This window comes from Elaeis guineensis, chromosome 9, assembly GCF_000442705.2.
Source record: "Elaeis guineensis isolate ETL-2024a chromosome 9, EG11, whole genome shotgun sequence".
Lineage (NCBI taxonomy): Eukaryota > Viridiplantae > Streptophyta > Magnoliopsida > Arecales > Arecaceae > Elaeis > Elaeis guineensis.
Genome location: NC_026001.2, coordinates 54,488,893 through 54,633,071, shown reverse-complemented (window position 1 = coordinate 54,633,071; position 144,179 = coordinate 54,488,893). Strand labels below are relative to the sequence as shown.

General features: G+C 37.9%; 1 protein-coding gene and 1 non-coding gene across 3 annotated transcripts; both read right to left on the bottom strand.

The window, feature by feature from the left end:
• Positions 1-37,891: 37,891 nt before the first annotated feature.
• LOC105034678 (ATPase GET3A) lies at positions 37,892-101,860 on the bottom strand. Of its 2 annotated transcripts, none has more exons than XM_073243444.1 (7): positions 101,443-101,860; positions 97,922-98,046; positions 60,864-61,089; positions 53,244-53,354; positions 38,721-38,859; positions 38,493-38,608; positions 37,892-38,397 (listed from the first exon to the last, which is right to left on the bottom strand). In XM_073243444.1, the coding sequence occupies exons 1-7, from the start codon at positions 101,689-101,691 to the stop codon at positions 38,221-38,223; spliced, it is 1,143 nt and encodes a 380-aa protein (XP_073099545.1). In that variant the 5' UTR covers positions 101,692-101,860; the 3' UTR covers positions 37,892-38,220. The 2 variants fall into 2 exon arrangements, with proteins under 2 accessions (XP_073099545.1, XP_010908217.1); XM_010909915.4 differs by having other exon boundaries at positions 60,864-61,014.
• LOC114913109 (small nucleolar RNA R71) lies at positions 66,716-66,824 on the bottom strand. Its single transcript, XR_003799152.1, has one exon. It is a non-coding gene; the product is annotated as a small nucleolar RNA R71 (small nucleolar RNA).
• Positions 101,861-144,179: the final 42,319 nt, after the last annotated feature.

The following is a 144,179-nucleotide window of genomic DNA, read 5'->3' as shown; positions in this document are numbered from 1 at the left end:
GATCGACCAGTCTCGATCGCGTTCGACCTGAGTTGCAAGCCAGAACGAGCTCCCTTCCAACTGGTCGATCTTTTCTCGTGCAGCTACCAGCTCAACTTCAAGAGAGCTGATCTTGGAAGCCTGAGTCCAAGATCGGTCACTGGCGTATTTTTAGAGTTCCTCAAGCTCCGCCACGAAGTCAGCCTTCCTCCGGGTGTATTCCATGAAACCCTTCTTATGGAGGTCCCGAAAGCGAGTAGCCTCCGCAGTGACCTCTGAATAGCTCTTTCTCAGTCAGTGAAGTTCATCTTCCAGCCTCTTGAATTTCTTCATCAACTGATGAACTTTTCTTCTGAGATCACGAATCATCGACTTCAGAGGAATCTCCTATGGCAGGGGAAGAGCTTCGGTAGGGCACTATCGTTGGGAGACAAGAGCGCCACGACTCAAATTAGTGCAAGAAGATAAAAGAGAAGGAAAAGAATGCAGAAGAAAAAAAAGGAGGCTCTCTGTAAAGAAGAATCCGATTTCATTGATTAAATAATTTTTAAGGATAAGAGAACGAAGAAAAGTCACCACAAAAAAAAATACAAAATTAAAGATTTCGGACCTCTGGGGTAGAAGTGAAGGGGCTCGGCGTCTCCAGAAGGTCGGTAGCGACGGCCGCAGCGGTCGAAGAGGTCCCGACTGGAGGAGGACCGATAGCGGTCTTTATCATCGGATGCCTCATCCAGGAAGCTGAGGTCCAGTTTGAAAAACTTTTCGGCCACCTTCTCTTGGCAGAGTTCGAAACCTTTGATGAAGGCATCCTGACCGAACTGGACCTGTAGATCCTCCATCTCGAGGAGGCCTTGAACTCCTCCACTGCTCGAGCCCCTGCCTTCGAGACCAGGGACGGGATCCGCACTTTCAGCTCAAAAATCTACGCCTTCAGCTCAAAAACCTACGCCTTCAGTTCGGAGACCTCGGCCTCTGCCTTCTTTCTCTCCTCTCCAAGGCGGTCCTCAGATCGAATGAGGTTTATCCCTCCTTTTGCAGCACCTCCTGGAGACTTATGACCTCGACGATCTTTTCCTCGAGGCGGGAGGCCTCAGCCAGACGACCTTCCTCCGCCCGAGCTGCCTCCCTCTTGGCAATCTTCACCACCTCGATGTTGGTGACAAGCTGGTGTCCAATCTGCAAGAGAGGTCGGGGAGTCAATACAAAGGCTAAGGAGTAAATTGAGTAAAGAAGCAAGAAGGAAAAAGAAGTGAATTAACCTACTTCGAGAAAAGATCCCAGAGAGTCCCAGACCCGCAGCTCAGGATCAGCAAGGACGATCCTCTGGATGACCTCGGGCAGAATACACCCTTCGACCAGCCTCTTTATTAAATTCATATTGTTGAAGGGATTTTCCCCCAGGTCTTCCTCAGAGCCGCCGACCCCCTCGATGGCAGCCTTACGGCTGTGGCTCTTGCGGGCCAGGGTCTTCTTTCTCCTCCCCCTTTCAGCCTCAGGTGCCCCCTCGAGACGAGCCTCTGGAGCGAGATCCTCGACCGGGGGGTTCCTTGAAAAGGCTCGGGAGACTTCGAGTTCGATGTCGGAAGGGGCATCGACAGCAACAGCCACCTGCGCAAGCGCGGCTGAGCTTGTCTCTTCTGTCCTGGCTCTCTTCGCCGACCCCAAAGTCGAGGCACCTTTTCTCTTGTGGGTCTTGAGACCCTGGGCTAACCTCCGAGCCACGCCTGCATCCATGTCTGCAATAAAAGAAGATCAACATGGCCCAGAGATACAATAAGAGAAAGGAGAAGCAGCAAAAATAATAATAATAATAATAATGATACCAGTAGGGTTAAGAGGACTCAGGCCGATGTTGAACAAGAGTTATTCCTTCAGAAGTTCGGAGAGGAGGGGGGCTTGATAGGCCTCGAGCTTTTTGGAGGCTTCGAGGTCGTCCCTTTCCAGGCTAGAAGCCCGGTGGATGGAATCCCTCAAAGAGCCCCAAGAGGGTAATTCCAGCTCCAAGATCGGACATCAGACATAGAAGAACCTCTCCTTCCAGTTATGGATAGAAGAGGAGGCATCTTTCAGCAACTCCTTTCTATCGAACTGGGGGGAGAAGTACCACCAGTCCTTTACCGAAGGGTGATGCTTGAAGGTATAGAAATTTCTTAACAGAGAAAGGGTTGGCTGGACTTCGGCTAGGCGACAGAGGGAAAGAAACTCTATCAGAAATCTAAAGGAGTTCGACGCTACAGAAACTAAAGAAATGTTTAGAAAGCGGAACAGAGCGATGACAAAAGGCGGAAGCGGAAGTCGAAGTCCGATGCGGAAAGCCTCTTGGTACAAACAAAAGCAGCCAGGGGGAGGAGCGCTGGCCCAGCCAGTTGGCCGAGAAGCTCCAACTCGTTCTCTGGAGGAACCCCGTACTGAATCCTAATCAGTGAGAGTTCCTCCAGAGTCAGAGAGCAGGGGATGGTGTCTGGTACAAAGATCGGATGAGGTTCATCTATAGAACTAAGGTTTTCAGGAGCTGGGACGGATGAACTCCTAGAACTACTAGAGGAAGAAGTGCTGGAGGACATTATGAATCGAGCAAAAACCCTAAAAATTTCGAAAAAATCGAGAAAAATAAGAGATGGGGCGCTTGCAAAAAACTGAATAGACAGAATGTAACAGGAGAAAAATGGAAGAAGAACAGCAAAAGAAAAAGCGAAGAGGGGAGTTCTGGAACTAAACTAGACTGGTCCGAGAAGTGCAGAGGTGCAGAGAAGGGGATCGACTCGAAGAACGCCTAAGACCGAAAGGGATGGAGCTCTCGGGGAAGAAGAAGAAGGGCACCAACAGGAGGCAAAGTGAAATTCCTGAAAGGGGGGAGCGGGTTTAAATAGGCAATAGGGCCTGGTGCAGTAATGATTGCGGATCTCCTCTGGCCGACCTATACTCGTCGCGTGACCCACTCACCATGACAGGCTACTGAAAATGACTGACAGCTGACAAAATCATTATTGCACCGTACCTAGAGCCACGCTCCGATGGAAATTTTAAAAAAATCTTTTCAGATCGCCTTGATTTGAAAAGACTCCAGCACCAGCACATCAAGCACCAAAATATCTGAAAACCATCGAGTGCGAAAATCAAGGGAGGCAACTTCGACTGTAAGAATTTCTTTGTACTTGATTCGAAATCTGAACTCGAAAGTAGGGGGACTGGTGTTGGGTATAAAATATTTCCAACCGAAGTTTGCAAAAGGCTGACCCTTTTAGGGTTTACCAGCTTCCGACCTTGTGTGACGTCTTTCTGAACTCCCTCGACCATCCAAACTTCTCTGACAATGAGCTTCTCCATTCATCTACCAGGCCGCTCCAAAAGCTCTCTGGGCTTCACTATCAGCCGATCTTCTACAGTGATCAACTATTCTCTGAATCCCTTCAAGACTTTTTCTGGCCACGAACGACCCTACTCCGAACTTCTTTCGGACTTCGTCAATATCCGAGCTTCTCCGACAACGAGATTTCTATAGTAACCAGACTCCATCCAAATTTCTACGACAGTCGACCACCTTCCGAATTCCACCCGAGCTCCTGCGAGAGCCGAACTTCTACAGCAAGCAGTCTACTCCGAACTCCTACTATAAGTGGTCTACTTCGAATATCTACTCCGGATCCCAAACGAGCTTCTACAACGGGACAGGCTCCACCGGCCAGGTCACTACTCCAAGCTTCCACGACAACTGATCTTCGATCGAGCTTCTACAATAAGCGGCCTCCTTTCAGCCTTCTGCAAGAATCGGACTTCGTTCGAACATCCATAGCGGATGGATTCCGGACGAGCTTCTACAACAGATGGGCTCCAATAGCTGGATTTCTACAACGATCGATCGCCTCTGGTGTTTGCCAAACCTCCCCAGCCATCAACCTTCAATAGCGTCAACCGGACTTCAACAACACCATCCAGACTTCCACAGGATCCCCAGACTCCTCCAATAGACGAGCCTCCCCAACGCCATCCGAAGTCCACCGCCAGCCGACCCTCTACAAGATTCTTCATGAAACCGGACTTCTCCAGCAGAAAGACTCCATCCGAGCTTCTCCTAGATCGATGAGATAGAGAGCCATTCTGCTCCATCAGACATCCCAGTCGAGCTTCAACCGACAGGTCTGAACTCTCTGGCAAGTCACGACAATGGCCACTACCCTACTCTACTCTCTGCAATGGATTCCACGTGGCTCCACCACTCTCTGGCAAGTCACGACAATGGCCACTACCCTACTCCATTCTCTGCAATGGATTCTGCGTGGCTCCACCACTCTCTGGCAAGTCGCGACAACGGACACCACTCCACTCTCCGTAACAAACTCCACGTCGCCCTAAACGGCCCCTGATGTCACTACTCTCCGTAACAAACTTTTCGTGGTTCTGAATGGCCCACTACCAGACGGTTACAGACGTCGCTGTCAATCAGTTACTCTCTTCGTCTATAAAAAGGGACCCCCAGATACGTTCTTCTCTAAGCTCTAAACTCTATCTCAAAACTCTGCTAAAATTCTCACTCGAGCACTCTATTTCTATTGAAGCAGAGTACTGATTTGAGCGTCGGAGGGTCTTGCCAGAGTACCCCCAACTTCGGTTTAGACTTCTCTTGCAGGTCCCGATGGCGGCCACGGTCATCTCAACCCCAGCTTCTCCGGCTTCGACAGAATTCTGCACCAACAATATCCAAAATGTGACTGAATACATAGGTGTCCCAATACATATGAGTCAACTCAAAATACAAAAGTCATGGATAATAACTATCCAAGAGTCAATCAGCCAACAAATACAAAGGCCATAAGATAGATCCTAGACATAAAACACTAACTATGCTAGATCTAATAGATATCATGGCTAGAGGGATCAGAATCTGAGGAATCTGAGATATGATGAGGAGATGTAGGATCAAATCCATGGGCACAACCTCGACCATGTCTGCCTCGGCCATAGGTAGAAGTATCGGCACGAGCAGAAGGGCGAGAAGATCTTGGAGCCTGAAAAGCTATGGACAGTGCAAGGAGAGAAAGTTTGATGGTGTCCAATTATTCCAAAGCTCTCATCATGGACTGCATCAAGGCACCAATCTGAGTAGAGACAGTCTCACTGAAGCCTCTGATCTCTCTCCTCAAGAAGTCAAATCCACCCTCCAAAACTCCTCGAAGTCTTGCCACCTCTGCAGACAGGTTGGAGACCTCTGTGATGTCCTCATGCAGCTGGGGATGGGCTAAGCTAATACCTATCTCTGAAAATCTAGAACTCTGTCCTCAATCTCAGAACACATCCCTCAAGCTCTTCAAGTCGTACGGACTGAGCTGTGAGCATCTAAAAAATAGTAGAGATATGAGGGATCAAAGTCTGGTCTAAGTCATCCTGAGATGTCGACCTCTGAGCAAAGACTGAGGTGGCAAACTACTGAGATAAAATGGAGGCAACACGCTGTGACATCAGCTCAATCTGACCATCTACAAGTCTAAACTCTGAAGGATGTATCCTGCTCCTTGACTGTGGAACTGAAGCATGCCTCCTTACTGACTCTGAGGGACCAGCCTCATGATCAAACATAAATTGAATATCAGGAGATGCTCTGTGATCACGAGGAGGCGAAGACAGTCTCTCCTCCTCTGCTCTCTCCTCAACACCCTTTGACCAACCGCCATCAGTCGTTGAAAAATCCATACGGTGCAGTGTGTAGCGGTTGATGGTGTCAGAGTGTGACAATTTGGTAACTGCCTCTCCCTCAAAATAAACTCCGAACTTCCTAAAGACCAGGATGAGTGCCATACCATAAGGCAAGTGAGCCTTAAACCTATTCAGGATCTCCCTCATGGCCTCAAACATCAAAGCAGAAAGGTTCAAGGGGGTCTGGGTGATCACATAGTACATGATGCAAATATCCCTACCAGATAAGAGGTCATGCCTACCACTCCCAGGGACAGAGCTTGATCACCATGTGATGCAAAAGCCTCATTTTCACTGAAATATCTTGGCTTCTAATTTATTTAAACTTCCAATAAAAGTTCTCCCTAAGATAACATTAATTCCTTTTTCTTTGATTAGGAGCTCTATATTAGTATAGCCTTCACAAGGCAAGTGCAGGATTTGTCCCAAATACAATGGATCAAGAATAATATCAACACCTTTCACTGTAGACTTTACTGTTCCATTGCAATAACTCAAATTTAAGTAAAATTCTCTGACCAAATCAACATAAGTATTTTTCTTTAATAAACAGTAAAACTCCCATCCTTGATTTTTAATCTTTGATCCAATAAAGAACCCTTCTTTTTCAAAAAATTTAAAATCTATATTCTTCTCAGGTTTCACTTGTCGATCAGAGAGAGGTACCTTGCTTGGGCTGATTGAGGACTGTGTAAAAGCTGAAGCAGGACCTAGAGCTGGGATTGGAGTAGGAGAGGGCTCGGCTGCCATTCTTTTTCTGTGCACACTCTCTTCCAACCCGCGAATAGATTTTCTTCTTTGCGGTAGCTTCATTTTGGGAGCCATTTGGATAAAAGAAACTTGCAAGGAGCTTAGGAGACTAAATGAGAGGTAGAGAGAAAAGAATTTTAGAAGAAAAAGCAAAAATTTTAGGAAGGTAAATCATTGGTTTGGAGAAGAGGGGTTGAATCTAGGGCAAGCTTGAACTGCCCAAACGAGGAAGAAAGAGGAGAGAAAGTTGGTTCCTTAATGGGCGATTTGAAGGGTGAAGATTGGTGGGAAGAGAGATTTTGAGAGAAACCTTCGATTTGAGAGAGAAGAGAGGGAGAGCTTTCGTTTGGTGGGAGAAAGAAGAAGAAGGGTAAGAGTCGGCTCAACAAAAAATTTCTCAATAAAAAAAGAGCGCTCGAAGGGTTTTGTCAAAAATTATAAGTTTACCCTAAGGTCGACCCTGGGGGTCGACTCATGGCATAGAAAAATTCAAAAGAATGATAGAAAAATTTTGAAAAAGCTTGAAACTTGAAGGGTGTCTATTTGAGAGATTGATTATATGAAGGATAATTTTGAGCTTTTAAGAAAGGAGAGATGTGAAATTAGCTCAAAAATAAATTAGTTCAATAAATTTTTGATAAATTAAATTTGAAATCAGAGAGATACTCAAGCTGAAGGATCAAGGATTCCTAATTCTCTCCTAATTTCATAAAATCTATCTTCACTTAAGGTCTTGGTAAAGATATCAGCCAATTATTTTTTCGTACAAACATAATCAAAAATTATATCTTTATTTTGAACATGTTCTCTTATGAAATTATGTCTAATTTCAATATGTTTTGATCTAAAATGCTGAATTAATTTTTAGTTAGATTAATAACACTAGTGTTATCACTTCTTATGGGATTTTCATTGAGTTTGATGCCAAAATCCTCAAGTTGTTGCTTAATCCACAAGATTTGAGTACAGCAACTTTTGGCTGCAATGTATTCGGCCCCAGTCGTAGACAGTGCTACCGAATTTTGCTTCTTACTAAATCAAGAGATTAAGTTAACTCTAAAAAATTGGCAAGTTTCACTAGTACTTTTTCTATCTAACTTACATCCAGCAAAATCGGCATCTGAATATCCTATTAAGTCAATTGATGAGTCCTTAGAATACCATAATCCTAGAGTTTATGTACCTTTAAATACTTAAGAATTTTTTTAACTGTATTTAAGTGTGATTCTTTTGGATTTGATTGAAAGCGAGCACATAAACAAATACTAAACATAATATCTGGTTTACTAGCAGTTAAATACAATAAAGAATCAATCATCCCTCTATAAAGTTTTGAGTCTACATTTTTACCTCCTCCATCTTTATCAAGCTTACATGACGGGCTCATGGGTGTACCAATTGCTTTGGAGCTCTCCATTCCAAATCTTTTGAGTAGTTCTCTTGTGTACTTGCTTTGGGTGATGGAGATCCTTCCTTTGTTTGTTTGATTTAGAGTCTGAGGAAGAATGTAAGTTTTTCCATCATGCTCATCTCGAACTCTCCCTGCATGAGCTTAGCAAAATTTTGACAAAGAGTTTCATTAATAGACCCAAAAATAATGTCATCAACATATATTTGTATAACTAAGATATCATCATGATTTCTTTTAATGAAATGGGTTGTATCTATATTTTCTCTTAAGAAATCATTCTTAAGCAAGAATTTACTTAACCTTTCATACCAAGCTCTAGGTGCTTGCTTTAGACCATATAGAGCTTTATTTAATTTAGAAACATGATTAGGAAAAGCATGATTTTCAAAACTGAGAGGTTATTCTACAAAAACTTCTTCAGCAATATAACCATTTAGAAAAATACTTTTGACATTCATTTGGAATAATTTAAAATTCATAAAGCATACATATACAGATAAAAGCCTAATTACTTCTAATCTAGTAATAGGTGTAAAGGTCTCATCAAAATCAATTTCCTCTTCTTGGTTATAACCCTTTGCAACTAATCTTGCTTTATTCCTAATTACATTTCCATGTTCATCCAGTTTATTTCTATATACTTATTTTGTGTCAATTACTGAATAATTTTTAGGTCTTGATACTAAAGTCCATACATTATTTTTTTCAAATTGATTAAGTTCTTCTTGCATTGTATTTATCCAATTATAATCTTTTTCAGCTTCATCTATGGTTTTAGGTTCAAGATGAGAAACAAATACAAAATGATTGTATGCATCTCTAAGTGAAGAATGAGTTCTTACTCCATGTGTAGGATCATCAATGATTAGTTTCTTGGGTTGATTATGATCATACCTCCATTCTTTGGGTAGATCGTTTATATCTTGAGGTTGTTCTTGTTGTTCTTCACCTTCATCATCCTGTTTGTTTTCATGTTCTTCATCATTTTGAATTGTTGAATTTTTAGGGTGAACTCCTTCATCCCTTCTATAAGAGGATCTGCATCATCAATACATTCATTCTTCCTTGAAGAAAGATCATTAGTCTCATCAAAAATAATATGTATTGACTCCTCTACTACTAAAGTTCTTTTGTTAAAAATTCTGAAAGCTTTGCTAGAAGAGGAATAACCAAGAAAAATAGCTTCATCGGATTTTGTATCAAATTTTTTTAATCTTTCTTTACCATTATTCAAAACAAAATATCGACAACCAAAAATATGTAAGTATGCAATATTTGGTTTTCTTCCTTTCCAAAGCTCATAAGGTATTTTCTTTAGTAATGATCTAATTAAAGCATGATTTAATATGTAACATGCCGTGTTAATTGCTTCTACCCAAAAATACCTTGGGAGGTTGCTTTCACATAATATGGTACGGGCCATTTCTTCAAGGATCCTATTTTTTTTTCTACTACCCCATTTTGTTGGGATGTCCTAGGTGCTAAAAAGTTATAGTCAATACCTTTTTCATCCCAAAATTTTTCAAAATCTTGATTTTCAAATTCGGTTCTATGATCACTTCGAATATGTTGAATTGAAAAAAAATTTTCATTAGTAACTTTTCGATAAAATTTTAAGAACACATGAAAAATTTCATCCTTATGTGCCAAAAAAAAATCCATGTAAAAAAAAAAAATCATCAATAATTACAAAGCCATATCATTTTCCACCCAGACTAGTAGTTCTAGTGGGTCCAAATAAATCTATGTACAATAATTTTAATGGCCTAGAAGTTGAAATAATATTTTTAGATTTGAATGATACTTTTGTTTGTTTACCTAGTTGACATGCATCACAAATTCTATCCTTTTCAAAATTTAATTTAGGTAAACTGGTAACCAATTCTTTTTTAATAAGTTTTGAAAGTGAATGCATGCTAATACGTGCAAGCCTATGGTGCCACAGCCAACTAGTCTCATTAATTTTGGCATTCAAGACTACTAGGCATTGTATATTTATCTTGAAAAGATCATTCAAATCTACCATATAAATATTACCATGTCTATGCCCAACAAATTTAATGCCTTCTTCATTGGGACTAGTTACTATGCATAATGAAGATTTAAAAATAACTTTGTACTCTTTGTCACAGAATTGACTAATGCTCAATAGATTATGTTTCAAATCATCTACTAACAAAATATTTTTAATATACTTGGAGGGAGTGATACCAATGTTACCTATACTGATGATCTTTCCTTTGCTATTGTCTCTAAAGGTGACCATCCCTCTATCTTTCGCATCAAGTGTGATGAATTGGAATTCATCATCGGTCATGTGTCTTGAGCACCCACTATCAATATACCATTTTCTATTTGTTCCTTGGGATGCAAGATACACCTGCATGCAAAAATCAAATTTTTACTTTAGGTACCAAAGTTTTCTTGGATCCTCTTTGGTTAGTCACAATGGTTCCTTTTGGAATCCATATTTTCTTCACATTAGAATTTTTAGATTTGTTAAAGAAATAAGTATAAGATTTGTGTCCTATTATACTACATTTAAAATAAGTAGTATTTGAAAACTTGTTGCTTGATGAATTCGCATAGATATTTTTTAAGAATTTTTGTTTCTTTAAAGGGTTGTAGCCAAGACCGACTTTATCATAAACGATCTTTTGATTATCAAGTATCATTTGAAGTTTAGTTGAACTAAGAGTGAACTTTTCTACTATAGGTTTTAACTTAGCAATTTTATTTTTTAAATTTAGATTTTTTTGTATCAAGACTAATTTTTTATTTAAAATTATTTTATTTTTTTTAATAAAGATTAATTCTTTGATTTTAATTCTTTGTTCTTTACCTCTAACTTCTTTAGATCATCAACTAGATCATAAAATACTTCTTAAAGTTCTTCAAAAGTAAAGTCATCAGGAGTTTCAGTGTTTACCTCATTTTCATGTGCCATAAGGCACAAGTTGGTTTGCTCATATGAATCTTCTTCTTCGAAGCTTGACTCATCACTATCACTCCAAGTAGCCATCATAGCTTTTTTCTTGTACTTCTTGAGACCCTTCTTAAGTTGTGGACATTCAGATCTGAAGTGCCCTGGCTTCTTACATTCGTAACAAATAAGGGGCTGCTCTTTATCCTTCTCTTTGCTATGTTTCTCTTTTGTAGGTAGCCTCTTCCTCATCCCTTGTCTTCTTTTCTTCAAGAATCTTTTAAACTTTATAATAATGAGGGCCATTTCTTCATCTTGCTCTTCATTTTCAGTTTCTTCGGATTCCTCATCGAGTTGAATAGTAGACTTGAGGGCGATTGTCCTCTTCTTCTTGACATCTTCTTCTTGATGTTGTTTCATGCTTAGCTCGTGTTCATTAGCGATCCTAGAAGCTCCTCCAAGGGTAAAATATTCAAATCCTTGGCTTCTTGGATTATGATCACTTTGGCCTCCCACGTCCTTGATAAAGACCTAAGAATCTTTCTCACAAGATCGCTGTTAGAGTAAGACTTATCAAGATTTTTTAGATCATTAATAATATCCGTAAAGTAAATAAATATTTCAATTATTGATTCATCATACTCTATTTTAAAGAGTTTATATTTGTGCACAAGCATGTTAATTTTTGATTCCTTAACTTGATTAGTGCCTTCATGTGTTACTTCTAATCTATCCCATATTTTCTTAGCTGACATGCATATTGAAATACGATTAAACTCATTAGCATCTAAAGCACAATATAAAACATTCATGGCTTTAGCATTAAATTGAGCTATTTTTTTGTCAACCTCATCCCATTCTCTTTCGAATTTGGTTGATTCTACACCATCAATTATCTTAGTGGGTGTGTGTGGTCCATTAACTATGATACTCTACATGTCATAGTCAAGTGCCTGAATAAAAATTTTCATCCGAGCTTTTCAATAGGTGTAGTTTGATCCATTGAAAAGCGGAGGTCAGTTTGTGGACTGTCCCTCGGCTAGTGAAGCATCAACTTGAGTTGCCATAAATCTTTAGCTCTTTGATGGTTAAATCAAAGTAAGACTAGAGCACCGAGCTCTGATATCACTTGTTGCCCGCTATGCAACCCAAGAGGAGGGTTGAATTGAATTTTTAAAATTTTAACATTAATTTAGAACTATGAGGATTAAATAATAATGAGTAGGATATATGTAGAGAGTGATTTAAGCAAGGTCTAAAAATTAGATGCAAGAATGCAAGAAAATAAAGAAATTTAGAAAGAGAGCAAGTAAGCACAACACAAACAAATAAGATTTATAGTGGTTCGGTGCCAACCTTGCACCTACATCCACTCTCCAAACTCCTATTTGGAAATTCAAATCCACTAAACCATATTCAATAAGAATACAACGTCGGTACCTCTGACTCTAGCTATCTCAAGCTAGAACACTTATTTTTCGAGTATAAGCCAACCCAATACAATTCGATTCAAGGTTCGGACCAATTTTTTTAAGTTTTGGAATCCTTTCAAAACTAAAGATCAGACAAAATAGAGTATGTGAGTTAATCACACAAAAATACAAATTTAGCTTCTTAATAAGCAAATAAAACTTTAAATGTACTTTACACAATAAGAAGGAAGCTTTTCTAATTTTTCTCAAGGTGGTTGAAGACTTGAATGAGCTCTTGAGGAGTTGGTAAACTTGAAATGAAAGCTTCTTTAACTTCAAGAGGGCTCTTTGCTTAGGGCTGAAATGAATGCTTGAATCTCTTTTTTTCTTACTTCTTTTCCCCTCCTTTAAGTGCCTTTATAGCTTCAATAGATGGTAGAGAAAAATCTTGACTAAAAATAGAGCCGTTGGAGATCATTAAATGAGCATTAAATGTAGTCAAAACGAGCTGAAAACTAGTCGTTGCAGAGTTTTTCCATCACAGGGATCGACTCATAGGGTCGACTCATCCTCATGAGTTGACTCATGGGGTCGACTTCTATGGTACAGAACAGAAAATAACTGTTCTGTAATTTTGATGTACACAACAACAGAGGTCGACTCATAGGGTCGACTCATGCACAGGAGTCGACATGGTCGACTCAATTGGGTGTGCCAGCCAAAAAATCAGCATGCCGTTCAGCCCCTTTTGACATCAGTCGACTCATGGGGTCAACTCAATTTTATAAACATGATTTTCTTTCAAAATATAAATCCAAAAATATTGAAATTGCCTCCAATAGATCATAAATCTTCTATTCTTGCTCTTGAGGCTTTCGAGTTAGGACTTGGTGGAATTATGATTTTGCCCCTGATAAATAATAATTTTTTTTTCAAGCCAAAATCATTAGTAACCCCCTCAAATACTTTATAATCATCAAAATCAATTCAAAGAGCAACAACCAATATGTTCAATAATTTAGGCAAAGTGCTATCATTTTATTCATATGGTAGTTCCTAATGAACTGTCCAAACGAATTAAGAAGAGATTGGAGGATCAAATCTACCTATAATTTTTTATCCATGTTCATCCTGAGTTTTTGAAGTTCTTCGATGTCCTTGATCATTGTCAAGAAATGATCATTGACAGACTGCCCATCATGCATTTTCACTCTGAATAGTCTCTGAAAGATCTCAAAACGAGCTATGCGACTCTGCTCACCATACAACTCTTGTAGGTGAGTCAACATATCCTTGGCAGTCCTCATGTCTTTATGCTGACGCTGAAGATCATTAGACATGGATGCTAAAATATAGCACTTAGCCTTATTATCCTTGTCCATCCACTTCTCAAGTGTGGTTCATTGATTAGGGGATGGACAAGTTGGTAATACAAGCACATCTTGGTCTAGGATATGAGTTAGCTTTTCAAAATTGAGAACAATTCTTAAATTTCGGAGCCAGTCTTTGTAGTTTATCCCAGTCAACCTATTTGTGTCAAAGATATGGGCTAAAGGGTTTGAACTCAATATGATTATCTGTAAAGAGAATAGTTTCTAGTTAGATGTTTGTACTTATTAAATATTTATACTAGGAACTTTAAAAATAAATAAGGCTCTCACTATTTTCTTGAATCTCCCACTCCTTAGGTGGAGAAACAAAAATTTATATGCGATCGATTTCTAGTGTTACTGCGGTCCCATTGATCTATATACACCTCCCTAATAGTTATTGGTGAGCACAGACTAATGAGTGGACAATACTTTGTCCATTGCTTCATTAAGCAAGATGCAGTGGGTTCGGTCTTTAAGTCCTGTGACCTCACCTAATAGTTATTGACATATTTTTTAGTTAAGTTAGACCCATCGTTCACCAACGGATACAAAGCCGTCATTAGATCCCTCACCTAATAGTTGTTGGATCCAACCCCATCTCTGCCCCAGGATATCTAGTACCAATAGTGGTTATACCTTTTCGATGTAACTGAACTATTGTAACCAGTCGAGAATGATCAATGCCAGGAAGGCACCTGCATCTCTATAACGGTGGAAGATCGCTAGACTTAATATTTAGTGAGGAGATTTAAGTTTAGATCTCTTCTAAGTCAGCAGATCTGATATCTAACTGATCAAGTTCAGATCAGCACAATCATACGTCTGACCAACTTAGTCGGCAAGGATGAACTCTAATCAGCAAGCAACCTAATTCAAAACATAATCTTCCAAAATGATTAGATAAGTTAAGATAAATGGAGGTCCCTCCGTTGCTTTTCTTAGACACCAACGAATTAACCAGATCAGATAATGGAACTAATTAAATAACCACCATCTAGGTACTTGCCTTAGATACCAAATTGATCGATTAGAATCGATCAGATTAACCTATTGATCTTGATCGAAATCATTGAGCTAAATTAGGTCTTGAATCAATCAATTGACATCAAAATATGAATCGATGTGACCAACTACAACTAAACTCAATTTTGAGCCTCTTTGACCAATCCTAATCAACCATTGGTTAGGTTCAATCAACTGCTCAAAATTGATAATAGGTTCTAGCCTGATCTAATTAATTGACCCTAATTGTAGTTTGATCACTAGATCTAATTTGTTCAATCCATATCCACATGCAAAAACATAATTTTTCGATTCTAAAAATATTTTTTTAGATTATGTTTCATTGTATGCATTAGTGGCTTATGATCTTAAAACAAATTCAGATCTAAACCTAATGTTATATATCACATATATTAAGTTTTAGATCAAAACTATAAATATATATCACATATATATTAAATTTTAAATCTAAAATTAAATTACACATATCAAATACATGTATAATTAGATCTAAAATAATAATTAAAATATTTTAAAAATATTTTTTAAGAATTAGTTTGCAACAAACTAGGACAATCTTTTTAATATAGGGGATAAACCCTATATCAGGACAATCTTAAATCAATCCGATGTGAACTTTTAATCATTCTAATTTTAGATCTAATAAGAATAAAGATATATCATATACATATATTCTAAGATCTAAAAAATTGATTTAAATATTTCAAAAATAGTTTTCAAAAAGATCAATCTTGTGTTCGGATAATTTTTTCAATATAAGAGATTAACCTTATATCAGGACAACCTTATTCTAGCACAAGATCAATAGTAAACCATTTAAACTTTTAGATCTAACATGAAAATCAAATTAAACATATTATGAAGAACTAATGGCTCTAATACCACTTTTAGAAAATGGATACATTAGCATGCATAGATTTCAAAATAATTTTGAAATAGCAGAGGAAATGGATCTAAGTTAAACCCTTTAGCCCCATATGCAATAGATCTAATCTATATCAATCCAAATTCTAAATCTAAGTTATGCATATAATTTGAAAATAAAATAAAAAAATTAAGATCATATCTCAATACCTTGTGTGGGTTGAAATACATCGCAACCGATGATCGTAGATCTGAAGGTTCTTGAGCCGCACATTCGTCCGACCTCTACAAGTATCTATCTAGATCAAGCTTGAACCTTTCTTCTCATTTTAGATCTATCTTCTCTAAGATGAATCTCAACCTTTTAGATCTTTGATCAACCGTTGATATTTATCCACGATCTCAATACTTGAATAGCAGCCTTTCTTCCTATTCCTTGATGTAGAAGAGATCACCCAACACCTTGGGTGCATGGGAAGATGGGATGCCTAACACCTTTGGCATTGAAGAGAGAGGAGAAAGAGAGGATGGCATGAAGATGGGGAGGGGGTTTAGATCTGAATTCTTAATTCAATCATTTTTTTACAAACTCTAGGAGACCATCTCTTAAATAGATCTTTTCTTGATTCCAAATCAATCTTCAATCAGGCTAAAAGGGTTAATCCTCATCTCATAAGGTCCCTTCCCTTTTAATTTGATTTTCTTCCTAAGAAAATCAGATCCAATTAGAAAGGCCCACACCTTATATAGTAAGTAGAGGGGGCACCCACATCTTATAAGGCAAGATGAGGGGGCACCCCTCATCCCATAAGGCAGGTACAGGGGTGCCAACCTTTGGTTAGGATTTTTGTGTGCATAAGAAGAGAGGGGGTGTAGCCCCTCTCTCTTTCTCTCCATGCCAACTCCAAAGGGGCATGCACCTCTTGGACATTCCAAAAGAAAAAGGAGGCATGTGCCTCCTCTCCTCTTCTCTTTCCAAAAACAATCCATGCCAAAAAAAAATTTCAAAAGAGAAAATAAGAAGATTTATTTGCCAACTAATTGGCTTGATCCAATCTTTGTGAGCCCTCAAATAGGTGCCCCTCTAAACTAAATCAAAATAGATTTAGATTAGGTTCAAGGCTATGGATTTGATCCAGTCTTTATCTAATAGGAAATTCAAATTCAGAGAAGAATTGGATTTAACCATATGCTAGCATGGTTCTCCTAAACCTAATAGAATTTACTAAATCCTAATCCAATCAGAACTTCATAAATCCAATTTGTTAATTTCAGATTAAATCTCTTAATGTGTGACCCATATGTTCCATTATATCTGGTAGTGAGATATATTGTGATCTCCATCACAATATCATTGAAACTCTTTTCGATGGATTGAAACAATTTTAACTCTACTCTTTGAGGATCATCGATCATTAAGACAATGCCCGATGAGTCCCACAATCTACCAATGACACCTAGCAGTATGTAGTGGTAATCCAGTAGAATGAAAATATGAACCCCTACATATAGTTATCATGTGACTCAGTCTTTATATCATGAGTTTTGATTTGATGGAGGTCATGAAGAACTCATCATACCCCATCATCAGTCATATGTCAGATTGGCACGGCTCGAGTTCACTTGTGAATTTCGTGAAGATTCTTTCTCAGTATTCACACTTGCTTTGGCTAAAGTCTTTCTGAACTCAATTTTGCAAATCATATAGAACTTCTTCTTTTCTTTCAAGATTGATAGATTCTATCTAGGTACATCCTACTCCTAATAGCGAATCTGAACCTATTGTAGCCAACATACACAACAAGGACTCGAATAGCTAGAGATCAAAAAAATATACGGTCAAACTCAGTAGCCTCGCTACGAATAGCCACTGACACCATAGGTTAAAAGACCACTCATACCTCTGCAACATCGAGACAACCACCAACAAGTGAGTAGACATCCAAGTGGTTTCTCATGTTAGTCAAGCTCAGTGCAAGTTGTTCTCTAACAATCACCTGCAATTTCACTCCAGTATCCCCACACTGTAGATCCGAGACTCATCTATCCAGAAAGAAGGTGATCTATGCATCGATCTTAAATAGATTGATCACCATCCTTCGTGATGATATTTTGATCGAAAGTATTTAAAAATCAACTACTAATAATATATGTCTCAAATTCTCAACACCTTGAGAATATACAAAATCATCTTTGCTAATTTGTAGAACAAATCATGGACACATAAATATGATTGAAATAAAAATATTCTTTATTAATAACAAAATTTTACAAATATAAAGTTAAGCCTTGAAATTACAAAATATGTCAGCCAATAATTGGCTTCTAAGGCACTCATCTAACACCCTTCAGATTCTATTCTGTTTGGTAGTAAGATATATCGTGATATCCATCACAGTATCATCGAAACTCCTTTCAATGGACTGAAATAATTCTAACTCACCTCGATAAAAATCGTTGATCCGAAAATGATCCTAATGAGTTCTCACGATCCACCAGTTATGCCTAGCAGTATATAGTGACAATCCAGTAGAATAGAAGAATGCACACCTAGGTGTAGTTATCATGTGATAAGTCTTCCTATCATTAGCTCCGACTAGACAGAGGTCATAGAGAACTCATCAAATCCCATCATCAGTCATATGCTAGATTGGATCGACTCAAGTTCATTTATGAATTTCATAGAAACTCTTTTCTAGTATTCACACTTGCTCTAGCCAAAGACTTCTTGAACTCAGTCTCGCGAATCACATAGGACTACTCTTTGTCTATCAAGATCGATAAATTTTATCTAGGTGCATCCTACTCAAATAGCGAACCTTAACCTATAATAATCAAGATACATAGTAAAGACCTGAATTGTTAGGAATTAAGAGAATGTGCAGTCAAACTAAATAGCCTCGCTACAAATAGCCATCGCATCGTAAGTCAAAAGATCAGTCACACCACTACAGCATTGAAAAAATTACTGACGAGTGAGTAGACATCCAAATAGTTTCTCATGTTGGTCACGCTCAGTGCAAGTTGTTCTCTAACAACCACCTGCACTCTCACCCCATATCCCCACACTATAGATTTGATATTCATCTATTCTAAAGAGAGGTGATCCATCCACCAATAATGGATTGATCATTATCCTCTGTGATGATCCTATAATCAGAAGCATTTAGAAATTAATCACTAATGATATATGCCTCAAATTCTCAACACCTTGAGAATATACAAAATTATCTTTATTAATTTTTAGAACAAATTATGGATACATACAACATAATTGGTAATAAAAACTATCCATCAAGTATAAAAATATATCCTAGAAAAAGGTATGCATCAGTCAAGATTGACTTCTAGGGCATACATCTAACAAGCCGGTCGGTCAGATATGATCGACCAAAGAGGATACATCGGTAATAGCACACCACCAAGCAATGGTCAGCCATGATGTGTCTGCTCAGAATGTGAGGCATCGATTAGACGGTTATAGAGGACAAACTTAACAGGAGTCGTGGATGACCATGAGTCGGTGATGGGCTCCAATAGTCAGATCTATTGAGCACAATCATCTTGGGCTCTGGACCTTATCATGTAATCGACTCGTGCAAAATTTCTCCTAACAAATAGAATAAGTTTAGAAATTTTCAGTTGAAGGCTGTTCGAGTTGACTCAAGTTGAATCTATGCAGAGTTGAGCTAAAAAATAGAAGAAAAAAGAGTTCTGGCATGCAAATATTTCAACTGGCATACTCTCAAGTCGACTATAGTGCTATTTGAGTCAACTCCAATGAAGAATGACAGAAAAATAATTTTTCAGAATCAAAAAATTTGAATGGACCCACTAGATTTGAGTGGACTCACAGACTACTCAAGTCGACTCAATTATTCAAGTAGAAGTCCTCAAAAATGATAGAAAACAGTATTTTTTGGACTTGTAGCTTGAGTAGACTCAAAATTGGCCAAGTAGACTTGAAGGGTATTCGAGTCAACTCAAATCTTATCTAAATCGATTCGAAGCCTAACGACTAGTTCTGCAAAATTTCAAAATAATTTAAAAATATTTTCAGTGGCTCTATTTGATATTCCAATAGTCAAAAATGATTTTTTGGCCTTCCAAATAGTATAAAACATCTACCAAACTCACTGAAGATCATCAATATACATAAGAGAATCAAAGAAAAAGTGAGAGACAACAAGAAAAAGCCAAGGGTATTGAGCTGTGTGCATTAATTCCTCAACCACCACAAACATCAAATCAAAAGAGCCTTTTCAGTGAGAAAGCAAGCTCCACCTCTAAAAAGCTTCATCAAAGAGAGATTCTCCGAGCTTCATCGATATTCTTTTGCTCATTAAAGGAGTTTTTGTAATTTATCATCATTGTTTCTATTTTTCTACTATAATTAGCTTTAATTAAGGATTGAAGCTAAAAGATAGGCTCATCCAAGCTTTGAAATTGGATTGTAAGCCAAAGATTGGCTTAAGTAGGTTTTGGTTAGTGATCCTATGCAAAACCAACTAGATTTTTTATAGTAAATCCAAAAAACTATCCGACTATAATCTTGAATAGATTATAGTAAAAATTCTCAAGGGATTCTTAGGGAGTGGACGTAGGTGCTGGGATACACCGAACAACTATAAAATTTATGATGTTTATGTGATGTTTGCATCTTCTATTGCTTTCTATTTTTCTCATATCTTAGCTTATTTAATTGCATCATTCTCTGCTCTCACTCCCTTCACTGTTTTGCAAAAATAGTACATAATTGCTTTAAATTTTTGAAAATCAAATTCATCCTCCTTTTGGGTTATCTAGCTGGGCAATAATGTCCGTATAATTGGTTTTCAATGCATGGTAAATCATTATTGATTTTCTATCTCTTCTATCTTTGCATAACATACAACCCATGATCAAGTTGTTTTGTGCCTACCACATACTAAAGAAACATCCTTTCTAGCAGGGTTGATGGTATATCTCAACTCGAAAGGGGTTATAGTTGATCCAAGGTAGTCCTTTCTCAATTCATGATCGGAAGGGCCACTTGTTTTTTGTTTTATCTAAGCAACTTGTACCGAGCTGCCTGATACTTGAGTCTGCAGACTTTTTTCTAATCGATGGGAAGGCTCCCATCCTTAAGATAATTAACAATTGCATCCATCCAACTTGGCTCGATTGCTACTTGGAGTATTTGGTTTTGGGTTTCATCATGCACGACCTATCAAATACTTCAAAGTAGGTCCTTTGGCTAGGTCAAAGCATTTTAAGTTGGCTAGTTTTGAAAGGACATTTGTCATCATATTTCTTGCTTGAGGTATTTATAGGATCTAAAATCTAATGAAAGTAGAGAAAATCTTCTTTACCTTCTGCAAATATTTTATTATAATTGGGTCACAAGCTTCATAGTCTCCTCAAGCTTGATTGACCATGAATTGTGAATAGCTAAAAACTTAGAGTCGAGTCACCCCAAAGGCCTAGGCCAATCTTAGTCTAGTGATGAGGACTTCATATTTTGCCTCGTTATTGGAAGTATTGAAGTTAAACCTCAAAGTGTATTGGGCCACAATATCTTCTAGGTCAGAAAGAATCAACTCGGCTCCGCATCCTCTTGTATTGCAGGATCCGCCAACATGAAGTGTCCAGTGAGATTGTTTTTTCTATTCATGCAGCTTGGTTTTAGCTTCTATATGCCCCTCGAATGTAGCTTCTTCCATCATGGTACTATTGGAAAATGTGTCCTAAAGCCAATCATCTAGATTGTAGATGATTATGCTCCATGCATGAATATGAATTATAAAATGATAAATGTTATCTGATAAATTCATCATAAAGAATACATCTTCCTAAATAGAACTCATATATTATGATAAAGTCCTTAGAGCTACTTCCAAAATGATAAAAGAAGATTTATCGTGAGGTTCTTAAATACTACTCGCAACCAAATGATACAATTATTATAAGGACGATAGTTGTATCGAGTGTAGATTGTTGTGTGCCATATTAGTTGATTGTCCTCTTAACCAAGGCATGTGGTAACACGAGTATGGCATATGGGTGACATATAAGAGTACATATCACTAAGTGTGATCACTTTCGAAGCACTTTATGTCAAGGGTTTCTCTGATGGAATATGGGTATATGTGTCCCTTTGATCTGAGGTTGCCTCGGTGGCTTGCAAGCAACTCACTATGCTTTAGCATCGGACTATCTGAATTTCTAATTCGATGATGGAAGATTTCTGGATACGGTCAAGTGCTCATGAAGTTTGAGTGTGAGTCAAGATGGGATTGATCGCTCCAAGTAAAATTGAAGATGATCCATCACTATGTTTCAATTCAGTAAAATTGAAGATGATGCATCAAGTGCGAGTCAAGATGGTAGTCTTAGTGAGGAGTCACAAGATTTTTAGGTTGAGACACAATATGGACCACTCTTCCTAGATTAACAGTTTAACCCTAAGTCATCCTTGAGCACCGAGAGTCAAAGGGATGAATTATATGGTAACTATATCCACATGGGTTCTAGAGTGCTACTGAGCATACATTGGGCCTATCTGGACATCAAAAATCATTGTTAGATGGTAACATCGATTGGTACAAGAATTATTCTTGTACTACCAGCTTAGGTATAAACCTATGAGGTCATACACATAGAAGCACCTATCTGATCAAATGGCTGATCTACGATTATGAATTATTGAAGGATTTAATTATCAATGTGATTGATAATTAATTTGATGCAAGGATTGCAATAAATTATTTACTAATGGTTGATAAATTAGAAGAATAATTAATTAACAATATGATTGTTATTGGCTCAATTTGATTGAGCAATGAAGATTGGATCAGATCTAATTGAATTGGATTCAGTTAGGTTTGCTTTAGATTAATTGGAGGTAACCCTATTGGATAACAGGACTTGTTTCAATTAATCATAGGAATGCAAATTAAATTTTGAGTTGAATAAGATTCAATTTAGTTTGATATAGACTTTGATTGGATCAAACTCTATTGAACAATAGGTTTGATTGGATCAAGCCCAATTGAATAAAGAATACTTCCGACAGACAGGATCTTAATCAACTAATTTTCTAATTAGATTGGGACCTAATTAGTTTCATAATTAAGCTAGGACCTAATTAGTTAATAATTTATTATAACTAATTCTTAAATTAGTTAAGATTAGATCCAAGAATTAGTGAGAATTGAAATAAGATTCTTAAGCCCTATTTCAAATAGGACTGAACCAACCCACCTATTTAAGAAATCCCCATGCCTCCACTCCCTCTTAACGTGAAAAAACCCATGCCCCAGATGTGTGCCCCTTCTCCTCTCTTCCGTGTGTGAGATAAGAGGCATCCCTCTTTCTTCATGTCGCAAAAGGAAAAGAGGGGAAGTCCAAGAGTTGGATGCCCTAAAAGTCCCACACGCCAAGCCTTGTTCTCCTTTCCATCTTGAAATGATTTTGTGAGCTTTTGCTTGCTGGTTCTTGGATGTTAAAGAGAGCTTTTCTTGCTGATTTTACAATAGAAAATTGAAGAAAAAAGTTCTTCCCAACAAGAGAAGGAGAAAGAAGAAGAAAGGTCTTCTTTCTTGTGCATAGCTTTAGAGAAGAAGTTCTTCTTCCAAAGTTTTTCTCTAATTTTTTTTCTAAAATAAAAATTAGATTGGATCTAATTTTTAACATAAAAATTTAAAAAAAAAATATCAAAAAAAATTAGTTGGATATTTGGGGCTTCCTAGGACTCTAGATCATAGAGAAAAAAAGGAGAAGAAGAGAGAAGAACAGTTCTTCTCTTGAATCTTTCTTTTTGATTTTTTTAGAGCATAAAAATTTATGTTATTTTCAGTATGAAAAATCAGATTATATCTAATTTTCATAATAAAAAATCAAAAAAGAAAAGTTCTTAAAGATGTGAGAAAAAGAAAGAAAGGTTCTCTCTTGTGCATGGAAGAATTAAAAAGAAAAGATTCTTTTCTTGATCTCTATTGTAGAAATTTGATACGTGGATTTAGTAAAACAAGAAGAGGATCTCCTTGTTCTTCATCTTCTTCATGTTTCTCTTAGATCAGCCAAAATATAGTATCTTCGCGAGCTAGCACTCCCAAGGAGATCGATCAGTACAAAGGCTTCGTATGAATACATGTAGAGGTCAGATATATGTGCGGCTGCTTAGCATCACGAAGAACCAACTACTACAAATTTTAGATGCAGTGATCTGTTACCCACGCTCAGGTATAGAGTTTTGAACTCAATTCATATTTAGATATGATCTAAATATATTTAGATATGATCTAATTACATATAGATATGATCTATACTTGCTGAATTTTAGATTTTAAATTTATATACATGCATATTAGTTTATGTTATAGATCCTATATAATAGTTTTAGATTTGATATATGTATGTATTATAGATTAAATTATTTAATCTATATATGTTCTACTGTAAAATTTTAAAAATGCATACATAAAACCGCCACACTTCCTTTCAACTGGTATCAGAGTGAAGGTTCGCTATGATATGAACATATATGCATATAGAGTTGAAATCTAGATTTAGTAATACATGTGACGTATTATGATCTGATTTTATATATGATCTAATATAAAAATTAGATCTGATATAATTTAAATTAGATCTAAATTTTTGTATATGTGATATGTGAATAGATTAGATGATCCGATTAGCAAGTACTTGGATTGGATTGATCACCAGGCCGTCCGATCATTGGAGCGAAAAAAATTTAAAAGCCCTTTCTTTCTATTCGATTGGGTGCTCTTATAACATGTAGGAGTGCCATATAATTTAATTCCATAAAGAAGAACGTGCAAAGAAGAACTTACTTTTCTATAAAATCCAAGATGTTGAAATCTTACGATTTGTTGTATGTGATAAGAAGCTTGAGTTGTATGAAAAGTAGAATATCTAATCTGTATGATTAAAATTATTTTAATCATGAGAAATAAAATTTGAAATCATAAAATGTTTAGATATAATCTAAAATTTGTAATGATTAATTTTATTTCAGTTTATGTGAGAATTTTTAGAACTGAAACTATATGATACCTGTTGGCACGGCAAATGAGTTGACTCAATTTTGAATTGTGTCGACCCAGTCTCCTAGATTTAATTGATTCAGTACTGACTGATCTGATCCAGTTGTCTCAGACAGAACAGTAATGGTTATTGTTCATGATCAGTTAGTCGATCAAGTATCAGATTTAGTCGATCCATTGAAGTGAGCCAACTCAGTTTAGGGGTGAGCCAATCTAGTTTTTAGAATAGAAAATTTTACATAAAAATTGATGTAAAATTATATTACAAAATTAAAATAATTTCAGTTAATAACCTTAACCAATGTTAATACTATACTTAACTAAGAATTAAGAAATATATTTAGATCTAATGGTATTGCATAAAACATGGGGCATGGGTTAGCTCAAATCAGATCCTTTTAATTAAGTTAGACCTAAGGTTAGAACCAAAGACTTAATGGACTAAAAAGAGTCGTTGATCAAATCTAACCAATAGTTGATTTAGATTAGGTCAAGGATACTCTAGATCAAATATAATAGTTATAGTTAATCGAGTCTATATCTTTGATTAAACTAAATAGACCTTGATTGAGGCTCAATAATTGAGCTCGAGTCATTGGACTGATTAAATCACTTAGTGATTCGAGTTAACCAATCTTGTTAAGGTTAATCAGTATGACTAATTTAGGTGCTCTGGACCGACTTGTCAGTTGGACCGACTTGTTTCTAGCCCTTCTCATGACTTGATGAAGTCAGTGGGAGGATTTACGACTTACTGGTTGGACCAGCTAGTTTCTAATCTTTTACATAACTTGATGAAATCAGTGAAAGAATTTATGACTTGCGGATTGACTGATGTATTATAAAATATATTAATCAAATTTTTTAAATTATTAAGTCCTTAAAATGAGCTAGTTATGGGATAACTAGATCATAACCTCCCATTAAAGTGCATGATAATACATTTGATATTCTAAATAGGTATTGGAGGCACCACACATCTGGTGTCTATTGGGTATTGGAATTATCATTCATTATATGACCATCTTGTTGTGTCCTTTAGATCAATGGTCAGGTTGATCGAGCCACACTTGGGCCTTGGTATTCGTTTGCTAGATGCATTTGATGTAATCATGTTAATGGTTGGACTTAACCAAATTTTTTAGTAGAGGTGCCACACGCCTGCTGAAGAGATACTTAAAGCAAAATTTGATTGCTAGAAATTATTTGGAGAAACAATTGGTTATGAACCTACCCATGGATGTACTAAGATTGGCCGATCTATACTCGGGCCCGAATGCAGTCTGTGTGGATTCTAGTATCCGCTAAAGAATTAAAGTAATTTTTCAGATTGGAGATAGAGGCTACTAATTCATATAAAATAATGGGAGAACTTTAGACTAAAGTCCAAGTCTGTAGGCTTAAAATAGTTCATATACCAATAGGTCAATTGTTCTCTTTTCAAAAATAGCTAGAATATTATTGCTCTGTTCACTGTTAGACAGTGACAACGTTATCGAATCTAACTTCGATAGCCAGTATTAGAAGTTAAATATAATTTTTGAGCTAATTAATCAAGAAATCTTAGACTAACTCAAATAGGCTTAAAAGAAAATCCAACAAATGATTGCTAATCAAAATAGTTATATAATAACTCTTTGAAGTTTCTCTATTGGTAATACTACTATCTGGATATAAGATACCGACAGTACTAGTTATATTTGTAAATAGTTGTAAAAGACTTCAGGATAGTAGAAGGTTTAAAAAATGGCAAGAGACTCTTGAATGTAAAAGATGAAAATCCGTTCCAGTCTTAACATTAGAAATTGTCGAGCTTGTTTTTAATCCTGAAGATGTCATTTTAAATGATTGTCACTATTGTCCAATTTTAATGATGGTATCAATAAGAATGATTATTGCAATATCATTGTGAATAATACTGTAATAATTAGTGGATAATTAAAAATGATATAAACTCTGTACCATAGCCTGTTAGTGTAAAGTACACATCTAACTAGCATCTTAGATTAGATAATGTCACTGAAACCTATCTTTAGCATAAATGACTTAGTCACCTTTTATTGGAAAGGATGATGAGCCAGTAATATTCTGAGTTTAATACATATTGATGTATTTGCACTCATAAACATAAATACTAAAAGAGGGCTTACTAGTTTATTAAAATCTCTAATGACCTATCTTGGCATGGGTGCGTCTTACTTATGAAGCACAAGTCTAAATCAATTGAAATATTCAAATGACTCTATAATAAGGTAGAAAAATAAACTGCAAAGAGTATTAGAACTCATCAGTCAAACCGATGAAGTGAATATGTTTACAGTAAGTTTTTGACATGTCTTGAAAAGAATTGGATTCTCTCTCAATGGATCTCTCTTGGGACACCACTGTTCAAAAGACTGTCTGAAAGGAGGAATCAAACTTTATTAGACATGGTTCGATCCACTGTGGGATTTGTTGGTCTGCCTGAGGTTATGTTTTAGAGACTACTTGATATGTGCTTAAGAACGTTCGGAACAAATCGATCATCAAATCTCCATATAATATATAGATTTGGGTAATTTGATGCTTTCTTATCTTATAGTTTGGAGAGTCGAACTTATGTGAAATATTCACAAACCGACTAACTTAGATCTTGATCTGATAGATATTATTTTAGAGATATTTCTTCTACCTCCCTGATGGATATGAGATGTTTATGAATCTTAAGACATTCTTTTTAGAAAAGAAGTTTTTTAATGAAGTAACTAATGCTGTTAAGATCAAGCTTGGTGAAGCTTGATAGATAAAAGAACCGACTCTGACACAAACCAATAAAATTAGAGTTGATTAGATCAAATTCAGAGTCTGATGTAAAGGCATTTTTGAGTAGATACGGTAGAGTACCATGTCAGTCGAACAGATACTTTAGTTTCTAAATTCGAGATGAGAATTTGATCTTCAGTATGGATGCCGTACAGAGATCTAACTTTGAGAAGTGGCTTGGAGTCATTAAATCTAAAATAAAATTCATAAAGATCGACGATATATGGATATTCATTGATTCACCTAAAGGGATAAGATCCATAGGGTATGAGTAGATTTTAGATGGATAAGAGGCACAGACAGAAAGATGGAGACCTATTAATTCTGTCCGATTGTCAAAAAATTTCATCAAAGTTATAGTGTTCACTATGACGAGATGTTCTTCCTTGTGGCAATCCTTAAGTTCATTCGGATTGAATTAAACTTTTCGAAGTTGGAATATATGTTTTAAATGTATGGCTTTGTTGAGAACGAAGTAGAATCTTATATATACAAATGGGCTAACAGTTCTGTAATAGTATTTTTTGTATTGTTTGGATAAAATTCTCTTAATCGAAAATGATATCCCTATATTACAGAGAATAAAAACTTGGTTGTCATCTCTGTTCTCCATAAAAGTTTGGAAGGTTATGAGAACTATCCTTAAGCATTTATAAAATACTAAGGGCCAATGGCTCATTTATAAAGAATCTGACATAAAATCTGTAAAATATTAATTCTAGTTTTTAGTCAGATCGAAATAATAAAGTTGTATCAGGTTATATTTTTATCCTAAAAAAAGAGAGACATGCTAGAAAGGTTGCATATAGTATTCAGTAACTAGTTTTATTTACGATATGGAGTTCTTCACGATATTTGATGCTGGTAAAGAAGTTATTTGATTATGAAAGTTCTTTTACAAGCTTGGAGTGGCACCCTCCATTGATTGTTCAGTCTTTCTGTATTAACAGTAGCACTGGAGCCATAGCTCAAGCTGAAGAACCAATGTTCCATCTGAGGACCAAACACTTTCTGCATCACTATCATCTTGTTCGATAAGATCGAAATAAAGTCAACCTTAGGAAGATCGATCGAAAGGAGAATTTGACCGACCCATTGACTAGAGCAATCAGATCCAATGAGTTCAATGATCTCAAATGGAAGATGGGGTATTTGATATCGATCTGATTGACTTTAGTCTAAGTAGGAGTTATTGAAAAATATGTCCTAAAGTCAATCATCAAGGTTGTAGATGATTACACTCCATACATGTATATGAATTATAAAATGATAAATATTATCTGACAGATTTATCATAAGAAATACATCTTCCTAAATAGAACTTATATGTTATGATGAAGTCCTTAGAACTACTTTCAAAATGATAGAGATTTTATCGTGTGGTTCTTAAATCCTGCTCATGATCAAATGATACACTTGTTATGAGGACAATAGTTGTATTGAGTGTAGATCGTTGTATGCCATATTAGTTGGTTGTTCTCTTAACCAAGGTGTGTGGTGACACGAGTATGGCATATGGGTGATATGTAGGAGTACATTTCACTGAACGTGACTACTTTCAGAGTATTTTGCTGTCGAGGGTTGCTCTGATGGGATATGAGTATATGTGTCCCTCTGATCTGAGGCTACCTCGATGACTTACAAGCAACTCACTATGCTTTGATGTCGGACTATCCGAATTTTTAATTCGATGACGGAAGATTTTTTAGTACAGTCAAGTACTTGTGAAGTCTGAGTGCGAGTGAAGATGGGATTGATCGCTCCAAGTAAAATTGGAGATGATGCATCGTTGTATTTCAATTCAACAAAACTCTAGCCAGAGTAGTCCTAGTAAGGAGTCACAGAATTTTTGATGTTGAGACATAATATGGACCACTCTTTCTAGATTGACAATTTAACCCTAAGTCGTCCTTGAGCATTAAGAGTCAAAGGGATAAATTATACAGTAACTATATCCACATGGGTTCTAGAGTGTTGCTGGACATACCTTCAATCTATCCAGACGTCGGAAACCATTGCTAGATGGTAACATCGATTGGTACAGAAATTATTCTTATAGGCTTAGATTCAAACCTATGGGGTCATACACATAAAAGTACCTATCTGATCAAATGACTAATCGACGATTATGAATCATTAAAGGATTTAATTATCAATGTGATTGATAATTAATCCTATGCAAAGATTATAATAAATTATTTACTAATGGTTGATAAATTAAAAAAATAATTAATTAATAATATGATTGTTATTGGCTCAATTTGATTGAACAATAGGAATTGGATCAGATCTAATTGAATTGGATTCAGTTAGGTTTGCTTTGGATTGATTGGATGCAGCCCTATTGGATAACAGGACTTGTTCTATTTGATCTCAAAGATGCAAATCAAATTTTGAGTTGAATAAGATTCAATTTAGTTTGATAGACTTTGATTGGATCAAACTTTATTGAACAATAGGCTTGATTGAATCAAGCCCTATTGAATAAAAAATACTTTCCATAGATAGGGTCTTAATCTAACTAATTTCCTAATTGGATTAGGACCTAATTGGTTTCATAATTGAGCTAGGACCAAATTAATTAATTTGTTATAACTAATTCTTAAATTAGTTAGGATTAGATCCAAGAATTAGTTAGAATTAGAATAAGATTCTTGAGCCTTATTTGGAATAGGACTGAACCAACCCATCTATTTAAAAAATCCCCATGCCTCCACTCCCTCTTAACATGAAATAACCCACACCCCAGATGTGCACCCCTTCTCCTCTTTTTCATGTGTGAGATAAGAGGCATCCCTCTTTCTTCATGTCGAAAAAGGAAAAGGGGGGGCGTCCAAGAGTTGGACACCCCAAAAGTCCCACACGCCAAGCCTTGTTCTCGTCCCCATCTTGAAGTGATTTTATGAGTTTTTGCTTGCTGATTTTTGGGCATCTAAGAGGGCATCTTTTGCTAGTTTTACAGCAAAAAATTAGAGAAAAAAAATTTCTTCCAAACAAGAGAAGGAAAAAGAAGAAGAAAGGTCTTCTTTCTTATGCGCAGTCTTGAAAAAGGAGTTCTTCTTCTAGATTTTTTTTCTAATTTTTTTTTCTATGATGAAAATCAGATTGGATCTAATTTTTAACATAAAAATTTATAGAAAAATATCAAAAAAATCTGATTAGATGTTTGGGGCTTTCTAGGGCTCTAGATCAAGGAGAAAAAACAGAGAAGAAGAGAGAAGAATGATTTTTCTCTTGAATCTTTCTTTTGAATTTTTTTAGAACATGAGAATCCATGTTATTTTTAGTATAAAAAATTAAATTAAATCTAATTTTTATCATAAAAAATCAGAGAAGAAAAATTCTTCTTAAAAGTGTGAGAAAAAGAGAGAAAGGTTCTCTCTGATGCATGAAAAAATTGAGAAGAAAGAGTTTTTCTTTTGATCTCTATCGTAGAGATTTGATGCATGGATCTGAAAGAAAAAGAGAGGATCTTCTTGATTTCATCTTCTTCATGTTTCTCTTAGATCAGCCAAAATATGGTGTCTTCGCGAGCTAGTACTCTTGGAGAGATCAATCGGCACAAGAGCTTCGTATGGATATCTATAGAGGTCGGACACGTGTACAGCTGCTTTGCATCATGAAGAACCAACTACTATGGATTTCGAATACGATGATCTGCTATCCACGCTCAGGTATGAAGTTTTAAACTCAATTCATATTTAGATATGATCTAATATAATTTAGATATGATCTAATTACATATAGATATGATCTATACTTATTGAATTTTAGATTTTAGATTTATATATATGCATATTAGTTCATATCATGAATCTTGTATAGTAGTCTTAGATTTGATCTATGCATGCATTATAGATTAAATTATTTAATCTATGTATATTTTATTATAAAATTTTAAAAATACATACACAAAACTGCCACTCTTCTCTTCGAATGCATTCAAATATGAAGTCCGTAAGGGCTTTGCCTTCATAGCAATTCAAGGCCAATAGCTTATGTCGAATTCTCTGAGCTCAACTATAATGACCCAAAACCTTAATCAAAAAAGCTAGCCGAAAAGTATTATTAGGTTTCTTGGCCCTATATAAATATCCAAGATCTTTTCAATGAATAATCAATGTGGAACTAAATACACACCTGCACAAGTCCTCATATACTTTCCTTGTTTAAGCTATGATATCTTTGCAAGACTAAGAATCCAAATCCATGCATCCTTCCATAAACATCATAATTGGTCCATGGTCAGTCCCAATGAACCCGTGCTATAGTATTTCCTAGTCCACATATGTTATAGACTGGATCAGCTCTGATACTATTTATAATAATACAAGATCTCATCCAAAAAAATTAGTCGGAAGGTATTATTTAGATTTCTTAGTCCTATATAAGTATCCAAGATCTTTTCAGTAAATAATCGATGTGGGACTAAATACATACCCACATGATTCCTCATATCCATAGCCTACTTGGTCAGGCAGGTAAAAACATCCGTCTCTGCAATACTTGTTTCAGCAATCGATCCATCAGGATGATATAGTATGAGCTTGGAAATAAGGTCATAGCTCCATGCTGACATAATCAAAGCGTAAACCATCTTTTTCATTATTGGATACCTTGTCTAGGCATCCTGGAGTAATTTTCTCACATAATAAAATAGGCTTCTAATTTCCAAATTCTTTTTTGACAAGAACTAAACTAAGCGCTGTAGATGAGATGGCTATATAGAGATATAAATCCTCCCCAACCTTGGGTCTAATGAGAAAGGGTGGGGACTCAAGGTATTGCTTCAGTTCATCAAATGCTAGCCGACATTCTCGATCTATTCAAAATTTTTGGCATTCCACAAGACCTTGAAAAAAAGTAAACATCTCTCCACTGAATGGACATGAATCGACTAAGGGAAGCAATCATCTGGCTAGCCATTGGATATCTTTCATTGTCCTTCGGATGGTCATCACTAATACTACTCAAATGTTCTCTAGTTAGCTTCAATCCCCTAGTGAGTTACCATAAAATTTAGAAACTTTTTTGAGATGACTCTGAATGTACATTTGCTTAGATTAAGGTTCATATTATATCTTCTAAGGGCCCGAAAAGCCACATATAAGTCGCCAATATGTTGTTCAGCCTTCTGGCTTTTCATAAGCATGTCATGTACATACACTTCTATATTCCAATCAATCCGATCTTTAAAGACTCAGTTGACTGGATTTTAGTATGTAGCTCTAGCATTCTTCAATCCAAATAACATCATCTTATAACAATACATTTTCTTGTGATAGTGAAAGCCATCTCACTTCATCATCATGGTACATCCTGATCTAACTGTACACTGAAAAAGCATCCATAAAATTGAGAAGCTGATGACCTAAGATGGCATCAACAAGTTGGTCAATCCTTAGAAGGAGAAAACATCTTTCAGAAAAGTCTTATTGAGATCAGTGCATTCAATGCGAACTCTCTAACTTCCATTAGCTTTCTTAACTAGCACCATATTGGCTATCCATTTTAGGTAGTCAATTCATGTTTGATCCCCGCTTGCAAGAGCTTGCTAACTTCATCTATTATTTGTTGTCATTTTGGGGAAGCTTCTCTTGTTCTACTTAAGTAGTTGGCACTTCAGATCTACATTTAACCTATGCATTATTACAAAAGATCCATATCTAGCATGTTGGAGGTTGACCAAGCAAGCACATCGATGTTGGAGCAAAGGAATTGAATAAGTTGGCTCTTCACTTCCTCGACAAGCATGGAACTGATCTAGATAGCTCCACTGTCCTCTTTGGTGAAGAGTGGGATAGAGAGGAGTTCCTTCACTGGCTCTCCATGTTGCTCCTATTCAAGTCCTTCAATGGACAATGGTTCTAGGTGTGTAGCACTTCTTTGGAGGGTAGCTACATAGCATTCTCAGGCCATGGCCCAATCCTCCCCAACTTCACCAACTCCATTATTGGTGGGAAACCTCATCATCAAGTGGTAGGTGGATACCATGGCTCGCATGGTATTTAATCTAGGACGACCAAGAATTGCATCATATGCTAAGGGAACCTTGATGACCAAAAAGTCCAGCATAACAATGGCTTATTAAAGTTCCTTACTGGCTGTGACACAATGGATGATTACCCCTTATACTGATAAACGATCTTTAGAGAAATCAAGCAATAGGAAATCAAGTTTTTGAAACCAATCTACTAATAGATTCATCCTTTGAAAAGCTTCGTAAAATAAAATATTAGTCTTCCATTGTCCCCAAAACCCTTCGTATATCATAGTTAGTGATTGTAAGAGAAATAACAACCACATCATCATGGGGTCTATACCCCTTTTAAGTTGAAGTTTGAGAAGGATATAACTTCCATGGATCTCACCCTCTTTAGGGCCAAATCTCCTGTTCGAGCTGCTTGAGAAGAATTCTTTGGAGCTAACGAGCTCGATCCTCCTACTATGGGTCCTCCAAAGATTTTGTTGATAACTCCTACAATAGGTTGGTAATGCTCGAGCTTCTCAAGTGAGCATCCATCTAATCACACCCTTTTCTTCTTGATTATGATCATGCATGTATCGGTTGAAATATCCTCGATGAATAGATGAACTCCTCGATATCGTGGCCATAATCTTTATGGAAGCAGCAATACTTCTACAATTCCTAATATTTGCAGGTCTTCATCTTTTCAACCATTGAAGATATTTCCAACATCTGTCTCTATCAGGATCTAAGTCCTTGGATTGTTAAGAAGATTGTAGTGGCTGAACTTCGACAATGGGTTTCTTGGCTGTCAGCTATTGTCCTCTTCTCATCTAGACCTCTTTGTTAGTTATTCTCGATTTTTTCTATCTCTCCCTCAACCTCTTCTGCCTCTGGTCTCCTCCAACCCAGTTTCCATGGCCTCTTCAGCTTTAATGTATTTCTCGACTTGAGACTGGATCTTGGCCATATCTTTAAGATTTCTCTTTCTAAGAAGAAGTAAAAGCTACAAGACTTTAGCCTACTCATGACCACTGATTTGGCAATCTTCTCATCCAAATTATGAATCTCCAACATCTCCATATTGAAGCAGTTGTTGAAACTCCTAAGGGGTTCATCTTCCCTTTGCTTCACTACAAATAAGCTAATAGAGTTCTTACACCTCCGACTGCTCAAAAAGTGATCCATGAATTGTTGACTGATTTGATTAGAAGAGTGAATGAATCTAGGCTAGAGACTAGAGAACCAAAGATGTCCTACTTTTCTTAGGGTGCCTAGGAAAGCTTGGCACAAAACAGCAACTATCGCCCCTTGTAGGATCATGAGAGTCTTAAAACCCTCTAGATGATCCATACGATCTGAGGTGCCATCATACACTTGAAGCTGGAGCACTTAAAATCTTCTCGATGACAACTCATCCATGATTACTTTGGAGAAAGGTGGGTTGGTCATGATCTCCAAATCCTCTCCTTGGTCAAGTTGCCTTCGCAAGGCTTTGATTTTCATATTCATCTCCATAATCTTTTGATCAAAGTCTGCCTCCCTCTTAAAGAGCATTTTTGGCTCGGGAGATTCCAACTCTTTTCAGGCTAGAGCCCATTAGAATGAGCACCAGGTACATCTTCTCAATGCCACCAAGAGTCCTCATCATGGCAATAAGTATTTGGTGCAGGATAATCACATCGATTCAATTGCACAATGATCATGTATGGTTCCAGGGATCGTATCTCCTAAACAATCTTCATTAAATTCTATGCTTATTAGACAAGTAGATTAAACAGCTCAATTATCACTATCTTAAGAGATGGTCGTGGAGTCAGAGATCATCAAGGGTTGGGCTGCAAGTTGCGAGACTACTACTGAGCCTAGTTGGAGTGGTAGTTGTTGCATTGGGACTTCATCTCTCTCTCAAATCTCTATGGAAAACTTAAAAAATAAGGACCTTTCCAATAGCATCAATCTATTACCATCTAAAACCTGACCTAACAAGGTAGATCAGTGAGCTGTTCTACATGACGAGGGTGAGGAAGCTTGGCTCGATGCTGGAATATAGAAAATAGTCAAAGGTTTGCTAGATGTATCTAGTAGCGACCCTCTTATGTTTAAATCAAATAGAGTTTTGAGAGGAAAAAGGAGATATGAGAGAGAGAGAGAGAGAGAGAGAGAGAGAGAGATGTAATTTGTGTAGGATTTTCTTCTATCATACATGTCTCTTGGGCCTAGTATTTATAGAAGTGAGTATGACAGTCTTCATAATTTTGGATCATGAGATTATCAGATGAATAGTTGAGCTCTTTCCTTGTCTATAGATTGGAACGGTGAAGATATACCTTATCAAATATACAAATCAGATGTAGATTGGAATGGTGAAGATATGCCTTGTCAAATATACAAATTTATAGAAGTGAGTATAACAATCTTCATGATTTTAGATCATAAGATTATCAGATGAGTAGTTGGGCTCTTTCTTTATCTATAGATTAGAACAGTGAAGATATGCCTTATCAAATATACAATGATTTGAGCAGTTGCTTCATCTGCTAACCAATGATGAAACACCATTTTGGGCTGATTAAGATCACACGAAGCTATAACTATGTGCTAATAATTTAAAAATTTGATTAATCACTGATTTTGTAGGACACGTGTTGCCAGTTGATTGGGCAAGCTAAGTTTTTAGGCAAAACTTTTGGGATAGCAAATCCAAGCTATATCAGTAGCCATTAAGAGTGGACAGTTGCAAAGCAATTATTTTTGTAATAGTATAAATATAAAAGTTTTACTCTATATGTAGATCTTTGACAATCAATCAATCTACTTTATTTAACGTATCATTACTTTTATCTTTGGTCCTAAAAATAGATGTAACTTGGTCTTTTTTTACCGTAGCTCCATGCTACACTTTTACTATAGCTTCATGCTACACTCCTTACCATAATCATATGCTAAAACCTTTACATCATGACCCCACACTACATTTTTATCCAGATCCGTGTCATTCAAATAGTGGTGTAATAGTAGCAAAAATTCTTAAAAGTCAAGACATCTAGAATCCTACTACTTTCTATTCTCCTTTTAAATCATCATCCTTCTAGCTAATTTAATGTCGATAGTATGCCAGCACGTGCATCATCCATTGCTGCTAGAACTTGTCACATTCTACCAACCAACCGAGTTATCTAGTGCACCCAGAACATGACTGAAAGGAGGGCCAATACCCATATCAATGACATCTATTTTATTCTATTAGTGACAAGAATATGATATAAAAAAACAGACATTGTAATTCACCTCAATGTTTATTTTATATCAATTACAAATGATACTTATAATTTTCTTGGTATTTTCAAATTCTTTGCCCTCTGTATTTATTCTAGTTTTATTTTCTTATAATAAACCAGTTAAAACACATTTGCATATGCATGTAAAACCATAAAAATTAATCAACATTTTATAATCTAAGACTGTTAACTAAGGAATTTTAAACAAATTAATCAATTAGTCATACTAATAAATAGTACAACTTACGTACAAATAAGATATGTTATATCATGTAATGTGGAAAGGACTAATACGATAACATAATATGTTATGAAACAACACTTACATGATATGGCAATAATAGTCCAGGATGGATGCACAAAAAATGTAGTTGATGACATCTTGATTTATTATAATTTGACAGCAAATTGTTTTGATTGTGATGATCATCTAGTTTACATCACATATAGCTAATGTTGTATAAATGATTGGCCAAGACTTGTGCAATCCATGTTTGAATTCCGGATCATGTTCACCACTAGACTTTATCACAGCCTGATTGTGCAGTTACTGAAAGAATGTATACGACAAATTAAAAATATATTTTACAATTTTATTAGTTGGCACACGAAACGAACTTCAAGACTTTGTAATTGTAAATACTCCATAAATGTAGATTATTTTTCAAACTTGGAAATTGAAAAGTCTCTGGACTCAAAAAGTGTTTAGAACAATTATCAGGAATAAATAGAAGTATATAAAGTCATTTGGCAATAAATAAGAAAATCATATAGACATATTCTGGATGTCAATAAACGGCATGCACAATTTCTACTTTCTGAGAGGTATCAATGTAATACGTTATAAATAAACTGAAACTAAATATGTATACTTATGATATAAATAGACCAAAAATTATATGCACATTCTTAACATAAAGTAGAAATTTTCGTAATAGAGTCTTTCATTCGATTCCTTTGTTTCTTGAGTGGAGAATATCCCACTCTTGGAGAGAGGCCAACCGTGCGGCCAATTTCCTCGCTAGCTACTTCCCCACGGAGAATTCGTTTTGAAAAACCCCCCCAATTCATGGGGTAAAATATGTCAAGCTAAATGCCACATCTTTTTGTTGCAAAATCCTAGTTACCAGAAGTTTACATTTAGCCTGTTTGTCCTACTACATATTGCTGGTGGATTTCAGAAACATCCTATACCCAGCAAATGAACTGTGAACCTCGTGTGCAATATAATTTCATGCATGACTAGAAACAATGACGCTTGTTAAAATATTAATATTACTAGCTCTCGTATTTTTAGAAGATTACTGAGGTGTAGCAATGAGAACTAGGAATATTTTCAAGAAGAAACTGCCATAAGATGCAACTTGTAGACAGTATAAGAAATTAATAACACATAAAACTCCCTATTTGTCTGTTTTACAAGAAGTCCTTTCACATATCATGCACATAACTAACTGTATTAAGACTGGAGTAACTAACTACACCTAAGGTTATTACCCAGCATCTAAAATCGGCTAACCAACAATTAAATTGATATCCAGGCCAGCAATCAGGAAAATCCGGTACGGAAGGAAATAGTAAAAGTCTCGCAATTGACTCATGCAATGCCTTCTATCAAGAAAAGGATGAAGGCAAGCCTCTTGATGGGGGGAAGAATATGATCACAACAGTGAAATGCAACAATGGAGAACAATTAGGCCTTTCCCTTGCCTTTCTGCAGTCTATCAAGCTCTAACTCAGCTTCTGCTAACTGGACCTTCAATGTGCATATCCTCTGCCTAAGCTCCTCTACAGTGCCCTTGATGAAAGGGGGTTTGTATGGCGATAGAAAGTGCCGAGAGAACTTTCTCAAAGCTTGAACTCCACAAACCTACATCAACATTCTATTAGAGGACTAAATAGGCATTCATCAAATTTCAGATAATAACACGTCAAGAGCTTCTTTCAAATATTAAGGACTGCTACCTCTTCTGGAAGCAATGGCAATTTGGTGATATGAAAGTCATCATACAGCATGTAGAACTGATCAATATATTTCTGTTGCATCCGTATTCGTGCTTTCAATAACTTGGATTCAACAACTACAAAATAAACGTAAATGGGATTAAGATATATTTAAAAAAGAAAGACATGACAAGGAGCATATTTAATTGGATTAATAAACAGCATTTTTGATTTAGACTCATTACACACCTTCCTCGTCATAAAGTACTTGATTAATGATGATATTGTGAGCATCAATCTCAAACTTTGTCAATTCTTGTACCAATCTCTCTGTTTCATAGAGAGAAAGGAACTCTGGAATGCAAACACAGACAAAGGTTGTCAAGTCCTGTCAAGAAAATTCAGTACCATGTCAAGAGATGACAACAATTATTTGTAGCATTTAAGTGCATACAGATTTAGTAGGCAAAGAGCATTAGAACCAACTTCATGCTAGATTAGACAACATCCTTATGAACACCATGATACATGATGATTGTGGGTATGCCTGACCGCACTTTTAGGAGCACCACATAGCCTAAACATGGACTATACATTCACAAACATAATTTAATAATATAGGATAATACCAGAAACTTGGATCCATGATCAAAGATTTTGTTATAACCAAGAAAGGCGGTACCATCCCAAACTACCTGGTTTGGGGCAATACCAAACTGTACTGGGGGTGGACCAGCATTGTAGAAGCCTGTCAGTTCGAGAAATCCAGTGAGCACGGGGAAAGGGAGGAGAGAGAGGAAGAGAGAGAAGGGAGAGGGAGAGGGAGAGGGAGAAAGGGAGGGACAGAGGGGGAGAGAGAGGATGAGAGAGATCAAGGGAGGGCCAGAAGCCCTCATCAGGAAGTAATCCCTATTTCGAAATGAAACAGGGCTTCCATCTTTTTATTTTGCCTATTCGAGCTGAAGTCAGCACCCTTTGCCAACTTTAGTGTATGGGTCCCAATACTGGTATAGCCAACCTTCTGATAAGTAAGTGCATATCACTTACAGAAAAAATAACAAATTGGAAATCTGCATTATGATGAATTAGCTAAACAACAGCCTAAAGTTTGCTTGCTTGGTTTGCATAAGGTTTATAATTTGTCAATCACTTTCCACGTCAACTAGGTTTGCTTGGGTGAGGCTGAAATAAATCCTTAATACTGAAATTTGTTCTGCACATTGTTCATCTTCAATAGGTAAGAGGGAAAGTATACAAAAGTCCAAAAGGAACAAGTGATGGAAATAGTTGCAAAAACAATGAGAAATCATTCCTAAAAGTCCATTTCATGGAGAGCTTAATAAAGGTATTTTAGGTAGCATTGTTATATATGTTATTGATTAAGGTCTGCAGTCTCGTACCAATAAGGTACCGATACACTATCAGTTTAATACAATATGGTAAGTAAGTAACTTGTAAGAGATATCTTCTGACTCCTCACTTTTTATAATGGTATTACTTGAAATTGGGCAATAGAGGTTGGTATGATACAAACAATTTGCATCCTAGTTTTGAGCGGTACCGAGTGGTATAAGATGATTCTACTTAGTTCAGATTGGTACGTACAAGTTCGATTCATATATTGAACCAAACCCCGGTAGCGTACTTATCAATATAGTGCAATACAATTGGTATGAGTTGGTATGGCAAACCTTATTGTTGACACTGCATTTGCTATTTTACTTTCCTTCAGGCTTGCATGGATCTTCACTCAGTGGTGAATGCCGCCTCTATGGTCGGAAAATTATACATCTTGAAAGCAAATATCAGAGTACATTATTATCAATTGCCAATGTCGAGATTGAAAAGGATGATGCATGAAGGCAATTTCTTAAGTCTTCAACAAAGACAACTGATGACATGGATGATCAAACACTAATGTCAGATTAGATGAAGGACCTAAATGACTGCAAAGGTCATCATACCAAATGTCAAAGAAAGATTCTGTATAAGACAACTCTACAAAATCTTTAACCAAATTTCTCATCTTGTAGTTAAGATCATGTTACAAGCTTCTAGAGCTTTTAAAGAGAAATTGGTTCATGATTGAGCCACAAAAGAATACACCAGCTAGAGCATAGGTAAAAAAGTGACCTTCACTAGTTCATTATATATGCACAACTTTTACGCATTTGTAATACCACCTTCACAATCTTTTGGACAACGTAGACTAGTACACAGAGCACTAAAGACATTATTTTATTTTATACTTATGCAGTCTATATGTGACATACTATGTTAAACAACAATGGCTGCAAAGTATATTCATGAAATTTTTTGGTTGTAACACATATTCTTAAGTATTAATCAATACAAGGCAGATGCATATAGCAATGCTAGTAGCATAGCACATGGTGCTAATACATCATGAAAAATATTTTATTTTATTTTAATTTTTAATATAAAGACTGTTGGCAATGTCTACACAACCGGGGGTAGCCTTTTACCAAATACCACTAACCCTATAAACCCCAGTGAAGATGGGATTTGATCCCCGGTTATTGGGTAAAACTACCAAAGACTTTATCATGGTATTTCAAATTTCTTTAATAATATTTTTGATGTGAAAGATTTCTTTACTAAAATTAAAGAGAAGAAACACGTCATATGCTAATATGTTTGACTATGCCAAAGATGATGATGATAGGACGAATACTATGTAATGATGAGGGAGGCCTAAACTGAAGATTTAAAATATATTGAACGTGTTAGTAAGGCCAATCAATATGTTAAGAATTGTTTGCTGCCGCAGAGTCTATCTCACACTGCCTAAGAGAATGGGTGTGCTAGACACCTTGTTGGCACAAGTTGTGTGGTTGGAGTATGATGTGGCAAGTGTACCCTCGATGTTGGATCATTTTCGAAAAATGGTGATAGAAAGGAGGATAGAAAGTAAAATGGATCCAGGTTCTTAATCTTTAGGGACTTTCACCACCATCACCCCACTGTTTGAAGGAGATAGATCTAAATAGGGATAGGAATGTACCACCGGGCCATGGTAGTACAGATTCTAAGTTACAGCTATTCCTAAGGTAGAAACTACTAGTAGATTAAGAACTAAGATACAATTGAATGTATTGATTTGGATTGTCGAAGTGTCCCTACAAAGTATAATTTTTACTTAGTCATATTAACAAACAATAACTGTCCATCTAACTAGTACCACTACATCTGGCCTCCACACCTAGTGGTTCTGATAACTATCCTCCACTACTTCCATTTATTGGCATAGTTGCTCTGCAACAACTATCAGGATGATAATCATATCTATTCAGCCTTGGCCTATTCAAACATTTTGCATTGGTTATCTTTCTTGACTCCATCATAAATACGATCTGCTGCACTTTAGGAATATCTTTGAGGCCGATTCAATTACATCAACCTACTACTAGCATCCGACTTCATACACCTTATATTACTTGGTCTATTGGACTGCTCATCAGCATCATAGTTGGATTCTACCTCCTTGGTCTATACCTCATCACTTGATGAAATTTATTGTGGTCGAACTCTTCCCTAGTTCAACAAAAGTCACGTGATCCTCATCTACTCTAATTCCATCAAACTTGATCCACGTTGCATTTGCTCTCAATCGCCAATAGGTTGTAAATAATATGCCCCATACATCTCATTGGCTGATAATCAAAAGACTAATGGGATGTCTGTCATCATCCTCTCGGAATTTGCAGAATACTGCTCTTTAACTGAAGCATCACTTCCACTTTCAATAACTTTCTTGCATCTTTGTTCTGCTGAACTCTTTGATTTTGCCACGTCTTGCTTCACAGAATACTTTTGCATACTAGAACAACCTACACATTACTCAAAGGATCTCCCATATATCTAAAAGGATCTGGCATTATCTTTCGCATCAATGGGGATTTTGTTTCATCTTCTAATTAGGCACACCTTTAATCTATAAAAAGACCCTGCATCTTTCTCCTCGATGCTCATCTTTCTTCCTCCTCCATACTACTCATGCCTCCGCTCCATCTCCTTGCACTTATTATGGTGGGTAGGATTGACTATTGAACTTAGGAACCCATTTGTTTTGATTTTCTGATTTCTCACTGATTTGCCAAACTAGAGTATTGTCACATATCATGGTATCATCACGAGCAGATGGTATTGCTGAATTGAATACTGTCACCAGAGGCTTGCTATTTAGTTCAGGGTTTTCAATCCGGTAAGTCAACATCTTTTCAACCGGCCTTTGACTAATCCTGTATCATCAACTTTTTCGAGTTGGTTTAAGTGGACCCTCTTTCATTTTTGCTTCGATCAACTGAGTCCACACCTAAGCCTTGAGCTCACTACACTCAGACTACCTCCACTATAATTGATAACGATGTGCCGTGAGTAAACCACTAGATCATCCTAAAGCTTTAGCAAGACAATGGTGAAGAACTTGCCAACTTAGGTTAGAAGTGAAGTGAGCATCTTAAGAGTATTAGCTCAATTGGTTTTGTATCCATACTTATGTAACTATATTAGCCAAAAGCAATAAAATAGCAGGACCTTTTAACTTTGAGTTTTTTTCCATGTCTCTCTGAATGAAACTTCTCATTAATGGCTCAAGTATCAGCATTCTTCAACATTTGGCCTACCTTCTGATGGATCAGGCCAATGATCTTTAACACTAGCTGGCCAAAATTTCTAAAAGTGGCCAATATAGAAGAGCCAGATCAAATCCTTCAAAGCAAAGCGGACCAACATCTCCTAAGATGTATGACTTCCTGGAAAGAACAAGAGTAGCCTGTGAACCAACATCCAAAGTTCTCCAAGAAGAGTGGAAGAGGTTAAAAAGTTGTGAAAGGCTTGTAAAATAGAATCCATCATAGTACGGCATCATTATTTGTATCAGCCTCTTGGCCAAAACTTTTGTGGAATTTCTCCTTACTAGATAAGATAATGTTATTTATTTATTTCATTTTCAGACTGAATTTATCACTTCTCCAATTCTCCAATGGTTTTCTTTTATATAGTGCTAAGATTCAAGCTATCCATAATCCACATGAGGACTTTTAATTACACATACCATGGGATATCAGGCCGAATCAACTCTTGCATCATCATGTTGCTCCCAGCATATGCAATTGGAATACACATCACATAGAAAAACTCTGGAAGTAACGTCTGAACAGGTTACATCTAAGCCCTAGTGACACAGCCGATGCTATAAAGCCGTTATAATTTTGCCCTTTACTCCTCGGCCAAATAATTATGAAGTACTATTGGCATAGATTTGCCGACTTCAACAGTGACCCCCCGCTACTCACGATCGATAATTTCCAATATTGGTCAGGTATCAACCAAGGATAGTTCAATTTAACACAACCTTGCTAGCATTAGTTCTATGTTCCCTCAATCAATGGATTACGAGGACTCCATTGAATAGCCTTCGGTGGTTTTTCTCTTGATGAACCAAAGTCTGCAATTTGGATTCTCATAAACTAGAATACTTCCATGTAAAATCAATCCATCCTCCACGAGGCCAAGATCAATTTCCTTTTTTCCATAGGATATGTTAGAATGTACCATGACTGATATATTGGCTTTCAACCACAGAAACAAGTTTTTCAACCCATTCCACTATTGAAACCGAAGATGCTGCATATCATTTCATGAGTGGCCTTAGCATAACAGCCAATTTCTTTGCAGCTGCTTCCTTGTATTCCTTCTACAATGGCATATATCAACTATGCAGAATCCAAGCAGACGTGCCATAAAACTTGTTTTCCACCGCAAAGTCTCTCTCGTTTTGCCTAAGCAAATGGGTATACCAAAAATCTTGTAAGCATAAGTTGGATAGCAAGGGTATGATATGCGCACAGGCATGCCACTGACATCAGATCAGTTGAAAAGGTGGTGATCGAAGGATAAAGAGTAGCATGGGTCATGTAACAAAAAAAAAAGCATAAATCTAGTTGTCCTAACCTTCAAGAACTTTCACTACTATCATCACTGTTCAAAGATAAGGTTGAAAAATGGGCTTGGCCACACCCCTACACAAGCTCAACCCAAATTTTTTGGGCTTCAGGCCTGGCTTTGGCCCAAAAGTTTTTGGAAAACTCCAGCCTAAGCCCAAGCCTGAGCCCAGACTGAACCCGATTGGGCTAGCCCAAATTACCCATTAGGCCAAAACTAGGCTGGCCCGAACTCGATTAAAGATATGTGGGGCAAATGATTACATAAATGAATGATTCCAATAGACAAGACATGCTGATATGTTTAAAAAGGAAAGGGTATCTCATGAATGGTGTTAGCCCATAACGTACACATCAAATCCAAACGGGATGCATAAAAAGAAAGAATATAAAGCAGGAAGATTATGGAAAAAAGACACAAACAAGAGTTTTTGGGGTTGGGTTCGGGCCTGAATTTCGACTTTATGTCAGGCCTTGTTTAGGCTCGAGCTCAGGCTAGGCCAAAGCCAAGCCAATGATATACCTGATTATGGCCCAAAAAACAAACAGGCTTTATATTTAAGCCCAAACTCAGTTTGAAATCTTTAAGGCCTAGCCCATAACCTGAGCCGAAGTCGGCCTGGCCCGAGACTATTTCCAACCTTATTTGAAGAAGATGGATCTGCATAGAGATAAGGATAAAGGTGCAGCACTAAGCTATAATAGTAGAGATTCTAAAATACAGCTATTCCTAAAGTAAAAACTATTGGTAGACTAAGAACTAAGAAAAAATTACAATACATCGACTTGCATTGTCGAAGGTCCCTACAAAGTGTAATTTCGACTTATTTATATTAGCAAATAATAACTTCCAAACTTTGACAATTGCTACCTAGCCTCCACTCCTAGTGGTTTTGATAACTAATACCAATTATCTTCCACTACGCCCGTCTATCAACATAGTTGCTCTGCATTGTCAATCCGATAATCATATCTTTTTGATCTTGGCCTATTCAAATATCTTACATTAGCCATCTTTCTTTACCCCATCCTATAATATGGTCTTCTATACTTTGGAAATATCTTTAAGTCTGATTCAGTCACCTTAGCCTACTACCAACCATTCAACTTCATATGCCTGGTATTATAATTGGCCTGCCAGCCATGATCAAATTCTACAGCTTCAATCTATCCTCACTCGTTGAAATTTATCATGGTCAAACTCTTTTCCAGTCCGACAAAGGTCACATGACCCTCATTGATTCTGGTTCCACCAAGCCCGATCCAAAGGTCTCAATCGCCAGCTGGATTGGTGAGATGGAGCATAAACAAAAATTCTACAAAGAAAAATAAGGCAGCAATGGCAGGGAAATTCCATTATTAGAGGTTATTTCTAGTATCTGATTTTCAAGATCACACAAGCCAAAATTTCCATCATTAGCAAAATACTTTACTCTCTCACGCTAACCTCTTCCCACTATATACCATTAATGGTATATTCACTAGACAGCCTAGTCATTATGCAGGGTCTTAAGATATTCACTAGGCTGTCTTCTATACTTTGGAAATATCATATATAGGCTCTTAAGCTCGAGTCTTCCACTTTTAGGAGGTCCTCCATAATCCTGCCCTCGATCTCCCCCAATCCGCCTCCCTCTATCTCAAAAGGGATCTTTCTTACTCTCTAGCACTTCAAGGCCCCACCTGGAGCCAAATGTAGATCATCCAGGCCAAGATCGTCACCAATGACTTCCACAAGCTCATCTTCGAACTCTCCATCTACTAGACATTCTCCTTCTAGCTAAGTTGGATGTGGGGGATGTGAGTGATTTGGTGGATCTAGTCCACCGCCAATGCCAGCAATCGACAATCACAAGGGATCCGACAAAAGCAACACTTTCGAGTGAGATTCTTGACCGTAACTGCAAGATCAAGAAAGAGATCATCCTCAACCAATCCAAGTTGGAGGCGATGTTCGAAAGATTGGGGCTAGATAACTTCCAGATCTACCGCACCAAGATCTAGCCACTAGAGTTATAAAATGTTGACCACATTACCAAGAAATGGATGGTGGTGATGATCGCCCTCGTTAGCCTTGTCCACTATGCCAAGTGCATCATCTATAACACTTCCACACCAAGATCAAAAGTCAATCAAAAAATTTAGCTTCTCAATGATGAATCTCACCATCCCCGCCAATCGGAACTCACTTGAGCTGATGCAAGATCTCATCTTGGTGGCAAGCAGGCAAATGGGCAATCAAGAGTCATCAGTCGATGGATCGCTCGAGAAGCGGACCAAGGCTCAACCTAAAATATTGAAGCCCAACAAGTAGTAGGCACAGGTCTAGCAAGTAGGCCCAGAGGCTAGGCCAAGCCCAAGCCTAACTAAATGAAGCGGTACCTCGGGCTGAGCCTCTGCTCATTAAGCAGGTCTAGCTAGCAAATTGTGAAAACATACTACAATTGCTATCCATTCCATGTGAAAGATATCATGCTACGTGGATAGTTAATTAGTTGAACTTGCCAGATAATTTATAATGAGTAGATCACATTTATTATATAACAAAATCATGAATCAACCTTGGATATTAATCCCTGAGAACACCATGACATACATGTTGCCCCAAACAAAAGAGAGAAGATTAGAGATTCTATATGAATGACCAAACAAAGGATGATATAAATTATTAGTAGGCTTTTTTCATGTAAATAGGGGCAAAACAAATTGCAATATGCTACACAAAATACTAACAAGTTAGAGCACACTATGCTAAATAAACGATTTTACGTGATCTATCATACTTATGTTGTGCAATTTATAGGAGAAATGTGTATTTCATATTTCTGTGTAATATGTTGTCCAAAAAAACTGCTTAAGTCATATTTAACATTTATACCATATGAGTTATTCTTATTAAGATTGTTCCCTTGCAAGTGCTTTATGTAGGATCAAGATCCTCCTTAAACCATCTTCTCTTTGAATAGATCCCTCGCATGCTCTAGATGGCTAGCCATGATTTCCTCAAATAGAATTCTATAGTCATACAAATACTTTAGATGGATTCACCATGCTTACCCCCAACTTTGTTTTTTATTCCCAAGAATGCCTTATCAATTGCAAAGGTGATTGCCGCATCTAGAATAATTTTAATCTTTAAGTGACTATTAGGGATAGCTTTTTAATCTTGAATCTGTTGGTGCAATATGTGCCTCTTAAACCTCCAAGTCTACCAATTATCGGCTGTATTATGACAATATGCTCTTATTTAAGTTTGTGAAGCATCACTCTACAATTTCAAGGGGATTACTACCATATCCATCATCACTCCACCTTATCAATCATGGATACTGCACTCATTATGTGAGCTATAAAGACACTAACAAATGCTTGTTGTCATTTCTAGATGTCCTTAAATTATAAATTGAGTATTGTATGCCCTATGCTAGTTACAGGATAGCATAGTATGATTTGTCATCTTATTATGCCAACATGTGCTGCGGCTTATCTCAAAATCGAGGGATTTCTATCCGCTAGTGTTGGTTTATGTCAGTCTGCCAACTAGCATGAAACAACATAAACGAGAGCATGCAGTACAATGAAACTAACAGCCTTGTATTGTGCTCTCATCCATCAAATTTCAAACACAGCAGTGCTTTAAAAGATTTAAGTGGTATTTCACAGCCAAGATCAACTAATGCCCAAGCAGTGGTGAGCACCAAAGTTTTAAGGCAGCCAAAAATTTAAAAATAAAAGAAAACTAATAAATATAACAAGAAACCTATAAAATGTTATAATCAAATAAGGGAAACATAGTGTATGAAATAAGATGTAGTAAGTCCATGAGAAAGTATGGATTTGGCAACATAGAATACTAATTTATAAATCAAATCCATTCTTCATATACTCAAACATGACACCAACTATTAAGGAAGGAGGCAGTGTACTCACTGCTAGACAGACTAGTTTAGGTTGATGCTTAAGTTTCCTCTTAATCCCATGAATTTCCTTGCTACTTAGTGAATGTAAAGCTCTCAAGGATTTTGCTGTATCTTTGGTTCTTCTACCATAACCTTCCGCTGGTACTACAAAAGAACATCTTGGATCTGAATAAATTTTAATCAGCAGTTTGAAGGGATGTTTATCCGCAGTTTCAGCCCTCCACTTGCTCCATTTCTTTTCCTGAACTTCTATTGAGCTATTTCTCGATCTTTTGTATGTACATCTTCTTTTCCAAATATGAACTGCACAGGCACCTGCCTAAGCGGCTGCATACCACATAGGCAGTACATAACACCCCGACCACCCACATATCATGGCCAATTTTTGAAACCTTAATAAGATCATAATGTTATGAACTGGTATGACTGCTAATACCATGGAAAACAACCTAGCCCAAACCACCAGTTCGGGGCATATCGACCTGAAATGACACAAAACAGGTCAGAATGCTTGTCCGGTTTGGCAAGTGGCCTGAACTGAGCAGGAACCATTTGGTTCAAAGTGATGCTAACAAGAGAGAAGGGATGCTAACAAGAGAGAAGGCCATCCTAGGGGATGCTAATAAGAGAAAAGGCCATCCCTTTCTTTACTTAAAAAAGAGTGGATTTCATGACAAAAAATTAAGAAAAAGGGAAGATTTACCAATTTTGATCCTAAATCCAAGCAAAAGCAAGTATAATCCCCTCCCTCCCTCCTTTCCAAACTTCTCTTTTTCATTTTTGTCTAAAATAAGCTGAAAATTAGTAAAATTAGTAAAAATTATGCCAAAATTTTGTAATTCAGTATAATTTCATAGACCTAAAGATGATGTATAAATTGAAGAGCAAATCATGATTTTTTTGTGATCATGTAATTTTTTATTAAAATAGACTTTTATTTTGAAAGTAATAAATAACATAATGTTCAAAAACTAAAATTATGGTATGTTTGGAGGTATGTGTGCTACTTGTCTTATTACAGTATATTTAAATTTGGACATGGTTATGGCTACTCAAAACTAAGTGCAAATTCAAATAAATTTCAAAAATAAGTGGTGACCAAAACATTCCTATAAGCTGAAAAATTTATGTAATGCCCCTGGTAGGATTCTATATTAATCCAAATAAAAATTAACTTTAGATATTTTATAATAAGATATTCATGTATTATTTAAAATTAATTTGAAATACAGATTAAATTTTAAAATGTGAAAATTAGTAATCTATATAGATAATTTAGACATATTTTCTGAAGCAATTCAAATTTTTTCATTACAATATAAATTATCTAATTTTTAACTATTTAATTGTTTAAATAATTATAAATTCAGCTAAAAATTATGAAAAATATGGTAATGTTTATTGGGCATATTTTCTAAGACAACATGCATTGTTTTTACATAATATTATAAATTATCACATATCAATGGAAATTAAATTATAAAAAATAGCTATTTTATCTAGAATTATAAAATTTTGCTTATCTTTTGAAAAATGTTGATCCACTTTGCATAATTTATGGTGATGAGTAAAGGACCTTATGATGTGTGTTCATCAAACTTGAACAAAAGATTCAAGGAAAAAGAAAGACAAGGATGCTAATATAGGTTGTGAGCATCATTTCGAGCTTGCACTATTGGAGGTGCAAGTGTTGCTGTACACAGTGAAGAGGTATGTGATGATGAAATTGTAGCAGCATCAAGCTAGTAGTTATCCCAATGTGATTGCATATAAGAACATCCACAAGTGGTCTAACAATTGATGAAGCAACCAAGGTTTTAAATCCCATGGGACAGAAGTATCCCATTCCCCATGGAACGAGATGCCCTATTGTCCCGTCCTGTCCCAATAGCGGTCGCGATCATGCGATCCAGTAGATATTCTCCGTCTCTCTTCCTAATTCTTTTCTTTCTTTCTTTCTTTCTTTCTTTTTTCTTTTACCTTCCTTTCTTTTCTTTCCTTTTTTTTCTTTCCTTAACCATTCATTTCTTTTTTTTTTCCTTTTTCTTCTTCCTTCCTTTCTTTTCTTCTCTTTTCCTTTCTTTCATTTTTCTTCTTCATCTTTCCTTTCAGTTTTTTCTTTTCTTTATCTTTCCTTCCTTTCTTTCCTCTTTCTTCTTCTCTTCCTTTGTGAATGAGTTTCAAAGTCCCGATCCTATTCCGATCCTATTTTCTCACAAGAATGGGATGAGATAGTAGGGACGCCTCTCATCCCGCTAAGATGTAAAAGCTTGGAAGCAGCACTTTCATGACTCTAGAGAGCAAGAAGGTGTAGAGAAAGAAGTAGAGAATGATCATCAGGTAACTGAACCAGTATATCATTTCAGGGATACATGGGACTATGAGGCATCGGATCCAAATGTAAAACTTGGATTCAAGCTGCCATATATGATAGTCTAAATGACCAATGGAAGGAGGAGGTTGCCAAGCACAAGGCACAATTTGGACGCTCACAATACAAGGGGTTTCTGGTTTTAGTCTGCCAAGGTAGATTCAAGCTACTATAGGAATCAATCAAAGAGAGAGGTAGTTGGTAAAGCTAGCAGCCAAATAACATCTACATTGGGGGCTTTTTTCACCTACAAGAAGTGAAGGAAGCCCAAAGATATACCAACAAGAGCTACCATATATGATTGAGATTCACATGCCTCCCCTAGCAAAGACTCAAAGCAACAAAGGATTGAATCTTTGCTCATCAAGGATAGGACAACAATATGTAGAGAGCTATTGCTTCATGGTTCTACTATAGCAACATCCCTTCAAATGCTACAAACAACACCTATTACCATTCTACCATCAACTCCATCTAGAAAGCCGGCCAAAGGATCAATCATCTTGGGCTTAATGATATCTATAGTGAGCTACTTGATGATAATAAGGAAGAGCTAAAGAGATGGATAGTCTCATATCAGAGTAAATGGGACAGTAATGCACGATGGTTGGATAGGGCCAAGCATGCAAAGCAACATCAATTTTTTGACATAATGTGAATAAGACATTCTTTCATAAGTCAGTTGATGTTTCTAACAAGTTGCATGATTCCTAATACATCCTGAGCTTGATGGAGTGGGTAATTGATTGGATAAGGGAACAGTATATTGTGCAGATGGTTACTAAAAATGGACACAGTACAAGGCCACCGGGGATATTTTGATGAGCACGAGGCGACACATATTCCGGACCCAAAGTGCTACCCATTGCATAGACTTGATGCTAATGGAATACGTAGGATAAAGCAGGTGGTAGATATAGCCCAGGCCATCAGTAAATTCATAAATAATCACATAGGGGTGTTGTCTTTGATAAGAAAGCACATTGGGTAAGATACTAAGACTGGTAGTCAGGGTGGCGGACCTAGTAAAATCACCCAGTAGAGCCTGATAAATAAAGGCAGCCAGGGAAGAAAGCAATTTTCAAAGAAGCAAGGGAAAGGAAAGAAGGCTCCATATCCGTTAGAGTCAATGAGAAGCCCATTCCCACAAATTTTGAGGCCACTGAGTCCTTGGATGACCAATTTCCTAGATTCTCTTGCAATACAAGTGATGATGCTAATGATAGTCTGAACGATCCTCAATAACAAGGAAGAATATGACACATAGCCACCTGGCTTAGATCAATTTACAAGCAAGTCATATTTCACCCATGTCATATAGAAATATGGACCACAATGCACACCTTAAAGCTTGCAAGTATACAATAGCCTATAGGAGACAGGCCCCATGAGGTGGTTCAGGACATAGCATTGCTACACTTGATGATATAGCACATGAGGGAGAGTCCATGGATGTATTTGGATCCTCATTGTATACCGGATCCTATGTTACACAACCAGGGTATGACCCATATGCACATTCTTCACTGGTGTATCATATTCGACTGGCTACTGCAAGTGACTGACGAATCAACCTGAACTAGTAAATGGAAATTGAGCCACCTTCCACCACTCAAATCCAACACCCTCTATCTCTCTCTCACTCTGGCAATCACTCTACTAGGGTTAGGGAGACAATAAGTGGCCCGCCCCTCTTCGACCTGGCCATCACTAGTAAGTGACCCGCCACTTGCTCTTACTCATAGTAGAGATCCGGAAGAGCCATCGGGAGAGAAATCACCGATAAGCATCCCCCCTCTCTTTCTCCCCCTTCCTCCCTCCCTCCCTCTCTTCCTCTTTCTCATCCCTCTCCTCCTCACTCTCCCTATTTCGATAAGCCCTGGAACAGCATGGCACGAACTCGTACCATACCAAACTAGTCACTTGCCAGTATAACCTTTGTACTAGTTCGGCAAACCTTGGCTCCTGTCTTCCACAATCTCAGTCAAATTATGGGCCAGATTTTGCTGCTGCAATCTCCGCTCAAACGTAAATGGGATGGCCAGCACAGTTTCAAGCAAGCGCTCCAGGAACCAACTACGCATAAACTTAGTGCAAAGTCAATCATTCAATAATTTTTCACACAGTTTACATGAATCAACAATTTAACATATTTTATCATATATAAAGTAAACATATAAAATTAGAAACCCACTGAAGGTACATTTTAGTTTTTAAAAATTATGCTAAACTCATAACTAAAACATATTAGAAGAATACACAGTGTCAATTTTAATTGTTGTTTTAGGCTCCTAGCACAAGCAGTAGAGATTTGCAAGCTTCTTTAGTCATTCCTTGTACTAGCCAAACATAAATCTCAGCGCACACCTTTTAGATAAATTACAAGGCCGCCAAACAAGGCCCCTTTTTATATATTTGATGATCTGGCCTGCACTTTAACAATTTTTAGATTCAAAAAATGTTGTATTTACTGGTCCATTAGTTGGAAACAAAAGATGAAGGTCTGTGATCTTACTGGATCTTTGAATTGTCTGTTCACTTGTTCAATCACATCCTTCATGCCCTCAAGTTTCCCTAGCATTGCATCCTCACTGAATTCATCACCAAGACCAAAAAGACGAGTAGCCTGTCAAACAAAGTGTTAATCATTTTATCTAATGGAAACTACTATTAGTCAAAGAAACAACATACAAGTGCATAATTTCAAATCACATTTGCACTATTTGTACAACCTTAGACATTTATGCAAGTATAGATATAACACTGCTGACAGTGATATTGAGCCACTTACATAAAGCAGGCCCATTTATAAGATCAATCCTCATCAGATTTTGGTCAGGTGGAAATTAATGTTTCATGTTTCACTGCAGGCGATTTGATCAATTCATAAGTTAGTATTCAATGCCATCAAGTTTGGCACTTCCCATTGATTTACTGCATCCTATTTAATATTATGACTATCTTTTAAGTTTTTTAATTACATTATCTTCTTGCTGAACCTATCAATTCTGGGCTGCATTGACCTCTGGGCACCCACCTAGCACCTAGGAGTTATCTGGCACCCTGGCTGCTTGTATAGCAGCTATAATCTTTTAAAACATTATCTAAATATATACACATATCAGATTCAGTTGAAGATTACAACAAGAAAATAATAAACACATTTTACTGAAGAACTTAAATGCAGTTCTGTATCATATTGTATGGTATGTACTGAAGATTTGTCAAGGCAACACCAATAGGGAAGGAGACTGGGAGGGTGTCATGACACAAACAATATGGTGTGGAGCAGCCATGCATCAGCCCACATTGCAGTACTTGGCAAACTAAAACATAACAGTAAACATGACAGTTCTGCTGCTTCTTATTTAACAGCACAGTGCAATGATCCTGAACAATATATTTTATAGACAAGGTATGCAAAAGTTACCCTTTTTGCCACAATTCATCTTATTAATCTGACAATGGAAAGTAGCAAAAGAGACAAATCAGGTGTATACCTAGGTTACAGCTTGAAGAGGCAAACAAACTCTCTGGAATACTTTCACTTTCTCCAAATAAATCTTAAAAGATAACTAGTTTCTACAGAAAAATCTTATAACTGGTACATTTTGGTTATTTCTTAAATTTGCTCCATGCAACATAAATCCACATGTTTTTCATCAACTCAAAGAAGACTACATGTATCACCAAGAAAATAAAATTTTAAACTAAAAACATGATTTTCTTACAAATTTCTCACCACAAAAAAATGATGAATCCAAAAACAACCCAATCCATAGTCACCATTCTGGTGGTACAACAAATGGACTTGATGATCTCCTAAGGTATACAGGAAAGGGTAAATTTTGTGATGAGAGTGAACAAAGGAGTGAGAGAAATCTATGTACCCTGAAATTATAAGAAGATATTTTAAAATTTTAATATGATAGACTATGAAGACTTTTTTGTTGGTTAACATAAAGAACAAAGGCCTTACTAGTCAGGACAATGGTTCCCAAATATTTTTCTAATAACTAATAAAGGGAAAATCTTGGTGACTCAATCTCAGAAGTTGGCTGTGAATGATCACGGAAACAAGGATTTCTTTTTTAAAAAAGGTTTGCTGAGTGTTTTTAAAAGTTTAGTTTAGGTTGCGTTAGGCAGCCGGCAATCTGGAGGTTGGCTGTGAATGATCACGGAAACAAGGATTTCTTTTTTAAAAAAGGTTTGCTAAGTGTTTTTAAAAGGTTTAGTTTAGGTTGCGTTAGGTAGCCAGCAATCTATCCAGATTGCCGGCAATTTAAAGTGGGCCCACTGGATTGCTTGTTCGGTATGCTTTTTGGATGATAATCCAAATTGTCTTGGCAATCTACATTGCCTCCTATGAGGCAATCTAAATAGCCTTGAGGAGGGTGGCTATGCAGATTACCACTTCTTTAGCAATGTTACAATAAAAATTTTGGACAACATTACCTCTCAAAAAAATCACACAAAACCCATCACCCAACCCTCCCCCTCCCCATCCTCTGGCGCCATCCGTAGCTCCTCCGCACCCCCCCCCCACGCCTGTGGCAGCTTCACCGATGGAGATGGAGATGACGTCGATGCCATCAGGGACGGCGTAGTCGAAGCCAGCGTCCTTCCAATAAACCTTATAGCCCACGATTCGGGCCTTGGGGGCGATGCCGACAGCATAGCCGGCCATGCTGGTGCAGAAGGCATGGTGGCCAACAGCGGTCGAAGCGGTGTGGGTTCCGTGACCGTCAGCGTCATAAGGAGAGCAGAACTTGATGGTCCTGTTGATGCCGGCACCACCAACGACGGCATTGGAGTCGTGGCCTTTGGAGGAGTAGGTGCCGACAAGCTTACGGTTGCAGAGGCAGGGAAGCCAGGTCCAATCTCACAGGTGTTGCGCCAGCGGGATGGGATAGGGCCAAGGTTGCAGTCGAAGAAGCTCCGGCACTCGGGCCAGATGCCCGTGTCTAGGATTCCAATGATGACATCAAAGCCGTAGTCGGAGTTGGACCAGAGGCCAACTTGGGTGCAGAGTCCAAAGAACTAAGGGTAGCGGGTGGTGTGGAGATGGTGAAGGCGGTCCTTGAAGACAGCAAGGACAGTCTGGTGGTGGGTGAGTTCGACAGTGCAATTGGGGTAGAGGGAAGCGAAGAAGCCGTTAAAGACGGTGTCATAGACACGGAGGAGTGGGAAAGGGTCGCCGCCGCCAACGAATGCTGGGGAGGTGTACCAGTGGGAATGGGTGGGGAAAATGGACGGCTTAGACTGGCAGTCTATGCGGAAGATGTACATCTTCCTCTTCTCGAAAAAAGCGGCAACAGTTGTGGATTTTCGTTCTCCCTCCCCCCATGCCCGCAATTCCCCCACCCATCGGCTAGCCGCTTCTCCACACCCACACCACTCCCGCCGCTTCTCATCAGAGAGAAAAAAGAGCACTAAGGTAAAATTACTAGGAGTATTTTGAAAATTTGATTTCACATTACTGATAATCTGATTGTCATAACAAACATGTCAATCAAGATTCCCAATAATTTTTTTACAACATTACCTGTGTGTACCAAATACAGTAATCAACATTACTAGCAATTTAATGATAGCAATCTATGTTGAAGGCAATCCACATTACCTTCCAAGATTGCCTGGTGATGCACCAAACGTAACTTTAGTTCCTAAAAAGGTAGCAATATAGTCATAGGATGAATTTAGAATTTTCAAAGTGAATGGCCTGAAAACAGTTTTTATATATAAAGAATTGCTCCAACTCTCTCTCTCTCCCTATATATATATATATATATATATATATATATATATATATATATATATATATATGCACACACACATATGTATATATCCATCTATCCCTATCTATCTATCTATCTATATCTCTCTCTGTGTGCATGTGTGTCGAGCACATGCACAAGCACCCTCACATCTTGCTGCAGCAAATGGATAAGGAGAAAAGGTGGGTCACATCCATTAACAGCATAACATAGGTAGTAAAATGGTGAGAAATTTATGATTAGAGTTTTCTTTTTGCCATAACAAATTGTAAAAAGCACAATGTAGTAAAGTGCTGGTTATACTAACCAATAGTTAAGAATATTATGATTGTCTTTATAACCAAATCCATATTATTATCCATTCTAGTCGTCCATAGTTGATAAAATATGACATGTTAAATTTTGTTATGAACAACCCCATGATTAACAAAGATGCATTACAAAGAAGATTATGTCTATTAAATGGACACAAACTTGTAATGCTTGGAGCTGCACAAGTAAACTTGAGGCTTATGAAACTAATTATGAAAATTGATGGAGAAAGGCTTGAGCTATCTGAAAAAATAATACCCTACAAGTCAATCGAAATTTATATTTTGATGAATTTTTCCTTTAATCTTCCTGACTCATGTACTTGACATTTTATCAATAAATAAAGGAATTATGTTTCATCATATGCTGCATCTTATATTTGTTATTAAGATTATGATGAACTCCATAGATTAGGATAATGATTTTAGAGTTATCATGAGATTATACCAGTGAGACCTAAAATCCTAATCTAAAATATTTTCAGTCATTAATACATTGAGTCGGGGATCAATATTTCTAGAAAGATTGGCATATCCTATGTATGCTCGAAGGAGCGGGTGATTGATCTTACAATCACTTGTGTGGAGACACTAATACAAGGATGTGGGTGCTCATTAAAGAATGAGTTCACTGAATTGATCCATCTTGAGAACATCTTATGGAGTCTTACTTATCTGTCAGAATATATTTCTCTTAGTGAGAGTTGTGTAAGTAATCCTTTGACCTGAGACTACCATAGAACCTTGTATACATGAATTCATATTTTAGTTCATACTCATTCATGACTTAGTTATGTACAGGTGTTCTAGATATGGTGGATTGTGTATGGAAGTTATGAGTAGGTCAACATGGAGTCGATCACTCTTGGTAAGAAGAAATCGCATCCTACTTGCTCTAATCAAATGATGATTCAATGAGACTTTGATCAAAGCAGAATAAAACTTAAAAAGAATTTCTAATGTTTCATTAATCGTCATCATTATAAGATTGAGAGAAATATGAATATGAAATTGGATTTGACATGATTCCATGTCCATAGTCATATTCAGGATGCAATATGATCGCAGGATTTAATTGTACGGTAACTTGCCACTGAAGGATATTTTTGATATTTCTACCAAAATTTTATATCTTTCGGATAAACATGATACGTTGCTAGACGTCAATCTTGTCTTGTAGATTTGATCGAATTAAAGAGTTTAATTCGATCGCCAATTAAACAAGATTCTAATTGTTGAATTCGGGTTAGCATAATTGACCTAAATCGGTTAGACATAATTCTAATCAAATCAGATCAACTTGCATTCGAACCTACTACTGACTAGATGTGAAACCCAATGGGTCACATACATAAAAAATTGATCAAGAGTCTAATTGGATTAGATCATGTTTGCACAATAAACATACTAGCACGTGTTGCAAGCCCTACCTCCTGATTTGAATCGGATTCGAAATTAGTTCTTAATTTGGGCTAATTAAACTTGATTGAACTCGAGTTTTAAATTGGTCTGGATTGGGTTGACCCTTGGCTGGTTGTGCCAAGGTGGTTGGCGCTAGATAAAAGCCTTCCCACACATCAGAGAATCTCTCTCTTAGCAGCAGGGTTCTTCCTTGCGCATGGGCCAAGTGGTGCCCCTTGCGCATGGGCCAAGTGGCACCCCTTTTGGTTGGCGCTAGATAAAAGCCTTCCCACACATCAGAGAATCTCTCTCTTAGCACATGGGGTTCTTCCTTGCGCATGGGCCAAGTGGTGCCCCTTGCGCATGGACCAAGTGGCGCCCCTTCCCCTTCCATGAGTTTATCCATTTGGTTTTCCACAAACAAAAATCATGTGGCATGGACTTCAGATGACTAAGAGGCGCAAAAGAGTCCTTCTGCCTCTTAATCACTTTTTAGTCAGCAAAATAAATGGATAAGCAAGAACCCATGCCGCCCCGTATCCTTGGCGCCACTTGGACTTTAAGTCCAAGTGGTTATGGTCTCTTAAATCTCCACGCCAAATCTGGTTGGGCACCATCTATCTTGACCATTGGATGGCCATGAGATGGAATTCTATCTGTTGGATAAAGTGAGCCCTCCTAATGAAGCCTCGTGACACTTCAGAAAAACACCGAGAATTAATTATGCGCCGAAGAGTCCTTCTGTGTGAAACGACTTTTCAATTCAATTCCTAATGTGTTCCAGATGTCACAAGAATTGATCTAAGGGCATAAGATATAAGGAGGGGCGTGAGATGGTTCTTGGGAGGGCACAAGATGGTGTGAATGTATCCGCACGCCACTTATAAATAGGTGGCATGCCCCGATTTCTAAATCATTCCAATCTCTTCTTTCTTACAACTTCTCTACTTTTGTCCCAATAGTTCTCTTCCTTCCCTTATTAAGATAAAGTCCTCTTAAGAACAAAAGATCTGCTTTAAGACAAGAGCTTAAGAAGAGAATTAGGCAAGACAAGGAGAAAAGAAAGGAAGAGAGGGAAAAGGCTAGGAGGAGAGAAAGGAGGGCTAAGCTTTAAGGTAGTGTTGTGCTGCCTGAAAAAATTCTTTGAGAAAGAATTCAACAAGAAGAACCAATTTTGAGGAATGAGTGTCTTGACCCAACTCCCATATGGATCAATGTTGAAGGGTGAACATTTGGGCGCCTAGTGAAAACTCTGCTGAAATTTTGGATATAGCATGATAGGTATTATTCTACACTTACCTATATATATGCATGTGATTGTTTATCATCAAGGGGTTCTTGGGATTAGGATTTGATTATTTGGAGTTTTATTATGCAAAATTTTGAAATCCATTTTGCTTCCATTGTGCTCATCAAACCCTACACTATCATCTCTATGGAAATACAACAAAAGCCTAATTTGAAGATAAGTAGCAGAACTCAGCCACATCAATATGGTTGCATAGTGAAAATGAGAATTTACTGATCAACAAAAAGTTCTTAATCAGGCTAACTATTTGTGACCGACGCACATTATAAAAGAGATGCCATAGCTTTAAAAATATAACTTAGAATATGCCTGAGGGTCCATACCTGTTATCACAATATACCTTTAAAAATATGACTTACAATATGCCTGAGGGTCCATACCTCTTATCTCAATATAGCATAACAATTTCATTGTTACCAATCTACATGGATATGCACTTGGAACTCAAAGGATTAGAAGGAACTTACACCTATGTCAACAATAAAATTGATGCTCAGGCTGGCTTGGAGCTCAAGTTCAATGTACAAGTGTATCAATCAACCCAAACAATCAGTTTCAAGCAAGTTTTGAAAGTGTACATACTGGAATTTTCCTGTTATGTTTACCCAGGACTGCAAGCTATATAAACCTATTTGTTAAAAGTAGTGAACTTTTTTTGAGAGTTGCTTAAGATCTAAAAGTCAGAACTTCACTTTAACCAAGATTGGGTGAATAAGATCAGTGAGAGGAATGAGTTGCCGTGCAAGCTTTTTTGATTTAAGCAAATAAATATCCTATGGCTCAGTATTTGAGAAAGTTATGCGGGCATATTGCTTCATTATTCATGAATTCCTGTTGGAGTTCAGGCCATCATCATCTTCCTCAATATTAATGATATTCTGAATCCTCTGGTACTCATTGGTGCTCATCAATCATAATTTGCAATCCCAAATCTCAAATTCACTAGATTATTTAAAAAAGAATGATGCTAATGGTAAAAAGCATCATCTGATTTCTTAGTTCTTACTATTATTCATCAACATGTGATTATCGGCATTTCAAGAAGAAGAAATAAGGAACCACCTGTTTCTGCAGGTGCACATTTCAAAGCATGTACCACTATTTGCAACAGTAATGTATCATATTCATAAATTCAAGTATTAAATGTTTTGATTCATAAGCAACTTAACTACATTTGACAACAAAGATGGATAATGAAGCATATAGCCTTCATCTTTAACCCATTTGACAACAAAGAATAAAACTTCCTACTCATACAAGCTGCTCTTAATACAATATAAATCAGTTCAGAACAATGTTAAGCATCCCAGAACCAGAGTTACATGATCTGTCTGTACCTGGCTTAATAGGCCACCAAATTTATTTTTCAAAGTCATGACCTTCTCTAGCCCCTTCTCCAAAGTTGATGGGAATTGCAACAAACGTAGTGTGTGGCCAGTTGGAGCAGTATCAAAAACTATAACTGAATAATCCATCGTTTGAACTAATCTGCAGAATAAAATGGTAGTTTTAGCAGTAGCTTTCTTCTTGACGCATGGAATGATGCAATATGCCGCAGCAAGACTGCCAAAGACAAACATAAGCTTTGGAGCACAAACATCAACATGATAAGCACACATAATACAGGAACTTATGTTTCCTTAACATATGTTTTACAACTTATATAACATATTATTAATTCTTTTGGGATAAAGCACATCATTATCAAAGTAGCTAGTTTTTGTCGATGAGTGGTAGGAGAATACCAGACTACCATACCAAAAGATATAGTGAACCAGACCCAGAGAAAAAAGATCTCATGCAAATGCTGCAATTGGCCATTTTAACAAAAAGGTAGGGAGTGCAAAAGGAGAACACCAACAAATACATAAAAATCAACAATATATGCCACTCGAAAGAAACTAATCAAATTAAGATAAAAATAATTTATTTGAAGGAAAAAGGAAGCTAGGAAAAAGAGGTTTCCAAGGCTGACATAAGACCCTCCCCGTAAAGCATGGCATGAAGATTGAGAATTTACCAGTTTTTCTTTTTGAACTTCAAAAGGCATTTGGATAAATCCTAATGGAACCCTTTTCTCCATCCAAAATTTCAAAGATATTGGACTTGATGCAAGATAAAATCATATGGAGGCATAAAAAATAACTTGCCATTATTCATTGGGGTGGTGATGATAGGGAGTATGTGGGATGGGCCAACAAAGTTCAGCTTATTGACCCTCATCCTTATATTTAACATTCATAAACACCAGACTATATTTAACATTCCTAAAAAGATTTGACCAGTCTCACCACTAAATCTGCAAAAAATTTGGAAAATTTGTGATCCATTTTAAGTAGCCAACTCCCAATTATGTGACTTAGGGTAGTCAACTTAGCCTGTCAAGACTGTATTTTGAAATAAATATGCACTGTCAAGTAACTAATAAAGTAAAAATTCAAGAAGGCACAGGACATCCTTAAGTCCTACATGGAAAATCAACTACTTAAATTGGTAGATCTTGTGGTTTCAATGAAAAATGACAAGGTCAAACTGTTATCCACTCCCTTTAATCACCTAAGAATTATTTGACTAATTTAACAGGTAATAATCAGATCACCTTGTCTTATGTCTCAATTATATTAAAAATCACAAGAATTAGGAAAGTAAAATATTGGTTGTACACGGGGTGTCAATTATAGCCAGAAGCCGGTAAGAAATGCTCCATAATGTATACCAAATCTGATTTAACAAAAATGACTTGTTATGCATTTTTTTTTTACAGCCCAACTTATTACGCATGAGCTTTTTGACAATAGGACAGTATATTATTCACCAATTTATAAATGTTATGATAATATAAACTATGTAGTTCTTCCATTAACAAGAAATTAAAATAATTCATGCATGAATTATAAGCATATAAGCTTAGTAAAAAGCATACATGATTGCTTTAATGACTCCTAATCTTGATTTATTCAACAAGTCATCATGGACTCTGTCAAACTCAGCTAAGTCATCTCCTTTCAAAAGTTAGCTCAGTTGCATGAAACTTTTGACTCAGGAAGCTTTGACAATGACTCAACCAAGTTAGTCACTCAACCATTTTCACAAACATAATTTGCAACCGTAATGAAGAATCCTCAGCATTCCTTATTATTTCAACTTGGGACACATTGCTAGACTGCCACTTTAAGTATCACATTCATATGCTTGTAAGCTAGTGACTTCAAGCATTTGGCGGAGCAATTTTTTCAAGACAAACTTGAACAGTCAAAGTAGCTAATTTAAGCATTAGTGGAGCAGCATTTGTACCTCTCTAAAACATAACATCACTATCACATGTTTGTAAGTAAGAGAGGCTAGGATATGCTTTTACACTGTCATGGTTAGTTTGGACCGTCGATTGGTCTCTCTCTCTGCAAGATAGCACTTCTGTAAATGTTCATAATCTTCACCATCTAATGCAACATATGAAGCAAGGACAATTGCAAGATTTTGCAATGGTGGGGTATCGACTATGCCCAGAGTGGCTCACATTTGCAACTGCATCTTAGTGATATCTTCTTCTTTCATGGAAACCCCATATAATAGTTACAAGATGAGACTTGATTTTGATTCTCCGTATGCTTATGTTTCTTCCTGCATTAACCTCAACTCCAACCAAAACAGTTCTAGAATAAAAGAAGAAAGAACTTGGGGTATCATAAATTGGAAATGTATTGACTAAACAACACCATTTATGTTGAGTTTTAGTCGATATTGTTTTTAGGGAGAGTGTCATGAAAAATGAAGGGATTGTCAGGAAAATTAAATAAACAAAGCTTACCTCTAGATTTTATTGTGGGTGCAAATGAAGTTTAAATTTGTTTTCACATGTACCTACCATGATTGGTGTTGGGGGAGAATTAGTCCAGGTTGAAAACATAAAGAGCCCAAGGCCCAAATTACCTAGGCCCAACGCTTAGGAGTGTAAAGGCCGTGGCCAACTCATCATCGACCTCCAAATATATTGGGCTATAACTAATTTCCGGCTCGTTGCCCGAGCGTAAACCAGCGCCGAGAGCCTATCGGCATGATTTGACAACTCTTGCTCGGAGATATCAACGGCCCCTCGATGGCCCACTCGCTAGGGCCAACCCAAGGCCATTTGCGAGCGGTGCAAGCTGACTAGGCGTCTATTCACAACCGGAGGCCTCCGACCAAATACGCATTGACAACGAGGGAGCCTCATCCCCAATGATCGACCTAGCTCTCAACCGAGGGCCCTCCCCCCAGAGAGCTGGTCGTAACATCCGACCCCTCCTTGGTCCTATTCATCGACTTGCCAGTGGCTCTCTCAATAGCCACCGTCACCCCTTCACCAATCGATGGCTGTTAATGATTCCCCTCCAAGGCCCAGGGATCGCTGACAACGCATTAAATCAACCTAGCCGACTCGAGTCCCCCGATTAATCGGATCATCTGGGCAATCAGACGGTATCCAAACAAACTTTCAGAATGTGGCGGACAAGATACTTTGACAAGCTTCCAAAATACGGCCACATGGCATGGCTGACACCCACGACTAACAACCTGATTAGTCGACGGACGGCAGGCAACCTATCCTGACAATCTACAGGCACAGGCCTAACAACCTCCGGACTCCATCTATAAGAAGATGTGAAAAAGGAGACCCCAAGGTACGCCATTACTCTGCCTCTCATGCTCCTCCCTCTGTTGAATGAAATACTGACTTGAGCATCAGAGGATCCATGCCGAAACCACCTCCAGTCAAGACTTTTCTTACAGATCTCACCCCCAAGAGAAAGATCTCAACCGTCCACTCCAGCTCCTCCGACGTCGGTCAAAATCTCGCACCAACAAATTGACACTAGAGGAAGGAGCTCTGGCCCAACTCAGAGGATCGCGGATCGAGGCAGAGCGACCATGACATCCAGAAGCATTATCCCATCGCACCAATGCCACGATACAGCCTAAGGAAAGCTAGGTTAATCACACGACCCGTCGGTGAATGCAGACCTCCCACCTCCACAACCGACAATGGTGACTGCAGAGCAATTCCACCTACTTTTCCAGCAGGTTCAGACCCTGATGGCTGCTGTCCAATCGATCCAAGCCGCGCCTGCACCCCTACCGGTGGTGCCTCCGCCCCATCAAGCCGCTTCGATTCCACCATCGGTAGCTCCGCAACCAGACCCGGCTCTGTAGGCGGCGACACCATTACCTGACTAGCCGCTGGTCACTCACGATCTTGGGAGGAGGCAGACCCACCAAAGCCGCCCCAAAAGCCTAGAATTCAAGCGGCGGCGATCTCCAAGTCCCCGATCGAAGCACGGCTCTACCCCCAATCGACGATCCCCCCAGCAGTCGGGAGCCTATACTGCTCGAGACCCCGACGTCGAGCCACTTTTTCGAGATCTGAACCGACGAATCGATGCGATCTGCAAGTATAAGCTAGAATCTAAATAGTAGATCTTAGTACCGAATTTATTTTTCCGCACCGTTTAATTTCTGTCTTCTGTTTACAATTCTATTTTCAAAATCTTTCTTTTCTTTTTACAAAAATCAAAGTTATCAAATCGAAACACTGCCTTCCCTATGGGTTCGACATGACTCTCTACTTTCTACATATTTTTAATTTTTTTAAAAGTCAGAATTAATTGGATAATCATCGTATCCTCACGACAATATCGCGAGATATATCAATTTTGGTGCGTTGCCGGAGAAGGCACCAATTTTAACATTTGATTTCTTTGATTTTTTTGTAACTATAGCTTACTAACTTTTTTTATTTTTTTGCAGAAAAAATAGAAAAAATCAAAAAAGAGATAGAAAGTTTCCAATTTTGTTTGGTGAGATCAATCCTAACCCTAAACTTCTTTTCTTTTTAGTATTATTTACTTTCTTTTCAAATTAATTTAAAAATAACCCACTTGAACCTAATAAAAACTTTATGACAAGAGTAAAAACCCTAATTGCTTAGAGCATGCATGATTTAGATTTATTTTTTTGATGATTGCTGGAGACAAGATAAGCCTCTCAAGTTAATTAGTTTTATGCATCTAATTTAGTTGCATAGAACCCCTTGTTTGAAATTAGTTGTGTATATTCATCTCAAATCTATTTAAGGACAACACCCATTAACCAGATAAAGAGGAAATTTCATCATCCTTTCTTAGTCCAAAAATAATCAACCAACATCCATCATTAACCCAAGTCTAATTAAAACTAAGTAAACGTTGACCCCTAGGAATAATTGAGTTCAGTTCGAGTATTGTGATGAAATCAAGTACAAAGTAAGTTTAGACTTACCCCTGAAACTGATGTCTAAGACAAGAGATTACAAAAGCTAAGTCTAAGTGAACTCATGGTTACTTAATTAAAACCGTCTGCTTATCTGACCAACTTATTGGTGTCTAAGGAAAGCAACGGGAGCCTCCCACGACCCCACCTCTTACCTGGCTAGTTGAAGGAAGTGAGAATAGACTCACCTCACATTTAGGCTGACTCACACTACATCGAATTATTAGATCTACGTAACCCTAGGTGTCCTAGGTTTAATTGCTTGCTAACTTGATTGTAATTAATATCTAATCGCAACTAATTCTTCTCATCTATCATTTCTAGATCTAGGACTCTTTTAGGATTCTCACCTTTAGAACTCTCTTTCTTCCTCTACTCTTTTCTTCCTCTCCCTTTTCCTTAAATTAAAAAATTAAAAAAAAAATCTGAACCACATACATTAGGATTTGCACTAGTACATGCATGGTAGGAGATCTCTTTCTGATCTAGTTGAACCTAATCCTGAAATTGAACGGCTGATCCATGTTAAACCCGACAATTAAATGGCTGAACCACCTGACAGATGAAAGATACTTTATTCCTTCCATCTATAACCCATCAACTTATATCCACTTACCTGATATTCCTGCAAGCTATTATGAGATCAAGTCAACCACAATCCAAATGCTCCCATCTTTCCATGGGAACACCAATGAAAATCCTTACAAGCATTTAGATGAGTTCTTAAAAATCTGTTCCCCGATGAAGATCCAAGATTTTTCTGACGATGCATTAGACTAACCCTATTCCCCTTCTTACTTAAGGACAAAACTAAGTACTGACTTGGCACAATAGCGAGACCGATCTGAACTTGGGCTGAATTGCAGTACAAATTTTTTAAGAAACTATCCCATAGGTCGAACCAACACCATGAGATGAGCCATCACTGGATTTACTCAGTTTTCAGAGGAACAAATTCATGAATCATGGGAGAGACTTAAGGAACTTCTTAGAAAATGCCCACACCATGGTCTACCTAAGTGGCAAATTGTTCAAGCTTTCTATAAGGATTTAGGAGACCAATATAGACAGATGGTTGATGCATCTTATAAAGGTGCATTCATGAGCAAGAGTGAGGATGAAGCCTATAACTTGTTTGAAATCTTAAGTGAAAATTCGATCAACCATGCTTCATTATCTTTCTATGAAAGGTCGATCCCTCATCAAAAGCGGACAGAAATCTTTGAGATCAAACATTCAGACTCTAGTTCTAAGACGGACTTGAACCTGATAAATAAAGTCGATATTTTTGTCCAAAAGTTAGATCAAGTCCTAGCCCTAGGTCAATAATTTCCTGTACAAAACACACCACCTCATAATTATCAGAAGATTTGTTCTATCTGTGCTAGCCTAGCCCATCATGTAAGTGAATATCCCACGACTGCACAATTTTTACCTTTCATCCAAGAACAAGTTCAAACTACCCAAGGTTACTCCAAGACTGTCAATGATCCATTCGCAAACACATATAACCAAAATTAGAGGAACCATCTTAATTTTTCTTAGAGACCTCAACAGATGGGCTCAGATCCAAATGCCATCTATACATGACTTTCAAAATAAACCCCAATATCAAAATTATGCCTATAATAGAGGTTAGCCTAGTCAGCCTATCCAGCCACTATTACAATCACCCATCATACCCACCTCCTCAACAGACCAATCTAACCGACGATAGGATTACTCAACTTCAACAATTGATTATGATCCAACAGCAATCAATCGTCTGGTTAGAAGCTCAAATAGGACAGTTAGCTGAGGCCATCATGAGAAGAGAACCAGCTCAATTGTCGAACCAACCGATATCAAAACTTATGAACAACCCACCTAATGTGAACCAACCTCTTGAACCTAGTCATCAATCTAATGTCCCACCTAAAAATCCTCAATTTGAGAATACCAAAGTAATTTTTGAGCTTAGAAGTGATAGGATTTTTACAGACCCATATCAAGACCTGATGAGAGAGGCTAGTACTGATGCTAGCTAAAATGAGAATTTAGAAGAAGAGGTTAATACTGAGACTAACCCAATAGAATCTGAGTCCGAAACTGATACTGATGCTGGTTCCAATCCAAGTGAAAAAGATAAAAAGAAGAAGAGAGTGGATAAATTATCCGAGACATATGAACTGAGTCCCATTCCCTTCAACCCTAGAAGCCGATTCTTCCTCTCTAGAATCATCACCTCCTTCAGAATTGAAATCGTCCTTGATCACACCTAAATACATATGTTTAGAATCAAGTGACATCCTTCCGATACTCATTGCATCAAACTCAACTCATCCAAAAACTCAATTCATGAGCATTTTAAAAGAACAAATAGAAAAAATTCTCAACAAATAAAAGTCTGTGAATGGGTTCATAAATTATCTTCTTAAAATGAGAAGGATGAAACAGACTAAGAATGAGGTCGTAAACTATTTTCTGTAGATTGGTAATAAAATACTGAAATTTATCAATAAAGGGATCATAGGCCATCTTCCTATGATTGGCAATCCAAAATCATTAGAATTTGTCAATCCAATATTCGACACAGAATAAATGAGAGAATCGATATAGTCTAGTTGAAGACTTTAAACTTAGCACTTGTTGGGAGGCAACCCAGCTTTTATATTTGAATTTTTTTAATTTTTAGCTTATTTTTTAAAATTTAGGATTAAATTGGGAGAGGAATCAATTTTGAAAAGACTTCGAGTGGAATCATAAAGGTCAGAAAAAACTAAGTATACATCTGAGTCAGGCGACATCTCTCCTCTTCTTCCATTTTGTTTGCACCATTTTATTTTCCTACTCCATTGAGGATAATGTCGATTAAGTTGGGGGAGAATAATAAAAATTTTTTAAGTCAATGAGTAAGTTCGTATTTAGCATTTAAGTACCTGATTATGCTTAAGAATCGAGTTAAACCAAGCAATTTTTTTTTTAAAGTAAATTGATGCACAGATCAGATGTTGCTCCTAGATTGATTTTGATGATTACAAAGCAGATTGAAGGGATACAAACAATTTTAAATTGAAAAAGTCCTTATGCTCTTCAAGGGCAAAATCATAATTTCACTAAAATCCTGATTTGATAGTATCACTTGGTAGAACAAATGATTTGTAAACTATTGGTGAAAATTTCATTGTTTTTGGACTTATATTTTTGAAGTTATGAAGGTTTGAAGTGCATGAGTCGAGTCATGAGTCAACTCATGGCACTATGAGCTGATTGGCACGCAAAAAATTCCCATGGCACGCTGGATTTTTGACTTGGCACGACCTGTGAGTCGACTCATGAGTCGACCCACATGAGTCGACTCATGAGTCGACCTCTGCTGATTTGAGCCGAAAAATCCAGAAATCAAGACTGTCTGGTCTGTGCAACAGAAGTCGACTCATGAGTCGACTCCTGTAGCATGAGTCGACTCATGAGTCGACCCCTGCGACGGAAAATGTCAGCAACGGCTATTTTTTTGCCCGTTTTAATTGCCTTTTATGCTTCCTAAAATTGCTCTAACGGCTCTTTATCTGCCTAAATTGTTTTCTCTTGCTTTTAATGTCATAAAATGCTTTAAATGGTGAAAGAAATTGCAGATTAAATAGCAGATCAAATTGGAGAGAAAACAAGAAGATCAATCGGCAGTTCAAAAGAGAGATAAAATTCATTGAGAGGATCCACGAGATAATTTGAGAGAAAAAAGAAAAGAGGATCCAAAATCCACACGAGAGATTGTGAAAGAGATTCAAGAGCTTTCAAAGAGAGGATCTTTCAAGCCTATTGTTCAACCTTGATCTAGAGATCTTCCAAAGCTTTCAAGAGATCTTCAATCAACAATCAACCTCTTCTCAAGCATTCGTTCAAGCGTTCATCCACTTTGAGAAAATCCGAAAAGAGGTTCTTCATTTGAGTAAAGTTTTTATTGTTATATTCGCTCATTTAAAGGAGCTGTTATTGTATTAATCTGTGCTCAAAATTTTCTAACTCTTTGTGAGTTTTTTTGTTCTTGTTTTTGGAGGATTTTCAAAACAAGGAAAGGTTGATCCGAACCTGAAATCGGAGTGTTTTGGATTTACTTGTACCCGGAAAACAAGTGATCTAGCTTGGGATAGCTAGTGTCGGAGTTTCCGACGTTTTGTATTCAGGTTGAATACAAGCATAGTGGATTGAAATTCCCAAGTAGGAGCTTGGGGAGTGGATGTAGGTGCAGGGTTGGCACCGAACCACTATAAATCCTTGTGTTTGTGGTGTGCTTTATCGCTTCACTTTATTTCTTTATTATATCCTTGCATTCCTATTTTAGGTATTTAATATTGAATTAAAATCTTTGTCTTGTTCATCATAAGTAATCTGTTGGGCTTAAAATTTTTAGAAACCCAATTCACCCCCCCTCTTGGGTTGCATAGCTGGGCAACAAGTGGTATCAGAGCCGGTGCTCTAGCCCTTCTTTGATCTAACAATCAAAGAGCCAAAGATCTATGGCAACCCATGTCGGTACTTCTCTAGCCGAGGGGCAATCTACAAACCGACCTCCACTTTTCAATGGGTCTAATTACACCTATTGAAAGCTCGGATGAAGATTTTCATACAAGCACTCGACTATGATATGTGGAGTATCATAGTAAATGGTCCTCACACACCCACCAAGATTATAGATGGTGAGGAGTCAACCAAATCCGAGAAAGAATGGGATGAGGTTGACAAGAAATTGGCACAATTAAATGCCAAAGCGATGAATGTTCTTTATTGTGCACTAGATGCTAGTGAATTCAATCGCATTTCTACTTGTGCATCTGCTAAAGAAATATGGGATAGGTTAGAAGTAACCCATGAGGGAACAAATCAAGTAAAAGAGTCTAAAATAAACATGCTTGTACATAAATATGAATTGTTCAAAATAGAGCATGATGAGTCCATAACTGCTATGTTTACTCGTTTTACTGATATAATCAATGGTTTAAAGAGTCTTGGCAAATCTTATACTAACAGTGAACTTGTAAGGAAGATTCTCAGGTCACTGTCAAGAACTTGGGAAGCCAAGGTGACTGCCATCCAAGAAGCAAAGGACTTGAACACTCTACCTCTAGAAGAGCTTCTTGGATCCTTGATGACTCATGAACTTAGCATGAAGCAACATCAAGAAGATGAAGTCAAAAAGAAAAGAACCATTGCCCTCAAATCCACAACTTCGCCTGATTATGAAACGGATGACTCTGAAGATGAAGAACAGGATGAAGAGATGGCACTCATCACCCGAAAATTTAAGAAGTTTCTAAGAAAAAGGAAATAGGGGATGAGAAAGAAATTCACAAAAGGGGAACAAAGCAAAGAAAAAGAGAAAGATCAACCCCTTACATACTACGAGTGCAAGAAGCCGGGACATTTCAGATCCGAATGTCCACAACTGAAGAAAGGTCCCAAAAAGTTCAAAAAGAAGACAATGATGGCGACTTGGAGTGCGAGTGATGACTCAAGCTCCGACGAGGAAACCTCAACAGAACAAGTCAATCTGTGCCTGATGGCACATGAAAATGAGGTAACTTCTGAATCTACTAGTGAATTCACATTTGAAGAATTGCATGAAGCATTCTATGATTCAATTGATGAATTAAAGAAACTAGGGAAGAAAAACAAAGAACTGAAATTGAAAAATCAGTCCTTAGTGAAACAAGCTGAAATTCTTTCAATTGAAAAATTCACCTTGAGTCAAGAAAATCAAAACTTAAAGGATGAAATTAACAAGCTGAAATCTATAGTAGATAAGTTCACCTTAAGTTCAAACAAACTAAATATGATCCTTGAAAATCAGAAAGCTATATATGATAAGACTGGACTTGGCTATAAACCTTGAAGAAACAAAAGTTTCTGAAGGATATTTATGTAAATTATTCAAGTAACAAGTCTACAAATATTACTTGTTTCAAATGTGGTAGAATAGGATATAAATCATACACATGCCTTAAATCTACAAATACAACTATAAAGAAAATATGGGTTCCAAAAGGAACCATTCTGACTAACCCAAAAGGACCCAAGAAAGCTTGGGTACCTAAGCCAAAGACTTGACCTTTGCTTGCAGGTGTGTCTAGCATCCCAAGAAGGAAACAGGAAATGGTATCTTGACAGCGGATGCTCGAGACACATGACTGTGATGAATCACAATTCATCACGCTTGATGCTAAGGATGGAGGGATGGTCACTTTGGAGATAATGGCAAAGGAAAGATCATCGGGATAGGTAACATTGGTATCACTCCCTCCAAATACATTGAGAATGTTTTACTAGTTAAAGGTTTAAAGCATAACTTACTTAGCATTAGTCAATTCTGTGATAAAGGGTATAAAGTAGTTTTTGAATCATCTGTTTGCATTGTGACTAGTCCTATTAACGATGGCATTAAATTTATAGGACATAGGCATGGCAATGTTTATATGATAGATTTGAATGACTTAGCCAAATTAGACATGCAATGCCTAGTATCCTTGAATGCTAAAATCAATGAGACTAGTTGGCTGTGGCATCGTAGACTTGCACATATTAGCATGCATTCTCTTTCAAAATTAATTAAAAAGGATTTAGTTCTCGGTTTGCCAAAACTGAATTTTGAAAAAGATAGAATTTGTGATGCATGCCAATTAGGTAAACAAACTAGAGTATCATTTAAATCCAAAAACACTGTCTCAACTTCTAGACCATTAGAGCTCTTACATATGGACTTATTTGGACCAACAAGAACCACCAGTCTAGGAGGAAAACGATATGGCTTTGTAATTATAGATGATTATTCTCGTTTTACTTGGGTTTTCTTTTTGGCTCACAAAAATGAAACTTTTCATATTTTCACTAAATTTCATCGAAAAGTCTCTAATGAAAAAGGTTTTTCAATTCAAAATATTAGAAGTGATCATGGAACTGAATTTGAAAATCAAGATTTTGAAAATTTTTGTGATGAAAATGGAATTGGCCATAACTTCTCTGCTCCTAGGACACCCCAACAAAATGAGGTAGTTGAAAGGAAAAACAGAACCTTAGAAGAAATGGCCCGTACCATGTTGTGTGAAAGCAACCTTCCAAGATATTTTTGGGCGGAAGCAATTAACACAGCATGTTACATTTTAAATCGTGCTTTAATTAGACAATTTTTAAAGAAAATCCCCTATGAACTTTGAAAAGGAAGAAAACCAAATATTGCATATTTTCATGTTTTTGGTTGCCGATGTTTTGTATTAAATAATGGCAAAGAAAAACTTAGTAAATTTGATGCAAAATCAGATGAAGCAATCTTTCTAGGTTACTCCTCTACTAGTAAAGCATTTAGAGTTTTCAACAAAAGAACTTTAGTAGTTGAGGAGTCCATACATGTTGTTTTTGATGAATCTAACGATCTTCCTTCAAGGAAGAATGAGGGTGTTGATGATGCAGATCCACTAATAGAAGGTATGAAGGAGATCACTCTGAAAGATTCAGCAACTCCAAAAGACAAGGATCAAGAAGACGAACAAAATGAAAGAGGTGAAGAAATTCAAAAACAACCTCAAGGTACAAATGACCTACCCAAGGAATGGAGGTATGTTCACAACCACCCTAAGGAGTTAATTATTGGTGACCCTATGCATGGGGTAAAAACCCGTTCTTCACTTAGAGATATAGTTAATCATTGTGCTTTTGTATCTCATCTTGAACCTAAAACTTTTGAAGAAGCTGAAAATGATCATAATTGGATTAATGCTATGCAAGAGGAACTTAATCAATTTGAAAGAAATAATGTTTGGACCTTAGTATCAAGACCTAAAGATTATTCAATAATTGGCACAAAATGGGTCTTTAGAAACAAATTAGATGAGCATGGAAATGTAATTAGAAATAAAGCAAGACTGGTTGCTAAGGGATATAATCAAGAAGAAAGAATTGATTTTGATGAAACCTTTGCACCTGTTGCTAGATTAGAAGCTATTAGACTTCTACTTGCATATGCTTGCTTTATGAAATTCAAATTATTTCAAATGGACGTTAAAAGTGCATTTTTAAATGGATATATTTCTGAAGAAGTATATGTAGAACAACCACCCGGATTTGAAAATCATGCTTTTCCTAATCATGTCTTTAGATTAAATAAAGCTTTATATGGATTAAAATAAGCACCTAGAGCATGGTATGAAAGGCTAAGCAAATTTCTAATGAATAATGGTTTTTCAAGAGGTAATGTAGATACAACCCTATTTATTAAAAGAAATCAAAATGATATGCTAATTATACAAATTTATGTTGATGACATAATTTTTGGGTCTACTAATGAATCCCTTTGTCAAGACTTTGCTAAGCTTATGCAGGGAGAGTTCGAGATGAGCATGATGGGAGAACTCACCTTCTTCCTCGGACTCCAAATCAAACAATCAAAAGAGGGAATCTCCATCACCCAAAGCAAGTACACCAAGGAACTACTCAAAAGATTTGGAATGGAGAACTGCAAACCAATTGGCACACCAATGAGTCCCTCATGTAAGCTTGACAAGGATGATGAAGGTAAAGCGTAGACTTAAAATACTATAGAGATATGATTGGCTCATTATTATATTTAACTGCAAGTAGGCCTGATATCATGTTTAGTGTTTGCTTATGTGCTAGATATCAATCTAATCCTAAAGAATCTCATTTGAATGCTGTTAAAAGAATCCTTAGATACTTAAATGGTACACAAACTATAGGGTTATGGTACTCTAAGGACTCACAAATTAATTTATTAGGATATTCAGATGCTGATTTTACTGGATGCAAATTAGATAGAAAAAGCACAAGTGGAACTTGCCAATTTCTTGGAGTTAACCTAATCTCATGGTTTAGCAAGAAACAAAATTCGGTAGCACTGTCTACGGCTGAGGCCGAATACATTGCAGCCGGAAGTTGTTGTGCTCAAATCTTATGGATTAAGCAACAACTCGAAGATTTTGGAATCAAACTTAATGAAACACCAATAAGATGTGATAACACAAGTGCCATAAATCTATCTAAAAATCCAATTCAACACTCAAGATCCAAACATATTGAAATAAGACATCATTTTATAAGAGAACATGTTCAAAACAAAAATGTAATTCTTGAATATGTTTGCACTGAAAATCAATTAGCTGATATCTTTACAAAGGCCCTTAGTGAGGATAGATTCTGTGAAATTAGAAGAAATCTAGGAATTCTAGATCCATTTGCCTAAAATTTCTCAATCTCCAAAGAATTGATTAGAGCTCAATTTTCAACATCTATCCTGGTCCCAAAAGCTCAAATTTATCATTCTAAAAACTTATCATGGAGCAAAATTCCTTCACCCAAAATTTCAAATTTTTCTGGAATTTATTCACATTTTTCCTGATTTTCTGAACTTCATGAGTCGACCCCCATGAGTCGACTCAATGGCAAACTTGTAAATCCCACTAACTTTCAATGGGTTCATTGTTTTTATACTGAAACCCTGTTCGTGAGACGACTCATCTTCCCATCGTTTTTCTTCCAAAAGCCGTCTTCTCCAACTCTTCTTGCTCCAAATCCAAGGATTAATTTCGAGGCAATTCTCCCTCCTCCTCTCCACCAAAAATCGCCTCCTTGAAAAGGATTTTCTGTGCTTTCTCGCATTGCTTGGCGCGGTTGGAACGTGTCCTAGCACTTTACCGATCTTCCAAAATCCATTTCTTTTCTCCACCAAAATCCTTCTTTACTCTCTTGTGATCTCTCCTCCACTCAATTCAAGTCTCCTTGTCTGCTATTATAGTGGATATGGCTCCGAAGATGAAACTTCCCCAAAGAAGAAAATCATTCCGTGAGCCTGAAGAAATTGTCAGAAAGAAAAGGCAAGCCGCTCAATCTTCAACTGCTCCCACTCCAGTTTCTGTACCTACTCAAGGTCCCTCTCAATCCCTCCTAAGCCCTAGTAAGAATCCTCTTTCCGATAGAAAAGTAGAAACCGGGAAAAATATAGATTTTCGGTTCTTTGAGGAAGAAGGATTTACTTTTGCTACCAAAATTAAAAACCAAGGATGGGAACTCTATTGCTCTCTTAAGGAAGTCACCTATGTTGACCTTGTTAGAGAATTCTACCAAAACCTACTTTATGGAAGTGGGTCAGTGACTTCAACTGTAAAGGGAATTGATATCTGCTTGGATTCTAGGATATTGGGAGAAATACTTCAGTTGCCTAGTGAAGGATATTCATATATGGAACTCCCAATTAAAGAAGAGAGGATCAGAATTATTCTAGGAGAAAACTATTCAGGAAGTTTAAACAAATTGGAAGCAAAGATTTTGTCCATTGAGATGAGGGTCCTGCATCAGATAGTATCAAAGCTCTTCTTTCCTAGGAGTGGTAGACATGACTTACTTTCCAGCAGAGATGTATGTGTCATGTTTCATGTCATCACTCAGACCCCCCTGAACCTCTCTGCACTTATGATAGAGGCCATGAGAGAAACTTTGAATAGATCCAAGGCACACTTGCCTTATGGTATGGCCCTTACTAGAGTATTCAGGAGGTTTGGAGTTAGCTGTGAGGGGGAGGCTGCTACTAAGCTCTCTCATGTGGACACTTTCAACCAACACAGCCTGCACCGAATGAGATTTACAAAGACTGATGGTGGTTGGATCAAGGGATCTGAGGAGAGAGTTGAGGAAAGAACTGAAGAAAGAACTGAAGAGAGAACTGAAGATAGAGCTGAAGTCAGAACTGAAGGCAGAGTAGAAGAAGAAGATCCATCATCTCCTGTCCATGACTTCAGGGCAGCATCACCACATATCCAGTTCATTCCTGATACTGAGGCTGGCCCTTCAGAATTTACTAGGATGCCCACACCAGTGTATCAGCCAGAGAGCAGAGCACCTCATTCAGAGTTCAGACTGGCTGACGATCAGATCGAGCATATTTCACAGCGTGTGGCTTCTTTGCTGTCTAGCCAGTGGAGTAGTACTTCTTTTGCACCTGGAGCTACCTCTTCTGATCAGACCATTACTCCCCACATCTCCACTGTATTTCAGATGATTTCAGATCAGTCCATCAGGATACAGCAGCTTGAGGACACAGTCTGGAGACTGACTGGCAGAGTTCTTGACTTGCAGGGGCAAGTCCTTGCTTTGGCCCATCCCAAACCACAGGAGTCAATCATTGAGGTCACAGACCTCACTGCAGAGGCTGGTAGGCTCAGAGGAGCACTAGAAGGTGGGTATGAATTGCTGAGGAAAGAAATCCGAGGATCGAGTGAGCATGCTACCACTCAGTTCACTGCTCTACTTCAATCTGTTTCAAGAGCACTGAACGTACTTGATTCTATCAGACTCACCCTTTCTGTTCAGTCCTTAGCATCTCAGCGTTCTCAGCCACCCAGTTCATCTCGTTCTCCTGCACGTGGCAGAGGCAGACGGGGTAGAGGACGCACTTCTGATCCATCATCTCCTCACCCTATATCTGATGACTCCGATCATTGACTTATCTTGATCTTTACTAGATCCTAGGTGTTAGTATTTTGTTCTAGGATCTATACCTTGAGGCCATGTATTGACAATTAGCTAGTTGAATTTTATTTTTAAACTATGTATTGAAATAATTATGTTTTTAATGGAATCATTTTTCACTTATATTTCTACCTTTTGTAATGATGTTGATCATATTATGGTTATATATATTCTTCTTGTTGAAAAATTGTCTTCTCTTTGTTGTTGTTTGCTGTTGATAATTACTATATTAAGGGGGAGCAAACTTCTGTGATAAACTCTAAAAGGGGAGAAATTAAAGAATGTTTCAGAAAAAGAAGAGTTAACCATATTTGATGATGTCAAAAAGGGGGAGAAATTAAACAAAACAAAAACAAAATTGGAGATATTAAACAAAAATTGGAGAAATTAAATATTTGGAGAAATTAAACAAAAATTGAGAAATTAAACAAAATTTGAGAAATTAAACAAAAATGGTATTTTGAGAAATTAAACAAAAAAAAATTTGAGAAAATTGATATCAGACAGAATTTAAACAAAAAGCAAAATCATAAGTACAATGCAAATAAGTAATTTTTTATATGCTCTGATATATTTCAAAATTCAAACTTGCTCAGATATATCTTTTGAAATTTACCTTGATACATCTTAAGAAATTTGATTTACTCTGATACACCCTAAAATTTCTTTTAACTTGCTCTGATACATGATAAAATTTAATCTGATACAGTGTGAAAGTTTCTCTGATATTTGCTCTGATACAGTGTGAAATTTTCTCTGATATATTATAACATTTACTCTGATACATTGTAAAATCTTTTCGGATAACATTGTAAAAATTATTGTTCTTGCTCTGATACATTGCAAAATTTATTTCTTTTCTCTTGCTCTGATATATCTTAAGCTCAAAATGAGTTAATACACTTAAGCTCAAAATCAACTTTTAAACATACTTTGGCACACATAATTTTTTAAGCACATAAGTATTTTTTTTTGCTCTGATGCTAAATCTAAAATCAAATGAAAATGGAATTTTTCAAATTAGAGCTCAATCTGATAACAAAAAAAAAAAAAAAAACAAGTTTTCTGCTCTAACACCAAAATCACATATTCCAATGAGCATATCTTCAAATCTTTAAGAAGATGGACAAACTATTTTTGTATATGATCATGCCAAAAGAATCTTACTCTTTTCAAGCATATAAATGTATAATGCATTCTTTTGAAATTATTGATTCACATAAATGCTTTTGTTCAAATGTTTTGTCATCATCAAAAAGGGGGAGATTGTTGCTCCTAGATTGATTTTGATGATTACAAAGCAGATTGAAGAGATACAAACAATTTTAAATTGAAAAAGTCCTTATGCTCTTCAAGGGCAAAATCGTAATTTCACTAAAATCCTGATTTGATAGTATCACTTGGTAGAACAAATGATTTGTAAACTATTGGTGAAAATTTCATTGTTTTTGGACTTATATTTTTGAAGTTATGAAGGTTTGAAGTGCATGAGTCGAGTCATGAGTCAACTCATGGCACTATGAGCTGATTGGCACGCAAAAAATTCCCATGGCACGCTGGATTTTTGACTTGGCACGACCTGTGAGTCGACTCATGAGTCGACCCACAAGGCATGAGTCGATCGACCTCTGCTGATTTGAGCCGAAAAATCCAGAAATCAAGACTGTCTGGTCTGTGCAACAGAAGTCGACTCATGAGTCGACTCCTGTAGCATGAGTCGACTCATGAGTCGACCCCTGCGACGAAAAATATCAGCAACGGCTATTTTTTTGCCCGTTTTAATTGCCTTTTATGCTTCTTAAAATTGCTCTAACGGCTCTTTATCTGCCTAAATTGTTTTCTGTTGCTTTTAATGTCATAAAATGCTTTAAATGGTGAAAGAAATTGCAGATTAAATAGCAGATCAAATTGGAGAGAAAACAAGAAGATCAATCGGCAGTTCAAAAGAGAGATAAAATTCATTGAGAGGATTCACGAGATAATTTGAGAGAAAAAAGAAAAGAGGATCCAAAATCCACACGAGAGATTGTGAAAGAGATTCAAGAGCTTTCAAAGAGAGGATCTTTCAAGCCTATTGTTCAACCTTGATCTAGAGATCTTCCAAAGCTTTCAAGAGATCTTCAATCAACAATCAACCTCTTCTCAAGCATTCGTTCAAGCGTTCATCCACTTTGAGAAAATCCGAAAAGGAGTTCTTCATTTGAGTAAAGTTTTTATTGTTATATTCGCTCATTTAAAGGAGCTGTTATTGTATTAATCTGTGCTCAAAATTTTCTAACTCTTTGTGAGTTTTTTTGTTCTTGTTTTTGGAGGATTTCCAAAACAAGGAAAGGTTGATCCGAACCTGAAATCGGAGTGTTTTGGGTTTACTTGTACCCGGGAAACAAGTGATCTAGCTTGGGATAGCTAGTGTCGGAGTTTCCGACGTTTTGTATTCAGGTTGAATACAAGCATAGTGGATTGAAATTCCCAAGTAGGAGCTTGGGGAGTGGATGTAGGTGCAGGGTTGGCACCGAACCACTATAAATCCTTGTGTTTGTGGTGTGCTTTATCGCTTCACTTTATTTCTTTATTATATCCTTGCATTCCTGTTTTAGGTATTTAATATTGAATTAAAATCTTTGTCTTGTTCATCATAAGTAATCTGTTGGGCTTAAAATTTTTAGAAACCCAATTCACCCCCCCTCTTGGGTTGCATAGCTGGGCAACATCAGAGAATTTATAAGATATTAAGGGATCAAGTATTAAGAAAACCCAATAAAGAGTTGGGTTTAGAACTTAAACATTTTTCCTTGAGCATTTCTAAATTTTCCTACCAGCATCAAAGAAGAGTTTATTTCCTATAGATTTGTGTAGAATAACTATATGTTTCTTCATAAAAAAAAAAAAAGAAAGAAAGAAAGTTTCCAAAAATTTCATGTTGAGTAATCGGATCTTTTTGCCTAAACAAGTATTAAGTTTCGCATCAAAAGATATGAAAGACAAAGAAGCTTTATTGTAAAGCTAGTTTTAACTCGTAGCCTGTTTGATTCGAACAAATAAATCTGAGGGATATTTTATACCTAATGCCTTAAAGCCATCTAGTTCAGAAGTCATTGACTGAAAACTCACTACATTGGTCAAACAGAAAGCTTAAGGGGTTAACACACTCAATAGCAGTACAACGTTAAAAAAAAAAAGACGAAAGTAACAACACACTCGTCCATATGAAAGATAGATGATTTGGAGATAAAAATATGAGTAATTTAGAAAAAATTCAAAAACAACTTCCACATTGATGAGTACTAATACTTCAATAACATATATCACTCACGCTCTACTGAACATCAACGGCTCTTTTACAAATTATCTGATAAAATTCGAAACTTTAAGTTAAAAGGTACTTAACTCTAAATCGTTTCTTTACTCGAGGACGAGCAAAGTTCAAGTTGAGGAGAGTGATAACTACTGAAAATATATCAATAAAAGCATTAATTTATATAATAATTTATATTTATTTCTTAAGCATTGATGCTTTTATTTATCTTTTGCATAAAATATGATCACCAATAAAGAGAGCCCGATTTGTAGATTAAAATGAAAAAAACTTGAAGCAAATCGGAGTTAAAATGGATTCAGAATCAAGACCCAAAGGCAAGCTGAAAATGGGCTCAAATTGGGCTCAACATCAATTCAAACCAACTCAAACCCAACACAATTAAACCCAAATTGGAGCCCAATGTTCGGTGGACTGACTGCTCGGTCCACAGAGTCAGCCACGCGGTCCATAAAAAATTATCGCGGTCTTTGTCGCGATTTACAAAGGGCGGAAGGCTCTTATGCGCTATCGAATGGCTGAGAATGCATTGAACACCCGATTGGACGGTCCAAAATGCGCTATCCCATATCTAGCGATGGTGGCCCACTTCCAGTGCACGATCCAACGACTGGCAGAGATTTTCAAGGGCAATCCAACAACTATGGTTGTTTCTAATTGGCAGAACTTAAATAAAAGAATTTTTGAACGCCATCCAACAGTCCAAATCAAATCTCAAACTCGATCATACAGCCAGCATTGAATCCAACTGATAAAAGGCCTGATGCGGTGATTTTTGGGCAGATCTGGAGCGTTGATGCGAGATCCAATGGCCAGAACGCACGGACACGGGTTGGACACGATGTTGATATGATTTGGGACTCCATTTTCCACCAAAATTCAAAAAAAAAATCCATCTATAAAAGGAGAGTCCGAGAACAGTAGAAAAAAAAAAAAAGAGAAAAACAGTAAAAAAAATAAGAGAAAAATAGAAAAAAAATTAGGAGAGGTGTAAGGATCCAAAGAGAAGAAGAGAAGCCAGTTCGCTCCACGGAGTATGAAAAAAGGAGAGATCATCAACCATCTTCCCAACGAGACTGCGCAGATCAACTTCAGATCTTTGTTACAATTTTATTTTATTTTATTGTTCTTTTCAAATTCTTTATAATTGAACTTTAATTTTAATTAATGCAAAATTTATTTTATTACACTTTTAAATTTCTACTCTTTATTTTTATTGCAAGTAGATGCTAAGATCTAGTTAGTAGATCTTAGTACCAACTTATTTTTATGCACTTTAAATTTTTTTTATTTATTTTTATTGCAAGTAGAAGGTAGGATCTAAATAGTAGATCTTAATACCGAGTTTATTTTTCTGCACCGTTTAATTCCTGTCTTATGTTTATAATTTCGTTTTCAAAATCTTTCTTTTTCTTTTTACAAAAATCAAAGTTATCAAATCGAAGCATTGTCTTCTCTGCGGATTCAACCCGACTCGCTATTTTCTATGTATTTTTAATTTTTTTAAAAGTCTAAATTAATTTGATAATCACGACATCCTAACGACAACATCGTGAGATATATCAATGCCTTCTCCGATAGGGATGGCAATGGATAGGATTTGGGTTGGATAATGTACTACCCATCCCCAAATCCAAACTTAATACCCTATACCCAAACCCTATCCGATACCCGATCGGATAAGAAAAGAGATACCCATCTCCATACCCAATGGATTCGGAGATACCCACGGATAATCCATTTTTCATATCCAACCCATACCCACCCTATATCCATCTCATATCCAAAAAAATAAACAACCAAAATAAATTTATGCATATTATCAACTAAAACAGAATTATCAATTCAACATAGAACATAATTTATCAGTCCGAATTCATAGAAATCAAATATAGAAATAAAATTATAATTTAACGTAGCACATATAAACAACCAAAATAATTTTATGCATATTATCAACCGAAATAGAATTACCAAAATAAAATTATAAATATATATATTCGGATATGGGTTCAGATATGAGTTCGGGTATTACCCATATCCATAGGTTCGGATCGGGTTCGGGTTCGGATTCAAATTTGGGTAGAAAACAGCACTATTTATACCCTACCCATACCCATGCTATAGTTTTCGGGTTTTACCCAAACCCGATCAAATCCTATTTTTCGAGTTTGATCGGATTTGGATAGGGTGCATACCCATCGGGTCGGATCGATTTTGCCATCCCTATTCTTCGATTACAATCAAATCCTGATGGTACCTGAGGACAAGGAGAAAACAGCTTTTATCACTAACAAAAGTCTTTTATGTTGTAGGGTTATGCCCTTTGGTCTGAAAAATACGGGTGCAACCTCCCAGCACCTCGTGAATAGGATCTTTAAAGACCAAATCGGACGAAACATGAAGGTGAATGTGGATGATATACTTGTCAAAAGTAAGTCCACAAGGACCAACATCGAAGACCTCAAGGAAGCTTTTGCCATCCTTCGAAAGTATCGAATGAAGCTGAACCTGACGAAGTGCGCCTTCAGAATAACCTCCGCCAAATTCTTCGACTTCATGATTTCCAACCGAAGAATCGAAGCCAATCTAGAAAAAATCAGGGCCATCCAAGAAATGGCCCCTCCAAGGACGATCAAGGAGGTACGGCATCTCACAGAAAGGATCGCTGCCTTAAACCGATTCATTTTAAAGTCTGCTGAACATTGCTTGCCCTTTTTTCATACTCTGAGGCAACCAAAGAACTTCCAATGGACGAACGAATGCCAGAAAGCCTTCGCTGACTTGAAGAGCTATCTCAATTCCGCCCCATTACTTGGTAAGCCTGATCCAGACGAAGTACTATTTTTATACTTACTATCTCTCCCACAGCGATAAGTGCAGTACTGATCCAAGAACAAGATGGGTCCAGAAGTTGATATACTATATCAGTCGGACTTTGAGGGACGCGGAGACTCAATATTCAAAGCTCGAAAAGTTGGCCTACGCCCTCCTCATTGCTGTCCGGAAGCTCCGCCCATACTTTAAAGCTCACTCGATCATTCTCCTGACAGACCAACCTTTAAGAAGTATTTTCCATCGGCTGGATACGTCAGGACGAATGCAAAATGGGCGATAGAGCTCTCCGAATTCGATATCCAGTGTTAACCGCGGCCATAGATCAAGGCTCAGATTTTGGCCAACTTCATGACAGAATGTACCATCCTGAATGAGCCAGAGGAACTCAAGAAAGACAATCCCAGAAACAGACTTGCAGAGATCCACCCGAGGTCGGTTCAGATGTTTAGCAGCTACTTGTGGATGGATCATCCAACACCACAGGATCAAAGGCAGGATTGATCCTCTCGGGCCCAGATGGGACCGTCGCCGAATACGCCCTCCGTTTCGGATTTCCGGCAACGAACAATAAGGTAAAATATGAAGCTTTAGCTGTCGACCTCAGAATCGCCAAAGAGCTGGGGATACGAGATCTGAAGGCCCACAGTGCCTCCCAGCGGATTGTCGGCCACATCCAAGGTTATTATGAAGCCTGTGGAGAGAATATGATGAAGTACCTTCAAAAGATCAAAGATCTAGTGTCTCAGTTTGTAAGTTTTGAAATTCAACAAATACACACATCGGAGAACTCTCATGCAGACCTGTTGTCTAAGTTGGCGACGTCTATGCCATCTGAGCGGCCACGAAGGACCTTCTTTGAGTTGCTGAGCAAGCTATGCACAGAGGAGTTGGTGGCGATAATGCAGGTGGATGAAGAGCCTTGTTGGATGGACCCCCTCATCGACTATCTTAGAGACGGGATTTTGCCGGCCGATCAAAAAAAAGCTCAAAAAATAAAATACCAATCGCCCCGATATCTTCTTCACGAGGGAAAACTCTACAAAAGATCATTCTCTCTACCGCTCCTCAAATATCTGCGGCCCACTGAAGCCGAGTACGCACTGAGGGAAGTAATGAAGGCGCATGTGGAAGCCACATCGGAAAGAGGATGTTGGCTTACAAGCTCCTCCGACAAAGCTATTATTGGCCAACCATGCAGCAAGATGCCCAGAACCTGATCGTGCAATGCGATCAATGTTAGTAGTACTCAAACATACATCTACCTGCCGCGCCAATCACCCCAATGTGCTCGCCCTAGCCATTCGCACAGTGGGGGATGGACATCCTCAGCCCTTTTCCTCCGGCATCAAGTCAGCGAAAGTTTTTGCTTGTTGCTGTAGACTACACCAAATGGATGGAGGTATAGCCGTTGGCCTGCATCACTGAAGCAAAGGTGATAGACTTTGTCTGGAAGTGCAAAATATGCCGATTTAGACTTCTTCGAGTGTTAATAACCGATAACGGGCGTCAATTCACTGGGTCTAAGCTAGAACAGCTTTATGAGGAGCATGGAATCTCGCATCATTTCACCTCCGTGGCTCATCCTCAAACCAATGGGAAAGCAGATGTAACCAACAGAACCATCCTGCAAGGTCTGAAATGGAGATTGGGCAGAGCAAAGGGAGCATGGGCCGATGAGCTTTACCATATGCTGTGGACATATCAGACAATGCTGAGGCTACCGACGAGGAAACCCCCTTTAGCCTCTCCTTCAGAATTGAAGCAGTAATCCCTGTTGAAATCGGAATCCCATCAGCGCGAGTCGAGAATTATAATGAACAGATTAATGCAGAAAAGCTCCGCGCAGATCTGGATTTGCTGGAGGAGGCCCGAGAAAGAGCTCGCATCAGAATGGTAGCCTATCAACATCGGATGGCCCGATACTATAACTCCAAAATCAGAGAAAAGTATTTCAGGGTCGGCGACCTAGTTCTATACAGAGTAGAAGTTTCTCAATCGGGCAAACGAGGCAAGCTAGCACCAAATTGAGAAGGTCCCTACCACGTGGATGAAATTATCAAGCCAAGAACTGATCGCCTAAAACAGTTGGACGGAGCCCTACTTCTCCGACCATGGAACTCGAAAAACCTCCGAATATATCACCAGTAATGTACTATGCCGTCTCTTTCAATAAAAAATTTCTTTTCTCAAGTTGCTTTCTTGTCTGCTTGTCAACTCGCAGCCTCTGACCACCCCAATTATTAAAAACCTCGCCGACTAAGAAGCGGAGGCTAACTTGTAGGACCCCCGACGGCCGAATTCTGCTCTTCAATGAGTCAGCGTCCCTGAAGACCTTAATCACGCGGAAAGCAGAGAGGAACCTAAAAGAGCCTCCGAAGGGCTAACCTATAGGACCCTCAACTTTTAGACAACACGACCTTTGATCGGCCCAATGTAAAAGGAGTCTTTGATCGGCTTTTAGATAACACGACCTTTGATCAGCCTGACCTTTGATCGGCCTAATATAAAAGGAGTCTTTGATCGGCTTTTAGACAACACGGCCTTTGATCGGCCCAACGTAGAAGGAGCCTTTGATCGGCTTTTAGACAATACGGCCTTTGATCGGCCTGATCTTTGATCGGCCCAATGTAGGAGCCTTTGATCGGCTTCTAGACAACACGGCCTTTGGACGGCCTGACCATTAATCAGTCTTAGAATGAAACGGCCTTTAATCGGCCTTTAGCAAAGATGGCCTACGCCCGACCCGACTAAACCTTCTATGGGCCCTACTCAAGGCGACAATCTTTAATCGACTGAGAATACCAAGGCACACATAAAACAGAGGAAAACTCATTTTTCACTTGAAGATGAAGTTTCTACAAAAACAGCATATCAAGTGTTACACAAACGATAGCAAGACAAAAATATACAATAAAGTCCAACACGGGCACTATACCTACTCCAAGAAAAATCTCCCCCACACGAACGCCGATGTTTCTGCGTTAGTCGGAGCGCTTACTCTGGATTCAGGCTTGAAGTTCTCTATGCTACGACCCGCCGATCGCCAGATCTGGGGTAGAAGGCTCTTTCCCCAACTTGGCTTCAGCATCTGGAGCTTTCGTCTTGGAAGAAACCACAGTGCCGAATCCCGAAGCGAATCCTCCATCACCTCTCGGATGGGATCCCCATGCTCACCTCCGCCTCCATCGCGGGAGGAGCGCGAGGGGCAGGCCGATCATCCAACGGATGGCCAAGGGTGAGAAAGAGGCGCTTTCACGCCCAACGGTCGAAGACATCCGCTATCCTCGTGCCACCCCAAAAGTAGGGCTCCAGCCCGATCAAAAGGAAGGTAGGGCGCCAGCAGCGGCGAATAAAAGCCACATCCGGATCGCTTCAGCTAGCCATTAAGGGTCTTGTAGAGGGAGCCCCCAAGTAACGGCAACTGCAAGCCCCCTCAGGAGCAGCCATGCGATCCGATGGCCATCCTTCTTGGAACCACATGCTCCGCAACGACCCCACCCGAGATTGTGACAGAAGCCAAGCCCACTCTGAGCTTGGCACTGAGGAAATCTTTCAAGGCCACGGATCTGCACTCCTTTCAAGCGGGATGGCCATTTCTAATACCTCCCACGCCAATCCAGAGCCTGCAAAAGACTCCACTCTCAAGCGACCACCAGCAGTCCCGATAAAAACATGGGCTCCGACGCACGCAAAGAAACCATTTCACCATGCCATGGCAAGTAGATGCCGGGATTCCGTCCAAAATAGAGGGGATGGATTGGCGGTAGAGTAAGAAAAGTTGGAAAGCAGAGGGGGAAGGAGTCTCCCTTATAAGAAGAGGAGCTCACCTTAATTGCCCCCGTTAAATGTCGATCGGAGATTGGCCACAGGCATCGCCCCTGCCTGATGCGCATTTAATTCGAGCATGAAAGGAGAGGTTGCGTCGCTTCGCTTTCTCTGCCAAACTACAGTAAAAATCTGCATTTAATATGGGCATAAAAGTGGAGGCCGCCCCAAAAATCGCACACACGCATGCACCGTGAATGAGCTGCCTCTCTGCATTCTTAGTCAGTGCCCGACTACTCCCTTCACCCGATCGAAGCTTGGACTTAGGAGTAGGGGGATAGGTGTCAGGAAAACCCTATTCGGAATAACAATGTGAAGAGGCTAGGGGCTAGCTTGATAAGCTCCCCATCGCTCCCGACTTCTCATCACTTACTCTCTCGACTGATAAGTGCTCGACGTCGAGACTTCAACGATCGGCTTTTTTAGCTAATAAATGCTTGACGGTCAAGACTTCAACGGCCGGCTTTTGGTTGACTCGTGAACTTACTTTTTCAGACCATTTTTGAGCCCAACCTCATTTTCGGATCCTTATCCTCCTGTCGAGTAAGGATCCCACTCACTTGTGAGTTAACAAAGCTGACAGCCTAGGGCCCGAGTACCGACCAAGCGGCAAAACAACTAAGAGACCCTCCACTCATCCTCGTTGAGTCACATCGAACCATACGCTCGAAGGCTGTACCTCGAATGGCCAGCCACCCACGATCCTGTTTGGTTGGTCTGACCCTCGATCAGTCGACATAGAAACGATAAACGGCCTCTCCTCATTTTGGGGATAGCCCTCAGTGGCCCGACTCCTAATCGACCCTACGACGGAAAAAAGCCTTCGCATGATTATAGGTGGAAAACCTATTATTCGGTCCCTAGCTGGCCCTACGTCAGATGACCTTTGATCGACAGGAATATGAATCCCAACATGAAAAAAGCACGCACAGAATATGCAATAAAAATAAACTTGCCTTTTCATTGATAAGCAGTTTTTACAATAAAAAAAAAAAGAGAAAAGAGAGAGAGAAGCGGGGGAAGGCAAGTACAAAGATGAAGAATTATTCCTCATCAGAGAAGGAAGTGAACAGCTCCTCATCATTGTTCCCTAGTTGAAGATAGCGAAGGTCCAACTGAGGCATCATCTTCCACAAACGGGCTTTGCAGTCCTCAAAGCCCAGGATGAAAGCAGAGGCAGTGACATTAGTAACCTCCTCCTCAAAGGCCATAGAAGCCCGAAACTTTTCAATGCACCGATCCCGCACGACCGTGGGAATCCATAAGGAAGAATCGAGGGTGCGGGCCCCCCGGGCTGCCGTAGTCGCTCCTTTTCGATGGGAGTCTAGTTGGACTGGGGAACTGGGGCAGGAGTTGGCGTGTCGGGACTGATGGTGGAAGACTAGCCCAACCCCTTCTTCCTCGCCCTCTCAAGCGAAGCGGCCTCTCTCTTCGCTACGGCTCTCTTTTTCTTAATGGCCAATTTCACTTCTTTCCTAAAGGGCATCATCGTGACTAAAGTGATAAAGGATTGCAGACGTTACAGGGGGATGCGGATGGCAGCACCCAGGACTACCAGTCTCTTTATGTAGGTACAAACGCCCCCACTGGAACCCAAGTGCTAGCCTTAGTAACCCCGACGTCTCTCCAAAAAATTAATGACACATCTTTCCAGCCCTGTAAATCAATACGGAGTAAAACCTTGTAGGTCAACTAGTTGCCACGTGGAGAACCCTCATAGGCTCTGAACACTGGCTTTCGTTGATTCCTTTTGTGGGCAACGCGATCACCGACGTTCTCAATTAATGCGCTGATTCCTGAGATGCTGCTTTCGTGAATCGAAGCGACCAATCGCTTCGTGGATACCTGCAGAGCGATGTTTCCGAATGCCGGACCATCGGTCATGATGGCTCAAGGCATCGAGTCCAATGAAGCTTCAAGGATCGCTCACCTTGGTTGCCTGACAGACGTCGCTCGTTAAAGAACTATTCGAGCATAAAGGTTTGACGTCATGAAAAGGGCAATACAGGACAAGGGAGAATGCATAAGTGTCTCGAATAGAGGAAAGCCATTTTAATCATGCAAACGACATCGATAAAGAAACAAAACCCTGACATTTGAAGGCGACTAATGCTTGGCTCCAAAGACTCCTCAGACTCATCCTCTGGAATCTCCATGCTCTCGGTATCTGTTTTGCGAGACGAGCGATGAGCGACGAAACGATCGACTTTGCTCTGATTCCTGTCGGGACCCCTCCCCGTGACTCTAAGCCCTTAGAAGTGAGCCCACGGATCACTACTCCACTAGGCGAACTGTGGGAAGCAAAGGAGCAAAGGTCTCCCTCCAAGAGGCCGGAAAGATCAAGTCTGGAGAACAGTATCCTAAGTTGATTTCGACATCTCACAAAGCCGACCTTGTGGCTATAACGAACATACGACGGATCCTATCGTTGGAGTGCCCAGGACAGGGCTGATGAGTTCCCCTCTTAGAAGCCCTCGCCTCGTCAAGTCCCTGCTATCTTGAGGCTCTACCAAAACAAGCTAATTCCTCCTCGGTGTGAGCTTGGCCGTAATTTGTGACCGACTTGTATTCGACCCAGATCCAGTCGCAGCTTGAGGTCTTGCTGTCGTTGGACGATTATCCCGCAGTACGGGTGCGAGTGCCGCCCTACCGCTAGGCCCTTTCTGGGAAACGAGTTCTACCTTCCCTGGATCCACTCAAAATCCAAAATCCTCATCCTCGCATCTCGTAGTCTGCTTTGAGGCCGTGCAACGAGTGCCGCTAACTCCCACTTACCTTCTTTGGCTGCCTGCGATGACTCCAATGTTGAAATCCTCTCCTGAGCCAATTGGAGTCGACGACTGTATCGGAGCACCCAGGCAGCTGCGTCCCAAGTCGCCCTCTTGGCAACTTCTGACAATCTTTTGCATTCCTCAATCAGCTTATTCCTTTCTTTGGCGTTAGCTTTGTCCCTCGATCAAACAACCATCCGACGATGCTCGAACTCCGCCAAAACTTCCTCGAACGCCTTTCCAACCTTAGAAAGCTCCCTCTTTCGATCTGAGGCCTTTTGGCTCAGCACTTTCACCTTTTTCTCTAGGTCATTAATGCAAGTCTTAATTTGCATAGCAACAGGAGCCGACAAAGGCTCGACACAGAGAATCGGAAGGCATCCCCAATCAAAGACTTGGCAGAAGGACTAGATAAATACCCAAAGAACAGTATGATTTTAAAAGGAGAAAATCTATTTCATTAATAAAAGTCTTCTTTACAGAAAGGGTAGCAAAAAGAAATGAAACTACAAGGTACTCTAGCTCCCGACCTCACTTGAAGGATCCGTCGAGCTCAGAACTGCCTTCGATGAACCCACGAGTGCCACAGTTGGAAAGACAGCCTCTGACGGGCCTATAGGTGCCATGGTTGGAGAAGTCGACGTCGGAGCAACGACATCGATGGCCGAAGACGAGGACACCTCAATGACTGTCGGTTCCCTTTCCAGTCGTCATTAGGCGGTCCCAGGTTCAGGAGAGACAAGCTCTTCTGTGGTTTCTTCCTTGTCCTCATTTAGGAAAGAAAAGTCCATCGTAGGAAATCGAGCAGTGATTAGGCGGCGGTAATCATCAAACCCGCTTTCCAAGCCGGTATTGAAAGAGTCTTGGCCAAACGCAATCTTTCTATCTTCAAATTCATTGGAAGCTTTAAACGCCTCCACGACAAGACAACTGGCCTCAGCGACCCGCTCCTCGGCCTTCTTTTCGGCCTCAGCGACCCACTCGTCAGCTCTCTTCTCAGCCTCAGCTACTTTCGAGGCCATCTTCCGCCGCTTCTCCTGCTCGGAGGCCAATTCAACCTCCACTTTTCCCAGAGCTTCCATAGAAGCCTTCGCCCTCTCCTCTGCCTTGACAACTCGAGATTCTGCCTTCTACACCTCTTTACGAGCAAGATCGGAGCCCGTCTTGCCCAATGCCTCCTTAAGGCGCCCGACTTCTGGCTCAGCTGCCTCCGCCAGCGCACGGACTCTTTCCGCTTCCCCCGCATGGTTCGATAGCTCGTCAAGAAGGTGAAACATCTGCTTAAAGAACCATGTAAAGAGAAGAAAAAGAAGGTAGTAGATTAGAGAAGCGAAGTATTATCATGATACCTAGTGAGGGAGGTCATGGCTCGCCTCCGCAGGCCAACAAAGCTTTGTTCCTTGAGCCTCCCCAGCTCCGAAGGAAGAAGTATCCCTTCCATCAGACCCCGAACAAACTTTCAATCGTCAAAAGCAGTGCCCTCGAGAACGACGGGTGATTGGATCCCACCATCGGACGACTCCTCTGAGGGGGCCGACACGCTCGGACCAACCGTCGGAGAAGAAGACCTCTCTTCCCCTCAGACAAGAGGAATTGAAGCAGAAGCCGAAAATTTCGAGGAGAACTCGATTGAGCAGACAGAGAAATCTTAACCTGGCAAGACGCACTCAAGTGATCGGGATGGCACCCATAATAGTATCCTCAGCTGAAAGGATTCGCTCAACTGGCACTCCTTGTTGGTCAACTTGATGGCCCTTGCCTTCTTTACAGGACCCTCGGCAGTTAAAGCTGCCCTCTTCTTAGGGGCATTCTTCCTCATCCTGATGAGAGTTTCAGACTTCATGCTTGCAACAACACAACAAGGATCAAAAATACGGAAAGGAAAGAGGAGAAAGAATAATCCCCCACCACCCCTAGGATCAATCGGGCTAAGCCCCACACTATACAGGGCTTCCTCAGATAATAGCTTTTCCAAGGAAGGGACCTTGAAGTCTCTGAGGACTTTAAAGTGACCTTCCTCCTCGGCCTCCAGTCTTGGAATGTTGCCGGCTGAGGTCTCCAATCGACCCCAGTTGGGCAAGTTCCGATCACTAAGTGATGAGTGAGAAACGAAAAAAAAAACGGCCCTTCCACTCGTGAATGAAAGAGGGAGTGCCTGTAATTAGAGGAGAAACTCCCCTCTGCATCGCAATGTACCACCAATCCTTGGCACGTGGATGCCTCTTGATGGTAAAAAAAGTTCGAAAAAGGGAGACAGAGAGTTGGACGTTGGCCATAGCACAAACAACTAAGAAACCAACGACAAAACGAAAGGAATTTGAAACGAGAGTGCAAAGAGAGATACAATAAAATCGAAAGAGATCGAGAATAAAGGGAAGAATAGGAAGCCGCAAACTGGCACGAAATGCCTCTTCGTACACGACTAACCGATCGGGTGGTGGATCGTTTGCCCGTCCGATGGTCCCAGGAAGCTCCAAATTGAACTCCACCGAAACCCCGTACGCGGCTCAGATCGATTCAAGTCCTCCAACCCTAGCACGGAGTCATGGTCACAAGGTTCGAAAGCTAAATCAGCCTTAGAACCCTTACATCTTTTAGCAAGATTCCCAGAGCTTGCCCTCGAAGAGGTGGACCATTTTCCGACCAAATCAGCGGACCCCACCATTACGTAAGTTCAAGAGGGAAGGCCACGACCCAGGAGAGAAAGGAAAAAAGAAAGATCGAAACAAACTCGAAAACAAATGGATGAAAAAAATAACCAAAGAAAACCCACCTGGACGAAAGAGGGGAACTCTCGGAGAACCAAGAATGACAAGGACGGCTCCTAGATGGCCCCTTGAAGATGTCGTGGCAAAAGAAAATCCGGACGGAACAAACTAAACATAATGACGGTCCAAGGGAGAAGAGAAGTCGGAAGAAGAGAGAGACTCGAAAGACCGCCAGAAAGCATAAAGGAGATGGAAAGCGATACAACTTTATAGTCGAAAAAGGACGATTCCAGAAGGTTGCGAATCGCCACTATCGAACGAGCAGCCCACACATGGCATTTTCCCATCAAGCATCTTCCACCGTCAGTCGTTCGGATTAATGCACCGTGCCAGAAAAGGTACCCATCGGAATTCAAGTTAAAATCCTATATTTTAGTTATGATTACCTGCCCAAACCCCTTCACATCCACCTCGAAAGTCGTGCACATCTTTTCATCTTGGGCTTTCCACGTCTTCGATGCCAGGAATGATCAACAGTACTCCCTTCGTCCGACCAAGGCTCGGAATTGGGAGTAGAGGGCATGTATCGGAGAAGAATTAGTCCAGACCAAAAACATGAAGAAGCTCAAGGCCCAATGCTTGGGAGTGTAAAGGCCGTGGCCAACTCACCATCGGCCTCTAGCTATATTGAGCTATAACTACTTTCCGGCCCGTTGCCCGAGCGTAAACCGGCGTCGAGAATCCATTGGCATGATTAGATGACTCTTGCTCGAAGATATCAACGGCCTCTTGGTGGCCCACTCGCTAGGGCCCAACCCAAGGCCATTTGTGAGCGGTGCAGACTGACTAGGCGTCTATTCACAATCGGAGGCTTCCGACCAAATATGCATCAACAGCAAGGGAGCCTCGTCCCTAATGATCGACCTAATTCTTAACCGAGGGCCCTCCCCCCAGAGAGCTGGTCGTAACATCCGACCCCTTCTCGATCCTATTCGTCGATTTGCCCAGTGGCTCTCTCATTAGCCGCTGTCACCCTTTCAACAATTGATAGCTGTTAATGATTCTCCTCTAAGGCCTAGGGATTGCTGACAAGGCATTAAGTCAGCCTGGCCGACTCGAGCCTCCCGATCAACCGGATTACCTGGGCAACTAGACGGTATCCTAACAAACTTTCAAAACATGACGGACAAGATACTCTGACAAGCTTGCAGAATGTGGCCACATGACATGGCTGATACCCATGACTAACAACTTGATTAGTGAGCGGACAGCAGGCAGCCTATCCTGACAGCCTACAGACGCAAGCCTAACAACCTCCGAACTCCGTCTATAAGAAGACGTGAAAAAGAAGACCTCAAAGTATGCCATTACTCTGTCTCTCACGCTCCTACCTCTATTGAATGAGATACTGACTTGAGTGTCGGAGGGTCCCCGCCGGAGCCACCTCCGATCGGAATTTTTCTTAGAGGTCTCGCCCTCAGGAGATAGATCTCAACCATCCACTCCAACTCCTCCGGCACCGGCCAAAATCTAGCACCAACAGTTGGTAACTTGTAATCTTTATCTTAATTAAACCTGAGATATGCCAAGAGGGAAAAAACATCAATAAGATTGGTTTGATAAAACAAACCAGCTAAAAGACTACAAGGCTTACAATAATGAAATAAGCTGGAGTCTAGGATAGGATAACTTTTCTTGTAGTTAGAAGACTAAACATTTATATTACTGAAGCCCATATAGGTAGAGAAATGTGAAAAGGAAGCATACTATAATTTGGCAAGATCAATAGGGGACCATAGGCTTGGACATAAATCTAACCAAGAAAATGACGTGAGACATCGGAGACCGAAAAAAACAAAGAAATAAAAAAGAGTATCAGATCAAAAGAGATGCTAATGATGACGCAGCACAAAAGGTAACACTCCTAAAGAACAATCCATTGTTTTTTTAAGTGTATGACGATTAAATCATCAATTAAGTCACTAAAATAAATGACAGATGGTCCTGTAAAAAAATAATGCAAAAAATCAGAGGTACATGGTTAATCAATATAGTTAGAAAAGGGAGTTATTGTCAACTTTATGAAATTCCAAGCTTAATATCATCCATGAATGGGGTGAGATATTGGTGGAGAAAGCACAACTAGTTGACCAATGCTCAAGAAACAAATATAGCTATATCCATGGTTTGAATTTTCAGCAAAAACTCAAAACAGAACTGAAACATTTCAGTTCCAGTTGGAATTGATCAGAAACTGAAATGGATTTCAGAATGAAGCCAAAACTAACTTATTAGGCCAGATCCATTGTGTATTAGCTTTCTAGGCCACTTTTTATTCCACTTCTTTGTTTCTTTTTTAAATGTCAACAAGCACATTTTATAAACTAAATTTAAACTTTATTAGATTTGAGAAAATTGACAGTATTGCAACATTACATTGGAAAGATGATTAGAAAAAAAGTGAATTTTCTGAAATAGATCCAGCTATTTAAACTTAAAATTATACACAGTTTGATTGCCACAGGTTATTTTGCAATCAAATAATGTAGTAATATTTTCAAACTTAAAAACATGTTTTTAACTAGCAAGAAAATAATTTTTGGCTGTGTTACCGTAAGTAACGTGAGCAATATATCCAAGGGCCTCAAACAATATAACGTCAAGAAACTTCTAACTTCCTTAGTTTTCAACTTTCATGATGTAATTGACATTTTTTATCTTTTTACATTCTTTTTTTAGTACTAGAGTTCAAACCATCGAAACAGCCAGAATCAAATCACTAGGTCTATCCCAAAACTGAAAACAAATTTTTGAACCTTGGCAACATTGCAAGCCAAGTAGCATTTTGTCTTGAACCTCCCAATGGACATTGATGATTGGAAGGGCGCTCCAACACTGTTTCATCAACAATTCGGTACACTTATTTTCAGGATGGCTATGCTATTACACCACAGATTGGGAAGTGTAAGATCGAAAAAGCACAGGACAACGCTATAAATAGTGAACACCATGCAAAAGGATTCACTAAACTGAGGAGCCCACTGATGAAAACAAGGAATATGCTGTGGGGAAGAAAAGCATGCTATTACCAGATCACTTGATCTATGCCAATTCAAGAAATTAGAGAGCAGAAATTAGGCTGGATGACAACCTTGATGTAGAATAACAATCCAACTGATCAACCTAGAATTTATGATTTGTAGCGAAAATTTGCCATTTCATTACTTCCGTCATGATAAAATTATTAAAGTTGTTTCTCAAATAAATGCAAAAATGTTTCCTTTTAATTTTTCCCTTTATTGTAGCTGCTATTTTCACATTTGGAAATATTATTCAATGTGGTCCTGCCCAAATCAGCAGCCTTTTGGCTAAGCATTACAATCCATCAGCCACTAGCCTACCTTCGCCATGTTTTAAAACACAGCTAAATACAAATTTAAAAGGTCCAACTACCACTAATACTGCAGATTTTCAATGCTGCTAAGGGTGATGGACAAGGGAATTGCCCCAAGGGGAAACAATCATAGGATCCAACTATTTCATTAATAGTGTTACAAGTGGATCAAATTCAACAAGATATAGATTCATTTAATGCCACAAGAACACAGAAAATCAGGGTCTTTTGCAATGTCACCACAACATAAATTGGTTGATGCCAAGTGTTGAGGAATTTGTCTCGATGTCGGATTAACTGGAGTTGGACGGCGATGGCAGGTCGATGACAGCAGAACTTGCAATAAAAATCCCAGACCAGATATGGCTCTGACGGAGACCCTCCAACGCTCAAGTTAGAATTCTAGACAACAAAGGAAAGAAGTGAACATGTTGGTAGAGATTTTTTTATATCTTGGGGGTCCCCTGTGGGCCTTTATTTATAGGCGAGACTGAAGAGCCGTGAGAAGGAAGAAGAATCAGACAATTAACCTTGCTTTATCTGGAGAGATATGGCCGTTATATTCTTCCTTATCTGCCTATCGTTGACTATTTCGATGATCACAAGATTTGAAGATCCGTGAGGTCAATCTTTTCTTTATATGCTTCATACACCATTGACACAATTGCATCGCACAACCCTACCAAATAATCTAGCCTAAACTCTCACTTCAATCACACTTAAGACTGCCCTTAAAGAAAGGATATAAAGAAGGAAAGTCTGTTATTTCTACCCTGGCCAATCAAGGAAAGTTAAAAAAATAGAATAAATAAAAAAAATGAAATAAAAGAAAACAAATTCCCATTTTAGTGTGTCTTTCCCTAACCTAAGACCTAAATTCTCACCTTAATCATGCTTCTAGTTTCCCCAGAGAAAAAAAATTAAGAAGGAAAATCCCCTGTTTCAGCCCTAGCCAACCAAGGAAAGCCCAAAGGAAAAGAAAAAAAAATGGAAAAGAACCCCTGTTCTCATGTCTTTCCCTAAAAGAATAAGGAAATGATAAGAGGACAAAAAGGAAAAGAAAAACCTAGCAACCCTGATTCCAGTATCTTGCCTACCTCAAAATTTTTCATATGAAGAGAAAAAGGGAAAAATGATAAAGGAAAGGAGAGAGGAGTCGAACATGAGAAGAGAAGAGAACAGCTAGCAGGGCTCTACATACCTTCGCTCAAAGCTGAGTCATGTTTTCTATTCTCACCTAAATTATGCATCAAAACCAATGACTGACGTAATCAAAGTTACAAACTGCTGAGACGCCTAATAAATGCCTTTGATGCATAACTCATGGAGGGATGGGATATTTTTTGAGCCCAACATATAAAATTTGTCCTCCCAGTTATTTCAGAATTCATTTTTCACTCTCTTAATTAGGATTGAAATGCTTATTTAAATTTAGATACATCAAGGCAATAAGAATGTTTGCTTCTCCAACCAATGTGAAGACAAAAGTTAGCAAGACCATTGTAAATTAGGACAGTTCACACATCCATGCTTCTAACAATTGTAGACGAAAACCATAATTTATCATAGCTAGCAAGATTTTTAGAATAAATTTAATAAGGAAATTTTGTACGAGGATGTAAACAATTGGCCACGATAGCATCATAGGCAACCTAGACAAATAAATGCTAAAGCATCTACAGCTGTTTTTATTCCCTTAGAAAGGATGGATGAAATAATGCATTGGGCAGAGTAACATGAGAAAACTTACTTTAGCATCTCAGCAAAGCTCATAGCCTCATCAACTCCAGGAATTGCATTTGTTAGCTCTGACAGAAAGCTATCTACCCCTTCATCATTTGGTAATTCATCATTTTCTACCTTGGGATCCACCTCCTGTCAATAAAGAAAAGGTAAAACAAAGAAGAAGAAGAAGAAGAAGGAGAAGAAAAAAAACATTAAACAGACAATGCTAATAGATAAATGAGCGATCAAGCAATTCCTTCTCACAAAAATACAAAATAAAGCAAACAGCAGGAATAGAACATCATAGTTATGGGAATTAATAGAACAAGTTAGAACATGGATAAGACGGTCAACTAGTGAAAGGGGAAAAAATTCAAAATATGGAAAATAAATATATGAATAACTGGATATGTAAGGTCCTGAGAATAGCAATTTATTTTTTCAATGTTTTCTTCTGTCCTTTCTTTTCTTTCTTGGTTCACAGCATGGGGGTAAGCTGGTAAGTCATAAAATTGAAAATTCAGCTGCTTAAGGAATGCCATGAGAAGTCTTACGTGCAAGCTAATACTTGCAAAAAAAAGAAGCAAAGATCAAGAGCCACCTTCACTCAATGAAAACGATATATATGAAAAAACCAACCAAATAAACGAAGAAAGGGAAAAGCATCCTTAGAAAAACTACTTGATTAGCTAAACTTTTTTCCTCAAAAGTTGGAGATGTGGATGAATTTCATTTTCACACCCTTTATCTTGCCATGTACATCCAAATTAGCCATACTTCAAAATGTGCACGTATATTTTCTGCAACATAGGCCCTTCCCCCAACAAAACCTTTTGCCTCACTTGAATTAGCAAGCCCATTATAGGTTAATCAAACAGAACATCAATAAAATTTGATAAAACAGCCTCTTATACCCTTAAAATAGGAAACTTCTAAGAAAGATGCCTCATTAGCTTTGGAATCTATCAAGAAACTCACTCCAATACCAGCTTCTAAGCCTTTCCTATTCTAACTTTCTCAAGAGTTTGTGTCCATGTTCCCACAGCTGAATCTGCTCCTACTTCAAATAACTAAGCTTACACCATAGCCCATATTGTGATGCTTCTCTAATTTACTATGTTGTGAAACCTCTATTTATAATCAGCAAGCTTTCAGCCAAATTTAACTTTTCTCCTTCCATAGCTTTTTAAGGACCTACAAAGCATAAACATTTTCTACGGATATCCCTAGTTAGTACTACTATAAACTTACTATCTTGCCTTGCTCCTCTAAACTTGTTACAGTTCACAAGGTGAATGCAATAAAATTGCTCCTTGGGCCAGCATTCTCAAACAGAACTTGCTCCCAAGTGCCTTGCTTATATTGACAATCACCCTTTATGAGTCATATATGAAGAAACCCAAAGATATGTTATAATAGTGTCATCAATCATAGCTCTAATATATTAAGGAGCCACAAATCCAATCATCATGCATTCAATCAATTCAATCAACAAGGAGATTCTATTCCTGATCCTTCAGTTAAAAATATTATTAAAAAGGGCAATGATTTAGTTTAAAAATAATTATAGGTTATTGATGAGGTAATATATAGATATGCATATCTAACAAATATATATACAATTTAAACAAAGAAAATACTTAACTTGTACAAAAGTAGTGCCTTTGAATGTGAAAAATTAATGAGATAGAAACCTAAAAGACATAGGAAGAATATAAGATCTAAAAAAGAAGAAGAAGCAACATACGTCCATGGTTTTAGATACTGGTTGGACAGCGAGGCATCACACAATGAGACTGAACATGCCCCTGAGTTTTGGGACAAGATGAATTGGGAAATGGGCCATGATGGAACAGGATGTTGACCATCTTGAGTGTCGGTATGCACGGTGTCCCTTTCCATGAAAAAACTAGGATAGTCCCATCACATAGTATTAAAAACCTAGATATATCATCAATTATTATGTGCTAAGCTCTACTTTCTTATTCCCTCCTTTTTACCTTGAACATGAAAACACTGTAACCTCTCTCTATTGCCATGTGTCCCATCCTGCAAAAGGAAATGGGATCCTATACTATAATTGCACATCTATACTTAGAGCTTTGATTCTTTAATTCTTAATGATTCCATCTATATCCATAAGACTCATTTATCACACAGTCTATACAAAACCAAATTAAGAAGGATTATTGATGAGCATTCCTAGTCACATGATTATTGGGAGAATAATGCTATGTGAATCCCATTTGTAGACACAAAAAGTTCTCTATGCCATGTGGCATAAGGGAATTGATGCAACTCACAGAACTGTTACCAAAAAAGGGGTGGCAAGTGGCAACAACAAAAGTCAATCACATAAATTTGAATCTAATAGAAATTCATGGAATTGGCAGTCAAGAGGGGGTACTTATAGCAGATTGCATAGACAAATGAGGGCCCACAAATTGAATTCTAAGGAATTCTCATGACCCAACATATTGATCTGTCTCTATAGCTTTCCACTTGAGGTCTAATCAAGCTGTCAACCAAAACAACAAGGTTCTAGAGAGACTTAAAACATGTCTGCTGTTCTTCACCATGTGCATGTGAAGTAGCATAACTATTCCAACATGTCGCTTTTAAGTGCACGTACGTATATCTTCAGTGTATCTCTTGATAAGGTAGCCTATCTCTTTCCGCAATAAGCCACACAAGACCATGTAGTTTATTGATAGCAACCCAATATGGATATATTTGAAGGGGGTGTTTGGTTTGCAACCAGAATCATAATCGAAATGGGAATCGGAATGGATTAGAATTGGAATTGGAATAGTCAAATCCTCCGAAGTATTTAGTTCATGATCGGAATCGAAATTGGAATGAAAATTTGAATCTTTAGAAGAGACTGGTGATTGAGTTTTAGTTAGATTGGGCCATTCCCATTCCGCTCCTGAATTAGAATTGGAATGAGACTCCTCCCAACCAAACAAGTGGAATGGAAGCCACCCATTCCCATTCCAATTTCAGACGCCAACACCCCCCCCCCCCCCAACCAACACCCCCCAAATATATCTTTAGTTTATATGGGCAAATCAAGTGACTAAGATTAGTTTGAATGCCTCCCTTCGATACTAGTTTTATCATTATTGAATGATAAAGTGACTAGGCATCTTAAACAACTTTTGCTTCAACATTGTATCAAGGAAAACCACCAACAACATCTATTCATCCCTGTGTTCGTATTCACTTGTACATACAATTCTGAAAATGTAAACCTACTTTTCTTCGTTCTCTGAAGTTCCACTGCATCATCAAATAACTGGAAATTTATAAACCTCTGCGGATTCCTCAAATTTTGACAAAAAAAAAAAAAAAAAGAATGCGCAAGATTAAATCTAGGCCTTGATTCTCATATGATTATCATCGAAACAAATACAATAAAAAAAATTCACGAAAATGATCATTGTTTTTTTAAATACGTTTCTTTTTCTTGCTAATAAATAGACGAATCAAAACCAGAGTAATAAGAGAAAGAAAGAAAGAAACCGAGATCAGAATAGGGCTCACCATGGCGAAAAGATTGGTGAAGCCATTAACCAGCGTGGGGATCTTGGTAAAGCGCTGCTGGAAGGCGTCGCTGAGGTTGTGGGCGGGGTCGGTGGAGATGACGAGCACAGACTGGCGGACCTGGGCGAGGAGGATCGCGAGGATCGAGCTGCACGTCGTCTTCCCCACCCCTCCTTTCCCCCCGACAAACACCCACTTGAGGCTCTTCTGCTCCAATATATTCCGCACCGTCCCCTCTGGCGCTTCCATCTCCTTCTCTTTCTTCCCCTTCCCCTCTCGCGAAAAGAAGAATAGAATATGATCTGGCTCGGCTTCTGATTTCTATACAAATATCGAGACGAACACGAGCCTAATTTCGACCGGCGCAGAGCCGGGGAAGAATAAGCTTGGATGGGACCAGGAATTGAGAGGATGAGAGAGGGGGAAGACGCAGATCGACAGTGTTCTACTTTTGTAGCGTTCCCTTCCGGCTAGCTGCGATTATCAACGGCTGAGATCCATCCGACAGTGTTTTGGTAAAGCATCACCGCTGCGTGGCATCGCTTGCACCATCGGCAATGAAATATATATATATATATATATTAAACCGGAGGCATCCTCCGTCGGCCGCATGGTCGTGTACTTTGATTGACATGTGCATGAAAATTTTATGAAAGAGGTATTTCCCCATAATTTTTTTTTAATTTTTTTTTGACTTCGAGCCTTCTGCCTCCTATTTTTTTCATAGCTTTCTCATTCCCCACGATCGCCACCCGATGATTTTGAATGGAGCCCGAGCCCGTGGTTGTCGCTCGAGATAGAGGCATCGATAACAATACAAACGATAAGAGAGTAGCCAATCGATGAAGGTGGCTGCGGATTGCCCATGACATCGCAGAGGTAGGAGAGGAAGGGGGCGCGGTGGAGGGGGATAGTCGGCGAGGTAGGCGCCATGATCGACGAGGGGTTGAGCCTTGGAGGTGGTCTGATTGAAGATGGTGAGGGAGTAGCCGGCCGAGAGATTTGTTTTTTATTTTTTTTTTGGTTTTTTGGCTTCAAATCGAGACAGTCCGGTTGAAGACGGTGAGGGAGTAGCTAGCCGGCGGATAAGGGGTTTTATGACATATGGATAAGGGGTGCGGAGAAGGAGATAGATGCATTCATGGTCTTCGATGGAACCCTTCATAAGGGAGAAGAAGGGACAACCAAAGGGTGTTTTAAAGGGCTCAATCGGTAAATATGAAAGATTAGTGCCCTGCAAGCCAATCACATAGTTGATGTAATAGAAACTTTTCTGTATAATCTTCCAACTCATGCAATAATATTATTTATTTATGAATAAAATTAGATATTTTATTTCATCATTTGCTACATTTTATTTGTCTTTAAGATTATAATGAATCTCATAGATTAGGGTAATGATTTTAAAGCCATGAAGAGTTCATGCCAGTGAGACCTAAAATACTAAAATCTTAATCTAAAATATTTTCTGTTGTTGGATCATTGAGTTAGGGATCAATATTCCGAATAGACTAGTACATCCTATATATACTTGATGGAGAGGGTGGCTGATCTCATAGTCACTTATATGGAAACACTAATACAAGAATCTGGGTGCTAATTAGAGAATAAGTTTAATGAATTGATCTACAGAAAGAACGTCTTATAAAGTCTTACTTACATATCAAAAGATGGTTTTCTAGCGAGAGTTGTGCAAGTGATCCTTAGATATGAGGCCACCATGGTATCTTATATACATGAATCCATATTTTGGTTCATACTCATTTATGACTAAGTTATATACAGAATGTTCTGGATATAGTGGATTGTGTATGAAGGTTATGAGTCGGTCGATAAGTAATCAATCACTCTTAGTAAAAGGAGATGTTATCCTATGTATTATCATCTTTAGATGACTCAGAAAATCTTTGATCAAAGTAGAATGAAGATTAGAAAGAGTTTCTAATATTTCATCATTAGAGTCATCGTTGATTAATGGATAATCGATATGAATATGTAATTAAGTTTGACATGAACCATACTCATAAATATATTCGAGATGTGGGATGATCGAAGGATTGAATTGCATGGTAACTTGCCACTGAATGATATATTTGATATTTCTATCAAATTTCATATCTTTTAGATAAGCAGGACACATTGCTAGATGTCAATCTTGTCTTGTAAGTTCTCATGAATTAAAGAATTTAATTCATGAATCAATTAGAAAGAGTTCTAATTGGTTAACTTAGGATGACATGTATTTGATTTAAATCGATTAGAAAGGTTCTAATCAAACTAGGTCAACATGCACCTAGATCTACTACTAGCTAGATGTAGAACCTAATGGGTCACACACATTAAGAAATTGATCAAAGAATTTATTTAAATTATATTAGGATCAATGAATCCTACTTGGGTTGCTAATTAGCATGCTCGCACATGTTGGCTAACCCTACTCTTAGCCAAATTGATTTTGGTTTAGAATCTTCCTAATTGGGCTAACCTAATTAAGTTAGATTTAGATTAAGTTGAGCCATAAGCGGCAGCCAAGTGTTGGTGCCTCATAGCTTTATCTACATGCCCACATGAAAAGTCCATGGCGCATGGGACTCCTTCATGGTTGGCGCTAAAATGGAGATGGCACACATATTTTTTAGCATACAGAAGGACTTAGAGTCCTTCTACCTTGGGTTATGACCCATGTGGTACCTCCTTGAGCCTCTCTCTGTCCTTCTATGCCTATTGGATAGGCTTGATCTTGTCCACGCCTCTTGGGTAGCATGGAGTATATTTTTTTCTTCAAAGAGTCGGAGAAAAAATTCAGATGATGACACTAGGAAGTCCTTCTACTTTAAGCAAGTTGGTTGGCATCCCCTCATCCCTTCTCTCACCCATCTGATGGGCGTTTGGATCAGGTCCAAAGCCCCTAGCAGAGATGGAAGGCTTATCAAATTGGAAAGTCATATATACGACTTTTTGATGCCTAAACAATATGATTTTTCTTCAAAGAGTTGTGTGGTGCGCCCCCTTGACCCTTGGAGTCCTTCTGCATGAAGAAACTCATCTGAATACACTGTATTCAAATTTTTGGGATGCTAAGTCTACAGACACATTATTTTGGATGGCGCCTCTTCTCTCATTATAAATAGGACTCATATCTGAGAGTCCAAGGCATCGAAGTCTGAGCAATTCTCTTCTTTCTCTTGTTAAGACAAAATTTTTCTTATTAAGACAAGTCTGCCATTTTAAGACGAGAGCTTGGGAAGAGAATTAGGAAGGACTAATAGAGAGGAAGAAAGAAAAAAGAAAGTCTAGGAGAATTTAATCCTAGAAAGGCTAGAGAATTCTTGAAGAAGAATTCAGCAAGTAAGGTTCCAGTTGAAGTGCTTCCTTGATCGAGTCCTGTGTGGATTACCATTCGAGGGCATATATTTATATATCTTGTGAAAGTGGTTCATCACCAAATTAGAATTAAATAGGTATGTTTTCTATTTTTATCTTTTATATTCAGCTTTGATTGATGTTAACAAGAGAATATTGGGTCTAGGGTTCGATGTTTTTGGGTTTCATTAAGAAATTTTTTGAAATCCAACCTTCCACTGTACCACCGTAACCCTACAGTGGTATTAGAGTAATTTTTGATTGACTCAATCAAAGATCATTATTATGATAATGAATTAGATCAACTGTTAGTTATATATGATGATATGTATATGATCATGTTATTAAGATTCATTGTAAATGCAATCATATGTTGTTATGCTTCTTATATATAATGCAATATGATGCTAAGTTAGGATGTGCATGAGACTAGAAAATCCTCATAAAAAATTATATTAAGTCATAATGATGGAAACCAAAAGCTGACTGAGTTTGAAATTGATTGATCAATTGGTGTCTAAGAAAAGTCATTCAAAAGTCATGATTATTTAATTAGAACTGTTGCGAAAGCACAGAGAGCCTTCCACCAATCTTACACTTATCTGGCCAATCTGATTAATTAGTTTTGAATTTAAGGTGCTTAGTTTAAGATCACTATATAAACCTTCCTTCATGCTAAGCCAATATTATGTCAAGAGCCATAGTAGATTTGTTATGCAACCACAAAACTTACTATGATGATTGACGTGATAGTGTCTTGGTATATAGAGATGCTTACGACATGTTTGGATGTATTATTTTGTTGTGCAATCATAAAGGTAGCATTATTTAAATATGACTGTATAGAAATGAAGGGTCTAACTTAACTAAAATATTATAATTTGTTATACAACCACAAGGCTATAAAGGCGTACTTGGTTGGGGAGAATGAAGGTCTGGAATGAAAACTGGAATAGGTGACTCCCATTCTAGCCACTTGATTGGAGAGAGTCCCATTCCCATTTCGATTCCGATTTTGAGGTGGAATGGAAATGGTCCACTCCCTCTAAAGCCCATTCCGAAGTCTCTCCTATGGATTCAAAGCCCATTCCAAAATTTAATAAATTATTTTTCCAAAATATCCCTCCTATTGAATTATTTTATGAAAAAAATTTGTTGCTCCCGTGACCCATCCCCTAAAAGACCCGATGGACTCCCTCAAGCCAAAAAAAAAAGTGAGAAACCCTAGCCTCCGGTGGATCTTGTGGCCGCTCTCCCCTTCCTCCGATGACCTTGCTCCGGTGACCAAAAGACCATCCCCACCTCTATATTAGTTCCCTAGTTGCTCCACCCGATCGACCCTCTACCTCTCTTATTCTCCACAAGGAAGGGCCTGCCTATTTTCATCTCCCATGACCTCCTTGGCTCCATCCCATCTACTGACTCCCGTCTTCTTCACGTCAGTCCGGATCACTGGTAAGTCTCTCCCTCTGTCTCTCAATCTCTTTATATATCTAGATAGACAAGAAAGGTGTTTGAGGAAATGTCTAGCTAACTTTATCAGAAAAATATTTGTTCTTTGCCTTAGTTAGAGATATTTACATTGATCTAACTATGTACATGTTTTTAATTTTTTATTTTTAATCCACTCGTTTAATGCATTTTGAATGTGCTGATTTGCTAGCAGTTATATCTATAGTAGTGGCTATCTTAATGCTCATCTAATTGAACTATTTTAATATTTTACTTCATCCATTTCAATTAGTTGAGTGGCTTCTAGTGTCCTACATACCAGTGTGGTTAGGACTGTAGGAGAGTCTCTAACTACAAAGAAGGAGATACGAAGTTCCCTCTACTGCAAAATATAAAGAACTTGGAAGTCCTCTAAGTATAAAGGAGACAAAGTTAATTTAGGACAGCAAGTAGAGCATGGAGTTGGTCTATTTTGATCTCTTGCTTACTGAGTCCATATCAATCGGAGGTATGATGAGTGTTAAGAAACTTGTCAATATCTTGTGAACTCCTGGATTTTTTCAGGAGATGCCTAATCTTGACCACTTGTAAGTATATGCAGAAATTCTCTTGGTAACTTTTACCTTCATTAGTCATTTAGGTTGTAGTTCAACTATATGATTTTAACTACACAATCTGCTATCATGAATATTCGTTACACAATCAATTTATTTGTTGCTTCATGGTGGGTCTATAATTATTCTAAAGCACTCAGCTAGTATTAAAATTTGTAGAGTTTCATAGTTGTAAGTTGTAAGTTGCTGCAAGTCCCAATACCACTTTAGAAAATAGCTAGGCCAGCTAGTTGCCTATCTTTGTTCAGCACTTGTTGGTCAAAAATATAATTTTAGCCAATAAATGCTTGACTGGGAGATTCCATGTGCCCCCATAAACCTACTAGGGAGTTCCTTATGGTTATGATTTATTTTTGAAAGTTGAATGAATTCTTCTATTCTATTCATAACCAAAAAATTAAGTAGATTACTTTTGTGGAGTCTATACCTTTGTTTGGCCAATAGAGCATCTTTATATAATGAATAATGTACTTTTTCACTTTATAATAAAGCTTTGGGCTCTTATTTACCAATATTATGCTATTGGTTGTCAATATTTTTACTAAAAGATAATATTATGGATGACTATATACACAGAAAATGACTTGTCGCCCTATGAATTTGAGAAAGAAAAGAATGTGTTATATTAGCATTATGTGTATGATGTTTGTGATGATGTTTGTGGTACATATAACTTAGTATTTTATGGGGTTGATGTATCTTAGAAGGCATCAGTTGATTGCAAAAAAAAAAAGATAGAAAATTATTGAGATTAGAAAATCTAGATAAGCTTGTTAATGAGAGTGATAGAATATGTGTGAGTCAACTTCGACTGAATAAAAGAATATTTGGTATATACTCTATGAGATGTTTAGAGATATTGGAGGATTAAGAGCTTCCTGAAACATATCCTTACAGAAAGTTGTTGCTATGTTTCTTTATACAATGGCCCACCATAAAAAAGTAGGACAATTGAAAATTATTTTGATAGAAATAGAGAAACTGTGAGTCGACAGTTTCACTTGTATCTTAAAGCTATATTGAAATTACATAGAGAGTTGTTCAAAACCCCTAAGCTATTATAGAGAATTGCACAGATGATACATGGAGATGTTTCAAGGTATATGATAATACACCTCATTCTATTTTCTTGTTACTTAGATATTTATTTATTTTTTGGTGTTTTAGAATTGGTTAGGAGCATTAGATGGTACCTTCATTAGAGTGTTCGTTCCTGCTGAGGACAAATCAAGATATCGAACAAGAAAAAGTGATATTGCAAGCAATGTCTTAGGCATTTGTTCGCTTGATATCAATTTATATATGTACTATCCGGTTGGGAGGGTTCTACACATGATGCTCATGTGCTCTGAGATGCTATAACTAGGTCAAATGATTTAAGAGTACTTCAAGGTAAGTATATATTGATGAACACAAATGTAAAAATGAAGCTTATCTTAATTTACTTGTCTTATAATTATAATGTGTAATGTGTTTTTATTTTATATGTCAAGGTTGTTATTACCTGGTTGATTTTGGATACACCAATGGAGATGGATTTCTTACCTTATATAGAGGGCAACATTATCATCTCAATGAATGGAGTAATAGGTGATGACCATAATCTGCAGAGGAGTATTTCAACAAAAAACATGCCCAACTGGGAATGTGATTGAGAGATATTTTGGACTGCTCAAAGGACGATGGGCAATTCTTAGGAGCCTTTCTTTCTTTCCTATACAAACTCAATGTCACATTATTATGGCCTGCTATCTCCTTCACAACTTAATAAGGAGGTATATGCATAGAGACCCAATAGAAGAGGAAGAGGAAGGAGAGGGAGAACAAGAAGAGGATGAAGTTGAGTTCATTACCACTCTTGAGACATTTGACCATTGGACCAATTTTAGGAATACTCTTGTTGATCCAAAGATTGATTTTAATGATAATAAAGAGTTTTGAGTATAAGTTATAAAGTCTAACTATATTTATGAGGATGTATAGATTTATTATTCTTAGTGCTCACTCAAGATAAAAGATTCAAGATTTCTTAAGATTTAGAGAAAAGAACTACCACTCAAGACTTAATGAAAATATGCTAGACTTGAGACACTCTTGTAAGAAATTTTAATGAGGATTAAATCAAGTTAAGAAGATAAGTCTAACCTAAAAATCAAATTGGAGAAGAAAAACTGTATAAGAATCCATGGCATACTTGGCACACCAGCTGAGTCCATCCTGTAGAAGTCTGAGTCGATCCAGTCTCAAAAGACAGTAAAAGACAGAAGGCTAAAATTTCAAGCAGTATTCAATGAGCCGATCCAATTCAAATTGAGCCAATCCAAACAAAAAGTGAGTCAACCAGAGGATCAGTAAGCCATCCAATCTCAGAAGATAGATAGGATAAAAACTTGAGATTTTGGATTAGGTCTGCAGAGCCAACCAAGTGGTCATTGAGTCAACTTAGAGATCAACTAAGCCAACCCAGACAGGGATAGAGCCGACCAAGTTGCAGTAAAGCAGTCAAGATAGAAAGTTAGTTTTTCAACCACCTGATACTGAGTAGACCCAAAAAAATTGAGTCGACCTTATAAGGGACTGAGTCGACTCAAAAAAATTTGAGTTGATTCAGTGACAGCAACAGCTAGTTTTTTAGAACTATAGCTTTTTGCTCCCAATGGCTATTTTCTCATCTCCAATGGCTAGAACTTTAAATGTAGCCATTCCAGGTGACTTAATGTTGGAAAATATATCCCAAAATCAATCATTAGCTTGTTGACAATTGTGCTCATTCTTGTAATTGTATATAAATTTTTATTAATAAAAATTATTTAGTATTTTCATTACAAATTATTCATCTTTGAACTCTTATATTGTAATGAAGTCCATAGGACTATAATTAATTGATAAAGGAGGATTTATCGTTTAGTCCTTAACAGTGTTCGCGACCAAATGATATGCTATTAATAGGATGATAGCAATATCGAGTATAGATTGTTGTATGCCATATAAGTTGGTTGTCTTCTTAATCAAGGAATGTGGAGATACTGTTATGACATGTAGATGGAATATAGGAGTACATTCACATCAAATGTGACCATTTGTCGAGCACTTTGCTGTCAAGAGTGGCTCGTGAAGGGTATGGGTATAAGTATCCCTCAAACCTGAGACCACCACGGTGGCTTGTAAGCAACTCACTGTACTTTAGTACCAGACCATCTGAGTTTCTAATTCAGTGACAGAAGTATATTGGGTGCAGTCAAGTACTTATCAAGTCGATATGTGAGTCAAGATAGAATTGATCTCTCTGAATTAGTAGGAGATATGCATCAGTATATTTCAATTTAGTAAAATCTTGATCAGGATAATTCATGTGATGAATTTGAAAGGTTGAAATATAATATGATCGACTAAATTAGGATTGACAATTAAATCCTACGTCACCTTGAGCATTAAGATCAAATGGATAAATTATACGATAACCATACGCTAATGATTCTAGAATGTTGCTTTGCAATACTTCGATCTATCCGGATGTCAGGTTATCATTACTAGATGGTTACATCGACTGATATAGAAAGTTATTCCTATACTACCGACTTAAGTTCGAACCTATGGAATCACACACATTACAAAATTTGATCAGATCTGATTGCTGAAGAGTCCAATTAGATTATGACTCTGGTGAGGAGTTCCACTGGAACTGAGACTTTGGGGGAGAGTCTCACTAGGACTGGAACTCTACTATTAATGAAAAATTAATTAATAATTAGATTACTAATTGACTCAATTTGATTAAGTAAAGAACTTTGGATCAAGTCTAATTGAATTAGATTCAGTTCGACTTAGATTGGGTTTGATATGATCAAGCTTGATTACAAAAAAAATTTGATTCTGATTCGATCAGGGTTTGGACTCACCTAATTTCTAACTAGATTAAGAATTCATTGAGTTAATTAATTTTTTAATTAGATTAGGTCTATTTCTATCATTGGATTCAATCCAAATTTGATTTGGATTAGAATTAGATTAGAAATGAAAAGTCCAAGTCAACTAGAACTCTATCCTTATCTCCTTGCACCACACTTGGACCCATGCCCATATCTCCATGTCAAATTGAATTTGACATGAGATTTTGGTGTCATGAGAGAGAGTCCAATAAGGGTGGGGAGTAAAGGTTGATGAGTTATAATCGTATCTCTTACCTAATTCGAATGCGATCTGAATTAGAGATAAGATGAAAATAAGAAAAGAGATTTTTTTCATACAAAGAAGGTTGTTGACATCTTAATAATTTTTTTATATTTTTTTTGGAGAATTATTAGGTGTGTGAGACACCAAATTCCTTCTCCATGCCAAGGAGTCTTTTCAAAAAATTTTGGGATGCTCAAAATTGGGTTGGGTGTGGACTTTATGTGCCTCTGTGGGGAAAATTCAGTGCAGGGTAAAATGGTAATTTTAAAATTTTTCAAAATTATGATTTTACACGAAAAAATATTAATTAATCTAATTAATTAATATAAATTTATCCTACACTATGATCTAAATATGATATATAGAATGCATGCATTTAAATTTGAAATTCAAAATTGAATAATAAACACTTTATTGTAATGTATTCAGAACACAATACCTTTGTGCGGGTAGTAGATCGCCGCAATCTGATCACCATCGGGAGAGTCTGATCATCGCAATGCAGCCACACAGTATGTTTGGCCTCTGTGGATCGTCCACATAAAGCTCCCGATCTGATCGACTCCTCACGAGTGCTAGCTCATTGTAGAGCCCTTTTGACGGTGGATGCTGATCGAAATCCTTCGATCGATGTCTGTCGATTCTTTGGATGCTCTAGATTATCAACAGACATGCTTGAGAGGATGTTGAAGATCTTCTTGAGATTTTATGGGCTCACGACACTCGTAGCTCACTTTCTCATTTCCGAACCCCAGGCTAAAACTCCAGGGAACTCACCAGAAACCTTGCATCCACTTTTCTTTCTTTTCTTCTTTTTTTCTTGGAAGGATATAGACTTCCTTCTCACGCACAAGGCTTCTCATGCCCTAAAATTTTTTTTCAAAAATCTTCTTTTTGCACGCCCCACTCTTCTCCTCCTTTTATAATAACGTCAAACGTCTTATCCAAAAGAAAAGATAAAGATGAGTAATTGCACATTTGAATTCAAATCAAATTTTGAATTCAAATGGACACCAACTCATCCCTTATCCACTAAAGGCATGAGGCATGGCTTAAATTGTGCATGGAGTGATTTCATGAAAATCTTTTCTCATGTAATAAATGGGGCGTAAAAAAAGGAATAAGGTGCAAAGATTGATTGCCCATTCAAATTCAAACTTTATTTTGAATTTGAATGGCCAACCAATCATCCTTATCTATTTATTTGGCACATTAAAGTGGGGCATGGAGAGGGCTTGGCATGAGAAAAACTTCATGAGAAGTTCCTTCTCATGAATTTAAATGGGTGCAATGGAAGTGAGGTGGCGCATGGAGATTGGGTCAAGGTGGTTTAATTATTTAAACCAACCTAATTGAACCAAATAAGTTAGGTCCAATTAGACTAATTTAAACCCAACTTAATTAGGCTTAATTAGGCTCAATAAAATCTTAATCAAATCAGAAATTGACTAGTCCAACCCCTGATCAAATCAGGGAACAAACCATCTTGACGATTAGGTCAACTCTTAACCTAATCGGGTCAAACCTAGCTGAATCCAATTCAATTGGACTTGATCCAAAAATAATTACTCAATCAAATTGAATTAATTAACGATCAAATCACTAATTAAATCTCTAATAAATACTGAGTCCAAATTCGATGGGCAATCGGGCATCAGAATTCATCGATATGTAACCCTGATCGAAAAGTCCCAACCAGTGGGACTCTTGACCCCGGTGCCCATAATGTGTGGAACTCGTGATCAGAGAATCCTGATTCTTGATCACTGAGTCCCAAATATGTAGGATTCTACATCAGCCATCAGATCAGATAGGATCCTCTAATGTGTGTGACCCCACAGGTTCGAACCTAAGCCGGTAGCACAGGAACCAATTTCTGTACTAATCGAAGTGACCATCTAGCAATGGTACCCGATATTCGGATAGGTCGAAGAGTCACAATCGCAACACTCAGAACCTACATGAATATGGTTACTGTATAATTTATCCTTTTGACCCCTATGTTTAGGATGACTCAGGGTTTAAACTGTCAACCCTGATCAGATCATCCGAATCGTGTTCAACTCAAACAGTCCTGTGACTCCTCACAAAGACTACCCTGGCTAAGGTTTTGCTAAATTGAAACACGACTGTGCACAGCTTCTAAACTGGAGTGGTCAATCCCATCTTGACACACGCACCGAGAAGTCAAGTATTTGACTACACCCAGCAGCCTTCCGTCACTGAATTAGAAATTTAGGTAGTCCAGTGCCTAAGTGCAGTGAGTTGCTTGCAAGTCACCGTGGCGGTCTCAGGTCGGAGGATATTTATATCCATATTTCATCAGAGCAAATCTTGACAGCAGAAATAGCTTCGGAGTCAGTCACGTTCAGTGCAGATGTGCGCTTACATCTCACCTGTATGCCATACCAGTGTCTCCACACTCATTGGTTAAGAGGACAACCAACCTATATGGCACATAACGACCTATGCTTGATAAACGTTGTCATCCTTGGTAACAACGTATCATTTGGTCACAAACAGATTTAAGGACTGAACGATAAATCCTTCTTTGTCGAGTCTAAATAGTCCTAAGGACTTCACCACAACATAGGAGTTCATTAGAAGATGAAACATTTTGTGATGAAAAATATCAAAATAATTTTTATTAATTCATAATTCATGTACAAATATAAAAATGAGCACAACCGTCAACAGACTGATGATTGACTTTGGGACACTGTTCCCAACAATCTCCCACTTGGCCTAAAGCCAATCGGTGCAGTATCTAATACCTATCTTCGACTTGTAGTTGTCGAACTCCTTCACTGTAATGGTTTTAGTGAATGGGTCAGCCAGTTCTCCTTTCCGTCGATCTTCTGAAGATCGATGTCACCTCAATCCATAATTTCTCGGATGAGATGATAGCGACGCAGAATATGCTTCGTCCGCTGATGTGCCTTTGATTCCTTCGCCTGAGCAATGGCTCCAGAGCTGTCACAGTAGAGCAGAACTGGACCAACAAGGGAGGGTGCTACTCTGAGCTCGATGATGAATTTTTTCAACCACACCGCTTCTTTGGCAGCATCTGATGTGGCGACATACTCTGCCTCGCAAACTGAATCAGTCACTATGTGCTGCTTGAACTTTTCCAGCAGATAGCCCCATCATTAAGGGTAAAAATAAATTCTGACACACTTTTGCTGTCATCGTGATCAGACTGGAAACTAGAGTCTGTAAACCCTATAAGTCTCAAATCCGATTCACCATAAACAAGTCACTGGTCTTTAGTATTTCTTAAATACTTCAAGATGGTTTTAACAACCTTCCAGTGATTCTCCCCTGGATCAGATTGGTATCTACTCACTACCCCTAGTGAGTATGCCACATCTGGTCATGTACATGTCATGGCGTACATGATAGATCTCACTGTCGAAGCATATGAAATCCTACCCATACGCTCTCTCTCTTGAGGTGTTGTCGGACAATCCCTCTTTAAGAGAGAAATTCCATGGCCTATTGAAAGATAGCCTTTTTTGGAATTCTTCATGCTGAACCTCTTCAGCATAGTATCAATGTACGTGGACTGAGATAAACCAAGCAACCTTTTAGATCTATCCCTATAGATCCTCATCCCTAGGATGTAGGAAGCTTCTCCCAGATTCTTCATGGAGAACTGTGATGACAGCCAAATCTTTATTCCTGTAATGCAGGGACATCATTCCCGATTAAGAGAATATCATCCACATACAATACAAGAAATACTACTACTGAACCATTAGCCCACTTATAAATGCATGGCTCTTCTCCGTTCTTAATGAAGCCATACGTCTTGATCGTCTTATCAAAATGTATGTTCCAACTCCGTGATGCCTGCTTAAGTCCATAAATGGACCTCTGTAGCCTGCACACCTTAGACTCATCTGTGGATGTGAATCCTTCAGGTTGTATCATATACACCTCTTCATCCAGCTCTCTGTTTAGGAAAGCTGTCTTCACATCCATCTGCCAGATTTCATAGTCCAAATGGGCAGCTATCGCAAGCATAATCCGAATAGATTTGAGCATTGCCACAGGAGAAAACGTCTCGTCATAGTCTATACGATAATGTTGACGATATCCCTTGGCAACCAGACGGGCTTTATAGGTTTCCACCTTTCCGTCTGTGCCTCTCTTCCTCTTGAAGACCCACTTACATCCTATGGGTTTTACTCCTTCGGGTGGGTCAACCAATGTCCACACATCGTTGACCTTCATGGACTCCATTTCGGATTTTATGGCCTCCAGCCATTTCTCAGAGTCGGGTCTCTGCATTGCATCCATGTAGGTGATCGAATCCTCATCGTTTTCAACAAGTTCGATAGGATCGCCATCCCAGACCAAGAAACCATAGTATCTGTCCGGTTGATATGGTACTCTACCAGATCGCCTTAAGGATGCTTGAACAATGGGCTCTGGATCTGATCTAACCAAATCCGGTTCAGGTTCAGCAACTTGTGTTAGTTTTTCACCTGCCAAACTTCATCAAGTTTGATCTTAGAGGCAATAGTCCCTTCACAAAGGAACTTCTTTTCCAAAAAGATTGCCTTAAGGCTGACAAACACTTTTTGCTCATCAGCTAGGTAGAAGTAATACCCTTTGGTCTCTTTTGGGTACCCTATAAAATTACACTTGTCAGACTTAGGTCTAAGCTTGTCCGTAATTAAACGTTTAACATAAGCCGGACACCCCCAAACCCTAAGGTGCGAGAGTACTGGCTTACGTCCTATCTATATCTCATATGGCGTTTTGGTTACAGACTTATTCGAAACTCTATTTAGAAGGTAACAAGCCGATTCGAGCGCATATCCCAAAGGAAGATCGGCAGACCAGCAAACCCTATCATGGATCGAACCATGTCCAACAAGGTCCAATTCCTCCTTTCAGATACACCATTATGTTGTGGTGTTCCAGGAAGAGTCCACTGAGAGAGAATCCTATTCTCCCCAAGATATGTCAGAAAATCATTGGAAAGGTATTCACCTCCTCGATCAGATCGAAGAGTTTTAATACACTTTTCAGTTTATTTTTCTACCTCATTTCGGAATAGTTTGAACATTTCAAACGACTCCGATTTATGCTTCATTAAATAGACATACCCATATCTCGATAGGTCGTCTGTGAAGGTTATGAAGTAGAAATATCCACCTCTTGCACTTGAGCTCAAGGATCCACATACATCAGAATGTACCAAACCCAAGAGTTCACTGGCTCGCTCATCTTTTCCAGTAAAAGGTGATTTGGTCATTTTACCAAGAAGACAGGACTCACAGGTTAGAAGTGATTCACAATCACCTACTTCAAGAATTCCTTCTTGAGCCAACATGTTTATCCTTTTCTTATTGATATGACCTAGCCTACAGTGCCAAAGGTAGACTTCTGACACATTATCTATTCTAGGACGTTTACCGGAGGTTTGAACCACATTAACAGATTGTGATAGAAAGTAAATTCCATTATTAAGTTGTCCAACAAACATTGTAACACCATTCAAAATGATATTGCAAACATTTTTTTTTATTAAAAATTGATAACCGTTCATGGCCAAAAGGACTACAGAAATAATATTTAATAAAAAGTTTGGACAATAGTAACATTCACTCAGAATTATATTTTGAGAATTGATTACAAGGTTCATGATTCCTAATGCTAGAACTGGAACTTTGCTTCCATCTCCAACATTCAGGAATCTATCGCCTTCATCAAATCTCCTACTGACCTGCAGACCTTGCATCGAATTGCAAATATGATAAGGGCTTTCAGTATCCAATACCCAGGTAGTAGTATCACAAATGAAAAAGTTGCAAGGTGTTATCATATAAGTACCTTGCTTCTTCTTCGGTCTGTTCGGGTCCAGGGAGGCAATGTATAGAGGACAGTTCCTCTTCCAGTGCCCCTACTTCTTGCAAAAGAAGTACTCCGTCTGACTCTGGTCGGGCTTGCATTTCTTGGTCTGATCCTGTGCAGATGTCCCAGCATGCAGCTGCACCTTCTTATTCTTCTTCTTCTTGTTCTTCCTCTTCCCTTTCTTAAAGGGTCGATGATCAGAAGAAGACCCTCCCACTATATTCATCGACTCCTTATGGAGCTGGTGATCCTTTTCAAAGTTCTGCAGCAACCCCAACAAGCCGTGGTAGTTCACTGCAGGCTTTGTCATCCGAAAATGAGTAAGGAAGGGGAGGGAGGACTTGGGCAATGAATTAAGGATCACATCCTTACCGAGCTGCTCGTGCAGGGAAAAGCCCAGTTTACTTAGGCGTTCAATTATTTCGATCATGTACAGTACATGATCAGTGACTGAGGCTCCATCCCTCATCCGACCATTGAAAATGGCACAACTAGTTTTGTGCCTTTCAACATCATCAGGAGTGCCAAAGGAGTCATTCAACATTTGAAGCATCTCCTGTGGCAGGGCGTTCTCGAACCTACGGCTAAACTCATCATTCATTGCTGCTAGCATAATGCACCGAACGGTGGTGCGGTCGTTGAGCCACTTCTGATAAGTGTCTCGGACCATTCCTCTAACGTTCGGGGCTGGCTCCTCAGGTGCTGGATCCGTTACTACATAAAGGATCCACTCATGCTCAAGGATAATTTTTTAATTTTCGATACCCGCAATCGAAATTAGGTCCCATGAGCTTGTCATTATCTAATAATGACCAGAGGGACAGGGTAGAGGCCATAGCTGCATAAAGGAAAATCAGACCTCTATTAGTACATAAATTATAAATACTAAAGTCTTGGACTTTAGTCTAAAGTTTCTCCCAGTATTTTTACGAACTGGTAGCCTCAACCTCTAATTCGAGGAATTACTTAAATTTTTTAGTGGGTACTAGAATCCACACAGACTACACAGGAGTCCAACTTTGGTTGGTCAACCCATGTGCATCTATGGGTAGGTTCATTACCAGTTATTTCTCTAAACAACTTCTAGTAGATGATTTTGCCCCAGAACCTAATCAGTAGGCTTTGGCCTCCACTGAAAAGATCTGGTTAGGTCCAACCATTAACATGATTTGATTTGGTGAATCGGACCAATAAATGATCAGGCCCGACTTTGGCCGGCCAACCTGATCACCATCAGAAAGACTCAAACCAAATTATCATATTATGAATGATAATTCCATTAGTCAATAAGCACCAGGCCTTTGGGCCTCCAATGATTATTAAACTAATGGACTCATTATCACTCACTTAATGGGAGGCTATGACTTAGTTATCAATATAACTTAATCATTTTTAAGGACCTAATAATTTTTTTTTTTTGAGAATTTTATTAAAGGATAGATGAGAAGAAAATATATAGTCAATTTCTATCCTCCCACTGACTTCACCAAGTCAGATTAAAAAGGATTTAATTAAAGCTGGCATTAGGAGCACCTAAATCAGTCAAACTGATTTACCTAATGACATGGGTGAGTCCTAATCACCAAGTGATCTAATCAAAACCTAATTCATCAGGTTGGCCAGGTAAGTGAGATCAGTGGTGGGGATAAACCATTAACTCGTCAGAGATCAAATCACTGCGAGTAGCTCCCGCTTAGAAATCACTGGTCAAACTGCCAAACTTACGTTAGACACCAATCGGTTCATTAGTTCTAATTTGATCAACTTATTAAATAGGATTTCATCACGTAGCCATGAATTAAGTCCATCTTGGTCTAGTTAAAGACATGGACCCATTCAACTACAACTATTGGAGTTGAGTCTAGAGTATCCTTGACCTAATCTAATTCAACTTTTGATTAGATTTGACCAATTACTCTAATTTAGTCCATTTTTTTAAGCTAACCTTATGTCTAACCTAATTATGGACCTAATCCATCTAATCCATTGACCCACAAGTTTATGTAATTATCTTAGGTCCTAATTCATAATTCTAGACCTACTAGACAACACTTAATTCTTTTAATTAAATATTTGGACTGATGGGTCAGGGTTTGGCATTTCGAAAATAATTTTTAAATTTGAAAGGTTTTATTTTCTGTTCACCAAATATGTTGACTCATTTCACAAATAGATCAGCACATTTCTTAAATAGCAATCCTATTGCTAATTACATAACAGAAAATAACTCAATCAAAATAAATCATGAATATTCTTTTAGATCTAATATAACACATTTATGATAAATTTATAATTAAACCTTTACAATTAATTTCTTTCGCTGCTTCATCTGCATCGGATATAATTGCAGCGGTACCCCTACCGCCATAGGAGACCCCATCGAATGGGAGGAGACGGCCTTTAAACCCTACTTTTCTCCTATGATCGGACGGCCATGGCAACCCACCCAATTCGATTACTTGCTACTTGGATCAAGTATATCTAAATATACCAATTTCAAAATTTAAATTTCAAATTTCAAATTTTAAACAAATTTCAAATTTTGAATTTTAAATTTTAAATTTTAAATTTTGAATTTTAAATTTAAAATTTAATCAAATTTCAAATTTTTGAATTTTGAATTTCAAATTTTAAAATTCAAATTTTAAAATTTGAATTTCAAATTTTTAAATTTTGAATTTCGAACAACTTTCAAAATTCAAATTTTAAATTTTTGAATTTCAAATTTTAAATTTAAATTTTTAGATTACAACTTTATCTATGAATACAAATATATATATCATATCTAAGAACCCACTCTGATATCACTTATGAGAAAAATTCAGTGCAGAGATAAAATAGTAATTTTAAAACTTTTTCAAAATTATGATTTTACAGTGGAAAAATATTAATTAATTTAATTAATTAACATAAATTTATCCTACATTAAGATCTAAATATGATATATGGAATGCATACATTTAAATTTGAAATTCAAAATTTAATAATAAACACTTTATTGTAATGTATTCAGAACACAATACCTTTGTGCGGGTAGTAGATCACCGCAATCTGATCACCGTCGGGAGAGTCTGATCATCGCGATGCAGTCACACAGTGTGTCTGGTCTCTGCAGATCATCCACACGAAGCTTTCGGTCTGATCGACTCCTCACGAGTGCTAGCTCGTTGTAGAGCCTTTTGACGGCGGATGCTGATCGAACTCCTTCGATCGATGTCTGTCGATTCTTCGGATGTTCTGGATCATCAACAGACGTGCTTGAGAGGATGTTGAAGATCTTCCTGAGATTTTGTGGGCTCACGACACTCGTAGCTCACTTTCTCACCTTTCGAACCTCAGGCTAAAACTCTAGGAAACTCACCAGAAACCTTGCACACACTTTTCTTTCTTTTCTTTCTTTTTCTCTTGGAAGGATGTAGACTTCCTTCTCACGCACAAGACTTCTCACACCCCAAAATTTTTTTTCAAAAATCTTCTTCTTGCACGCCCCACTCTTCTCCTCCTTTTATAACAACGTCAAACGTCTTATCCAAAAGAAAAGATAAAGATGAGTAATTGCACATTTGAATTCAAATCAAATTTTGAATTCAAATGGACACCAACTCATCTCTTATCCACTAAAGGCATGAGGCGTAGCTTAAATTGTGCATGGAGTGATTTCATGAGAAGTCTTTTCTCATGTAATAAATGGGGCGTAAAAAAAGGGATAAGGTGCAAAGATTGATTGCCCATTCAAATTCAAACTTTATTTTGAATTTGAATGGCCAACCAATCATCCTTATCCATTCATTTGGCACATTAAAGTGGGGCGTGGAGAGGGCTTGGCATGAGAAAAAAATTCATGAGAAGTTCTTCTCATGAATTCAAATGGGTGCAATGGAAGTGAGGTGGCACATGGAGATTGGGTCAAGGTGGTTTAATTATTTAAACCAACCTAATTGAACCAAATAAGTTAGGTCCAATTAGACTAATTTAAATCTAACTTAATTTGGCTTAATTAGGCTCAATAAAATCCTAATCAAATCAAGAATTGACTAAGCCCAACTCCTGATCAAATCAGGGATCAAACCATCTTGACGATTAGGTCAACTCTTAACCTAATCGGGTCAAACCCAGCTGAATCCAATTCAATTGGACTTGATCCAAAAATAATTACTCAATCAAATTGAGTTAATTAGTGATCAAATCACTAATTAAATCTCTCATAAATACTGAGTCCAAATCCGATGGGCAATCAGACATCAGAATTCATCGATATGTAATCCTGATCGAAAAGTCCCAACCAGTGGGACTCTTGACCCCGGTACCCATAATGTGTGGAACTCGTGATCAGAGAATCCTGATTCTTGATCACTGAATCTCAAACATGTAGGATTCTACATCAGCCATCAGATCAGATAGGAACCTCTAATGTATGTGACCCCGCAGGCTCGAACCTAAGTCGGTAGCACAGGAACCAATTCCTGTACTAATCGAAGTGACCATCTAGCAATGGTACCCGACGTTCGGATAGGTCGAAGAGTTGCAATCGCAACACTCAGAACCTTCATGAATATGGTTACTGTATAATTCATCTTTTTGACCCCTTTTTAGGATGACTCGGGTTTAAATTGTCAATCCTGATCAGATCATCCGAATCGTGTTCAACTCAAACAGTCCTGTGACTCCTCACAAAGACTATCCTGGTCAAGATTTTGCTAAATTGAAACATGACTGTTCACAACTCCTAAACTGGAGTGGTCAATCCCATCTTGACACATGCACCGAGAAGTCAAGTACTTGACTACACCCAGCAGCCTTCCGTCACTGAATTAGAAATTCAGGTAGTCCAGTGCTTAAGTGCAGTGAGTTGCTTGCAAGTCACCGTGGTGGTCTCAGGTCGGATGGATATTTATATCCATATTCCATCGAGCAAATATTGACAGCAGAAATAGCTCCGGAGTCGATCACATTCAGTGTAGATGTACCCTTACATCTCACTTGTATGCCATACCAGTGTCTCCACATTCATTGGTTAAGAGGACAACCAACCTATATGGCACACAAGGACCTATGCTTGATAAACATTGTCATCCTTGGTAACAACGTATCATTTGGTCGCGAACAGATTTAAGGACTAAACGATAAATCCTCCTTTGTCAAGTCTAAATAGTCCTAAGGACTTCACCACAACATAGGAGTTCATTAGAAGATGAAATATTTTATGATGAAAAATACTAAAATAATTTTTATTAATTTATAATTTATGTGTAAATATAAAAATGAGCACAACCATCAACAGGCTGACGATTGGCTTTGGGACACTATTCCCAACAGCCTCCTCCTTTGGATAAAAATCTTAGACCTTGCCTATAAAAGGGTGGCCCTCTTCTTGGCATCACATCCAAGTTCCCTTGCTAGTGTTTTTGTTTTTAGAGCTTCTCCTCTCTTCCTCTCTTCCTCCTCTAGATCTCTTCATCCTTTGGAGCATCCAAGTTGCTTGAAGAAGAAGGAAGAAATCAACCATCGAAGTTGCTTGCAGGCTAGCACCTCCAAGCCCCTGATCTGTGTCAGTCTATGCGTGAATTTTTGTAGAGACCAGATGACTTCATATGACTGTGAGCGATCTGAGAAACATCTTCTCTAAGCATTGGACCAGCGAAGATCAAGATCTCATTAGTTTGGTAATTGTTTCTAACCTGTCTTGATCGTATTGTTAGATCTAATAGTTAGACCTAGGATTTCAGCATCGATGAGATTGATGTGAGTATTTGTGTTCAGATCTAAAGTACATCATATTTTATATATTTTATCATGGTATGGTAGTCTAGATTAGATCTTATGTATGTGATTTAGATTAAATCATTTAATCTTATTCTTTCGCAGCATAAAAATTTTGAAATTGCATGCATAGCACTACTTATGTTTTCTTCAATTGGTATCAAAGCCATGGTTATTTTGATATGATTTATTATGCCTTTAGATCTGATTTTATGATATTAGATCTGATTATTTATGATTTTGATTAGATCTTAATATATTTATTTTTATATCTAATTTTTATCCTATTAGATTAGATATTCTGAGTAGTAAAGTACTCAGATTGGGTAATTACCAGAGCATCCGGTCATAGGAGCAAGTATAATTTTATCACCCTCTCTTTTCATTCAATAGAGTACTCTTCATGGTATGTAGGGGTGGCACTGTGAGGTTCCATGAAGAAGAAAGCAAAAAGAGAAAAACTTATCTTCTTGCAAAATCCTAGATCTTGAAATCCTAGGTATTGTTGTATGTGATGCAAGTTGTAAAGAAATTAATTACATCTAATCTTGATTAATCAAAATTATTTTGATTTAAAATTATAAAAATTTATATTTAATCTAAAAAAATTTATGATTTAATATAAAAAATTTATATAAAATTTGTTTTTAAAATCTAAATCATATTGGTATAAAACTTAATTAAGAATTAAATGTTGGATTGATTAGATCTAGAATTGTAATTTGAGATCTAATGATATTATATAAAATATGGGGTATGGGTTAGCTCAAATCAGGCTTTTTTCTTTAATTAGGTTAGATCTAAGATTAGAATTAAAAAATTAATTGATCATGTAGAGAAATTGATTAAGTCTAACTAAATATTGAATTACATTAATCAAGATCTTTCTAATACAATAGTTGTAAATGGTCAAGTCCATGTCTTTGATTAGACCAAATGGATCTTGATTGTGACTCAGTGGTTGAACCCAAATTATTAGGTTAGTCAAATTGAAACTAATTAACCAATTGATTTTTAAAGTAAGTTTGATATTTCGATCGATGATTTTTAATTGGGAGCAGCTTATCTGACCATTTCAATGGTGTCTAACGCAAGCTTAGCAGACCCTCCCACCGATCTCACTTATCTGACCAATTTGGTGAATTTGATTTTGATTAGATCATTAAGTGATTCGAGTTAATCCATACTATTAAGGTGGATCAGTGTGACTGATCTAGGTGCCATTTCAATCAGCACGATCCTAATCCGATTCAGTGACTTGGTGAAGTTAGTGGGAGGATTATGGTCTACTGATTGATCTCTTCTTCTCTTATCTCTTCTTAAATTAATTAAATCTTCTAAATTATTAAGTTTCTAAAATGAGCTGGTTATGGTGATAACTAGATCATAGCCTCTCATTAAGTTGGATGATAATGGATCCATTAGTATGATGATCATTGAAGGCCCAAAGGCCTGATGTTCATCTGCTATTAGAATTATCATTCATAATATGATGACTTAGTCGAGTCTCTCTGTCAGGTGGTCAGGTTAGTCAGCCAAAATCAGGCCTAATCATTTGGTAGTTAGATTCGTAAGTATGATCATGTTAATCATTGGACCTAACCAAGGGCTTGCAGAAAAGATCAAAGTCAACTGAAAAGTTATCTAGGGCTAAATCAACTACTAGAAATTATTTGGTGAAATAATTAGTTATTGAATCTACCCATGGATGCACATGGGTAAGTCAGTCAAAGTCGGACTCATGTGCAGTCTGTGTGGATTCTAGTACCTGCTAAAGAACTAAAGTAATTTCTCAAATTGAAGGTAGAGGCTATCGATTCGTATAAAATAGTAAGAGAATCTTTTGACTAAAGTCCATATCTTTATTCTTAATAAATTCATATACTGATTAGATTTTGATTTTTCCTTGTGTATACAGATATGGCCTCAAACTTGTCGCTCTAATCACTGTTGGACAGTGAGAAGTTGACAGGACCCAATTTTGATAACTAGTATCAAAAGCTTAAAATCATCTTGGAGTACGAGCAGATCCTGTATGTGATTACAGATTCAACACCTGAGGAGCCTGCTCCCAATGCTCGAGGTGCGATCTGAGACACTTATTTGAAGTGGCTCAACGACCGCACCACGGTTCGTTGCATTATGCGGGCCTCCAAGAATGATAAGTTTATTCGAAAAATTGAAGAGGCTCAGCCAAAGGAAATGCATCAAGTGTTGAGAGTGTCTTTTGATACTCCCGACAATGTTGAGCGGCATAAGACTAGTTACACCATTTTCAATGCTCAGATGAGGAAGAGTGCATCTATCATCGATCATGTATTATATATGATCGAACATATCGAGAAACTGAGCAAGCTCGACTTCTCCTTGCACGAACAGCTAGGGAAGGATGCGATCCTGAACTCCCTGTCCAAATTTTACCTACCATTTTTCAGTCATTTCAGAATGACAAAGCCTGTAATCAATTATCATGGTTTGTTGAGGTTTTTATAGACTTTTGAGAAGGATCACCAGCTCCATAAGGAAATGGTGAATGTAGTGGGAGGATCTTCTTCGGGTGGGCATCGTCCCTTTAAAAAAAAAGAAAAAAAATAAAAAGATGCAAAGTGTTGGGAGTCAGATCCAGAAGCATAAGTTTAAGGCTGATCAGAGTCAGACAAAGTACTTCTACTGTAAGAAGCAAGATCACTGGAAGAGTAATTATTCTCAGTATATAGCTTTTCTTGACCCAAATAGGCCAAAGAAGAAGAAGCAATCGGTTGCTGGACAAGGTACTTATATGATAACATCTTGTAACTTCTCTCTTTTTAATATAATGATCTGAGTATTGGATATCAGTAGCCCTATTCATATTTGTAATTCATTGTAGAGTCTTCAGATTAGTGAGAGATTTGAAGATGGTGAGAGATTCTTGAATGTTGGAGATGGAAGATCAGTTCCAATTCTAGCTTTAGGAATTATCAAGTTTGTATTCGAATCTCAATTTATTATTCTTAATGAATGTCATTATTGTCTCAGTTTTCTTTTAAATATTATTTCTGTAGGCCTTTTGGCCAAGTCAAATTATGAAATATCAATAGAGAAAAAAATTTATGATATCATTTTGAATGGTATTATAATATTGCGTGGACAGTTAAACAATAGAATCTATGTTGTATCTTGGCCTAATATAATGTACATGTCAAATAAACACCCTAGGATAGTCGATGTCATGGATGCCTACCTTTGGCATTGTAGGCTAGGTCATATCAGCAAGAACAGGATGAACACGTTAGCTCAAGAAGGAATTCTTGATAAAAATGATTATGAATCATTGTCAACCTATGAGTCTTGTCTACATGGAAAGATGACCAAGTCATCTTTTACAGAAAAAGATGAATGAGCCAGTCTAGGTATGGGTATGTTCACTTGATGAAATACAAGTCTGAATCATTTGAAATTTTCAAACGGTTCTATAATGAAGAAGAGAAACAAACTGAAAAGAATATTAAAACTCTTTGATCGGACCGAGGAGGAGAATATCTTTCTAGTGAATTTTTGATATACCTTAAGGAGAATGGGATTCTCTCTCAATGGACTCTTCTTGGAACACCACAATATAATGATGTGTCGGAAAGGAGGAATCAAATCCTATTGGACATGGTTCAATCCATGATGGGCTTTTCTACTCTGCCGATATCTCTTTAGGGATATGCATTCGAGTCGGCTTGTTACGTGCTTAATAGGATTTCTAGTAGTCTATAAGTAAAATACCATATAAGATATGGACTAGACGTAAGCCAGCACTCACTTACCTTAGGATTTGAGGATGTTCGGCTTATGTCAGATATTTGAAAATAGACAAACTAAGAGTCAGATCTGATAGATATAATTTTATTAGGTATCCTAAAAAAATTAAGGGATATTACTTCTACCTTGCTGATGAACAAAATGTGTTTATCAGTCTTAGGGCAGTCTTTTTAGAAAAAAAAATTTTAAGGAAGGGATTAATGCCTTTAAGGTTGAACTTGAGAAAGTTCAACAGGTAGAACCAACACAATCTAGTGAACCCACATAATCGAATTTGATGATGTCAAATTTGGAACCTATTGTAGAGGCACCATGAAGGAGATCCGATAGAGTATCGCATCAACTAGATAGATACTATGATTTCTTGATCTGGGATGGAGATCCTATTGAACTCGATGAGAACAATGAGGATCCGATCACCTATATGGACGCAATGTAGAGGTCCGACTCTAATAAATGGCTTGAAGCTATGAAATTTAAAATAGAGTCCATGAAGATCAATGATGTGTAGACATTAGTTGATCCGCTTGAAGGGGTTAAACCCATAGGGTGTAAGTGGGTCTTCAAAAGGAAGAGGGGCACAGACGGGAAGGTGAAGATCTATAAAGTCTGTTTGGTTATCAAGAGTTATCATCATGTTATGGTATTGACTATGATGAGATATTTTCTCTTGTGGCAATGCTCAAATCCATGCTTGCGATAGCAGCATATATGAACTATGAAATCTGACAAATGAATGTGAAAATAGTTTTTCTAAATGGAGAGCTGCAAGAAGAGGTATATATGATACAGTCTGAGAATTTTATATCCACAGATGAGTCCAAGGTGTATAAGCTTTAAAGATCCATCTATGGATTGAAGCAGGCATCCAGGAGTTAGAATATGCATTTTGATAAAGTTATCAGAATATATGGCTTCGTTAGGAATGGAGAAGAATTCTGTATTTATAAATGAATAAATGACTTTATGGTTGTATTCCTTGATCTGTATGTGGATGATATTCTCTTAATCGAGAATGACATCCCTGCATTACAAGGGATAAAAGTCTGGTTATCATCTTAATTCTCTATAAAGGACTTGGGAGAAGCATCCTACATCCTTAGGATGAAGATTTATAGAGATAGATTGAAAATGCTGCTTGAATTATTCCAGTCCATGTACATCGACACCATGCTGAAATGATTCAGCATAAAGAATTTCAGGAAAAGCTCTCCCGATAGGCCATAGAATTTTTCTCTCGAAGAGGGATTGTCCGATAACTCCTCAAGAGAGAGAGCATATGAGTAGAGTTTCATATACTTTGGCAATGGGTTCTATAATGTACGTCATGATATATATAAGATCAAACATGGCATACTCACTAGAGGTAGTGAGTAGATACCAGTTTGATCTAGAAGAGAACCACTGGAAGGTCGTAAAGACTATCCTTAAGATTTGAGAAATACTAAGAACTAGTGGCTAGTGTATGGTGAAACTGACTTGAAACTAGTGGGATTCACTGACTACAACTTTCAATCAGACCATGGCGATAGCAAGAGTGTGTCAGATTATGTTTTTATATTGAACGGCAGAGCAATTTACTGAAAAAGTTCCAAGCAGCATACTGTGGCTGGCTCTGTTTGCGAAGCAGAGTATATCGTGACATCCGATGCTGCGAAGGAAGCTGTATGGTTATGAAAGTTCATCGATGAGCTCGGAGTGGCACCCTCCATTGATGGCCCTATCTTGTTATACTGCAATAATACTAGAGCCATTGCTCAAGTCAAGGAGCCAAAGTTCCATCAGCACACTAAGTATATTCTGTGTCGTTATCACCTTATCCAAAAAATTATGGATCGAGATGACGTCGACCTTTAGAAGATTGACGGAAAGAAGAATCTGACCGACCCATTTACTAAAACTCTCGGGATCAAAGAGTTTGATGATCTTAAATCAAAGATGGGTATATGATACTGTATCGATTGGCTTTAGTCCAAGTGGGAGTTGTTGGAAAATATGTCCCAAAGCCAATCGTTAGCCTGTTGATGATTGTGCTCATTCTTGTAATTGTATATAAATTTTTATTATAAAAATTATTTGATATTTTTATTACAAATTATCCATCTTTAAACTCCTATATTGTAATGAAGTTCTTAGGATTATAATTAATCGACAAAGAAGGATTTCTCATTGAGTCCTTAAAAGTGCTCACGACCAAATGATATGCTATTAATGGAACGATAGCAATATTGAGTATGGATCGTTGTGTGCCATATAAGTTGGTTGTCCTCTTAACTAAGGAGTGTGGAGATATTGTTATGGCATGCAAATAGAATGTAGGAGTATATTCATATCAAACGTGATCATTTGTCGAGCACTCTGCTGTCAAGAGTGGCTCATGAAGGGTATGAGTATAAGTATCCCTCGGACTTGAGACTACTATGGTAGCTTATAAGCAATTCATTGTACTTCAGTACCAGACCATCTAAGTTTCTAATTCAGTGATGGAAGGATACTGGGTGTAGTCAAGTACTCATCAAGTCAGTGTGTGAATCAAAATAGAATTGACTCTTCTGAATTAGTAGGAGATATGCATCAGTGTATTTCAATTTAGTAAAACCTTGGATAGGATAATCCAAGTGATGGATTTGAATGGTTGAATTACAGTATGGTCAACTAAATTAAGGTTGACAGTTAAACCCTAGGTCACCTTGAGCATTAGGATCAAAGGGATAAATTATACGATAACCATACGTCAATAGATTCTAGAATGTTACTTTGCAATACTTCGACTTATCCGGATGTTAGGTCATCATTGCTAGATGGTTATATCGATTGGTATAGAAAGTTGTTCCTATACTACCGACTTAGGTTCGAACCTATGGGGTCACACGCATTACAAAATTTGATCAGATCTAATGGTTGAAAAGTCCAATTGGATTGTGACTCTAGTGAGGAGTCCCACTGGGACTAGGACTCTAGAGAAGAGTCTCACTGAGACTGGGACTCTACTATTAATGAAGAATTAATTAGTAATTAGATTACTAATTGACTCAATTTGATTGAGTAAAGAGCTTTGAATCAAGTCTAATTGAATTAGGTTCAGTTCGACTTAGATTGGGTTTGATTAGATCAAGTTTGATTACAAGAAAAACTTGATCGGGATTCGATCAAGATTTGGACTCATCTAATTCCTAATTAGATTAAGAATTTATTAAAATAATTAATTTTTTAATTGGATTAGATCTATTTCTATCATTGGGTTCAATCCAAATTTGATTTGGATTAGAATCATATTAGAAATGAAGAGTCTAAGTTGACTAAGACTCTATCCTTATCTTTTTGCACTATACTTGGACCCATGCCCATATCTCCATGCCAAATTGGATTTGGCTTGAGATTTTTGGCATCATGAGAGAGAGTCCAATAAGGGTGGGTGGCAAAGGTTGATGAGTCATGATCCTATCTCTTGCCTAATTCGAATGCGATCCAAATTAGCGATAAGATAAAAACAAGGAAAAGAATTTTTTCATATAAGGAAGGTTGTTGGTGCCTTAATGAATTTTTTCCTATTTTTCTTGGAGAATTTTTGGGCATGTGAGACCCCAAATTCCTTCTCCATTCCAAGGAGTCTTTTCAAAAAATTTTGGGATGCCCAAAATTGAGTTGGGCATGGACTCTATGGTGCCTCGTCCTATGGATAAAAACCCTAAACCTTGCCTATAAAAGGGTGGCCCTCTTCTTGGCATCACATCTAAGTTCTCTTACTGGTGTTTTTATTTTCAGAGCTTCTCCTCATATTCTTCTCTTCCTCCTCCAAATCCCTTCATCCTGTGGAGCATCCAAGGTGCTTAAAGAAGAAAGAAGAAATCAGCTATGAAAGTTGCTTGTGGGCTAGCACCTCCATGCCCCTGATCTGTGCCAATTTTCTGTAGAGGTTAGATGACTTCGTGTGGTTTGATAATTATTTCTAACTTATCTTGATCGTGTTGTTAGATCTAATAGTTAGATCTAGGATTTTAGCATCGATGAGATCAGTGCAAGTATTTGTGTTTAGATTTAAAGTGCATCATATTTTATATATTTTGTCATGACATGGTAGTCTAGATTCGATCTTATACATGTGATTTAGATTAAATCGTTTAATCTTATTCTTCTGCTGAATAAAAGTTTTAAAATTGCATGCATAGCACTATTTATATTTTCTTCACTTAAAGTGGTAGAAAACTTCAAGAATATAAAAGAAAATTCTTGGGAAAGAGTTGAACTTTAGGAGAGTTTATTAAGTATCCATTGAGAAAGCCAAAAGAGTGAGCTGAAAATAGAAGAAGAGTTGTTTTCAGAGTTATCCTTTGTCCTTCCACTATAAATCATCCTCAAACAAGTAAGAGTAAGAGTTAATTGAAGTGAAAAAGTGATCAAGTCAAGAATCAAGGAGCCTCACGATCACTCAAGCATTCAAGAAGATGTCAAGCGATCAACTATCATCATTTGGACTTCTTTTGATTCTTCAAAGAGTTTTATTTTTCTAAACTTAATCTTTTGTATTCATTTTTGGGCTTATTATATTTCAAGTTTCTTTTAAAAGAAACTTGGGCTGGTCCAAGTGTTGAGTTAGATATTGTAGTAGTTTGATTGGTGAGCCAAGATTAAACCAATTAGGGTTGATTATTAGTCCGAAGAAAAATAATCACTTATATGATTTTGATTGGTAATCTGAAAAAAATTAGTTTGATTATGAGTCCAAAAAATAATCTTATATAGTTTTGGTTGGTGAGCCAGGAAAAACCAATTAAGTTTGATTGTGAGCCTAAAAAATAATTAGACTGTAATTCTAATTATGAATTATAGTTGAATTCCCAAATAATTTACTTGAGAAGTAGATGTAGGTGCTGAGTTTGACATCGAACCACTATAAAATTTATGTATTTGTGCTTATGGTTACTGCTGTTATTCTTTACATCTCTTATCTTTCCATTGCACTTTACATTCCAGATTATAATATGCACATCACTTAGTTTAAATCATTTGAATCTACATATTAGTCATTTAATTTTTAAAATATCCAAGCCACCCTCCCTCTTGGATAGCCATACCTAGGCAACAATTGATATTAGAGTGGGTACTCTGATTCTTTGATTTAAATTTTTAGAGTTAAAGATCTCATGGCTGACCCATTTGGTTCTTTGTTGGGTAAAGGACACTCAACCATTAGACCTTCTTTTTTCAATGTTGTCCAGCTATGCAACCCAAGAAGGGGGGGTGAATTGGATTTTTAAAATTTTAAAGTTAATTTAGAACCACAAGGATTAAGTAATAATAAGCAAGTTATATGTAGTAAGTGATTTAAGCAAAGTATAAAAATGAGATGCAAGAATGTAAGAAAATAAAAAAATTTAGATAGAGAGCAAGTAAATACACCATAAACAATCAAGATTTATAGTGGTTCGATGCCAACCTTGCATCTACATCCACTCTTCAAGCTCCTACTTAGAATTTAAATCTACTAAAATATATTCAACAAGAATACAATATCGGTACCTCCGACTCTAGCTATCTCAAGCTAGAACACTTATTTTTCAGATACAAGCCAATCCAATACAATTCGATTCAAGATTCGGATCAACCTATCCAAGTTTTGGAACCCTTCCAAAACTAAAGATCAAGGCAGAAACAGAGTATAAGAGTTAATGACAAAGAAATACAAGTTTAGCTCCTTGAATGAGCAAATAAAACTTTAAGTATACTTTACACAATAAAGAAGAAGTTTTTCTAATTTTTCTCAAGGTTATTGAAGACTTGAATGAGCTCTTGAGGGGTTGGTGAACTTAAAATGAAGGCTTCTTTTGCTTGAAGAGGGCTTTTTGCTTAGGGCTGAAATAAATGCTTGAATCTCTTCTCTTTTTTTCTCCTTTAAGTACCTTTATATCTTCAATAGATGCTAGAGAGAAATCTGAACAGGTTTAGTACCATTGGAGAGCTTTAAATGAGCATTAAATATGATCAAAATAAGCTGAAACCTAGTTATTATGGAGATTTTCTGTCATAGGGGTCAACTCATAGGGTCGTCCCCTGCACAGGGGTCGACCTCTGTGGCACAGAACAGAAAGTGACTGTTCTGTATCTTTAGCTTGCACAGACAACAGAGGTCGACCTCTGTACAGGATTGACCCTTTGGGTGTGCCAGCCAAAAATAGCATGCCGTTCAACTCCTTTTGACAGGAGTCGACCTAGGGATCGACTCTTTTCTTTAAACTTGATTTTCTCTCAAAATATACATCCAAAAAATATAAAATTACCTCCAATAGATCGCAAATCTTCTGTTCTTACTCTTGAGGCTTTGAATAAGAACTTAATAAAATTATAATTTTGCTCCTGAAATATAATAAATCTTTTTCAAGCCAAAATCATTAGTAACCCCCTTAAATATTTTGTAATCATCAAAATCAATTCATAGAGCAACAATCTCTCCCTTTTTGATGATGATAAAATACTTGAGCAAAAATAAAATATAAATATATAAAGCATTGATTAATAATTTTAAATTTATGAAGATGCATCATTTAAATATTATAGCTAATTATTTGAATAGAATGCATCATGAGTAGTTTGAACATCATGAGTAGTTTGAAGATTAGTTTGAAAATTACTTATAAGATTATTTTTTTTGACAATTTTGCTTATTGCCCAATTTTATTTCTCTACTCCCTCTTTTTGACAACATCAATTAAGATCTTAAGGGTTTTTAAAGAAAAATAAAAAAGACTCCCCCTCACTATAGCAATCATAAAGGATATTTTAATTTGCTCATATAGAAGATATTGTCATTCATAATATTTCATAGCACATATATGAGGTATTTTTTATATCATATAATTAAGACATTTCAATTGATGCCATTCATAAAAATCAATCCAAATGACATTCATAGAAGTTAAAAGTATATATATATATATATATATATATATCCAAAATATGACTGAAGAGTTATCAGATACATAAGTGTCACAATACATAAGAGTCAAGTCAAAATACATATGCCATACAAAAGTTATGGGTAACAAAAAATACAACTATTCATGAGACAATCAGCCAACAAATACAAAGGCCATAAGTTAGATCCTAGACATAAAAGACTAACTATGCTAGATCTAATAAATATCATGGCTAAAGGCATCAGAATCAAAAGAGTCAGAGATATGATGAGGAGACTCAGGATCAAAGCCACGGGCACGTCCTCGCCCACATCTGTCTCGACCACGAGTAGAAGTACCAGCACGAGCAGAAAGGCGAGAAGATCCTGGAGCCTGAGAAGATATGGACTGTGCTAGGAGAATAAGTTTGATGGTGTCCAATTATTTCAAAGCTCTCGACATAGACTGCATCAGGATACCAATCTGAGTAGAGATAGCCTCACTGGAGTCTCTGATCTCTCTTCTCAAAAAATCAAAGCCACTCTCCAAAATACCTCGAAGCCTAGCCGCCTCTGCAGATAGGTTGGAGATCTCCGTGATGTCCTCTTGCATTGGGAATGGGTTAAGACTAATACTTACCTCTGTAAATTAAAAATTCTGTCTGTCAGTCTCAAAATACATCCCTCAAGCTCCTCAAGTCGTGCAGACTGAGCTGTAAGCATCTGAAAGACAATAGAGATATGAGAGATCATAGTCTGATCTGAAACAGTCTGAGATGTCATCCTCTGAGTAAAACCTGAGGTGGCAAACTGCTGGGATAAGATAGAGGTAACCTGCTAAAAAATCAACTGAATCTGATCGTCTGTAAGTTTGATTACTAAAGGATCTACTCTCTCTCTAACTGTGGTATAGAAGCATCCCTCCTCACTGACTCTGAGGGACCAGCCTCATGATCAGATACGAACTGAATTTCAGGAGATGCTCTGTGATCACGAGGAGGTGAAGACAGTCCCTCCTCCTCTGCTCTCTCCTCAACACCCTTCGACCAACCACCATCAGTCTTTGAAAAATTCATGCAGTGCAGTGTGTGGCAGTTGATGGTGTCAGAATGTGATAATCTGATGACTGCCTCTCCCTCAAAACAGACTCCAAACCTCTTAAAGACCAGGGTGAGTGCCATACCATAAGGCAGGTGAGCCTTAGACCTATTTAGGGTCTCTCTCATGGCCTCAATCATCAGAGTAGGAAGGTTCAAGGGGGTCTCGGTGATCACATGGTACATGATGCATATATCCCTACCAATAAGAGGTCATGCTTGTCACTTCTAGGAACAAAAAGTTTGGTCACCATGTGATGCAAAAGTTTCATCTCTACTGAAAGTATCTTTGCTTCTAATTTATTAAAATTTTCAGTAAATGCTCTCCCTAAAATAGCACTTAGTCCCTTTTCTTTGATTGGGAGCTCCATATGAGTATAACCTTCACAAGGCAAGTGCAAGATTTGTCCCAAATATAATGGATCAAGAACAATATTAACATCTTTCACTGAAGACTTTACTATTCCATTATAGTAACTTAAATTCAAATAGAACTCTCTGACCAAATCAACATAAGTATTTTCTTTCAATAGACAGTAAAATTTTCATCCTTGACTTTTAATTTTTGATTCAATTGAGAACCCCTCTTTTTTAAAAAAACTTTAAATCTATGTTCTTTCCGGATTCTAATTTTCGATTGGAGAGTGGTACCTTGCTTGGACTAAGTGGAGACTGTGAAGAAGCTGGAGCAGGACCTGAAATTGAGGTTGGAGCAGGAGAGGGCTCGGCTGCCATCCTTTTTATGCGCACTTCCACCTCTAACCCATGAGCAAACTTTCTTATCGGCGGTAGCTTCAATTTGGGAGCCATTTCAGACAAGAGAGACTTGCAAACAGCTTAGGAGACCTAATAAGAGGTAGAGTGGAAAGAATTTTAAAGGAAAAACAAGAATTTTGGGGAGATAGATCACTGATTTGGAGAAGAGGGTTTGAAGCTGGGGTAAGCTTGATCCGCCCAAATGAAGAAGAAAAAGAAAAGAGATTTTGTTCCTAAAAGGGTGATTTGAAGGGAAAAACCTAGTGGGAAGAGGGATTTTAAGAGAATTTTTGCGGTTGAGAGAGAGGAGAGGGAGGGGATTTTTGTTCGGTGGGAAGATAAAGATGAAAGGCAAAGGGTCAGCCTCTTAACTAACGAATATTTTTTAATAAAATAGAGCGTCCGATGAGTTTTAATAAAAATTACAAGTTACCCTAGGGCCAACCCTGGGGATCGATTCATGGCTAGAAAAATTCAAAAAAAATGATAAAAAAATTTCAAAAAAATTTGAAACTTAAGAGAAGGGTGTCTATTTAAAGATTGATCGTATGAAAGATAGTTTTAAGCTTTTAAGAAAGGAGAGAAGAGGATTGAGCTCAAAATTTTAGTTCAATAAATTTTTAACAAAAAGAACTTGGAATCAGAAAGATACTTAAGTTGATGGATCAAAGATTCCTAATTTTTTTCTAATTTCACAAAATCTATCTTCATTTAAATCTTGGTAAAGATATCAGCCAATTATTTTTTAGTATATACATAATCAAGAATTATATCATTATTTTGGACATGTTCTCTTATGAAATGATGTCTAATTTTAATATGCTTTGATCTAGAGTGCTGAACTAGATTTTTAGTTAGATTAATGCACTAGTGTTATCACATCTTATGGGAGTTTCATTGAATTTGATACCAAAGTCCTCAAGTTGTTGCTTAATCCACAAGATTTGAGCATAGCAACTTCCGGCTGCAATGTATTCGACCTCGACCGTAGATAGTACCACCGAATTTTACTTCTTTCTAAATCAAGAGATTAAGTTAACTCCTAGAAATTGATAAGTTTCACTAGTACTTTTTCTATCTAATCTATATCCAGCAAAATCGACATCTGAATATCCTATTAAGTCAATTGATGAGTCCTTAGAATACCATAATCTAGAGTTTGTGTACCTTTTAAATATTTAAGAATTTTTTTAACTATATTTAAATGTGATTCTTTTAATTTGATTGAAAGCAAGCATGTAGATAAACACTAAACATAATATCTGGTCTACTAGCAGTTAAATACAATAAGAAATCAATCATGCCTCTATAAAGTTTTGAGTCTACATTTTTACCTCCTTCATCCTTGTCAAGCTTACATAATGGGCTCATGGGGGTACCAATTGCTTTGGAACTCTCTATTCTAAATCTTTTGAGTAATTTTCTTGTGTACTTGCTTTGGATGATAGAGATCCCTTCCTTTGTTTGTTTGATTTGGAGTCCGAGGAAGAATGTAAGTTCTCTTATCATGCTCATCTTGAACTCCTTCTGCATGAGCTTAGCAAAATCTTGACAAAGAGTTTCATTAGTAGACCTAAATATAATGTCATCAACGTATATTTGTATAACTAAGATATCATCATGATTTTTTTTAATGAAAAGGATTGTATCTATATTTTCTCTTAAAAAATTTTTATTAAGCAAGAATTTACTTAACCTTTCATACCAAGCCCTAGGTACCTGTTTTAAACCATCTAATACTTTGTTTAATTTGAAAACATGATTAAAAAAAGCATGATTTTCAAAATCGGAGGGTTGTTCTACATATACTTCTTTAGCAATATAACCATTTAGAAAAGCACTTTTGACATCCATTTGGAAAAACTTAAGATTTATAAAGCATACATATGCAAGTAAAAGCCTAATTGCTTCTAATCTAGTAACATGTGCAAAGGTCTCATCAAAATCAATTTCCTCTTCTTGATTATAATTTTTTACAACCAATCTTACTTTATTCCTAATTAATTTCCATGTTCATCCAATTTATTCCTATATACTCATTTTGTGTCAATTACAGGATAATTTTTAGGTCTTGATACTAAAATCATACATTATTTTTTTCGAATTGATTAAGTTCCTCTTGCATTGCATTTATCCAATTATAATCTTTTTCAATTTCATCTATAGTTTTAGGTTCAAAATGAGAAACAAATGCAAAATAATTGTATGCATTTCTAAGTGAAGAATGAGTTCTTACTCCATATATAGGATCACCAATGATTAATTCTTTGGGGTGATTGTGATCATACCTCCATTCTTTGGGTAGAACATTTGTATCTTGAGGTCATTTTGTTGTTCTTCACCTTCATCCTCTTGTTTGTTTTCATGTTCTTCTTTATTTTGAATTATTGAGTCTTTTAGGGTGAGCTTATAGAAGGGATGAAGGAGCTCACCCTTCTTTATTTTGAATTGTTGAGTCTTTTAGGGTGAGCTCCTTCATCCCTTCTATAAGAGGATCTGCATCATCAATACCTCACTCTTTCTTGAAGGAAGATCATTAGTCTCATCAAAAATAACATGTATTGACTCTTCTACTACTAAAGTTTTTTTGTTGAAAATTTTAAAAGTTTTGTTAGAAGAGGAGTAACCAAGAAAAATAGCTTCGTCGAATTTTGCATCAAAATTTTCTAATATCTCTTTACCATTGTTCAAAACAAAACATCGGCAACCAAAAATACAAAAAAAAGCAATGTTTGTTTTCTTTTTTTCCAAAGCTCATAGGGTATTTTCTTTAGAATTGGTCTAATTAAAGTACGGTTTAAAATGTAACATGTCGTGCTAATTGCTTCCACCTAAAAGTATCTTGGGAGGTTGCTTTCATATAGCATGGTACGGACCATTTCTTTAAGAGTTTTATTTTTTCTTTCTACTACTCCATTTTGTTGGAGTATCCTAGGTACTGAAAAGTTATGGTCAATACCTTTTTCATCACAAAACTTTTCAAAATCTTAATTTTTAAATTCAGTTCCATGATCACTTCAAATATTTTGAATTGAAAAATCTTTTTCATTAGTAACTTTTTGATAAAATTTTGAGAACATATGAAAAGTTTCATCCTTATGTGCCAAAAAGAAAACCTATGTAAAATAAGAAAAATCATCAATAATTAAAAAGCCATATCATTTTTCACCTAAACTAGTAGTTCTAGTGGGTCCAAATAAATCCATGTGCCATAATTCTAATGGCCTAAAAGTTGAAACGATATTTTTAGATTTGAATGAGACTTTTGCTTGTTTACTTAGTTGGCATGCATTACAAATTCTATCCTTTTCAAAATTCAATTAGATAAATTGATAACCAATTCTTTTTTAATAAATTTTGAAAGTGAATGCATGCTAATATGTACAAGCCTATGGTGCCAAAGCCAACTAGTCTCATTAATTTTGGTATTCAAGGCTACTAGGCATTGCATATTTATCTTGAAAAGATCATTCAAATCTACCATACAAATATTATCATGTCTATGCCTAACAAATTTAATACCTTCATCATTGGGACTAGTTATTATGCATAATGAAGATTCAAAAATAACTTTGTACCCTTTATCACAAAATTGACTAATACTTAATAGATTATATTTCAAACCATCTACTAATAAAATATTTTCAATATACTTGGAGGGAGTGATACCAATGTTACCTATACCGATGATCTTTTCTTTGCTATTATCTCCAAAAGTGACCATCCCTCCATCATTTACATCAAGTGTGATGAATTGAGATTCATCACTGGTCATGTGTCTTGAGCACCCGCTATCAAGATATCATTTTCGATTTGTTCCTTGGGATGCAAGACACACCTACATACAAAAATCAAGTTTTGACTTTAGGTACCTAAGTTTTTTTGGGTCCTCTTTGGTTAGTCACAATGGCTCCTTTTGGAATCCATATTTTTTTCATATTAGAATTTTTAGATTTACTAGAGAAACTTGTATAGAATTTGTATCCTACTTTACCATATTTAAAGCAAGTAATATTTGAAAATTTATTGCTTGATGAGTTCACAAAGATATTTTTTAGAAATTTTTGTTTCTTTAAAGGTTGTAGCCAAGACCGGCTTTATCATAAATGGTTTTTTGATTATTAAGTATCATTTGAAGTTTATTTGAACTTAGAGTGAACTTTTCTATCATAGGTTTTAACTTAGCAATTTTATTTTTCAAGTTCAGATTTTTTTGTGTCAAGACCAATTTTTCATTTGAAATAATCTCATTTTCTTTTAGTAAAGATTGATTCTTTGATTTCAATTCTTTGTTCTTTACTCCTAACTTCTTTTGATCATCAACTAGATCATAAAATACTTTTTGAAGTTCTTCAAAAGTAAAGTCATTAGGAGTTTCAGTATTTATCTCATTTTCATGTGCCATAAGGCACAAATTGGCTTGTTCATATGAATCTTCTTCTTCGGAGCTTGACTCATCACTATCACTCCATGTAGCCACCATAGCCTTTTTCTTGTATTTCTTGGAGTCTTTTTTAAGTTGTGGATATTCGGACCTAAAGTATTCCGGCTTCTTATATTCATAACAAATAAGAAGCTGCTCCTTATCCTTCTCCTTGCTATGCTCTCCTTTTGTAGGTGACCTCTTTCTCATCTCTTATTTTTTTTTCTTCAAAAATCTTTTAAACTTTCTAGTGATGAGGGCTATTTCCTCATCTTGCTCTTCATTATCTATTTCATCGGATTCCTCATCGAGTGAGCAGTGAATTTGAGGGCGATTATCCTTTTTTTCTTGAAATCTTCTTCTTGATGTTGTTTCATGCTTAGCTCGTGTGTCATTAGTGATCCTAAAAGCTCTTCCAAGGGTAAAATATTCAGATCTTTGGCTTCTTGGATTGTGGTCACTTTGGCCACCCAAGTTCTTGATAAAGAATTAAGAATCTTTCTCACAAGATCGCTGTTAGAATAAGACTTACCAAGACTTTTTAGATCATTAATAATATTCATAAAATGAGTAAATATTTCAGTTATTGAATCATCATGCTCCATTTTAAAGAGTTCATATTTATGCACAAGCATGTTAATTTTTGATTCCTTAACTTGATTAGTGCCTTCATGTATTACTTCTAACCATCCCATATTTTCTTAGCCGACATGCATGTTGAAATGCGATTAAATTCATTAGCATCTAAAGACAATATAAAATATTCATAATTTTAGCATTGAGTTAAGCATTTTTTTGTCAACCTCATCCCATTCTCTTTCGAATTTGTTTGATTCTACACCATCAATTATCTTTGTGGGTGTGTGTGGTCTATTTACTATGATACTCCACATATTATAGTCAAGTGCTTGAATAAAAATTTTCATCCGAGCTTTTCAAGTACATCGAGCGACGATTTCATTTGATCCGTGATTACCTCAAAAAAGATTATGTCGAGGTCAAGAGAGTCGACTCCACAGACAATGTGACAGACCCGCTGACTAAGCCATTGGGCCAGCAAAATATCGAAGCCCATCTTGAGAAGATGAGACTTAGATATGTAGCCAATTGGCATTAGGTCAAGTGGGAGTTTGCTAGATGTGTGTCCTAGATGCCAGATTGGCTGACACATTCCTGTACAAATCTAAGGACAAATTTATAATTTTGACTATAAATCAATAAATGAGTTTATCTTCTATCACATTGTGTACATTGTGTCTGTGATACATCCTTTGAGTTAGTAGGAATGTCAATTCATATTTTTAAGAGTTAAAAATTTAAGGCATGAATTTACATAACTAACTCATAAACAGCTCCTGACCATAGGATCATCACGAGGATGGTGATCGATCCGAAAGGTTGGTGTACGATCGCTTCTTTAGGGTAGATGTGTCTTGAGTCTACGATGTGGAGACACCGAAGTGAGAGTACAGGTATTCATTGAGAATGAGAGTACTGAGCATGACCATATCGAGCAGTCACAAGGAAGTCTACCTTCTTGTCGATGACTAGCTCGATACTGCAGTTATGTGTCTAGTTCTTTGACCTGAGGTACATCGACAGTTCACCTTAAGTGTGTTATAGTTTGACTACACCATAACTTGATCTCCTAGCCATTCAGAATCCTGAGGTATATGTTGGCTGTAGCATATTCATTGTAGGAACTAGATCACACCAAGATGGGATCTATCAATCTCGGTAGATGAGAGGAGTAGTCCTATGATGATCCAAAGATCGAGTCCTTAAGCCCATGACCATGGCAGAGTAAAATAATAGAAAAAGAGTTTTCTATTAGGGTTTCACATCGGACTCGAATCGATCGATTGATTCATATGACTGATGTTAGGTTTGACGAGTTCACCTTAACCCTAATTCAGTCGGGACTCATGATAGAGGAACTCAATCACACAGGTACCTGCACCGGAAGGTTCGTCTTCAGTTCTGAGGGTTGCCACCATATACTGCTAGGTGTCACTGATGGATTTTGGGAGCAATTAAAATAATCTTGATGATCGATCATTCTAATTGTCTGAATCAGAAGAGTTCTGGTCTATCGAAAGGAGTTTCGATGATGTCGATGATGAGATCACGACATGTCTCATTACCATACAGAATTAAACTTAACTGGGTCACACAAATAAGGGTTAGGGTCTGGATGTCATCAATTGGGCTAATCTAATTGTTGGTGCAAAAATCCGCCTGCGTCGGAGAAGCTGGAGTTGAGGAAGCCGCAGTCCGCCGGGACCTGCAAGGGAAGTCTAAACCGGAGGTGGGGTTGCTCCGGCAAGACCCTCCGATGCTCAAGTCAGTTTTCTGCCTCAACAAGAATGGAGTGCTCGAGCGAGAATTTAGCAGAGTTTTGAGATAAGGCAAAAGAGCTTAAAAAATAACGTATCTGAGTCCCCCCTTTTATAGGTGGGGGAGGCAACGGACTGATGGCGACGTGTGTAACTGCCTGGTAGTGGGCCGCCCATGGTCAGGGGAATTGATTGCGAAAGATAATGGAGCAGACACGTGGGTATCACCTCGACTTGCCACGTGGAATCCGTTATGAGGGGTGGAGCAGCGTCCGTCGTCAGGAGAATCGCATGGTATCTGTCGCAGGAGGTGGAGCAGGTTCGTGGCCGTTACTGTGGCCTGCCAGGGGGATAATGGAGCTGTGCGGAGTCCGCCACAGGAAGTGGAGCAGGGCGGCTATGGCTGCTGCGGCTTGTCAGGGAATGATGATACTGCGTGGAGTCCGCCACAGGAGGTGGAGCAGGGTCGCGACCGTTTTGAGGGCCTGTCAGGGGGCGTGGATCTGTCGATTGAAGCTCGATAATGGTCGGAGCCTCGTGAGGGAGCCCGCTCCCGTAGGAGTCCGGGCGGAGCTGTTCTGATGTCGGCGGCGGAGTCCGGGCGGAGCTGTGATGATGGCGGCAGAGCCCGGCTCCCGTAGGAGTCCGGGCGGAGCTGCGCTGATGTCAGGCGGAGTCCGGCTCCCGTAGGAGTCCGGGCGGAGCTGTGATGATGGCGCAGAGCCCGGCTCCCGTAGGAGTCCGGGCGGAGCTGCGCTGATGTCGTCGGTGGAGCCTGGCTCCCGTAGGAGTCCGGGCGGAGCTGCGCTGCAAACAAAGTCAAGGGTGAAGTCCGGCTCTGATAGGAGTCCGGATTGAGCTTACCAGCGATTGATATTGAGAGCGGAGCCCGGCTCCCGTAGGAGTCCGGGCGGAGCTGTTTTGATGTTGGCGGCGGAGTCCGGCTCCCGTAGGAGTCCGGGCGGAGCAGCGCTTGCTGATGGCGGTGGAGCCCGGCTCCCGTAGGAGTCCGGGCGGAGCTGTGCTGATGTCGTCGGTGGAGCCCGGCTCCCGTAGGAGTCCGGGCGGAGTCGCGTTTGCTGATGGCGGTTCCGCCGTGGGTTCCGGCTGTGGGTATTTTATACCCAACACCAGTCCCCCTACATCCGAGTTTTGAATTTCAAACGAAGGAAGTACACAGAAGTACAGCCAGAACCGTCCCTTCGAATCCCGCGCCCTGCCGCTCCCAGATATTTTGGCATTAAATGAGCGCATGCCGGAGTCTTTTCGAATTGGGGCGGTACGAGGGGACGCTTCGAAGACCCCGCAGGTACGCTGTCCTAGGTACGGCGCAATTACGGCCCTGCCAACCGCCAGCCGCCTTTAGTCGTCTGCCACGGGGAGTGGGACACGTGTCGAGCGCGGACTGGCCTGGGGGGATTCGAGATCATTATGGCGCCGGATCCCAGGGTCTATTTAAACCCGTCCTCCCCCCTTCAGGCGTCCTACTCCATTTTTGATCTTCGCTGGCGTCTATCATCTCCCCGAGAGTCTGCTCTCGCGAACGCCCTTTCGAGCCGTAGGCGCCTTCCGTCTCTCGCCCCCCGGGTCCTCAGAGCAAGATAGGTTAGTGCCCACCTTCTTTTCACCGCCTAGGGATCTTTCGTCTTTTCATTCTCTTCGTGTCTTCCTCCGGGTTGACCTTTGGCGTTTCGTTCCCCTCTCGATTTGCCTTTCTAGGGCCCTTTAGGTTTTCCCCCGAGAAAAAATGTCTTCTGAATCTTCTGTCCCCGTAAGTTCTGGGAGTTCTTCTGCTTCGAACCCCCAGGCCTCCGTTTCCGGGATGAACCCGCGCTCGGGGCAGGGCCTCGTCCGGTTTTCGCGCCGGGCGCCATTTCGTGTTCGTCGACTCCGGACGAACTTCTCCTGATAAGGGCTCGATACGGGGTCCCTGCGGAGTACGACCTGGAGCTTCCTGGCCCCTCTGATAGGGCCAGCACTCCCCCTCCCGGCCGCTTTTGCCTGTACCAGGAGGCCTTTCGTGCCGGGCTTCGGCTTCCGCTCCCAAACTTCGTCGCCGCCTTCTTTCGCTTTTTAGATATTTCACTTGCTTCTGTTGCCCCGAATTCCTTTAGGTTTTTGATAGGGTTTCTCTCTCTCTGCCATATAGCCGAGGTCCAGCCGTCCCTCTCCTTATTCAGACATTTCTACACCTTCAAACGCCATCCTTCAGCGAAG

Excerpts from the sequence above, each read along its gene's own strand:
- LOC105034678 (XM_073243444.1), bottom strand. The coding sequence starts at position 101,691 with ATGGAAGCGCCAGAGGGGACGGTGCGGAATATATTGGAGCAGAAGAGC. Across the intron at positions 98,047-101,442 it reads TCACCAATCTTTTCGCCATG|GAGGTGGATCCCAAGGTAGA; the intron begins GTGAGCCCTATT and ends CTTTATTGACAG. Across the intron at positions 53,355-60,863 it reads TTGGTGGCCTATTAAGCCAG|GCTACTCGTCTTTTTGGTCT; the intron begins GTACAGACAGAT and ends TTTGTTTGACAG.